General features: G+C 42.9%; 2 protein-coding genes, 1 long non-coding RNA gene and 1 pseudogene across 3 annotated transcripts in view; 2 read left to right on the top strand and 2 right to left on the bottom strand.

Moving 5' to 3' along the window:
• Window positions 1-8,374: 8,374 nt before the first annotated feature.
• LOC148687704 (uncharacterized) lies at window positions 8,375-20,424 on the bottom strand. Its single transcript, XR_015946540.1, has 3 exons — window positions 20,216-20,424; window positions 19,349-19,423; window positions 8,375-8,506 (listed from the first exon to the last, which is right to left on the bottom strand). It is a non-coding gene; the product is annotated as an uncharacterized LOC148687704 (long non-coding RNA).
• A 107-nt stretch (window positions 20,425-20,531) lies between these two features.
• SPTLC2 (serine palmitoyltransferase long chain base subunit 2) lies at window positions 20,532-83,552 on the top strand. The gene is made up of 12 exons (XM_035107965.3): window positions 20,532-20,966; window positions 33,957-34,151; window positions 44,320-44,474; window positions 46,511-46,659; window positions 46,866-46,990; window positions 48,489-48,582; window positions 50,303-50,408; window positions 54,982-55,201; window positions 56,076-56,202; window positions 79,500-79,635; window positions 80,336-80,465; window positions 82,933-83,552. Exons 1-12 carry the CDS (start codon window positions 20,838-20,840, stop codon window positions 83,050-83,052), a joined length of 1,686 nt encoding a protein of 561 aa, XP_034963856.1. The 5' UTR covers window positions 20,532-20,837; the 3' UTR covers window positions 83,053-83,552.
• LOC118075631 (U6 spliceosomal RNA) lies at window positions 25,102-25,214 on the bottom strand (annotated as a pseudogene).
• A 10,015-nt stretch (window positions 83,553-93,567) lies between the features above and the next one.
• The window catches only part of ISM2 (isthmin 2), a 21,614-nt gene continuing 2,805 nt past the window's right edge, over window positions 93,568-112,376 (top strand). The window contains exons 1-3 of the mRNA XM_035107977.3: window positions 93,568-94,025; window positions 110,911-111,174; window positions 111,655-112,000. Of these exons, the coding sequence (XP_034963868.2) occupies window positions 93,888-94,025; window positions 110,911-111,174; window positions 111,655-112,000 (748 nt within the window). The 5' untranslated portion in view covers window positions 93,568-93,887. The remainder of the gene's footprint in view (window positions 94,026-110,910; window positions 111,175-111,654; window positions 112,001-112,376) is intronic.

Raw genomic sequence — 112,376 nt, 5'->3', positions numbered from 1 at the left:
GCACATCCGCAACCTGAAGCGTTCTCATCCTGAAGCACGGCGTCTGCGCAGGCGCCGGTGCGATCTGGCACTTCTTTTTTTTTTTTTTTCCAAATAAGTTTTTATTCATTTTTTTCATAAAGATATTAACAATCATACATATTACAAATAATTCATTCTATGTGACTTCCTTCCAACCCATAAGTGGTAACTTCTGTCAAGCTTGCTTCGTATTTTCTATTTACAAACAACTCATCACACTGTAGGGGTTATGTTACTACCCCTAACGCTCTCATGCCCAGATAATTTCCTTTAGCATATTCTATAAATTTACTCCATTCAGCTTGGAACTTCACATCATCCGAGTCACGTACCCTGTGTGTTAATTTGGCTAATTCCATAAACTCTAGGACCTTCGACTGCCACTCAACTATAGATGGTATATCATTTGTTTTCCATTTCTGAGCAATAAGAATCCTGGCAGCCACTGTGGCGTACATAAAGAATCTTATATCTGATTTTGGGATTTCCTTATCGACTAAACCCAGCAGAAAAGCCTCAGGCTTTTTCGGAAAGGTAAGTTTCAAGATTTTTTTAAGTTCATTGTAAACCAGATCCCAAAATTGTTTTATCCTGTCGCACCCCCACCACATGTGGAAAAATTCCCCCACCGATGTTTTACATTTCCAGCACCATTTGTTCTGGTTCCTGTACATCTTAGATAATTTTGCTGGCGTTAGGTACCAGCGGTAAACAAGTTTCATTACATTCTCCTTAAGTACAGTACAGGCTGTAAAATTGATATTTTGTTTCCACAATTTTGACCACATATCGGATGAGATGTTGTGCCCGAAATCTCTGGCCCATTTAATCATAGAATCCTTGACAGCCTCGTCCATAGTATGCCAGTCCAGAAGTAGACTATACATTTTAGATAGCAGTTTGTAATTTTTACCTAATAACTCAATTTGAAATCTAGATTTCTTATCTTCAAAACCAAATTCTTTTTTATCTTTATTAAATAGATCATTTATTTGATAATATTGCAACCATCCTGCTAATTTGTCCTTGATTTGATCATACGTTTTTAATTTATAACCTTCGTTTGTTTTGATAATAATGTCTTCATAAATAAGGCCTTTCTTATCCATATTGATCTTCCGGATCGCTAGTACATTCAGAGGGGACACCCACAAGGGCATTTTCTTTTCAAGTAGGGCCTTATTACGGTCCCAAACTTCAAGTATTGAACGTCTAAATATGTGGTTAGTAAAGCCCTTGTGGGCTTTCGCCTTGTTGTGACAGAGGTATGCATGCCACCCAAAACGATTTGTGTAACCTTCAAGGTCCAGTAGATCTGAATTCTCCAACAAGATCCAGTCCCTTAACCATACAAGGCATGCTGCCTCATAGTAAAGTTTCAGGTCAGGCAAGGCGAATCCTCCTCTCTCTTTTTTGTCAACTAAGATTTTTAACTTGATCCTGGGTTTTTTCCCTAGCCATACAAACTTTGATAATACTCTTTGCCAATCTTTAAATTGGGAAACTCCTTTTACTATAGGAATATTCTGAAAAAGAAATAAAAATCTTGGTAGAATATTCATTTTGATGACCGCGATTCTACCCCATAGGGATAGTTTCAAATATTTCCAATTATCTAAATCTTTCTTGATATCTTTCCAGGCCGAATCATAATTATCTTGAAACAAATTTAAATTTTTTGAGGTTAACCAGATTCCCAGATATTTTATTTTTTTAGCACACGATATTCCTATTTGTTTTTCTATCTCTTCACTCTTCTCTCTTCTTATATTTTTCAAAATCATTTTAGTCTTTGTCTTATTGATTTTGAAGCCCGCCACTTGACCAAAATCTTCCATAATCTTTAGAGCTTCTGGTAGGCTAGTCTCGGGTTCTTCCACCGTCAAAGCCAGATCGTCGGCGAACGCCTTAACTTTGTATTCCTTGTTCCCGAGCTTGATTCCCCTTATTTCCGATGTGTTTCTCAGACGGTTGTTTAGAACCTCAATTACCGTTATAAATAGCAGTGGTGATATGGGGCAGCCTTGCCTGGTCCCTTTTGAAATATTGAATTTATCTGATAAATTATTATTTATAATAAGCCTGGCTGATTGATCCGAATAGATTGCCCTGATGCCTCTCATAAACATATCTCCTATCCCCATTTCTTTTAGATTGTTCAGCATGAAATACCAGGAGACGTTGTCAAACGCCTTCTCCGCGTCGACGAACAAAAGCGCTGCTTGTTTCTCGTTTCTTACCTCTAAATATTCAATTATGTTTATGATATTTCTGATGTTTTCCTTCATTTGGCGGCCCGGTAAAAAGCCCGCCTGGTCTCTATGTATTATCGCATTTAGTACATGTTTTAGTCTATCAGCCAAGATATCTGCGAATAATTTGTAATCATTATTTAATAAAGAAATGGGCCTATAGTTTTTAACATTTTGAGAATCTGCATCTTTTTTTGGAATCAACGTGATGAAAGCTTCCTTCCAGGTGTTTGGTATCGTCCCCGTATTGAGAATATTATTCATCACTTCGCACAATATTGGTGCAATTTGGGTAGCTAATACTTTATAATATTTGGCCGAAATCCCGTCGGGACCAGGCGCTTTGCCCAATTTCATCTTATTGATAGCTTTTTCTACTTCTTGAATTGAAATTTCTTTATTCAATAAATCTTTCTTATCTTTTGATATCTCTTGGAGGCCGAATGATCGAATAAAATTTTCTATTTTCTTTTTGTCTTCTTTTTCTTTCCTATATAATTCTCTATAGTATCTTTGAAAGACATTTCTTATTTCTTTGGGATCAACTATTTCGACGCCTTCTTCTTTAATTGCATTAATTGTACTCTGTTTCTGCCGCATCTTTATCTGCCAAGCCAATAATCTACCCGATTTATTCGCTGATTCAAAATTTTTTTGTCTTAACCATTTGATTTTCCATTCGACCTCCTGGTTGACTAACATTGATAACTGTGTTTGTAATCTTGAGATGGTCTGTTTTAGAGATTCATCTTTTGGTGAAGTAATTAATCGCTTTTCGCAATGTGTTAATTGTGTCAAGATTTCTTCTTTTCTTTTCCCTTTTTCTTTAACTTTGTGGCTGTTTTTTTGTATCAGAAACCCCCTCATAACCGCTTTACTAGCGTCCCAAACGATGTCAATGGGGGTTTCTTTATTTAAATTCCATTTAAAATAATCCGTGATTGTTTCTTTAGCTTTCTCGACTATATTATTATCATTGAAGAGGGTCTCATTTAATCTCCATCTGGAATTAACTCTGTCTTTTAATTTTAGTTCCAGGTAGATTGCATTATGGTCCGAGAATGTTCTAGGCTGAATATCTACTTTAAGAATTCTTGGGATCAAATCATTAGAAACCCATATATAATCAATTCTTCCTGAGCTATTGTTCCGACCTGAAAAGAAGGTATATTGTTTTGTAGTGGGGTATTTAAATCTCCAACAATCCGTAATGCCTGCGATTTCAATCAATTCAAAGAAGGGTTTTGGTAGTTTGCCCTCATTCTTATCCTTTCTTATCCCTGACCTATCCATCTCCGGCATAACTACTCCATTGCAATCGCCCATGAGAATAATTCTGTTATCCAAATAATCCGCAATAATATCTTTTAATTTAGAATAAAATTCTGCCTTTCTTTCATTTGGGGCATAGATGCCAATCAAAATTATTCTTTCACCTTGCAGTGTGACTTGGACAATCAGGATCCTTCCTTCATCATCTTTAAAGAGCATTTTGGACTCATATTTTTCTTTTACATAGATAGCTACCCCTCTTTTCTTACTCTGGTCTGATGTCACAAATTCATTGCCCAATCTTTTATTTGTCAGGATTCTTTTATGTTTATCTGAAATATGGGTTTCTTGAAGACAAATTATATCGAGATTTCTTTTTTTCAAAACATGTTCAATTTTATTGCGTTTATTTTTATCATTAAGACCATTTACATTCCACGACAGTAGTTTCAGAGCCATATCAACAGTTGAATTTGGATTAACTAAGGTTTACTTTAAGATTGTAATTCAATATCCATATCTAATGGTATATCGTTCACTTCTTTTCCTTCTTTATCCTCTTCTTCCTCTTCGTCCGTTCTTTCTTTGTCATCTTCATCGTCTTTTTCATCTTGTAGTGGACCTGGTACTAACTGTTCTGGTACACCCAGAAATTTGTAGTATTTTCTGGCAAATTTGTTTATGTCATGTTTATTCTTTGGCGTATGTCTCTTATTTTTATAGTAGAACACCAAACCTTGGGGGTATTCCCATCTATAAGGGATCCCATTTTTACTCAACAAGCCTGCCAACTCTTTAAACGGGTCCCTTTTTTTCAGAAATCTAGTCGGTATTTCTTTAAAGATGATAATTGTCTTTCCTTCAAACTTCAAGCTGTTGTTATAGCTTGACCTCACTATGAAGTTTTTAAATTCCATAGAGGTGAATGTAACCAGACAGTCTCCTGGCAATTTTTTAGATCTTGCCTTAACTGATCTCACCCTAATTCTAAACGCATTGCTTATCTTGTTATCCACCTCTTCTTCCTTTAGTTCCAGCCAAGTCGCCAAGCTGTTAACTATTTTGATTCTGATATTTTCATTGGGTTCTTCTGGGATCCCCCTAAATTTCAGGTTCAACTGCTTCTGTCTCATTTCTAACATCGCGATATTATCCAGAAGGTCTTCGGCGATCTGGCACTTCTTCGCAGGCACAAGCGGCACGAGTGGCGAAACCCGGAATTACTTCTGGGTTTCCCGTGGTCTGCAACCCGAAAACATGTAACCTGAAGCGACTGTAACTTGAGGTACGACTGTAGTTATTTAAAAGCAACATTTTAATAGTACAGTCACCTATTTGTTGCTGGCCCTGGGGATAATAGCTTCATTGATGAACAAGAAACTGTGATGGTACTCCAGAAACCCGCTAAAGGGCAAGAAACTGCAGGAAGAAAGTAGCTGCAGGGAACAACTCATGGTTTCAGTTCTCTCTACACAAATGCGCAGAGTATGGGAAAGAAACAAGATGAACTGGAGCTTTTAATACAGGATGGCAAATACGACCTTATAAGCATGACTCAAACCTGGTGGTATGAGACTCATGACTGGAATGTAGGAATTAAGGGGTATAACCTGTTCAAAAGGAATAGACCAAACAGGAAGGGAGGAGGAGTAGCATTGTATATAAAGGATGTGTATACTTGTGAAGAAATCCATGATCTGGAGCATGAAAAGCAGATTGAGAGTATATGGGTAAAAATTGTAGGAGAGAGAAACAACAGTGACCTTACTATGGGTGTCTGCTATAGCCCGCCTAGCCAAACTGAAGCCTTGGATGATGCCTTATTAGAGCAGATTACCAAACATTTTAAAAGGAGAGAAGTAGTAATCATGGGGGATTTCAACTTCGCAACTATCTGTTGGGACTCAAACTCTGCCAAGTGTAAGGTCTGACAAATTCCTCCATTGCCTCGATGACAATTTCATTTCCCAGAAGGTGGAAGAACCAACAAGGGGATCATCTATCTTGGACCTGGTCCTCACCAATAGGGAGGAACTGATTAATGAAGTGGAAGTGCCTGGAAACTTGGGAGGAAGTGATCATATTCTCCTGGGTTTCAGGATACAGAGGCAAGGGAAAACTGAATGTAGTCAGATACGCACTCTAGACTTTAAGAAGGCCAATTTCAAAAAGCCGAAGGGGTGTGATCCCGTGGTCAGAAATACCCAATGAGATGGTAATCCAAGAAGGACAGGAGTTTCTAAAATGAGAAATATTGAAGACCCAAATGCAGACAATATTAACAAGAACGAAAAGTGGGAGGCATCTAAGGAAACCGGTGTGGCTGCATAAGGAGCTTACAGTTGAGCTGAGAGTTAAGAAGGGCATGTACAGTAAAAGAAATGGAAGAAAGAGAAAATCACAAAGGAGTAGTATACATGAGTAGCCAACAGTTGCAGGGGGAAAGTCAGGCTGGCTAAAGCTCAGAATGAGCTCAGGTTTGCAAGACAGGTTAAAAATAATAATAAAAGGTTTCTTCGGTTATGTCCGATGTAAGAGGAAGAACAAGCAAGTGGTCTTCTGCATGGGGAACCCGGAGAAATGCTATTGGGTGACAGAGAAAATGTGGAACTACTCAACACCACTATTCAGTGCTGTCTTATTAAGCACCTTGAATTACCTGAGAATATCCTCCCTGCTTTTCATTTTCTGAAGGAGATTGAGAGAAGTAGTGTCCTGTAGCAGGACTCCTGGGAGTCTGGTTTCACAAGGGAGTCTCCTAAGCATCCATTCCTTTCTTTGTTAAGTGCTTGAGGAAGAGATAAGGAACTTTTTTCTCATTAACAGAAAGGTCCTGTTGATTACAGAAGAGGGAAAAACAAACTATAGTTTGCTGTGGCACATTACAGCCATAATGAGGCTCAGAAGAGCTAACTGATGAGTATTGGAGATGGTTATTGATTTTTAAATGACGGACGATTCAGCACACAGAAGTGAATCTAGGAGCCAGACTCATTCTTCATGCCATGTTTCTTGGTTACATATAATCAGCACAATACAAAGAGAGGAGAGTACAGTACGTTCTTGGCATCCGTCCGTCTTGGGAGGCAATGAAGGAGTGCACCTTTGATGGTGACGCTCCCCCTCCCAGTTTGTTGCCATCTGCAATTTTGATGAGCATCCCCTCAATTCCTTTATCCAAGTTGTTTGAATCGGAGTAAATTGGGTTTTCTGTGGGTTGCCGTTTGCTCCAGTACAACGGTAAAATGGGTTTTTTCCCAGGGAAAGCACCGGAGCTAAAATAAAATAAAAACACAACTTGGACATGCGGCATTAAAGTGGAGACCTGTGACTGGAAAACATGGTGCAAAAGGAAGTCCGGATGAGCCTTTAGGTTCTATTAAAATATGTTTGCCAGTCTTTTTGACCTTGAGATTATTCTTTGACCATTGCACCCACTATTGGTGCCGCCTGCTCAATCTGCTGGAGCCTGTCTTCGTGGGCAGGGGGAAGTCCCTAACTCACCAGGGGTTTAAAGACCTATTGGCTACTCTCACCTTGTTTAACTGATCAGTCAAAGCCAGTTCCGGGGTGTGGCCACTGCTGCATGTTGACTAGGAGCCACAGGTGAGAGCTGAGTGTATGGTAGGGACCAATGACAGACAAACTACCTCAGAAGGAGCATGGCGGGTTCCCCAGCAGAGATACGGTAGTAGGAAAAACGTGCATGGGCTGCTGTGTGTTTCAGGGTCTCCGAAGAAGAAACACGAGAGAACTAGATATTAAAACACACACACACACACACAGCCTGCTGTCAACATCCTAGGCATCCTAGGACAGCGGCTAGAAATAGAAATACTTTATTGTCACTGTACCACTTGTTTACAATGAGATTAAATGAGCCCCCCCCCCAATCTCTCAGTCCTTGTTACACTCTGTGTGCTGTTGTACAACCACCAACCCTGAACGTCAGCTGCAATGTTAGAAACTGTTCTTTAGCCTCCAGGGTCCAGTTCCAGCCCCTCTATATCAATTGTGTCTTGAACCTGCATTTAACTTTCCCATAATACCCTTGGAGAGGCGCCATGTCAGGTGCTCTGGGCATTATGGGAAATTAAAATGGTCACACCTGGCCACCTTTGAATTGTTGCTGATGTTACAAGTGCCATGAAAGCCTAAAGGGGCATTTTGCCCAGGAACCACTCAAGCCTGTAGCCTTTCTTGAACGCCATCATGCAAGGAGGATATTGTTCTATTTGGGCCTGTCAGCCACTATCATTCAAGATAAACAAAGAGGAGGCATATATCAGTTGTGTTTGTTATAGGATACAAGGTGGAAATAGGCCCGTATCACATCTCCTGGCCCAATATGGCAGCCATGAAACCCAGTTTGGAAAAGATAATTCCGCCTGGCCTTTGGGTTAGACTCAGCCTGACCCCTGTGTTTTTCTCCCTCATGGCTTGGATTTATGGCCTACTTGAAATGAGGCTGCATTTTAAATTTTAATACTGTATTTTAATCTGTATTTTAACTAATTGTTTTTATGTTTTATTGTGGTTCTGTTGGTGTCAGCCACTTATGGCCTACTTGAAATGAGGCTGCACTTTAAATTTTAATACTGTATTTTAATCTGTATTTTAATTAATTGTTTTTATGTTTTATTGTGGTTCTGTTGGTGTCAGCCGCCCTGAGCCCGGTTTTTGACTGGGGAGGGCGGGGTATAAATAAAAATTTATTATTTATTATTATTACATTAGGTGGCCTATCTTGTGTTTTGAAAAGCCTGCCTTCTGGATGATCCCTTGCCATTTCTGATCTGCTCCTTCCCCCTTGTGGCTGCTCCTGGCATAACAGTTAAACGCCACGCAGATTACAGCTGCTGGACGCCTTTGAACACAATGCCATTTCTGTTAAGAACCAGACCGAGTGCTTAGAAGCACGTTCCACCACCGGTGCCTTGACTCACACAGCACTTGGCGCACTGCAAAACAAGGGGGTGGGGGAGAGAGAGAGAATTATCCCCCGGCAGAATCATGAGCGATTTGGGAGTTTCTGCCTTTTTTTCTTGCAGGGTTTATGTGCCTTTATTTAGCAGCAGCCTGGCATGTGGGCTTCAGCCTGGAGATGCAGTGATGGAGAAAGATAAACCTGTTGATCTGGGAAGGTGAGGCTCTAGCTGACTCCAGTAGCAGATGCTGCTCCTGCATCTCATCCTGCATCCTGCAGATAAAGGCGCAGAAAGACCATCCCCCAATAACTGGTCCTCTGCCTGACACATTTCCACCTGGCCTGGGAGGGCAGTGGCCTGGCTGACTTCAGCTACTGAGGCTCCTCCCTGACACGTTTGGGGGAATTTTTTTGGGGGGGGGGTTAGTTTGCCACCATGGAGATAATACGGTCTTTTACGAAATGTGTTTGAGCTATTCAAGAACATATTTCTGTTGTATCTCAATATTAATTTGTTGATTGTTCTAGTGAGCCACTTTGAGCACAGATTGGAAAAGCAGCATTTAAATAAGCTCGACGATAATGTGTTTTCTCTCATCACACAGCTGTTAGTAAGAGCCTTACATTGGGGACTGTTCAAAGCTCCTGTTTCCGTGTGACCAATAAAACTCAACAGGTTTGTTAGGCATATAGAAATCTTATGTACATACACACTGCATCTAAGGAGTGATGGCAATGTTTCATCATACTAACAGCATACTGCTAAGTTAGGGGTGGTTTTTGTTTCAGGGGCCGAAGGCTGCACTTTAAAATCAACAACACGCCTTTATTTTTGAATTTTCATCATAGTGACAAAAGAACAAATACTGTACATCTAAGATAAATCCCCAGTTGTATACCTGAAGGAGCGTCTCCACCCCCATCGTTCTGCCCGGACACTGAGGTCCAGCTCCGAGGGCCTTCTGGCGGTTCCCTCATTACGAGAAGCCAAGTTACAGGGAACCAGGCAGAGGGCCTTCTCGGTAGTGGCACCCACCCTGTGGAATGCCCTCCCACTAGAGGTCAAAGAGAACAACAATTACCAGACCTTTAGAAGGCATCTCAAGGCAGCCCTGTTTAGGGAAGCTTTTAATGTTTGATGGATTTCTGTATTTTAGAATTTCTGTTTTTTTGGAAGCCGCCCAGAGTGGCTGGGGGAACCCGGCCAGATGGGCGGGGTATAAATAATAAATTATTATTATTATTATTATTCCCCCACCCCTCACAACAGCACATGCTGAACCCACAAAAAGCAAGACAAGCATCTTAAACCTAGGATCCATTTTTAACCCAAACATGCATTTGGGGACCCATTTTTCAATCTTTTATCATATATTGGCATGGTGGTAGTGCTCCTGTTATGGCCCAGCTGGATTCAGGACATGGCCCAGCAGTTGAAGATCAGTGAGGTAAGTGATCTATGCCACATTTTGTTTTGTGAGTAACTGCAGTCATTGAAGATAAGATAAAATAACATGTTATGTGCTGGTGGTGGAGTCATCTCTGGATTTGTCGTCATACTGCCTTGTCTGATGTATTAAATAAACATATCAAGTTCCTTCAGAGTAATATTTGGGGTTTTTTTTGCTTGTTTGTTTTTAGAGCTTTAAGTTGCTTTGTCAATTTTTCCATGAGGGCAATGTTTCAAACTTTCTAGTCATGCCTCCCGTGATAGATTGGCAGCTATTCTCCAATAGGTGATCTATTATTTGCTTAGCTGCTATAAAAATGATTAGCTTTAAACATCAGGGGTGGGATCCAACTAACTAGTGCTGCTAGCGGAAGCCTGAGCAAGGACTTTGGCACTGGGTCTTTTCTCCCTCTCCTCCCCCTCGTACCCTCTAAAATGGGCTGGGGGGGAGGAGAACCCCCAGAACAGTGCAAGGGGGGGAATCATTCTGACTGGCATGCTGAAAAGCTTGTGCTGGTTGAATGATCCAATTAAAAATACACAAGGTGGTTTGCAATAGAAAATCATCTATCAGGTGATATTGTTTATTTGAGTATATGGTGCCATAGCAACGCAAGGTCTTTACACATCCACCACTCTATCCAATGGTCAGCAGTCTCTCTCCATTAGACACAGGGAGTAAGTACTAAGATAGAGGTAAGTATTAAGATAGAGGTTGTACGACCATATTGTTGCCAAGTATGCCTTCTCAAATATCTGGTGCATGGTCCCTTTAAGATGAAAAATCACACCATTCCAAACTGCACCTCTCAAAGTACAGGTGAAACTTGGAAAATTAGAATATTGTTGAAAAATGCATTTATTTCAGTAATGTAACTTATTATTTTTTATGTTTCTTTTAATTTTTACAAATGCTTTCTTTTGGAAATTCCACAATAATAAAACAAATAGTTACAATAATACAAAAACAAAAATAAACACTGCTATTACATTTCATTAATTACATTCCATTTATAATTGACCCGCCTAACGACAAATAATTACAATAAATAAAGGCTTGACATATCTTGCTTTGCATGTCATGCATCTATCTCATATATTGGTTTCACCTTTTAAGTTGCATTACTGAAATAAATGCACTTTTCGACGATTTTCTAATTTTCTGAGTTTCACCTGTATTGTCACCCAATTTTTTGTGACATTTCCTGAGATTGTACATTTGGGTAGCATTTTGAGACAAGATGGGGGACCAAAATGTTTCAACTTATTTTCTTTCTTAGAATTCCAATATTAGTCAATATATTGGTGGTCTCATTCTGGCGGTCAACAAAAGAGGTTCAAAGACTCAAGGCAAATCTTTAAAAATGTAGTATAAACACCAACAACTGGGAAACACTGTCCTGCGAGTGCTCGAATTGGAGAACAGGCTTTACCAAATGTGTCATGGGTTTTGAAGACGCTCAAACTCGGGACGAAAGGGAGAAACGTGCTAAGAGGAAGGCATGCTTGGCAAACCCTCACCACGATCAACTCCCATGTGGAAATCTATGTCCCCGCTGTGGAAGGATGTGTGGATCCAGAATTGGCCTCCACGGTCACTTACGGACTCACTGTTAAGTCCGTGTTGATGGAAGACAATCTTACTTGGCCACATGGTCGCCAAAGAGAAAGAGGACTCATTACAAAACATGACAGTATTGTGTAATTCCTTGGCTGGCCACTGACTGGCCAGAGGCAGTATGCTTGTGAAAATCCATTGCTGGAAACTACCGGAGGGGAGAGTTCCTCTTGTGCTTGGGTCCTGCTTACAGGGTTCCCCTTGGCATCTGGCTGGCCACTGTGAGAACAGGATACTGGACTAGGGGGCCACAGGCCTGATTCAGCAGGCTCTTCTTAAGTGCTCATGACCACAACCAATAATTCAAATAATTGAGGTTAGTAGGATTAGATTATTTCGTATTGGAGACGTATTGCCTTTTAGATATTGGATTAACAGGATGAACTAAAAAATAAGGCACCTAGGAAGCTGCCTTACACTAAGTCTGGTCATTGGCTCATTGAGCTCAGTACTGTCAACACTGACTGGCAGTTATTCTGCAGTATTTCATAAGCGAGTCTCTTGCAGGCCTTCCTGGATATGCTGGTGATAGAGCAAATGCTCTCGACCACTGAGGTATGGTCCGTCCATGAAACAAAGGGAAGGCTAGTACTAAGAGAAGTGTTCCTCTCCAGTGAAAAGCTGTTATCTGTATATTGATTCTAAATTCTAGTGCCTGTAAATTCCACTCAGGTAGTCACTGTGGGGAGCATTTAGAATACAGTGGTACCTCAATTTACGAACAGCCCTCTTTATGAACTATTCGGTTTATGAACTCTACAAAACCGGAAGTAGTGTTCTGGTTGGCGAACTTTACCTCGGTCTATGAACGGAAGCTGAACAGTGGAAGGACACTGGTGGCAGGAGGCCTCATTAGGGAAAGCGCACCTCGGTTTAAGAATGGTTTCGGTTTAAGAACGGACTTCCAGAACAAATTAAGTTCATAAACCGAGGTACCACTGTACTATTTTATACCATATTCTCACCCATAACTCAAGAGTGCTTGCATTGACCTATAAAGTGCTAGATCTGACATTTTGAAGGCATTTGATTTATCCTACCAATGTTCCAATTTAATGCTATTTTGCAGCGGTTTCCTTTTATCTTTTCTCGCCATTTTGTTTCTAACGTTGCTTTGATTTTATTGATTTTATTTCTTGAATGGATTTGTACATTTTGTTGTGAGCTGCCTCTGGATATAAGGCAGAGAGATGGGGAATAAATACAATACGGAAATCAGTCTTGAAAATATTGCAGACTTGCATATTTTATCCTCCCCAACCATTTTGTTTTCAATGGCAGGAACTTTGTTTTAACACTGAGTGTAGCTGTTGCCATAAAATAACGTGTTTGTGTGTGTACGTAAGACCTAGAAAAATAGGTAACAGTACGCAACCAGATGAGTTATACAGAACATCTCTGTTATTGCATATACTTATTAGTTAATGGTAGGCAGACCTCAACCTTTTCTAGCCTCAGGCAAGGCTAAACAATGAATAATATTTTCTCGCCTTTCATTCTTATGTGATGCTTATCTGTCCTGTGTCCTTTGTGGTGCACTACTTCTAGGTTTCTCTCTCTTCCTTTTACGTGCAGTTACTTGTTTTCATTTAGTCAGGAAATGCTGCAGCAGGAAGTAAGACTAAATTCTTACATAGTTTTTAAAGACACATTCACACAAGAGTGACATCATCAGGAAGTTGGAGTGAATATAACAGAGAGACAAAAGTGCTGTGCCTGAAATCTAGAGGAAAGTGGGGTTATTCTGACTGAAACCTCTTTATCTGCAAAACAGACCAATCTCAGGGAAGCAACAGATCCTCCAAGTGTCCCTATTTTCCAGGTACAGTCCTGGATTTACAGAAGCCATCCCAGTTTCTGATTTGATCCTAGAATGTCCCACATTTCCTTAGGATGTCCCTTTTTTCAGCAGAGAAATGTTGGAGGGTATGAAGCAATTAGAAAATAAGTTTAAAAACATACAATGTAATTGGCTACAAATCCACCAGTCTTACACTTTGCTCACCTGCAGACCATTCAGCAAAAATCTAGAGAGCATATTCTTTATGAATCTTTAGTCTCACAGAGCTGTAGAATTCATATTATTGCCTACCATCCCAATCTCTAAGCAGTGCAAGATTCCAGGGATTTAAGTCCCATTTACCCAGGGTTTTATATTTCCTTTTGGAAATGAGGCACAGCCAGGGGCGCTGACTTGTCGTCGTCCCACGGCTCCCCCCCCATGTCACGTGATGTCATGCACACGATGTCGTGCCCCTCTGCGCTTCCTATCCCGCCCCCACCCGGCATGCAAGCACTCCCCCAGCAGCAGTTGGAGAAGGAATGCGTGGAGGGTGATCTTCACCCTCTGCACGTCCCACCCTGCACGAAAGTGCTGTTTGCCGGTGGTGGCCCCTTCGATATTGGTCTCATGTATTGCATTCTCTGTGAGGCTTCCTTTACATCTGGCCTGGAGGCTACATCTGGTGTAAAGTGCTGTGGCCTGGGAGGTGAGTGCTTTTCTGCTTGTGTGGTGGCACCTCGGTAAAACGTAAAACCACTTGTTAGTGTTTGTAGCAGTTTCCCCCGGAGGCAGAGGACAAGAACAAGAGTCATACTCAAATTCAGTCAAGAGCTTCTTTATTGCTTGACTGATTGCACAAGCATTTCTGTTACTATTAAAGGTAAAGGTAAAGGGACCCCTGACCATTAGGTCGTCGTGACTGACTCTGGGGTTGCGGCACTCATCTTGCGTTATTGGCCGAGGGAGCCAGCATACAGCTTCCAGGTCATGTGGCCAGCATGACAAAGCCGCTTCTGGCAAACCAGAGCAGCACACGGAAACGCTGTTTACCTTCCCGCTGTAGCGGTACCTATTTATCTACTTGCACTTTGATGTGCTTTCGAACTGCTAGGTTGGCAGGAGCTGTTACTATTATATACAAGCTATTTACATTCCTTCTTTATCTCTGGGCCAGTAAGACACAATCTCAATCAAATCCCTTATGAACAAACAGTGGAAGTGAGGAACAGGTTTAAGGATTTAGATTTGGTGGACAGAGTGCCTGAAGAACTATGGATGGAGGCTCATAACATTATACAGGAGGCAGCAACGAAAACCATCCCAATGAAAAGGAAATGCAAGAAAGCAAAGTGGCTGTCCAATGAGCCCTTACAAATAGCAGGGGAGAGAAGGCAGGCAAAATGCGAGGGAGATAGTGAAAGATACAGGAAATTGAATGCAGACTTCCTAAAAATAGCAAGGAGAGACAAGAGGGTCTTCTTAAATGAGCAATGCAAAGAAAGAGGGGAAAACAACAGAATGGGAAAAACCAGAGATCTGTTCAAGAAAATTGGAGATATGAAAGGAACATTTCGTACAAAGATTACCATTACAAAGGACAAAAGTGGAAGGGACCTAACAGAAGCAGAAAACATCAAGAAGAGGTGGCAAGAATACACAGAGGAATTATACCAGAAAGATATGGAGGTCTTGTATACCCCAGGTAGTGTGATTGCTGACCTTGAGCCAGACATCCTGGAGAGTGAAGTCAAATGGGCCTTAGAAAGCACTGCTAATAACAAGGCCAGTGGAAGTGATGATATTCCAGCTGAACTATTTAAAATTTTAAAAGATGACGCTGTTAACGGTGCCACACTCAATATGCCAGCAAGTTTGCAAAACTCAGCAGTGGCCAGAGGATTGGAGATCAGTCTACATCCCAATGAAGGGCAGTGCCAAAGAATGCTCCAACTACCACACAATTGCGCTAATTTCACATGCTAGCAAGGTTATGCTTAAAATTCTACAAGGCAGGCTTAAGCAGTATGTGGACCGAGAACTCTCAGAAGTGCAAGCTGAATTTTGAAGAGGCAAAGGAACCAGAGACCAAATTGCAAACCTGCGCTGGATTATGGAGAAAGCTAGAGCGTTCCAGAAAAGCATCTACTTCTGCTTCATTGACTACACAAAAGCATTTGACTGTGTCGACCACAGCAAACTATGGCAAGTTCTTAAAGAAATGGGAGTGCCTGATCACCTCATCTGTCTCCTGAGAAATCTCTATGTGGGACAAGAAGCTACAGTTAGAACTGGATATGGAATAACTGATTGGTTCAAAATTGGGAAAGGAGTATGAAAATGCTGTATATTGTCTCCCTGCTTATTTAACTTATATGCAGAATTCATCATGCAAAAGGTTGGACTGGATGAATCCCAAGCCGGAATTAAGATTGCTGGAAGAAATATCAACAACCTCAGATATGCTGATGAGACAACCTTGATGGCAGAAAGTGAGGAGGAACTAAAGAACCTTTTAATGAGGGTGAAAGAGGAGAGCACAAAATATGGTCTGAAGCTGAACATAAAAAAAAAACTAAGATCATGGCCACTGGTCCCATCACCTCCTGGCAAATAGAAGGGGAAGAAATGGAGGCAGTGAGAGATTTTACTTTCTTGGGTTCCATGATCACTGCAGATGGTGACAGCAGTCCTGAAATTAAAAGACGCCTGCTTCTTGGGAGAAAAGCAATGACAAACCTAGACAGCATCTTAAAAAGCAGAGACATCACCTTGCCGACAAAGGTCCGTATAGTTAAAGCTACGGTTTTCCCAGTAGTGATGAATGGAAGTGAGAACTGGACCATAAAGAAGGCTGATCGCCAAAGAATTGATGCTTTTGAAATATGGTGCTGGAGGAGACTCTTGAGAGTCCCATGGACTGCAAGATCAAACCTATCCATTCTTAAGGAAATCAGCCCTGAGTGCTCACTGGAAGGACAGAGCCTGAAGCTGAGGCTCCAATACTTTGGCCACCTCATGAGAAGAGAAGACTCCCTGGAAAAGACCCTGATGTTGGGAAAGATGGAGGGCACAAGGAGAAGGGGACGACAGAGGACGAGATGGTTGGACAGCGTTCTTGAAGCCACCAATTTGAATCTGACCAAACTGCAGGAGGCACTGGAAGACAGGAGTGCCTGGCGTGCTATGGTCCATGGGGTCACGAAGAGTCGGACACGACTAAACAACAACAGCTGTTAATCATTAATGAGGAGAAAAGAAAACTGGCTATATGTGTCCCTATCCCTTCTGTTGTCATCCAGTAACACACACCTGCTTCTGGCATCTAATCTTTAAATCTTTGCTTCTTGACCTTTGAAGTGATCGCCATATATTTGCCAGAGGCATCACTGCTATGTGCTACTCTGACCAGACTGGCTTCTCAAGCAATAAGAATCATACTAATTTCTGCTCTTGGCATGCGTCCCAAATCAGATAAAGGGAGGGGATAGGAAATACCTTTACTCTGCTGCAGACTCTATAGTGATATTCTCTCTCTCTCAACATGATATAAGGCCAGAGCACACCCTATTAGCTAATATAGAATGGAAACAATATTGGAGGATGGTATATATCACGATCAGGCAGGTTTCCTTCCTGGGAGACAAATGAAGGATAATATAAGAAATATCATAGATGTGATAGAATACTTGGAAGAAAGAAATGAAAAGCAGGCAGCATTGATATTTATAGATGGTGAAAAAGCGTTTGATAATGTTTCATGGGAATTTATGAAAAAAGTCATTGAAGAAATTAATTTTGGAGAAAATTTTAGGAAAGATGCAAGCAATATATTCTGATCAAAAAGCCAAATTAATTGTAAATCAGGTGGTAACAGATCATTGTAAGATACAGAAAGGAACAAGACAGGGATGTCCATTATAACCTTTCTTATTTATTTTGATTCTAGTCCTGATGAGAAATATCAAGGCAGATGAAACCATTAGAGGAATTATGGTGGAGAAAAAGACATATAAATTAAAGGTATATGCAGATGACCTTGTAATTACAATCGAGGACCCTAAGAACTCTCTCTCGAAAGTTTTAGAAAAAAATAGAGGAATTTGGGCAAGTGGCAGGTTTTAAGTTGAATAAAAATAAGACAGCTGTTAGTGAAAAAATCTATCAAAAATGATAAAAAAGAACTACAGCAGAATATAGCAATAGAGATCCATAAAAAAGTTAAATATATAGGAATTTGGTTGACAACCAAAAATATTAACATTATTGAAGACAATTATGAAAAAAATTGGAATGAAATAAAAAGGAATTTAGAAATATGGGGAAGAATGAACTTATCATTGTTAGGAAGAATTGCAGTGATTAAGATGAGCATATTGCCAAAAATGTTATTTTGATTTCAGTCAGTTCCGGTTATAAGTACTGTAATGCAGCATGCTTCAAGAAATGGCAAAGGGCTATTACAAAATTTATCTGGAAAGGGAAGAAACGAAGAATAAAATATAAATTACTTATGGACATTAAAGACAGAGGTTTCTCCCTTCCAGATTTTAAATTATATTACGAAGCTGCTTGCATTGCTTGGATCCAGGACTGGAATAAATTAGAAAATGTTGATTTGTTAGATCTTGAAGGACATGAGAACAGATTTGGATGGCATGCGTATTTGTGGTATGATAAAGGGCCCCAGAGTCAGTCACGACTGAACCTAATGGTCAGGGGTCCCTTTACCTTTAAAGGGAAAGTGCATAAAGGATTTTACAATCATATAATCAGGAGATCACTTCTGAAAGTCTGGGAAAGATAAAAAGATTTATTAGATTAGTTGTCACCAACAAAAGCAACATCAATTAAAAAAATAAATAGGAAAGAAGAATGGCTTACATATTGAGATCTCTTAATATAAATAGAAGGGAAATTAAAATTGAAAGATTTTGAAGAGATTCGAGAATATGTCAATGACTGGTTGCAGTATTTCCAAGTAAATGAGATATTTAAAGATAAAAAGAAAGGATTCAGTTATACTCTGTCTAGATTTCAAAGAGAAATTGTATATGACTATACCAAAATATTGAAGACAATATACATCCTTTTCACACACAAAGACAACAGGTTGCACGTTTACATATAAATCAAATAAGGTCTTCCTGGCATTACAGCCAAGAGGCAATTAAACTGACACAGAGACATCCATCCTAAAAGGAGCCCCAGTACATTCCTAGGATGCTGGAGTTTGGCTCATCCCAGAATGCTCCGTGTTTCATGAACCAAAGTTTTTAAACATACACAGAAATTTCCCCCAATTTCACTACAATGGGAAATAAAAGATGAAGAGGTCAAATGTGTTATGATTAAATGGGCACAAGATTTAGGACATAATATACAAATGAAAGATTGGGGGGAACTATGGAAAGTGGATTTAAAATTTACTGATTGTACAACTCTGAGAGAGAATTACAGTATATGAAAATGATTTATCGATGGTATATGACACCTGTTAAACTTGCAAAAATGTATAGAACAAGTTCCAATAAGTGCTGGAAGTGTAAAGAAGGCATCCCCAAACTTCGATCCTCCAGATGTTTTGGACTACAATTCCTATCTTCCCCGACCACTGGTCCTGTTAGCTAGGGATCATGGGAGTTGTAGGCCAAAACACCTGGAGGGCCACAGTTTGGGGATGCCTGTAAAGATAAATAATTTACATTTAATAATAATAATAATAATAATAATAATAATAATAATAATAATAATTGTTTATACCCCGCCCATCTGGCTGGATTTCCCCATTTTATCAAATCTGGTGATCAAAAACAATTGGGAAATGATATATAATGAATTGAAGATGTTTTAAATAACTTTTGTTAAAAAAACCAGAAGCTTTTTTGTTAGGCATTATAGGACAGGAATTGCCAAAGGAGCGGAAGAAGTTATTCATGTATGCTACAATGGCGGCTACGATTCTATTAGCTCAAAAATGGAAAGATGACAAGATTCCAAAGAAAGGAGAATGGCAAGTCAAACTTACGGAATAGTCAGAAATGGCAAAACTCACGGGAATACTCAGAGACCATGATAATATTGGGAACCGTTCATGTTGTATCTACAGAAATATTGTAAAGAAATGGACTCACTAGCAGCGTTACACTTACAATTAAGAAAACAACTGTAAAGGTTAAGAAACAAGAATATGGAAATTAATCAAGTGTAAGATGCAGTTTGAAAGAAAATTTGGTATAAGAGCATTTAGCTAAAAGATAATAAAAATAAGATAAAAATTAAGCAGAACTAGCAAATATTTAAAGAACCAGAAGGGGAAGTTGAGGGAAGTCACGGGGTGGGGTGTTTCAGTTTCTTTTATTTTTTTCTATTATATGATAAACGTGTTGTACAGTATATTAAATTGTAAAATCTAATAAAAAGTATATAAAAAATTATATAAAAAATACTGGTGAGCATTTTAATCTGTTTCAGTATTATAACTTTTAATTTTTAAAAAAAGTATTGTATTTTTTTCTTGATTTTTTCTTGATTTTATTATTCTGTCTTTTCGTAAACTGCTTTGAGGTTTGTTTGTTTACAATCAAGCAGTGTATAAAATGTTTTGTCGCCTGAGGTGGCCGCTTCACTCTGCCTCGTGAGCGGGTCAGCCGGCCTTCTCTGTAATAATGCAACCACACATAGTTCCTAATACTTTACTGTAACACGTGTAAGTGTGGAATACCCCATCTCACCCGCAGACTGTTCGCTTGTTCAAAAAGCTTTGATGATAATCCTAATAATAGTAATAATAATAATAATAATAATAATAATAAGCAGCTTCTTCAAAAAAAAAACCACAAAAGCTTCCGGCTCCACTTTGACAAAGAACGAATCGCCTGTCCGGGATCCATACCGGCAGAGCATGAAACAGAAAGGTCATTTCAGGTGGCAGCGTCGTCTTGGCAACCTCAATCTCAGCCAGGAGAGTTGAAATTAGTTTATTTCAAAAATAAACATTTCAGTAGGAAAGAGATCAAAGGCCAAACGGGGTTTAAATTCAATGCATCGTTCCGTGGCATCCTAAGGCCGGACTCGAACCGCCTCGGACAACCTCCACAGCAGCTCGCCGTCGGCGGCCTGACCAGCCTCTGCTCCTCCTTCACGGGGCGATTAGTGCTAGCCCCGCCCCCTCTCCGCAACGATTGGACCGTCCTTCTTGACCCCGCCCCGAAACCGACATCGCTTTCTTAGTGATTGGCCCTCTCGATTCTCGGGGCGCCGAGCCGCCTAGTTTACGCGTCTGGGTCCCGCCGCCCGGCTAGACTTTCGAAGGCGTTGCCACTCTGCGCGCCCCGCCACCCCTACCCCGCCATGTCAGTGTAGTAATGCGCTCCGACCTCGCCCCGCGGTGACGTTCCCGCCTGCCATTGGCGGACGCTTCCGGCTGCGTTTCCGGTGCGATATTACCAAGGCAGGGACGGGCGGTGGTTGGTTTCTAGGCTGTTGGCCGGGGACTGACTGACGGAGCCGGCAAGATGAAGCGCGGCGCCGAGAAGCTGAGCGGGCAGCCCCGCGCCAACGGCTGCAGCCTCACCGGGCACCACGGCGGCGGCCTGAAGAACGGCTACGTGAGAGGCTTCCCAGGAGCAGAGCCCCATGGCCAGGTGAGGCGGGTCGACGGGGCGCCTCTGCCGCGGCGCGCCCTGCTGCTGCTGCTCCTGCCGCCGAGCGGCCCCTCCCCAGATCCGAACCCAGGCCGCGGCCTGCTCGGTCCCGGCTCGCGTCCCGTTGGGCCGAAGTCTCGCCTCAGGGCGAGGTTCTTGGTCTGGGCCGCGCTTGCCTCTGGCGTCCCCCGCTGTGGGGGAGAATGATGGCCTCGAGCGACACAGAGGCTCCTTTGGCTGGCTCTGCCCGCCCGCCTGCCCTGCCCTCTTTGGCGTGGCCGAGAGGAACGCTCGATGCTGGCAGAGTCAGGCGACTCCCCGCTCCAGGGAGGGACGGAGGGAAGCAAAAGTGCCTTTTCTTCCTCTTATTTTCCTCGAGGGGACGGAGAGTTAATCTAACCCAGGGCTGGCGTCCTTCCCTTTCCTTCCTTCCCTCCTTCCCTTTCTCTGCGGCTTTGGAAGCCCAGGATGATTTCCGCAGGGACACACGCACACTTCGTGTCTCGAAATTAACTCCCCTGGTTTCCTCTTCGCATTCAAGAAGGGGAAGAAGGGAGGAGTTCAGCGCCGGCCTTACTGGCTGCTTTCAGTGAGGTTTCCAGGCTTACTCTCTTCCGAAGCTGGAAGGCGAGTCTCCTTCACCCCCATTCCAATGCATCCTGATTAATAAAGGATGGCACGAGGGCAGGCCTGACACACGCACGCACACACACACCATGGTCTTCTTTGCCCGAGCTTCATATTCAGATCAACGGGAAAGCCCCAGAACAGGGGTGGTAGTGGCGGGAATTAGCAGAAGGGTAAGTTATGGTCCCCAGTTATGGTCCCCAGTGATGAGACTCCGGTATCTAGGCTTCAGTAAGTCACAGGGCCAGGTAAGAAGGGGATCTGCCACCTATTTAATCCTTTTTATTTAACTGCATTCACAGCATTTCAGGCCTGAAGCTCTGTTTCTTCTTCTATAGTTTAGTTGGGAGGGGGTGTTTCACAGGGGTGCAGCCCTCTGAATTGGCATGCTGTGTGTGTGTGTGTGGTAAAACAAAAAAGAAACACTGAATTTCTAATTAAGGCCACATTTTGGTGCTTTATATAAAAACCATGAATCCTGTTACACAGTTTACTGTGTGTATTACTTATTTCTGGAAATGATGCTTGAAATTGAAGTGTGTTTAGTAGTTGTACTACTTTTTATATCTTAAGATGTTCTGGCCATTATTGACAGTTTGGTTATGATTTATTGTGTTTTGCTGCTTTTCTTAGAATCATAGAATCATAGAGTTGGAAGAGACCACAAGGGCCAAGCAGGAAACACCATCAAAACATTATTGACATATGGCTGTCAAGCCTCTGCTTAAAGACCTCCAAAGGAGGAGACTCCACCACACTCCTTGGCAGCAAATTCCACTGTCGAACAGCTCTTACTGTCAGGAAGTTCTTCCTAAAGTTTAGGTGGCATCTTCTTTCTTGTAGTTTGAATCCATTGCTCCGTGTCCGCTTCTCTGGAGCAGCAGAAAACAACCTTTCTCCCTCCTCTATATGACATCCTTTTATATATTTGAACATGGCTATCATATCACCCCTTAACCTTCTCTTCTTGTAGCTTGATCATATGCAGGTTTATTTAGAAGTAAGGCTTGCAGAATTTAATAGCCTTCAAGTCTATCCTACATACACTTACTAGTGAGTAAACTCGCTGCTCTATTAACTGTGTTTTGATTTGCTTTGTTTCACTTGAATGCAATGCTGACAAATGTTTACTGATTACTACTGCAGTTGTCTTCTGATGACAATCACTTCATTGTACAAACTTTCTTTTATTCCTCAACAACCCAATCTGGATGACCTTGGTACACAACCATTATTTTCTACTGGCCACCCATGAAGTCCAGTCTCACCATAATACTGCTTTAGTATATGCATTTTTTAAGTGATCTAAATTTATTCAGACTGAATGAATTAATACATTGGACCAAGTTCAGTGAACACATTTTTTAAAATATTTGATTCACTTCATGCCTTTTGACCTTTTCCATTTTGAATTTTAAGACTATTCACACTCTCCCTGCAAACATATTTTTTTTGTTAAAAGCCCAAATATTAAAGATTTAAAATAGGTGAGAAAACTATGCATTTTGGACATTCCTTATCCAGGCAATTTTATTACAGAAATGAAGAAAACTACATGTTCACATGAAGCATATGTTCTGTGGTAGTTTGTACTGAGACCTGTTTTAATAGGCTAGCTAGAAACTGTGTCTCAGGTGCAGTATCTGCTTCCAGTTTCTGGGAAAGTGGGTATAGGGTTGTATACAAATTTAATAAAAAATAATAGTAACCAAGGGTCATGCTTAAATCAGATCTTGGGTATGTAAGATCCTTCATTTAGAACCTGTGACACACAACAACAACAACAAACAAACAAACACACACATGCGCCTATGTTTATCACAGAGATTGAATCTGGAGAAGTTGTGAAAACTCTGGATTGGTGTCGAATGAACTGATGGACTGGATATGGGCCAATGAACTGTATTTGAATCCTGGAAGGAGAGGCTCTTGGAGTGGGTGATTCCCCTACCTAGGAGATTGGAAAGTTATCTGTTCTGCATAGGGTTGTACTCCCTCTGAAGGAGCAGGTGCATAGCTTGGGAGCACCCCTGGATACATCTCCATCACTAGATGCTCAAATGTGACTAGAAGTGCCTTTTACCAGTTCTGTTTGGGTTGCAAGTTATGGCCATTCTTGCACAGGGATAGCCTGATAGTTCAGTTGGGAAACCTGAAGCTTGGAATAGAATAGATCTTTATTGTCATTGTCCCCTTGCGGGAACAACGAAATTTCTGCAACATGCTGTGTGTGGAACTGTTATTGGGCTTAGTTCAGACATTCCAGTTGGTGCAGAATGCAGCAGCAAGACTGTTGATGGGGCAACATGGCCAACAACATGTGACACCATTGTTAAAGCATCTGGTGGCTGTGGTCAATCTCTGAAATTATCTGCAGGAGTGTGGTTGGTTATCCCCTGAGTTGATGAGGCTCATTTGACAGCAACTAGAAACTGAGTCTTTTGTTTTATTGGCCCAGTCCTATGAACTTCTTGTTGAATAGATGCTTAGCAGGCACTTTCTGTTTTAATATTTAAGCACCTGTTGAAAACCTTTCTGTGTCACCAAGCTTATAGTGGTAATGAAGAAATGATCTTTTGGTAATAGTTAGTGGGTCACTGATTATAACTTTTTATGTGGTTTTTATTGTATGGTTTTATGTATGCCTGTTGTAAACTACTCTGACTTTTAATGAATAGCAGTATATAAATATTTTGGTTGATAAATAAGTAAAGCCCACTTTCGCAGTGGTGCAAAAGTTTTTTATTTAAAACAACTGAGTAACATGCTGTGTTCAAGTTACAAGACTTCCAACTGTTCTACAAATGAGTTCTCACCATGTTTCTCTGAAGTTCTATATGAACTTTAATTGGAATAAGTTTCACTGAATGTGGTGGAACTTCTGAGCAGCAATAGAGAGGATCAGACCATAAAAAACATACGTTAGAAAAGAGTGCTTCTGCCAGCTGCAGTGCATTCTTTGAATTTCTAATACACTGAATGTTATTACAAAGAACTGCTATGAATTATAACATTCTACATTTCTAGCCTGAGTTATGAATTGTGTCAAAAAGCAGGGAGAGAAATGTCAAGCATTGTTCTTTCATCTTGCTAATCTTAGGTAAGACTGAGCAAATGCTCTTTAATTCTAACATTTTGAATTGCTAGCCTGAAATGCAAGGAACTGAACGCACTATCACCACCCCTTGGTTTTTAGTCCCTGCTAGCTCCTATGAGCAGAAACAGTTGGCTTACCCAGCCGGAAACCGTTCCTTCAGAGCAACTTCCATAGCTTCCTGCCTTTTCACACATTGAGAGCTTTTGGTAACCATGCACGCAATTATTGTTAGAGCCTGTCTGAGTCTCATCCTGGTTGACTCCTTCACTGCCAGAAATTAAAGGACATTTGGGGGTGGGCAGTCACCATGGCATATTTAGTGACTGCTTTTGTGGATTCTTTGCTTTGACACCTCATGTCTTGAGTTTACTGTATGAACAGCGTAACCTTCCTAGGTTTTTTTTTTAAAAAAAATATATGGAACGCTTCACGAATTTGCGTGTCATCCTTGCGCAGGGGCCATGCTAATCTTCTCTGTATCGTTCCAATTTTAGTACCGGTATATGTGCTGCCGAAGCGAGCACAACCTTCCTAGGTTTGAGGCTTGGGACAGTACTGTACTTATTGTGTCTTAATTTATCCTAGTTTCTGTTTGATGTGCTGCAGAATAGCGCAGGCTTGGTGCCAGCCCTGTCAGTCCCCTCTTGAATCAGTTACTTTGTATATCTAGGGTAGTCAATCTATATTTGCTTCAGTAGAGAGAGAGAGAGTTTCCCCTTGCTACATATATAGCAGCCACATTCATAGTGGCCATGTCTGCTTACTGGGAATTTGCATTTAAGTTGTCAGTTGGAGCAAGAAAGAGGAAATCCCTTAAGATAACACATGTCTGGGTACCAGGGGCATACAGCGTTGGGATCACTGAATAGCTGGGATTATGTAACCTCATTCAGGGTGTTGAATGACTCCCTACTTAAAAAAAGAGAGAAAAAAGGAAGTTCATGACCAGCTACTGACCTGTATCTGGCTTTCTTTCTTTTTTGATAAACCTTTTTTGAAGGAAGATTTCCAAGTTGCTGTATCCCAAGAGTTCAGAATAAATAACTGGAATAAAGCTTTTTGACACCGTCTTCAAAAGATAAGAGAAACATCAGTCTATTTATTGCAACCTCTCATCCCTGGGCTACATATAGTCCTCATGTCTGCAAGCTTATAATCAACACAAGGAATTGTACTTTGCTGCTCATTTTTAAGGAGCATATGTCTAATTGCACTGTTTATATAGTTAGTTTCTAGGCTCAGTTCATAGTGCAGGTTCTTAGCTTTATAGCCTTATCTGGTTTGGAACCTATGCAATTTAGCTCATATCTCCTTTTATGAGCCCTTTCATCCTTCTTGCTCTGAGAGTTGTGCCTCTTTCTCAATGTGACTTTGTCACTCAAAGCAAGCACTGCTTTGGCAATGAGCAGAGCTTATACAGTCAACTTGCAGCTTATGCACATTTAACATACAGATTTTCAACTTTATGCGCTTGTCTGTAAAAAGGTGGGCATACAAGGGGAAAGTCAACAAACTTACCATTGCACCCACTTTGGGGGAGTGTTTGGAGGTGCAGGGAGAGTGCAGCAGCTTTGGGAGAGAGTGCAGAGGTGCAGCTGTGAGGCCTCGGAAGCATGGCTATGAAATGCAAGTCAGGTTCCTCCACTGGTGTGCAACATTGGAGACAAAGATTGGTTCCAACACTGCAAGAAAAAGTGACTGCGTTGGGCTGAGGAGAGGATGGCATGTCGGTCTCCAGTGTGATGTGGAAATATAGCTGCAATTAATCCAGCATCTGTGCCATTAAGGTTCAAGAGAGAAACCTGTGAAGTTGTGGCAGCAGGTGTGGCAAGGCTTTAGTGAAGACTGCAAAGGCATTATACTTATGGCTGGAAGACATGAACTTTAAACATGTGCCTATCATGTTGAGACAAAAGACACTCAACCTGTAGGCACTCTTCAAACCACCTGCCAAGGATTGGCCGCCTGGAAAGGAATTCAAAACCAGCCATGGTTGGTGTGACAGTTTTAGGCACCACTTCTACCTGAAAAATGTGGACATAACTGGTGGAGCTGCATCTGCAGACAAAGAGGCAGCAAAAGCCTACCCTGAGCAATTAAAGAAGCTGATAGATGAAAAGGGATATTTTCCTGAGCAAGTTTCTAATGATGACAAGATTGGCCTTTTTTTGGGGGGGGGGATGCCTGACCAGACTTACATCTCCAAAACAGGAAAAGAAATCCCTGGCTTCAAAGCAGCTAAAGATGGTGTGGCAATACAGCCGAGCATTTAATAAATCAGGTTTGCTGTACAGGTTAGAAAAACCCCATGTCCTCAAAGGCAAGAACAAAAATAACCTTCCTGTGCTCTAGTAAAGAGACTTGGATGACTGCAGCAGCATTTTTCGATTGGTTTCACAAGTGCTTCATTCCCGTGGTGTAGTTCTACCTTTAAGAGAATCAACTGGACTTTAAACTGTTACTGATTTTGGACAGTGCTCCTAGCCACCCCGAGGCACTCCACTTTGTCCTAAACAGTGTTGAAATTGTCTTTCTCTCCCCCAATATGACCTCCATTAACCAATCTCTCAACCGAGTTGTGTTTCACAGATTCAAGGCAACTTAAACAAGGCTAGTTGCATCACATATTAGGCGATCAATGAATGCATGCTGGCGAAACTTGTGGAAATAATGTCTGAATGGCTTTGAGTGTTTTCCAACGATCAACAACAAAGTGGAACATATTGTCCAGATATTCAGGCAAGTGGGGGTTGATTGCTTTGCTGGCGTCAAGGAAGTAGTGGAATAATTGAGGGTCTTGGACAAAAATTGACTAATGAAGAGCATCCTGTTCTCATAGTGGGAAACCAGCAAGCAGGATTCAAACACAAGAACACTCCTCTTGTGGTTTCTAGCAGCTGGTATTCATAAGCCTCTGACTGGAGGTAGAGCATAGTCACCATGGCTAGTACCGGTAGCCATTGATAGCCCTGCCCTCCATGAATTTGTCTCATTCTCTTTTAAAGCCATCTAGGCCGGTGGCCATTACCTCTTCTGTGGGAGCAAGTTCCGTAATTTAACTATGGTATGTATTTTCATAAGTTGAAATCTGCATGAATTCTCTCAAGTCTTCCAAACAGCAAAGCACCTAAATGATTTGATTGCTGACTTTGATCCCTTTCTGGAACGAAGCCTCAAAATCACATATGGTGTTACAGACACTTTCAGTCTTTATCAAGAAATGTTTGAGCAGCTCAAGAGATAACAGTGATAGTTGCTAATCACCATGTTTCTCACCAAAAAAAAACAACCACCACAAATGCAGCAGCAAACTAGCCCATGCAATCAACTTGTGAAGCTAAATCGGAGCCAACCATTTCACATGCAACTCGTCATCATACACCCAAGCCTCTCCTATCACTTCATGGAACAACATCAAGCACAGAAGAGGAAGACTAAGGACTGTAGCTGGTAAGTGCTGCACCATGATTTTTATGGGCCATTTCTCGGTTTTAAAGGGTTGTTTTGACTATTTTGGATTTATGTGTTACTCCTGAAATGTAATGCACACGTAATATGTAAGTCAATTGTACTGCCATTATTCCAAGGTGAAGGCCTTATAGGAAACTACCACAGATACATTGGGGTCAGAGCTGAGGAAAATATTTCAACTGTGTTTATTGTTGACACTGGCTGGCAGTAGCTTTTCAGGTTTTTCAGGCAGGAGTCCATCCTAGCTCTTCCTTTATATGCTGGGGGATGAACTTCAGACCATTTGCATGCAAAGTATGTGTTCTTCCACAGGGTTATGGCCCTTCCCCCCCCCATAAAGATCATAAAGCATTTTTTTGTTCCACAGAAAGCCTGGCTGCTGACTTCTGAGAATGTTTTAGTACTGCCACTTTCTCCAGTTTATTTTATTGTGAGTGTTTTTTTAATGAATACCATAATATCATAAGCTATCTTCAGCTGAAGGGTGGCAAGAGACCCAAAATTTTAAATAATATTTTTAGAGAAAATCTTTGAAATGTGGCCAAAGCTTGACAAGGACTCAGAAGTAAGAGGAAGGCTATCATCTGCAGCTTCTGTCTGTATATTAAGTAGCAGACCTTTATTACCGATATTAAAAAGATGCCACAGCAGCAACAACAATTAAAGGCTTTGGTATTCAGAGTGTTAAGATTAAGTACCTTAAATATTTTTGAATCAGTGAAATGTTGATTCTACCAGGCTTCCTAGTAACTACTATGATAAAAGGTAAAGGAACCCTGGGCGCTTAAGTCCAGTCAAAGGCAACTATGCAGTGTTCCTCTTGCTTTCAGGCTGAGGGAGATGGCATTTGTCCACAGACAGCTTTCTGGGTCATGTGGCCAGCATGACTAAACCACTTCTGGCACAGCAAAACACCATGATGGAAGCCAAAGCACACGAAAATGGCATTTACCTTCTCTCAATCTAAGCTAGAAACCGAATTGTTGGGAAGTAAAAGTAAAATTTTGTCAAAAATGTATAATTTATTATTAGAATGGCACACAAAAGATGAAGGAGTAAAAGAGGTAATGAAAAAATGGGTGAAAGATTTTGGGTATAATATTCAATTTGATTCATGGTCAAATTTATGGAATGAATGAATTAAGTTCACAGCATGTATGACATTGAAAGAAAATATGAAAATGATGTATAGATGGTATTTAACTCCAACCAAACTAGCTAAAATGTATAAAATGAGAAATAAGAATTGTTGGAAATACAATATTAAAGAAGGAGACTTCTATCAAATCTGGTAGACATGCGATAGAGTTAAATTATTTTGGGAAAAGATTTATAATGAGTTTAGAAAGATGTTTAGGTATACTTTTCAAAAGAAAAAACCTGAAGCATTCTTGTTGGGTTTGATTGGAGAGGAAATATCTAAAGTTGACCAGAGTGTGTTTATGTATGCCACTACAGTAGCTAGAACCTCGTTAGCCAAAAAGTGGAAACAGCAAGAATTACTGATGGTGGAAAAATGGCAGATGAAGATGATGGACTATGCAGAACTAGCAAAGCTGACGGGGAAAATCTGAAACCAGAGTGACCAAGCATTTCAGAGAGATTGGAAATTTATTCAATATATAGACAGTTACTGTAAACATGTAATGACATTGGCAGGACTGAGATAAACCATACAGCGTTTATTAGAAGAAATTTTCTATTTTGTGTATCAAGTTTATGATAAGATAGGACAAGTGTAGAATTGTGAGATATAAATGTGTGAAATTATTAACATGTGTTTTATAAAAACCAGACAACGTAACCGAGGGAAGTCGAGTAGCTCAGTGGAGCTAAAAATGTATCAATAGAGATAAGATGTTATAATATTGTTAAAAATGGAAAATCAATAAAAACTTTTTTTTATAAAATGGTGTTTATCTTTCTACTGCAGTACCTGTTTATCTACTTGCACTGGCGTGCTTTCAAACTGCTAGGTTGGCAGGAGCTGGGGCAGAGCAATGAGGGCTCACTCAGCCATGGGGATTTGAACCACCAACCTGCCGATCAGCAAGCTCAAGAGGCTCAGTGGTTTAGCCCACAATGCCACCCACACTTTTTTTTAACCTTTACCTACCTACTAGGTGTACAGGATCTACTAAAACTGGTTCCCCCCTCCACCGCAAAGAAAACAATTCAACAGTGGAACTGATTCCCTTAGAAGGTGGTGGACTCTCTGTCCTTGGAATTTTCTTAAGCAGAGGTTGGATGGCCATTTGTCATGAATGCTTTAGTTGAGATTCCTGCATTGCAGGGGGTTGGATTAGATTACCCTTGGGTACCCTTCCAACTCTACAATTCTATGATTCTGAGAGATGTTTGGTATGATCAAGTTTCTTACTCTTGAGGATCCTCCCATCTTTCCTTGGCACACTAAATACAAGCTGTTAACTGAGATTACTATTTGAACAATTCAAACAAGATCGGCTGCTGTTAAGAAGCAATCCCAAGAATGCACATCTGTGACCTTAAGCTCTGAAGAAGATAGAAAGCAAGTAACTTGACAGTCTTATATGTTGTATTTTATTAGAGCTATGATTTTATGCATCTTAATGCTGCATTCTTAGCCAACTTGGGCTATATGTTAATATAAAGGCAGTCTTCTAGCTTGTGTTATGAAACATTTTGTTAATTGAAATTCACCAAATGGATTGCTGAATTTGTTGGCAATATTTCAAGGTGGTTTCAGGAAGGGTTTACTTGTGAGAACATGGGATATTGCGTGCTTCTAAACATCTCATTGGCCTTACCACTAAATCAGTCTCTGAAATTCTGGAGCATCAAAAGGAGAACAGAATATTCTGTCCAGGAATGCAAGCCAATAAAATCCTGCTAAGAGTAGTGCACATTAGCATACAAAATGTAACAAACCAGAATGAAAGAGTGATTAAGCCAAGCAAAAATTAAGCCGTTTAGCATTTACCTTAAGGCCTTTGTTACACAGTCCTTGTTTTGTGAAGGTCTGGTGAGGAAGATGTTGTTGTTGTCATTTAGTCGTGTCCGACTCTTTGTGACCCCATGGACCAGAGCACGCCAGGCACTCCTGTCTTCCACTGCCTCCCGCAGTTTGGTCAGACTCATGTTCGTAGCTTCGAGCATCTCATCCTCTGTCGTCCCCTTCTCCTTGTGCCCTCAATCTTTCCCAACATCAGGGGTTTTTCCAGGGAGTCTTCTCTTCTCATGAGGTGGCCAAAGTATTGCAGCCTCAGCTTCACAATCTGTCCTTCCAGTGAGCACTCAGGGCTGATTTCCTTCAGAACTGATAGGTTTGATCTTCTTGCAGTCCATGGGACTCTCAAGAGTCTCCTCCAGCACCACAATTCAAAAGCATCAATTCTTCGGCGATCAGCCTTCTTTATGGTCCAGTTCTCACTTCCATACATCACTACTGGGAAAACCATAGCTTTAACTATACGAACCTTTGTTGGCAAGGTGATGTCTCTGCTTTTTAAGATGCTGTCTAGGTTTGTCATTGCTTTTCTCCCAAGAAGCAGGCGTCTTTTAATTTCGTGACTGCTATCACCATCTGCAGTGATCATGGTGTTAGGTTTTTCCTTTAAGACTGATGTGGTCAATGGTGCTACACAGAGATGTCTGTTTGTAACCTTGTTCTGAATGTTAACACACCTGTGAGCTTTTGCTAATTTGAATAATTGAAGGTAGAGTTTGCTTACTGTAATGTGATTGGGTAATTGACTATTTTGAATTCTGTACTTAAGCTACCCAAATGGTTCATGGGTGTGGTGGTGGTGATGTATTGTGAAATGAGGAATGGAGTAGAGGAGTGTGGTGTATATAATTGTAAATAAAAGCAAGCAAAGATACTGAAGACGACTTTGTTATTTCATCGACCCTGCCGCTGTTGCCACTCGGTTGGTGCGTATTTTGCCCAACACATGGAACCCAAGAAAGTAAAATCTCTCACTGCCTCCATTTCTTCCCCTTCTATTTGCCAGGAGGTGATGGGGCCAGTGGCCATGATCTTAGTTTTTTTGATGTTCAGCTTCAGACCATATTTTGCGCTCTCCTCTTTCACCCTCATTAAAAGGTTCTTTAATTCCTCCTCACTTTCTGCAGATGTACTAGCTACCAAACTACATTGATTGTAGCCATCAATGAGAAGTATGTGTTCTTCTACACCAAGCTAATCTTATTAGCTTGTGTTCTCTTAGTAGAAGTTTCCTCTTGACCTTGATGAGAGAGCTCTGGTGCGATGGTTATGTATGGCATGTGCCCCAAACCAGTATCTTGAGTTTTGCCCAGTAGCCAGTGCCATTGGTAATGGACCAGCCTATTATTCTTTCTACTGTTGCATCAGTTGCTGCGTTTTCTATCAGCTGCAGCTTCCAAGTGGTTATGAAGGGCAGTGGATGTAAGGCAATTTATAGCAGTCTATCCTAGCAAGTTACAGCGTAAAGGTGATTAGCAGTTTCTTTCCCAGCTCCATTGAATGCTGTAGTCCAGGGATATCCAACAGGTAGATCACAATCTACTGGTAGATCGCGGGGTGCCCGTGGTAGACCGTGGGAGCCTCCCCCTACCCAAAAAATAGAAAAGAAAACAGCTCAACAGCTTTGGCGCCCTACAAAAAGCTCAACAACTATGACTTCCCCAAAAAAGCTTTGCCAGTTGTTGTTTTTATATATATAGTGGGAGTAGATCTCAGTCTCTTGAAAGTTGGACATGCCTGCTATAGTCTGAACTAAATGAAGATGTAAAATTTATCTCTGGCTACTTTTTGTGGTTCAGGCAGCAGTCGATACCTCCTGCTTCCTTTCCCACTTCATTACTTAATACGGCTGGGTGATACCGGTATTTGCTTTTCAACATTGCAATGTATCACCAGCCAAACATTGTGATGTAGTGATACATAACGATGTTGAGAAGTGGAGAGAGGTACAATGCTGAGACCGATGCAGCTTGTTCATCCCTCCGCTCGCCAGGCACTGTAGGTGGAGAAGGGCCTCAGGAGCGGTGGCAGTTTCACTCATGATATACTGCTGGGTATCAATGCATTACCCAGGCTCTAGTGCCTATCCAGTTCTGAAAACAAGACTTCAAATACGGATTATCTTAATTTGTTCAAATATAGATTATTTTAATTTATGCCTGGGCTGTAAGCTTTATTTATGGCACCATTATTATTTAATGGACTGTCCACGTAGAGGACAGTACCACCACAGTACACCCAGGTTCTGCTATCCAAGCACTCATTATACAAAAGTTCATTTATCCAAACACAAGGAATTAGTACCAAAATCTCGCTATACAAAATCTGCAGATTCAGATATCCAAACAGCCAATGGATTTAAAAAAACTTAGGTCAGACTCTACTAGGCAGCCTATCTGGTGTTTTACATCAATCTCTAATTTTGAGCAGTAACAATATCCAGGGACCAAATGTTCTGGGCGGTTGCATTACAGCAATACCTAAAAATTGTGAGTCATGCAGATGAGAAAGTGCTGCATGGCAGGAATTCTACAAACCCATTCAGGTTTGCATTCATCATTCTTCAGAATGTTTTTTAAATTGATACAATATTTATAGTGTTTGAGAGCAGCACACACTGAAATTGCAGTCAAGATGGGCAGTCCAAAATGTGATTGTTGTAGGTTGGCAGGGGTTTTCATGGGGCTTCAGGGAAGGCTGTAGAGAGCAGGACATGGTGCTGGTTGTGTACACTGGTAAAATTTAATATGAAACTCTTAAGGAATTGACTAATCCTACCTTGCTAACAGCTCTCTTTTCCTTGTAGCTCCCGCATATTGCTCACAATGGAGGCTTGTATAAAAGACCTTTCAATGAAGCTTTTGAGGAAACGCCAATGCTGGTTGCTGTACTGACTTATGTAGGCTATGGTGTCCTCACCCTTTTTGGGTATCTTCGAGACTTTCTGAGGCATTGGAAAATCGAGCACTGTCATAATGCAACAGAAAGAGAAGAACAAAAGGTAAATGCTTGCTGTTACCTTTGCTTCAGAGATAAGTTGGGGTTGAACAAGTTTCTGGTGAATGAGATGTAGATATGTTAGAATGACTATTCTTTTGTGACTATGTGTTTGACTGCATTCGGACATAGGGCCAAATCATGGTTTGTGAGGGTTTTCTATTCCTCTTTCCTTAATACTGCCCATGGAATTCTAAGCTACCCAGCATTGCCAAACTATCAGCAAAATGTTGCCCCATGAGCTACTCTCTTACTATTGGCAAGAAGCTGAAGTGGAGCAGGGTGATGAATGCTTTCTTCCGTGGGCTGATCTCAGCACAGCTGAAAATAAAGTGTGTTCTTGTGTGCAATTCCCTTGCCCTTTTGCAAGGTTGTCTAAGATACCAGTACCTATTTTTTCTCTTTCCCACTATTTCCAGGGTTAAATTGATGATTTCATTAGTTATTTTGATGTAAATGGCAAGTAGCTGCAAGGTACATAGGTACCCCAAATGTTACCAAGTATGACACTTGAGGTGAAGATACTTACAAATCTCTCTCACACCTTGAAAGTAAGCATTGAATAGCATTATGTACGTGGTTGACTGTCCCCCTTTCCTACTCAAGCCCTCTTATTTAAAAGCTATTGATTATTATTTTTTAACAAAGAAAGGCAAATCTCCAGGCACCCACTCAGTCACAGCTTAAACCAGGCACCCCCAAACTAAGCCCTCCAGATTTTTGGGGGGACTACAATTCCCATCATCCCTGACCACTGGTCCTGTTAGTCCCAAAAGATATGGAGGGTCGAGTTTGGGGATGCCTGGCTTAAACCTTCTTAGAAAACATTTTTCAGTCTAGCATCACACAGCATTAAGACCTGTGTGACGTTCCTTTTTCCAGGTTTACTCCCACAGTACACAAATTATACCATCTCTTCCTTTGGGAGGTCGTTCCATACTCCCTTTCAAGCCCAATATCTTTTTCAACACGGGTCTCTCCCACAAAAGTGGGAGAAATGATGTAGCAACATTTTTATTTTGAATTGTTTTGCATCTAATTTGCTCCCCAGCTAAGGCACAGCTTGCACATAAAAGTTTTATCAGAAACGTAAGGTGCTTCTTTTTAAAAACAAAACAAAACTAAAGGGCCTTCAACCAAAAGTGTTCAGTGGTTTTCAGACGTTATAGAACACATTGTTTTTCAGAGAACTTACTTGAAATTATTAGAACCAGAAGCGGCAAATTTACTCTATTTAAAAATAAAAAAAAAAAAATTGTATCCACATAACTGAAAATTGTTTTTAGCCTAATAGTACAGTACAAAACAACATCAAACCATGCGTTACGGGAAATACATTCAACAAATACACAAGACGTAACCGGCTGTGCATTCACATAAACCAGTGTTTCTCAACCTTTTTTGGGCCACGGCACACTTGTTCCGTGAAAAAAATCACGAGGCACACCACCATTAAAAAAGTTAAAAAATTTAACTCTGTGCTGCCCTATATTGACTATAATTATGACTGTAAGAAACACTTGCCAATTGCTGTGTTGGTTGCAATCTCCTGTAATAAGGCTTCACAAGCCGTCCTGCGGGTCAGTGTTGTGTATTGGCGGCCGCCAGGCTCGTTTGCACTGAGCTTTGGGAAAGAGGAGGAGAAATATTGCTTTCCGGCGGCTCATTGGTCATTCATTGGCGGCCGCCAGGCACGTGACAATGCAAATCGCCCTTCTCGTCGCCGCACATCGCGGCACACCAGCCAGCGTCTAGTGTGCCGCGGAACAGTGGTTGAGAAACGCTGACATAAACAATACTCTTCTTTATATTCTTATCACAATATCAAATGTTTACCTTGCACATAAACAACACATAAAGTGCAATAATATAGACAGAAGTCCCAATAGATCAGTTCATTCATAAAGACCAAATACCTGCTAGTTTCTGTTCCACATATGTTCATAAAGTCCAAGTTGGAGCCTACTACAGTTCCACAGAGTTGACAAGGATTTCCGGAATAATGTCTTGTTTCGCTTTCATGGGCTTCATCAGTGGTACATGTTCATATGTAGTATATCAAAGTCATGGAACTCGCCTTCCTGGACTTCATCAGTTGTACATATTCTACTGTGTTTCTCCGAAAATAAGACACCGTCTTATATTTATTTTTCCTAAAAAAACAAAACACTATGGCTTATTTTCAGGGGATGTCTTATTTTTCCCTCCTTCTCCTGCCATGGCCAGCATTGCTGCTGCGCCTATCACTATGTCTTATTTTCGGAGTATAGCTTATATTCCTTGAATGCTTAAAAATCCTACTACGGCTTATTTCATGGCTACGTCTTATTTTTGGAGAAACAGGGTAAGTAATATAAATGAATATAATGTCGTAATTCAACTTATTTTAACAAATTGAAATTATAGAAACAATTTTGCTATAGAAGTACACACCATATATGAAGTATCAAGATAATAGAACTTATAGTGGTTTCCAGTAAACAAGAACTGTTACAATGTAATATTATATAGACAGGCACAGCATAGATTTTAGTTACGGGTGACAGCACTGCAGCTGTAAGGTTTTCTTCTTAAAGTGACCCCTTTAAAACAACAAATGTAAAACAAACTTTATCCATACACAGGTGTTACACATACAAGCATTAATAATGACTCATAGAAAGCAACTATAATCAATTTCAGTATTCAAACCTGAGGAATGCAAAGAGTCAAGTAGAAAAATAAATCTACAGGACGTTCTACAGGAACGAGATATACCCAAATTACGAAAAATGTCGTATCTTCATCCGAATCGGACGCTTAAATAAAATGCTGTACTAAAAGAGCATCAATTACATTGTTCCTAATCCTAGATTGATGCTCTGATATTCTTACTTTAATACTGTAAATCTAAGAGTATGACCTACATATAATAATCCACAAGGACATCTAATAACATAAATTACATCTGGAGTCGCACATGTGGCAAATGCCTGTAAAACAAACTTAACACCTTCTTTGTTGGTAAATTATTTCACCTGCAGCATGTAATTACAGGAGGTATAATGACCACATCTGAAAAAGCCACGTGGAGGATTAGATAGAGTACATTGTGTGGGTGTAGATTTTAAATCCATGTGCACCAGTATATCTCTTAATGATTCTGTGTGATGTTTGGGGAAAAGGGGAATCCTATCACATTCAGGGATGTCCTTAAGAAAATGTCAATGTCGCCTTATAATTCTCTCAATTTCAAAAGTCATATGGTTGTACTCTAGACAGCATAAATGTGCATGGATCTTGTGCTAACATGTGAACAGGATGTAAGAAGAGTTGACCTCTCCCTTAATTGTGTTTTTTGAACAGCAGTTATTACAGTTATTACAGAATTTGGATAGCCTTGTTTTAACAAAGATGCAGAAAGTATTTTTGAATGGGTTTTAAAGTCCTGTGGGTCCGATGAATTTCATTTTAATCTTAGGAATTGACCTAGAGGAAGATTGTCACGGTAGGGCAAAGCGTACCTTGCCCACCAGGGAGGGATCTGGCGTATTTCCCCCCCCCCCCAAAAAAGCACACCTTTCATACCTAAAACAATTATTAAACACACAAAAAAGTGACCCCCAAATTAGACATCACCAGCAGAAGGTCTGAAGACTCCAGCAGCATCCAATAGAAAGGCAGATTGCGCACTGTCACCAGCAAAAGCTCTGAAGGGCGGCGCCAAATAATGACATCATCAACCGAGCAACTGAAACCACCATTACCAGACAACCCACAGTGTCAGGCCGGGGCCAAGGAATGGAGATACAGGGTGAAGGCCTCAGCTCGCATTTAAATACTAGCCCAAGCCAAGGCCGAGAGACTAGGCCTCGCCTCCCAGTGGCTGCATTAATAAATGCCTGGCAGCATTAGGCAGTTGTTCATCATTTCCCCTAACACGCACTTGGAGGCACGGCGAAGGGTTTTTGCTTTTTAAATTAGTGGGCGTTGTGTCACATGCGAGGCTCCAGCGGCCATTTTAAGTAAGGGCAGTCATGCCCCTTTTAACCTAGGCTTTATACCAGGCACCCCCAAACTGCGGCCCTCCAGATGTTTTGGCCTACAACTCCCATGATCCCTAGCTAACAGGACCAGTGGTTGGGGAAGATGGGAATTGTAGTCCAAAACATCTGGAGGGCCGAAGTTTGGGGGTGCCTGCTTTATACTATTCTCATGTTCTTATTTCAAAAAAATTTAATCTAAATATATAAAAATGTTCACGATATGTGTGCAGGGGCAAATGTAGGAAGATACTGGGGGGAGGGAACAACAGAGGGCTCAGACAAAAGTGCATGCTGGGAAATAGAACCCAGAACCTAACAGTTCCTTCCCCAAGAGTTGGGGGCCAAGGTATGGAGATACATGGGGGAGGGGCCAACACTCCCCAGGGACAACAGACGGAATGGTATCCTACTGAAACACAGGGATGAGCCGAGGGGGTGGAGGGAGGAGGGGCGGGATACGTCATGGATCGGGACAGGGTGGGGGGAAGCACAGGGATGACCCATAGCAACGCGTGACCGGGCCAGCTAGTTTCTTATAAGGACGGACTTTAATAGTACAGTACTTCTAAACATTTTTAAAGTGAGTTTAAACTTTTAACTACTACTTCCTTTCTGAGTCTGGCGGGCTTTCAGCATACTGAACCTGAAGTACAGTGGTGTGGTGCATTGATGCTGGTGGAGGATTGATTTGTATTCCACCAGTGGAACTTGGTATGGTACAGGTTTTGGCTAACAGGGATGCAGCCCTTGAATTGTCACTTCTAGGCTCATCATCTTGAGCAGGCACCCCCAAACTCGGCCCTCCACCTGTTTTGGGACTACATCTCCCATCATCCCTGACCACTGGTCCTGTTAGCGGGGGGTGGGTGGGAGTTGTAGCGCCAAAACAGCTGGAGGGCCGAGTTTGGGGGTGCCTGATCTAGAGCGTTCCCTTCAATTTGAATTTATGTCAGAATAGCAGAGTTAGGTACTGGCAGCATTTGTTGCTTCAGGGGCAGTGGGTGTGGTATGGGTAAACGGGGGTTGGGGGGGGGAGAGGATGCTTCCTTATGATTGATACCAAAATGTTTAGGCAGCCTGGTCTAGTTTTCCACTGCCTCTGAGTATGCTCAGAAGTGGCTTCTCTTACTGATTGCCAAAGGCTTATTTTATGCCTTTATTAGCTTTCTTCATGTAGCGAACATGTAGTCATCTGCACATCTTAGATTCTTATTGGGAGAATTAATTGAAGAGGTTTAAATATGGTTGGGACAAAAAATAATTACGTAGGTTTAACTTGGATATGCAGAGGAATCAATATAACAAGTAACCACAGAAGGGGGGAGGGGATGATATTAATATTGGGTATATGGAATTTGTTGTATAAAATGATATTTTGATTATGTAAAATTAGAAAATGGGAATATAAAATATTATAAAAAAGAGGCTGAGAAGTGTACGTATGCATGGAAGCGTTGTCTTAGGGATTTGTTTTTGCAAAGTAGGACACAGCAGATTAGGAGTCTTAGAATTTTGAAGTGTCAGGCATAGCTCTAGTGGCTTTAGCCCAAACGTAGCAGAGTTTTCCTGCACAGCGCAGAAGCTAGTTGAGGTGGAAATGACTAGTCGGCTAGACGCAGAATAACTATTTACAGGATTTATTAAAAGAAAATAAAACCAGCAGAGTTTCCGCATACAAAGCAAAGCAAAATAAATCTTCTCTGTCTCTCTCTCTCCAACCATACGCAGCACTCCTACTCCTAACACCCAACAAAAACGCTGTGCTAGCATTCCTAGATAACAGAGTTCAGTGCTGGTCGTTAACCAATCAGAGAGAGTAGTTTCCAGGTCAGGCAGACCTTGGCTTTCTGCCAAGAGTAAATTGACACTGCCTTGAGTTAATTGTATGAAGCAAGAATCTGTAAGTTTCCCATGAGAACCAATTAATCAATCAACCAACAGTAAATGGTGCCTTGAAGAGTGCTGTATTATGAGCTTCTTGTTACCACAGGTCATTAAAAGATCCTTATTGTGATAGTTAAGGTGCTACACCCAATATGCCAGCAAGTTTGGAAAACTCAGCAATGGCCAGAGGATTGGAGAAGATCAGTCTACATCCCAATTCCAAAGAAGGGCAGTGCCAAAGAATGCTCCAACTACCGCACAATTGCGCTCATTTCACACGCTAGCAAGGTTATGCTTAAAATTCTACAAGGCAGGCTTAGGCAGTATGTGGACCGAGAACTCCCAGAAGTGCAAGCTGGATTTCGAAAGGGCAGAGGAACCAGAGACCAAATAGCAAACATGCGCTGGATTATGGAGAAAGCTAGAGAGTTCCAGAAAAACGTCTACTTCTGCTTCATTGACTATGCAAAAGCCTTTGACTGTGTCGACCACAGCAAACTATGGCAAGTTCTTAAAGAAATGGGAGTTCCTGATCACCTCATCTGTCTCCTGAGAAATCTCTATGTGGGACAAGAAGCTACAGTTAGAACTGGATATGGAACAACTGATTGGTTCAAAATTGGGAAAGGAGTACGACAAGGTTGTATATTGTCTCCCTGCTTATTTAACTTATATGCAGAATTCATCATGCGAAAGGCTGGACTAGATGAATCCCAAGCCGGAATTAAGATTGCCGGAAGAAATATCAACAACCTCAGATATGCAGATGACACAACCTTGATGGCAGAAAGCGAGGAGGAATTAAAGAACCTTTTAATGAGGGTGAAAGAGGAGAGCGCAAAATATGGTCTGAAGCTCAACATCAAAAAAACCAAGATAATGGCCACTGGTCCCATCACCTCCTGGCAAATAGAAGGTGAAGAAATGGAGGCAGTGAGAGATTTTACTTTCTTGGGCTCCTTGATCACTGCAGATGGTGACAGCAGTCACGAAATTAAAAGACGCCTGCTTCTTGGGAGAAAAGCAATGACAAACCTAGACAGCATCTTAAAAAGCAGAGACATCACTTTGCCGACAAAGGTCCGTATAGTTAAAGCTATGGTTTTCCCAGTAGTGATGTATGGAAGTGAGAGCTGGACCATAAAGAAGGCTGATCGCCGAAGAATTGATGCTTTTGAATTATGGTGCTGGAGGAGACTCTTGAGAGTCCCATGGACTGCAAGAAGATCAAACCTATCCATTCTTAAGGAAATCAGCCCTGAGTGCTCCCTGGAAGGACAGATCGTGAAGCTGAGGCTCCAATACTTTGGCCACCTCATGAGAAGAGAAGAATCCTTGGAAAAGACCCTGATGTTGGGAAAGATTGAGGGCACTAGGAGAAGGGGACGACAGAGGACAAGATGGTTGGACAGTGTTCTCGAAGCTACGAACATGAGTTTGACCAAACTGCGGGAGGCAGTGCAAGACAGGAGTGCCTGGCGTGCTATGGTCCATGGGGTCACGAAGAGTCGGACACGACTAAACGACTAAACAACAACAACAACATTGTGATAGTGTCTGCCTAGGTATGAGATGGAGAGGAGGTCAAATGAGATTATTGCCAGGCAGACTAAGGGCTTATGTTGTGAAAATGCCTGTGAGAGGTGTTTTGTTGCTGGTGAAATGTTGTCATTCTCCATGCTCTGTAGTCTGGCAGACTTCAAGGGCGGAATGTGCCAAACCACAGTTGGTGCAAACTGACTTTGCAAGACAGCTTCCAACTTTGATTTCGGACCTTGGTTTGTTGGCCTTTCATAAAACATCTTACAATGTATGGTTTGGTTCTGCTTCTGAATGTTACAGTGTCTTGGTAATATGAAGGATTTACTTGAAATTTTAGTGTAGTGGGCAGAAGGTTTGGGCATATCCAGATAGTTGTGGGAAATCGTCCAAAGATGCTCTAAGTTACTGGCTGTCATTTACCCCTGCTCTTAAGTTTACTAGGGCGCTTGAAATGGGGTATACTTTCATTTTATACCTTGGGTAGTCCTTGGAACAAGACTTCATAGATACAGGGGTTTAATTTCATTGCAGTGGTGTAATCTCTAAAGCAGTGAGGTCTGCATTTTCAGAATGAACTTTGGTGACTTAAAGGTTTTCTGGCTACTCAAGGTAAAATAAAGTGGTTGAGTTGAAAGAATGCAGCTTGCTAGCAGATTACTCAGGTGACTCATACAGCAGATTTCTTCAGCCATGCTCTGCTTCCTTGAATCCTGCTTGATTGCTCTTACTGAGAAGTAACTAGGTACTACTAGGGATGTGGTTTGGTTTTCCTCATGTTTCTGCCAAAAGAAAGAAGAATTTAGCATATCATCAAAACTAGGGCAGCCTTGCATTTCTAAAAGCCTCGCTTAAGTAAAACATGGGCTGTGGAGGCCTTGTGGGTTGGAGGGTGGTGGCCTCATACACATATGAGATTAGTATGTACACTCTTTCTATGAAAGAAGGCAACAGAACACATTGATTGGTACTAGAAAGCAGCTTTGAAGTATTGGGTGGCTGCATTAAAAAATAAATCCTTACCACATACTTAAAAGAAATTTACAGACACTTAAGTGCTTCTAGAAACATACAACTAGAAAATGAATTATAGGTTGCTTAAAGTATTAATTTGTTTGTGATCCTTTGAAAGAAGCCTTTTTATATCTGGCATGTATTTGACTCAAGTACAAAACCACTGGAAGCTTACAAATTGACAGGATTGTGTTAAATAGCTGAGAAAACTGCAAGTAATTCTTTTCAGTACATAGATAGGCCTAGTGGAGGGAGGGAAACACCCAAGTTACCAGTAAAGCTGGCTTGTAGGTAAGTATTTAGACTTTTCAAGCACTCGTCTACCTAATAGCCGTACTCGTTAATGAATCAGCATCTTAGTAGAACTAGGTGCATGTATTGTTCAGAGGGCGTGGAGTAGGAGGGTAACGCCATATATAATGCACAAAATCTCTTTGCTTTCAGGATTACTATCCCATGAAGGCATGCACACACTTTCATCATGGTGGCATAGCTTATCCTGTTGTTGATTCACATAGGGTCTAGGTTTCCGTAGATGCAGTAATGTGAGACTAGTTATATGCGAGGGAAGGGCATATTGGGGGAATCTGACCATTTTTGCTTTTTACAATATCCTTTTTTTCTTGAGGCCAGGAAAACATCCATGTTAGCACCAGGGAAGCGGGGACAACAGGGCTGATTGACTTAAATCAAGATTTCCATTTAAATATGCATGCATCCTGCCTGAAGGCTCAAATAATTAAAACATATTGTTTGTTAATAAATAAGGTTTGTGTGTGTACATACCCAAGGATGAAAAGCAAGACACGTGTAAGCTAAGACTGCCATCCTGTGCACATTTACTTCGTAATAAGTTCCAGTAAGCTTCCAATGAACAATGTTTTGTAAACTGCTCTGGAATTGTTTTTAGTGGAGGGGAGGGCAGTGTATAGAAATACCTTAAATAATGTGAGTATGACTTCTGAGTTATTGCAGAATTTGGAATAATTTGCTTATCCCTGGGTCCAGGAATGGGGAATCATGTATTTTACAGTGCTTAACTTCAGAAGTTAATTTCTCACCCAACCCAGTCCTGTTCTTTTCCACATAGCAAAGCAGACTTTTTCACTTTTTCATAGATGGTCATGTTTCAAATGCAAGTGTTGGCTTATTTGCTTCATCTTGTTTAACACAACAAATACAGATATCCTTTCAAAGCACACCATTGTTTTAAAGGAAAACTTGTAGATGGGGTGGGTTTTTTAAGCAGAAAAGTGAATTAAAAAACGATCTATTCTGGGAGCAGCAAAAGGTAACCAGAGAATGGATGGGTAATGGTCTTCTCCCCCACTTCTTAGTTCTGTAACTAGTTATTATAATAAGTTTGTAAACATATGGGAGTCCCATGCTGCCTGTGATCACTGAAAAAAGAAGAGCAGAATTACAGGCTCTGGAGTGGTACAAACCCAGACATTTATAGTTTTACATTTTGTTAGGGACAGAGGGCTTGTTTGGAGTTCTTTCAGTGGGTGTATCTGTGTGGTTTCTAGGTTCAGTGCCATGTGATATATTCACTGTCCTGAGCACTTGGTGATATGTAGAGAGGAAAACATGCAATAGCACCAAGTAAAAATGGGTTTAACGCCACTTTTCCTGTTATTTGGGTGTGGGTGTGGGTGGAGGATGGAAAGTTAGTCCTCACCTATTAATGCTCTTTTCATATGTTTCCAGGATTTTGTCCCTTTGTACCAGGATTTTGAAAACTTCTATACAAGGAACCTCTACATGCGCATTAGGGATAGCTGGAGCAGACCACTCTGCAGTGTACCGGGAGCCAAAGTAGACATATTAGAGCGGGTTTCCCATGACTACAATTGGACATTCAAGTGAGTAAAAGGGTTTTGGAAAGCTCCTGGGCAACTAACCTTTAAAGCAGGGGGGTGGAGAACCTGTGGCCCTCCAGATGTTGCTGAAATAAAAGTACAAGTAAGTTGGGGGTCCAAAACATTTGCAGGGTCAAAGATTCTCCACCCCTGCTTTAGAAGATAATTAGTGAGGGGTTGCGAAATGGGTTGTGGAAGATGGACCGCGGCCTCTGTAGCAAGGATATGAACTCCACCATTGCCTTTTGCTTAACTCAGTGCCGGACCTTCCCTACACGTTCTAGATTGCAATGCCACAGAACCCAGTTTGCCTATAATTTGATCCAACAAAACAGCCCATGAGGGCTGGCTATTTTATGACCTGTATAGAAAAACCATATAGGTTAGGGATGGCCAACATTCGTGTCATGTCTTGTGCACGTTACATTACTTTAGTGTTTCACTTAGCCTTCAAGTGGGTTTGCCTCTAGTCCACTAAGATAAGCAGCATTGCAGTACTGAAGAGGAAGTCAGAAATGGAGGCATGATATGATGCCATAGCCACATCAGTTGATTCCTGAGCTCTGGTCTATTTGTGCCCAAGCTCATTTCTGCATTGCGTGCCATGGGGTTTTGTGCTCAGTAGAGTCTTCAGTCTTATACATGTTTGCAAAAACTTATGCTGGAAACCCTTTGCTTTGGAAAAAGGGCAGTGTGTATCTCAGTCTCGTCTTCCGTGCGCTGGATCTTTTTGTAGGGTGTTCAGCGGTATCCCCCTTGGGCAAGACAAATACAATAGCAGCCGAAAGGGAAACCTACCATGCTTTTTGGGTTTGAGATAAACTGAGTATGTCCAGATTTCCACTGACTTAATTGGAATTGAAATGAATTGGAAGTGGCGTGGGATAGCATGTCAGTTGTCTCTGGTCTTTAATTTGGTTTATATATTTATGTTATATAAATATTTATATCCCACCTCTCCTCCTAGGAGCTCAAGTACATACCGGTAGTTTCCCCCCCCCCTCCCTGTGTTATCTTTACAGCAATCCTGTGAATTAGGCTAGACTGAGTGATGGTGTCTGGCCCAAGGTCACCCACTGGCCAAGTGGGGATTTGAGTGGTGGTCTCCCAGGTCCTGGTGACCTTTAATAAAGTGAAGAAAAGTGGCAGTACTGTTTAGAAGCATGCTCAGGAAATTGGTAGCTAAAGAGTTCTGTGTTGGAACAGAGCTAATTGAGCAGAGTTAACATCCATTGTTATTGTCAGGTTCATAATTCAAGGGGGGTATGGTTAACACACTTCTAGAAGAGAATAGCTTTAGTCCTCCTTGCAGTAGTTTACTGGCTTCCAGATGCACTTCCTTTGTGTGCTGGAGGATATTGTGCTTGAAGAAATGACTAGGATTTGAGGATAACAATGGGAGGGGGTCTTTTGTGGGGTGGCAGTGGCATAGAAGGCTTGAAATTGCCAGAGGAAAATAACAAACTGTTTTGAAATGCCTCAGCACTCTGTTTTGATTCTTAAGAGAGCTTTCAAAGAACATCTGCTAATCTGCAATCTGACACTTTACTTATTTTGTCTGAATAAAGCTAATTATGTTGGAAGATGCAGAAAAGTGTTAGTTTATGATCTTCGGCTATAACGAAAGAAGTCTTGCTGAGTTAAGCAAACTGAAACAGAGCAGCATTTGTATAAACCTATTTGTCTTGCCTACTTCAACATAGGAAATCTCTAACAGGCTTTGGACACATCCCTGTTAATACATTGTGACCGGTGAGGCTTTGATATTATTCCTGCAGGATATTACTCCCTTTGCATCATGTCACAATAGACTTTGAAGCTTTTGGAAACTTTAAAAAAGCAGTTTGCATTGTAGCAGAGACTGACTGTTTTGGGTGGGCTGCCAGCTAGCTGAAAACTGCTTGGTGTGCACAGAGCCCTTAATTTCTAAAGGATTATACTAGATGGCAGCCTTCAACAGTACTAAGCATATGTACTTAATTGTTGATGATCTCCATATCTTTTACATGCTATGTTTTTATAAATATATCTATATATAGGTACACAGGAAAAGTGATAAAAGGCGTAATTAACATGGGGTCCTACAACTACCTTGGGTTTGCAGAGAACACTGGAGTTCGCAAGGATGCCGTGGCTGAAGTTCTTTCGCAGTATGGAAGTGGGGTGTGCAGCACTAGGCAAGAGATGGGTAAGTTCAGACAAGGGACTAGTATCTGAGTACATTTAATAACTCAGACTCCACAAAATATTATATGGCAGTTCCTAAGCTTTTGCCCTAGTTTGTATGCATCCAGCTTGCATCATTAACACTAAAAATTAAACTTCTTAGCATTAAAAGTGTTATATTCACAGTGGATTTACCCGTCTTGAACCCCTTTTCTATGTTTCTTCCAGGAAACCTGGACAAACACGAGGAGCTAGAAACATTATTGGCCAGATACCTTGGTGTGGAATCCGCTTTGTCATATGGGATGGGATTTGCAACCAACTCAATGAATATTCCTGCTTTGGTTGGCAAGGTATGGGTGTCTTTGGAGAGAGGACTGGCCTAGATCTGTCTTCACAGGTTTCTGATGTTAGCCTCTCACTTTTTCAGTGTATACTTTGTGAAGGAGGGGGAAATTAAAATTCCTGTATGCCATGCACTTCTGTTTAGAAAATAGTTATCCCTTGCGGAAATGTTAAATGAATAATCAGGAGAGGAAAAACATGTCACAAGATGAATGAGTGCACCGAGGCTGCTTTCTTAGCCCCTCAAGCTGTATTGGGACAAGAAAATGTCAGTGTAGTTTGGAGAGCTGAGCACATTAGTCACATTGGCTTCACTAGAATACAAAATGATTATGTAAAGTACGTTGTTAGCTTGATCAGATAGAAACTATGTTATTTAAAATAGTCTGTTTGGAGAGAATTTGCTAGTCCAGTGCACATTCACACTTCTTGTTTTGAACTTCATCACATGGCCCCCACCATTTTATTTATCAAAAATAAATTTCTGTATTGTTTTAAGTGGGTGAGCAGCACTTGGTTGAAATAAAGAGTGCAAGACATCCAGGTGAATAGCCTACATATGCTCTGTACAAGAATGTATTGCACCATTTATGCCATTGTGAACTTGTAAAGGATTTCTTAAGTTTTTAATTATCTTCCAAAGAGAAATGTTGTGTATACATAAGTGGAGGAGTTTAAATTCCTATTTGATTTAAATGGGTCTTCTTTGACTTCAAAATTTTTAATAAGTATACACATCATAATAAGAAATGTGTATCAGCAAAGCTATTAGACAATTTTGCCAATCTAACGGTTTTAAAACCTTATTTATTGCTGTTTTACTGTCAGACTGCAACCCAATATAAGCAATTCCTTCTCCGTTATTGTAGGGCTGCCTATCCGTAGTCGCATAGAACTCCTCAACCCTATAAAAAGTGGTACATCTCTCACTTACAAAACAATCCAAAATGCAATGTCATCCAATTGTTTTATTGGAAAATTTGCATTCAGTGTAGTGGAGCATATTCTGCTAAATGAATCTTAGATTTTCATTGAAGGCTACTGCCTTAAGCTAGTCACTTGCTGGTAATTTTAAAATGTTCTCCCTTACCCATCTTCTTGTGTAATTGGAGCAATAGGAAGACTGCACAGCACAGTAAAGCAAACAGAGAGCCATTCCCCTGGTTCAGTGTATCAAAATAGCCATAAATAGTAATGTGTGGTCTTGCAGCATCAGCTACTGATTCTATGCATTTTGGCCAACCAAGGAAAACTGATTGGAGTGTAAGGGGTTTCACCCAGCAAGAACCTTGCATGGTTATAGGCAGGCATAGGCAAACTCGGCCCTCCAGATGTTTTGGGACTACAACTCCCATCATCCCTAGCTAACAGGACCAGTGGTCAGGGATGATGGGAACTGTAGTCTCAAAACATCTGGAGGGCCAAGTTTGCCTATGCCTGGTTATAGATTAGTGGTTAACTGCAACTTTCTGTCTGGACCATTTATTTTCCTGTTTCCTTCTTCAGGGCTGTCTAATACTGAGTGATGAGTTGAATCATGCATCTCTAATATTAGGAGCAAGACTTTCAGGAGCAACAATTCGAATCTTCAAACACAATAGTGAGTATTTCCTAGGAGGTTTATTAATTTGACCGGAAATTCCTGTGTTGTGGACTAAATGCAGACTTTGATTTTAACCCCCCGAAAAAACTACCCAGAGAACTTTAATTTATGGGCAGTATATAAATAAAACTCTAAAGCAGCCCCAGGTGCATTTTTAAAAAAATGTTCTTAACATTTAAGGCAACCACAAATGAGAAAGTATTCAAAAGCTCCTCCCTGTTACTGTGGTCTTCAGACGAAGGGTGGTATAGTTATTTATTTTTTGTTAATTTTTCCTCTTCAAGCTTTCTCCATATCATATTTACCTGTTCAAATGCACTGTTTATCTTACGGACATAAGAAGATCCCTGCTGGATCAGACTAAAGACCTGAATAGTTATCTAGTCCAGCATCCTGTTCTCACAGTTTCTGAAGCCCCAAGCAGGACATGAGGGAAATAGCCTCACCTGCTGTTGTTCCACTTCTAATGGTAAGAGCCAGTGTGGTGTAGTGGTTAAGAGTGGTAGACTCGTAATATGGTGAACCGGGTTCGCGTCTCCGCTCCTCCACATGCAGCTGCTGGGTGACCTTGGGCAAGTCACACTTCTCTGAAGTCTCTCAGCCTCACTCACCTCACAGAGTGTTTGTTGTGGGGGAGGAAGGGAAAGGAGAATGTTAGCCGCTTTGAGACTCCTTAGGGTAGTGATAAAGTGGGATATCAAATCCAAACTTGTCTTCTCTTCTTATTCAGAGACATGATAGCTCTGAACCTGGAGGGGTGGCAGGTAGTCATCATGACTGATAACTATTGATAGCATTATCCTCTATGAATTTTGTGATTCCTCCTTTAAAGGCATCCCTATTGATGCTGCTGTCGCATCTTTGCAGATTCCATGGTTTTAACTATGTGCTGGGTGAAGACGTACTTCCTTTCGTTCTGTTCTGAATCTTTTTCCATTCAGTTTCACTGGATGATTTCAGATTCTAGAAGTATACAGTGGTACCTCTGGTTAAGAACTTAATTCGTTCCGGAGGTCCGTTCTTATCCTGAAACTGTTCTTAACCTGAAGCACCACTTTAGCAAATGGGGCCTACTGCTGCCGCCGCGCCGCCAGAGCACGATTTCTATTCTCATCCTGAAGCAAAGTTCTTAACCTGAGGTCCTATTTCTGGGTTAGCAGAGTTTGTAACCTGAAGCGTTTGTAACCTGAAGCATTTGTAACCCGAGGTACCACTGTACAGTCATACCTTGGATCTCAAATGCTTTGGCTCCCGAACAAATCGTCTCCTGAACAACCGAACCTGGAAGTGAGTGTTCCGGTTTTCAAACAATTTTCAGAAGCCGAATGTCCGATGTGGCTTCTGTTTGGCTGCAGGATGCTCCTGCAGCCAATCAGAAGCCGCGCCTTGGGTTTTGAACAGTTCCGGGAATCTAACGGACTCCGGGAACACATTCTGTTCGAGAACCAAGGTATGACGGTAGCTCTGTCATATCTCCTGGCTTAACATGATGCACAGCTCAGTCCATATGTTCCCAGTACTAATTGCTTATGGAGCGGGTGTTGTCAGGCAGAGTGATTCTTCAAAGTGAAGAGTGATTCTTTAATGAGCAACAAAAACAACAACATAATGTCACTCTCTGAATTACTGCTGTAGTAATGCTGCCTATAGCTGCTTCTGCTTCTAGTCCCTTTACAAAAGTAACAATGTTCTTTGGAATTGTGTTCATTGTGTATAGATATGCAGAGCTTGGAGAAGCTGCTCAAAGATGCCATTGTGCATGGGCAGCCACGCACACGCCGACCATGGAAAAAAATTCTCATCATTGTCGAAGGCATTTTCAGGTACAAGCTTGGTCCTTCCCATCACCAGTGCTGTTTGCCATATTGGATCATTGTTATTGTCCATTTTAAGGCATTCTGTAATCGAAGCCAATAATAATAATAATAATAATTTATTATTTATACCCCGCCCATCTGGCCGGGTTCCCCCAGCCACTCTGGGCGGCTTCCAAAAAAACAGAAATTCTAAAATACAGAAATCCATCAAACATTAAAAGCTTCCCTAAACAGGGCTGCCTTGAGATGCCTTCTAAAGGTCTGGTAATTGTTCTCTTTGACCTCTAGTGGGAGGGCATTCCACAGGGTGGGTGCCACTACCGAGAAGGCCCTCTGCCTGGTTCCCTGTAACTTTGCTTCTCGTAATGAGGGAACCGCCAGAAGGCCCTCGGAGCTGGACCTCAGTGTCCGGGCAGAACGATGGGGGTGGAGACGCTCCTTCAGGTATACCGGACCGAGGCCGTTTAGGGCTTTAAAGGTCAACACCAACACTTTGAATTGTGCTCGGAAACGTACTGGGAGCCAATGTAGGTCTTTTAGGACCGGTGTTATGTGATCTCGGCGGCCGCTCCCAGTCACCAGTCTAGCTGCCGCATTCTGGATTAGTTGTAGTTTCCGGGTCACCTTCAAAGGTAGCCCCACGTAGAGCGCATTGCAGTAGTCCAAGTGAGAGATAACTAGAGCATGCACCACTCTGGAGAGACAGTCACTGGGCAGGTAGGGACTCAGCCTGCGTACCAGATGGAGCTGATAAACAGCTGCCCTGGACACGGAGTTGACCTGTGCCTCCATGGACAGCTGTGAGTCTAAAATGACTCCCAGGCTGCGCACCTGGTCTTTCAGGGGCACAGTTACCCCATTCAGGACCAGGGAGTCCTCCACACCCGCCCGCCTCCTGTCCCCCCCAAACAGTACTTCTGTCTTGTCAGGATTCAATCTCAATCTGTTAGCCGCCATCCATCCTCCAACCGCCTCCAAGCACTCACACAGGACCTTCACCGCCTTCACTGGTTCTGATTTAAAAGAGAGGTAGAGCTGGGTATCATCAGCATACTGATGGACACCCAGCCCAACCCCCCTGATGATCTCTCCCAGCGGCTGCATATAGATGTTAAAAAGCATGGGGGAGAGGACAGAACCCTGAGGCACCCCACAAGTGAGCGCCCAGGGGTCTGAACACTCATCCCCCACCACCACTTTCTGAACACGGCCCAGGAGGAAGGAGCGGAACCACTGCATGACAGTGCCCCCAGCTCCCAAGCCCTCTAGACGGTCCAGAAGGATGTTATGGTCGATGGTGTCAAAAGCCGCTGAGAGATCCAGCAGAACAAGGAAACAGCTCTTACCTTTGTCCCTAGCCCGCCGGAGATCATCGACCAGTGCGACCAAGGCAGTTTCAGTCCCATGATGAGGCCTGAATCCTGACTGGAAGGGATCCAAATGGTCCGCTTCTTCCAGGCGTGCCTGGAGTTGTTCCGCAACCACTCGCTCAATCACCTTGCCCAAGAATCGAAGATTTGAGACTGGGCGATAGTTGGCCATATTGGCCGGATCTAAAGATGGTTTTTTAAGAAGCGGTTTAATAACCGCCTCTTTCAGCGGGTCTGGGAAGGCTCCCTCATGGAGAGAAGCATTTACCAACCCGCGAAGCCCATCGCCCAGCCCTTCCTGGCTAGCTTTTATAAGCCAGGATGGACAAGGATCAAGGAGACAGGTGGTTGGTTTCATTCGTCTAAGCAGCCTGTCCACATCCTCGGAGGTAACAGATTGAAATTGATCCCACAAAACTTGACTAGACAGGACTCTAGCACTCCCCCGCCCCGGCCCTGCTCCCACGGTGGAGTCTACCTCTTCCCGAATCTGAGCGACTTTATCTGCAAAAAACTTTGCAAAATCATTGCAGGAGATCATGTGGCCCGTACTGGGCCCGGATGGAGCAGGTGGTTCCGCTAAATTGCGAACCACCTGGAAGAGTCTCCTGCTGCTGTTTTCTGCAGATGCGATGGAGACGGTGAAGAAGGTCCTCTTCGCCGTCGCCATTGCCACTTGGTAGGCTCGAAGTTGAGCTCTAGCCCGTGTCCGGTCTGATTCAAAATGAGTTTTCCGCCACCGGCGCTCTAGCCGTCTCAACGACTGTTTCATTGCCCTCAGCGCTGGGGAAAACCACGGGGCTGTCCGGGCTCCATGCAATCTGAGAGGGTGCTTCGGAGCCAGACAGTCAATAGCGCTGGTTAACTCCGCATTCCAGCGGGCCACCAGGGAATCAGCTGAAAGGCCATCGACATGGGATAAAACATCCCCTACCACTCTTTGGAAGCCAATTGGATCCATTAAGTAGCGGGGGCGGACCATCCGAATCGGTCCCACCTCCCTGCAGAGGGGAAGGGTTGCGGAGAAGTCCAGTTGCACCAGAAAGTGATTTGACCATGGCACTTCTTTTGTTTCGCTTTTACTTAATGTCAGATCACCAACATCCATAGAGGTAAACACCAAGTCCAAGGCATGTCCGCGGCTATGAGTTGGGCCAGACTTATTCAGGGACAGCCCCATGGTGGCCATGCTTTCCACGAAGTCCCGAGCGGCTCCTTGTAAGGTCGTGTCGGCATGGATGTTAAAATCCCCTAAGACAACCAAGCTAGGTGTCTCCAGGAGCACATCCGACACGACCTGAAGCAGCTCGGGCAGGGAATCCTTGGTGCAGCGGGGAGGTTGGTACACCAAAAGGAATCCTGTACTGCCTCTATTGCCCAACTTCCAGAACATGCACTCAGAGAACTGGGTCTTCCCAATAGGACGCCTGGTGCAAACTAATGACTTCCTAAAAATCACTGCAACCCCCCCTCCCCGCCCAGATGGCCTGGGTTGCTGTGCATAAGAGAAACCTGGTGGGCAAGCAGCGCCAAGAACGGGCCCATCGGCTTCCTCCAACCAGGTCTCTGTCACACATGCCAGGTCAAATCCTCCATCCACAATCAGGTCGTGAATGGCGGTGGTCTTATTCATCATCGACCTGGCATTGCACAGCAGCACCTTCAGGTCATGTGGGTATCCCTTGCTGATTCCAATATCCGTCCGGTCAGGACCAGACCTGGAGGCAGGGATAGTCCTCAGACAACGACTAAGTCTGCCTCCTCGGTAATGACATGGTCTGGTCTTAGCGTAACTCCTCCTCCTACCCGTGACCACTGAGATCGGTTGTTCCAGTGCACACACCCCTGTGGAATGTGCCCCAGCCATTTTGCTTGCTGGGACCCCCTCCCGGGCAGCCCTGACCCCTCCCCTTAAAAACAAAATAAAACCTCTGTAAAAAACAGCAAAGAACTCAACAAAAGAAGAACACAAAAAAGACAATAAAACAATAAAACCAAAAACAATAAAAATTACAAATACACCCAAATTTGTTGGGTGCTCATTACTTGACTGTGGACAGCTGTCATCATGTCCAGCCATAATGATGCTCGAAGTTGCATTAGTGCTAATAAATCTAAACTGGAGATGTGATTTTTTTTTTTTTTTGGCCAGGCGTTTCTGTAATGGATTGTTATCGACATAGTTTCTGTTATCTCACTTTGTCAGCCAAATGGTAATGACTGACTGAAGAGGGTATTCTGTGAAGAGAAGGATTGTAACGTGAATCTCTTCGGGTTTATCATTCTATATTTAATATTTCTGTCGCTTTTCCTCTCCTCACTGAGCATCCAGAGCAATTTGCAAAAAGCAAAACAAAAAAGCTCACCACTGCATTGAACCAATTAAACACAATATTACAAAGACTATAAATTTGAAACAGTAATTGAAAGCAGTAGATACAGGACGCATAATGCCAGTGTGATGCTGTCAACTATCTTAAGCTCTGAAGCCTTTACTTCACCAAACCTTTATTAGGCATTATAGTTAAGCTCTGAAGCATCAAAAATTTGTTAAGAAAGGGGTTATGCATAGATGCAGATGGATGTTTTGGGAAGCCTTGATGCGGTAAAGGGATTGATACCATACACAGCAGTCCTAACCATGTCTGCTCAGAAATAAGGCCTGTTAAATTCAGTGGAGCTTACTTCCAGGGAAGTGGGGTTGGAATAGCAGCCTTGCGCACTAACTTTTTCAGAGCAATGCCTGGAAAAACCTCTATGGCAGGGGGTCTCTAAGCTTTCCTTGCCTCGGGCCAGTGTCTCAAGCGACGATCGCACAGAGGGTGGGGGGAGTGCATGCGCACGAGCTATTTCTGGTGCTCCCCTGACCCGGAACTGGTCACTGTGCTGTGCTGCGAGGGCCAGATAGACGAGTCCATTGGGCCTTATCCGGCCCTCAGACCATAGGTTGGTGACGCCCTGTTTTATAGCATGTCCCAAGCCTTGTTAAAGATTTGCACAATCCAACATGGCCCAATGATCAGAGGTAATGGGAGTTGGAATCCTTTAACATCTAGAGGGCATCCCCTGGAGTAAAGGTATAAATTAAATATGCCTACAGCTATGATTTTGTAATTGCTTGGAAAATATTAACCAGCCGCTTTTCAAGGGGATTTGAGCATCACTGGGTGATTCCAGAATTCATAACCATCTCTTGTTTTTCTTCACAGCATGGAGGGATCCATAGTCCGGCTTCCTGAAGTAATTGCCCTTAAGAAAAAGTACAAATCATACTTGTACTTGGATGAAGCTCATAGTATAGGAGCATTGGGCCTCAATGGCCGGGGTGTAGTGGACTATTTTGGACTTGACCCTGAGGATGTGGATATCATGATGGGAACATTCACCAAGGCTTTTGGAGCTGCTGGAGGATACATTGCAGGCAAGAAAGTAAGAACTGGTGTTGGGAAGAAATTTCATAGCTTGTTAGTAAGGAATAGAAGCATCAGACTTGATGCTTAGAATATCAAGATCATCTCCATTGTAATTTTGAGTAAATTCCAGGATTCCAGGCACAAATATATAAAACACTTTGAAAAGCTCAGTTAGTAGTACTATTATGTTTTTGCAGGATTTCTCAATTAAAATACATGGTCTAAACAAATGCCCATTTATTACTAAAGCTATCAAAGCAGCAGCTAATCCTGAGCACTACATGTGTCTTGCTCCTATTATTTATTTATTTTATACATACATACATACATACATACATACATACATACATACATACATACATACCCCACCCATCTGGCTGGGTTTCCCCAGCCACTCTGGGTGGCTTACAGAATATATAGAAGACAGAGATTACTCAACACTTAAAATATCACCAGTACTCACTGTCCGAGGTTTACTTGCTTGCCCTTCCTCATGAACCTCCCACCCCTTCTACAGGTGTCATAGCAGGTTGGCCACTCACCCGCCACAAAACTCAGCCTGTTGGACACTCCGTCCTCCCATATTTGCTGTGCTCAGTTTCCTAATTTTATACAGAATCAATATGTCATTTGATGGCAAGAGAGCAATCATTTATGTGCTGCCAGGCTTTTCCTTGTCAATTTATCTCCCAAGCAAAAATGGTTGATCAAAGATAAGGAGATGCATGTGCACCACCAACCTACGAAGAAAGATGAAGGTGCAACTATATATACCCGCCTTCCCTGCATATCTTTCAAATAAATATCAGCACTGCATACTTGCCCCATCAAAGACTGTTCTCTCAGTGGCGAGGATAATTTCTGATAACCTGCTGTATTCACTTTGTCAGGAGCTGATTGATTACCTTCGTGTCCATTCACACAGTGCAGTATATGCCACTTCGCTTTCCTCCCCTGTTATTGAGCAAATCATCGCATCAGTGAAGTGCATTATGGGTGAAGATGGCACAACCCTTGGTGAGTTTCAGGCACTGTAATTCTCATGAGGTGTTGGAATAAACAACTGCTCCTTCAAGTCTGCAAAGCAACTTGGATTCTTTGCAGGTGTTGCTCTTGTCCACAAGGTGGCAGTATGCATTGAAGGACTGTACCTATTCAGCACCATCCACCTATCGTAAGTGTTCTGCCACAATTTTCTGTGGAGGACTGTTTTGTGAAATTAGCCTTTTCTTTATGTTCTTGGTAGTTGACAGAACTTTTCATCATTGCTGCTGGTCAGGTTGAGATTTGTATGGATAATGCTTTTCATTTATTAAGGCAAAAGTTATCGCTGTGCGAAATCCTTGTTTGAGAGATGTGTAAATCTAACACCATAAGATGATCTGGTTAGAGCAGACCGAAGACCCATCTAGTTCAGCATCCTGTTCTCACAGTGGCCACCTACATGCTTATGGGGAGCCCATAAAAAGCACCCAACCACAAGAGCACTCGACCTCCAGCTGTTGGTATTCAGAAGTTTACAGCCTCCAACCACAGTGGCAAATCACAACCATCATGGCTAGTAGTCATTGATAGCCTTAGCTTCTAGGAATGTGTCTAATCTGCTTTTTAAGCCATCTAAGTTGTTGGTCATCCCTGCCTCCTGTGGGAGTTGAGATGCTTGGTTGAACTGCACTATGTGAAGAAGTACTTCACTACTTTGTCCTGAATCCTCCAAAACTCAACTTCAAGGGATATCCATGTGTTCTAGTGTTATGAGAGAGGGAGAACTACTACTCTCTCTCTGCTTTCTCTGTGCCATGCATAATTTTACAAATTTCTACCATGTCACCTATTTACTCGCCTTTTCTCTAAACTTAAAAGTCCCAGATGCTGCAACCTTTCCTCATAGGGGAGTTGGCCCTTCCCCTTGATTATTTGGATTGCCCTTTTCTGAACCTTTTCTAACTCTGCAATTATCTTTTTTTGAGGGTGACTGTACACAGTATTCCAGATGTGTGTGCACCAGAGACTGCATGACATTGGCAGTTTTATCCTTTCAACTCCCTTCCTAATTATCTCTAGCGTGCAATTCATCTAGCACACTGGGTTGACATCTTTATTGAGCTATCTACTGCGACCCCAAGGGTCTCATGCATGGTAGCCCATTGTGGTTTTTCTCTGGAAAGGGTATTCCCACAAAGCTTCATAGCTACTAATATGGTAGCTAGTGCACCAGCTTTGTAGTTCAGATCTAGTGATGTAGTTGCTGGTGAGATTCCATTATAGCATTATAACTAAGTTCCAAATGGCTGTTGGCTCCAGGTTCTAGCTTCCCTGGAAAAGTTACAAGTGAATAATTGAATAAAGTAAGTTCAGGTGGATTATTCTGTTTTGACTCTAATGTAGGAATCTGAATTAGTTCAGTATGAAGGAACTATATCGTTTTAATTGTTTTATACAGTAATCATCCTTCACAAGCAGCTATATTTGGAAAGAACTGGAAGATTTTAGAATTTGAATGTTGATGTCCCTAAGCAAAGTTAACAATTTTAAGTGTCTCCTAAGTTAGCTGGACTTTCAAGCGGCACCTTGCGGCAACTTCAGCACTTCATAGCCTTTGCACAAAGGCTGTTAACCCAGTTGCTACTTATATGGAGAGTCTCAAATGTCTTAGATTGGCAAGTACAACAACTTTGCATACTTTAGGTTAGTATATAGTCTTACAGATACAGTTTTTTGTAACTGTAGTTCTTTAGCAACCTAAAACACAAAGGGGACAAGTCCCTGGTTTTGATTTACAGCCATTAATGTCTTTGATTCTTGATGCTGTCTTCCATGCATTAAGTACCAATGAAGGTACAGAAGCCATTTCCCAGATCTGGAACTATTGCCGACAGTATGGCAATCCTGAAATTAAGAATCTGCAGAAGGGGTTCCACTAATATTAGCTGTATACAGTGAGCTGGGTGTTGATTTGCCTTCTGGAAATGGAAAGGCTCTAGATCCAACAGAGGCTCCTATTGGAGAAGTGGGGGGAGGGAAGATTATTTTTGCCAGTTTGGTTTTCAGATCCCGTTTTTTCAGAGCTCCCACCCTGATCCAGAGGGTCTTTGACACCCTGGAACAGTTTTCAAGTGAGAATTTGCAAAAAAATACCTCCCAGCCTCATGATCCAAAGGATGGAGTCCACAGATGGGTAGTCTGGATCCAACTTGTCATATTTTATTCTCTATTACTGAACGTGCAGGGCAAGTAAAATACACATACTGCTTTGTTTATAAAGTTGTGTGGTTATAGAATTAACTATCATGCAAAAACAGAAATCTCCTGATGTATCTCAGTTCTGATTACTTACAGTTTATTGCTGCGATATACAGTGGTACCTCGGGTTAAGAACTTAATTCGTTCTGGAGGTCCGTTCTTAACCTGAAACTGTTCTAACCTGAGGTACCACTTTAGCTAATGGGGCCTCCTGCTGCCGCCGCGCCACAGCCGCGTGATTTCTGTTCTCATCCTGAAGCAAAGTTCTTAACCCGAGGTACTATTTCTGGGTTAGCGGAGTCTGTAACCTGAAGCGTCTGTAACCTGAGGTACCACTGTAATGCAGATGCTCATTGTAACTGCATTGCTTATTTAGGGTTGTCAGGAGTTGGTTAAAAAGGGGTTTCTTGAAAGTACTTGAGTTTGTGAACTCTTCATGGATGTAGAAGAATTGGACTAAGTAGCTGAAGTTCATTTCAGGTTACATATGCTGGGATTCAGAACTCATTTTACTCTAGAAAATATATCTGAGCAAAGGTCTTAGTGTCACTTAAGATCTGGGAGGAGGGTGGGAATAAGTAGAAACAATGTCTATGCTTACAAAGTAAAATGGGGATCAACAGCCAGAACAGAAAATACTTTTCATGTATTCTAGTTACAGGTAGGTAGTCGTGTTGGTCTGAGTCGAAGCAAAAGAAAAAAATTCCTTCAGTAGCACCTTAAAGACCAACTAAGTTTTTATTTTTATTTTGGTATGAGCTTTCGTGTGCATGCACAGTGTATCTGAAGAAGTGTGCATGCACACGAAAGCTCATACCAAAATAAAAACTTAGTTGGTCTTTAAGGTGCTACTGAAGGAATTTTTTTCTTTTGCTTTCATGTATTCGTTGTATTCAGATGAATGGTGAACAACTTTAGCATCACCTTCACAAATTTTATGAGGGCTTAGTAGCTCTCAAAACTTGGGGACATGTATTTGTAGATTCTATGGTACATTGGCTATTGTTAAATATTTGCAGTCATTCCAGAGAGCCTTCCTTGGCCAAACAGGATGTTAACAGCAGGCACCTTGGATAGAATACACATGCCGCAGAAAACAGCATGGCCATTTCCGAAACGGGACAAGAGGCTAATGAAGACTGAATAGACTTAATTAGGTGACAGCACGTGAACATGCAATCTGGAATAGGACAGAAGCTTCCCTTCTTTTATTTCCTATTGTTCGTTCAAACAAATCTTTCAGTGCTGGCATTGTTTCTGTCTGGTACTCATAATGGTCATCCCCAGGGTGCTGTCTGAAATACTCCATGTTAATTTAAAAATATAACTTGTGGCAGTATTTGTTTCTGTGTTTTGGAATTGAATGTGACTTGGTTCTAAAAAGCCAGCCTAGTTTAGCAGCTCTAGACAGAGGCAAAGAGTATGCTATTAAAAATCTGTTCCTATTACCTTCTTGGCAGGGATGTCTGTTAACTGTCTGGTTCTTATAAATTAAAAATTTGTCCAGTTGGTCTTTAAGGTGGTACTGGACAATTTTTTAATTTATTTTAACTGCATCAGACCAACACGGCTACCTACCTGTGTCTGGTTCTTAGTAACAGTAGGTCCTTACCTTCAAAGTTTATAGGTGCTTTATTACTATTTTTGCATGTTAGTATTTTTGCATTTGAGTCTCTCAAATATGTGATGTGTAGTTTCCTTAAAAATGAGCTGTTAGCTACAATCCAAGAGAATGAAAGGGTCTCCCCCCCCCCGCTATATACTTCATTATACAAGTGGGAAGGTATTTATTGCTCTTTCTAAAAGTCAGTTTTGGAACAAATGTCTGCACTTGAGACTTGGGGGGCGGGGGCATGGAAAGTTTGGAAGTTTTTTTTTTAACAGAGCTTGATAAATTACTAGATGAATCTAAATAATCTACCTACTTTTGTAAAAATAAATAAATAAGGAATTAGTAATAAGTAGCCCATAGCAAAGCACTACGTAGTTTAACTGTTCAACAATCAATTCGTTTGGAGCTGCATGATGCTGTAATGCACATTAACCTACCCAGAGGAGCTGCTGTTGCCCATATTAAACTCACAATCACTGAAGTACATTAGAACCTCTCTTTTACCCATGGAGGCATTGAAAAAATGGGGGGTGGGGTGGAGAAATCCCATCTTTTTACCTTAAGAGATTTGCGGTAGATGCTTGATATTTTTGGTTTCCCTTTACTGAACTTTTCCAGCTCAATACAGTACCCGATTTGATGTCTGGTGACAAGAATTGCACACAGTATTCCAAGCATGGTTGCATTGTAGATTATAGACAGACATTATAATATTGGCAGATTTTGTTTTTATGTCTATCAATCCCCAGCATGGAGCTTTCCTTTTCTTACAGCAGCTGCACTCTGAAAAGGTTAGAGTCTTTGGGGCCTTTCAGCTGTAAACAGACAAAAACAAAAACAGATAGAGAAGGGGGAACATAAGAAGAATGTATAAAGTTAGGCATAGTGTGAAGCAAGTATCATAAAACTAGAATCCAGTGAAGTTGAATGGTGGGAGATTCAGGACAGGCAAAAAGAAATACTTCTCACACAGCCTATACTAAAACTGTAATTCACCGCCACAAGATGTGAGGGTGGCTGCCATTAGGTGCTTTTTAAAAGGAGATTGGACAAATTCATGGATAATAAGGCTTTCATAGAATGGTAAGGTTTAGAAGGTACCACAAGGGTCATCTAGCCTAACCCCCTGCAGTGCATGAATCTTTTGCCCAACATGGGGCTCGAACCCACAATGCTGAGATTAAGAGTCTCATCCTCTACTGACTGAGCTACCAAGGTGGCTGTGATAACTATCTACTGTACATCCTCCAGAATCTGAGGCAGCTTGCTTCTAACTACCAGTTGCTGGAGATGGTGATCAGGAGAGTGCTGTTGTGCTCATGTTCAGCTTGTGTGCTTTCTAGCTGGCTACTGTGGCAAACAAAATGCCGGGCTTAATGTACATACATTCTGATCCCGCAAGACTCTTGAGTTCTTGCATTGTTCTTATGGATTACCAATTCTCTGTCATCACATGAGGTCACAAGTTGCAGGCAGATGCCCCAGGAAGACTTTTATGTTGGAATCTGCTCTATGAACAAAGCTGCCTTCTTTGGGATTTCATGGGTCAGGTCAGCCCACGTACTGACTGGTAGCAGCTCCAAGCTTTCTATTCAATATTCATTTTTAAACTGATGCTAGGAATTGAATTAGGACTTTCTGAATGCAAAGCATGCTCTCTGTGCCTGATATGTATCTCTTGTTTTGTCTTAAATGGTAGTTCCCACCTAGAAACATCTGCTTTGTTGTTACTGCAATCCTCTTTTGGTTGCTATGTTAATGGCTAAAATTGCAATTCACAATCTAGAAATTTGCTCAACTTAATAATAATAAATAATAAACCTTTATTGTCACTACACCATTTGTGTGCAGTGAAATTAAACGAGCCCCCTCCCCACACACAAACACTCAGTCTTGTTCGCACTCTGTGTGCTTGTCAGAAGTCAATTGCACCACTATTTTTTTTCCCATTCAGCAGCCCAACAGCCCACGGATAAAAACTTTTCTTTAACCTGTTGGTGTGGCTGACTATACTTCTGTATCTCCTTCCGGAAGGTAGGAGATTAAAGAGGTGCTGGTCGGGGTATGAGTTCTCCCTGAGAATTTTCCTCGCTCTCCTGAGGCAGCAATCTCCTGTGATGCCATGTAGTGAACTCGGGGGACAGCCCATATCATGTGCTGTATTCACCACCCTCTGTAGGGACTTCCTGTCTGTGGCTGTCAAGCCAGCGTACCACACTGTAACACAGTATGAAAGGACACTTTCTATTGTGGAATGGTAAAAAGAGATCATCAATTTTTGTTTGACATTGTTCTTACGAAAGACCCTAAGGAAATGGAGTCTCTGTTGGACCTTCCTAACCACCTGGGTTGAATAGATTTTCCAAGTGAGGTCTCCACTAAGATAAACTCCCAGGAATTTGAAGGAAGAGACTCTCTCCACACAGCCCCCACCCCACCCCCAGTATACAACGGGGCTAGTTCCCCTCTCTTCCTCCGAAAGTCCAACACCATCTCCTTTGTCTTACTGATATTTAGGTGCAAGTTGTTATCTAAGCACCATGTCAAGACTTTTTGAACCTCCTCCCTATACGCTGATTCATCTCCACCTGTAATTGGACCCATTTACCGGTATCATCTGCAAACTTATTAATTACTTGATGAAATTCTTCCATTTTTTCTGGTATAAATGGTATCCAAGTAAAATGTGCCATGTAGCCCACAAAGCAGCATTTGACACTGACTTTCGTGTCCCTTCCTTATAAGCTGACTTTTTAAAAATGCTTTTTTCCTTTATGGGCTAAGAGTGGGAGTGCCCTCTGGTGACTTAAATTTGACTTTTAAAGAACACTTCATTTAAAGTTACAGGTAGGTAGCCGTGTTGGTCTGAGTTGAAGCAAAATAAAAAAATTCCTTCAGTAGCACCTTAAAGACCAACTAAGTTTTTATTTTGGTATGAGCTTTCGTGCATGCACACAAAAGCTCATACTTTATTTAAATTGAGGTTGAAAATTTTCAGTTGTCACATTAGCATCTCTCATTTGAATTTCCTTCAATAAGTGACTTGTTAATGAGGTGTTAAATTATCACCTTGGGAACCCAGGGACTAGTCAAAACTAATTTGGGCAGAGCAAAACTTTTGTTGTTGTTGCTGACCTCAAGAATCCCAAGCTGTGCCAAGGAGCTGTTGGGAAAACAAATACTTTGGGGGTCATAAAGAGTTTCCTGCTTCTCCTCAGGGGTCTGACAGCTTTAAACATCACTTACTGGGTTTGTGCTTCTGGCAGGGGGTCTTTTAAATCTAACAAACCGCTCCTCCCCTTGCATTCTCAGAAGGCCCTAGGAGTAGGCTCCAGGAAAAATGTTAATCTGGCATGAGTAGAATCTTTGGCCCATTTAGAAGCATGTTAATAGATGAGCATATTGTACTCTTTATTGTAATATTTACCAGAACAGCATGTTGAATGTATTTGTAGTTTTGAGTCGTGCTCCTCTTTCATTTTTTACTCAGGCCAAGTGCCTAAAGAAACTATTTGAATTGTTCCCCTTGCCCCTTGGTTGGAATAAGTTTTTCCTGTGCACTATTAGACAGGAAGAATAGTGTTTGAACCAAGAGTCATTGTGGTTCTGTTCCCCAGTGTTCTGGTCACTGGATATGCACTTAAAACCAAGGCAAAAATTAGAAGCTCTGTTCATTCTTTGCTTTCACTTATTTAAATGTGGATCTATTATGAATATCCGTCTTTTTTTTTTTCAAGCCAGTTACTTTACACCAGAGCTTTCCAAACTCTGTGTCGCGCGAATGCTCCCTGCGCTATTCCTGGGGCTGGAAAGGGGTTGGTTTAACTTCCAGTTTGCTAGTAAAACTGAATGTGTCATGAAATGATGCATGGCCAAAAAGTGTGTCACCAACATGAAAAGTTGGGAAAGCTCTGCTTTACATGTTTTTTTACTTGAGGCTACAGCTCTCTGATTATGCTTTTTTGCTTTTCCTTTTTCCTGATGATCTGAAACATTACCATGATGACTTTTATTCATCTCTAACTCATATGCATAAACTATGCAGCTAGCGAAACCTTCAGCTTCACCCAGCCTTTAGCTACCATGTTGAGAACTTCAGCTAGAATTGGCTAAAAACTGTATGGTGCTTCTGTTGCCACCATTGACTGTTTTGATTTTACCTGAAGCTAACAAGGTGCAAAGGCTAAAATGAGTTTGGGTTGAATTTTTAATCCCCATTTATATATCCATATATAACCTATCTGTGTTTTTTACCAAGTGTGCCATACAATGGGTATATTCACCTCCCTTCCTAGGAAGTTGTCAATGACATGAACTTGATTCTCTTATCAGCGATGTGCCCTCAAATATTTAAGCTTTGCTTCCAGATTTTAATAGTGGATTGTTTCCTTTTCCAGGGTGCATGAACATTATCTCACTTTAAAGTATTGTAGTCCTTTTTACATATAAAAATGAGTTAACGGATAGTCTCGGGCATTGGATAGCTCAGTTGGTTAGAGTGTGGTGCTGTTAACTCCAAGGTTGCAGGTTTGATCCCCGTGTGGGACAGCTGCAAATTCTTGCATTGCAGGGGGTTGGACTAGATGATCATCAGGGTCCCTTCCAACTCTACAATTCTATGATTCTATTATCTGAATTTCTTGTATTCCTGGGTAATCCATCCTAATGTGGAATGTATTCTCTATTGGACTGCCTGAATATATTGCATTTTCCCATACATCATTTTCCTTTTCATAAGATTAATGATTTTTGTAGAAGTAACTGATTAGCAATAAACTGGAGAAAAATGGGAGATGAGCAAGTAGCTTCGAAACTCTAAAAGAAAAGAAAATTTCTCTGTTTTCCTATACTTGTCATGTGCACAAAACCTTTTTCATTTAATCGTATCGCTTCTCTGAATTCAGAAGGGTGGTTAAGCTTTGATATTGGCCTTTCTAGGAAAAACAAGCAGATGGTAAATATACTCTGCACTCCCTGTTATATTAAACGACTAAATTGTTTCCATGAAACGCCTTGTAAACATCCCTCATAGAACACTCTCCTCTGAAGTCTGCAAATTCCATGGCTTGTAAAGAAAGTGGCATTTGTACATGTTCCTGATGTTCCCACCCTCTGTTGCTTGTTGGTCAGAATTGCCCATACAACTTACAAGCACTCTTGGACAAAAGGTTATGGGATGAGCATGTTTACTGCCCAAAGGCTAACCCTAACCCTTGTTCTCTATATGTTTACAGTTACTTTTGAATGTATGAGAACAATGGGTTTTGGGTTTTATTCTATATCTGCTGAGGTGTGTGTTTAAAGATCAAAGCATGGCTGTCAGTTCAGCACATAGTCCTAGTTTCCTCCCTTTCCAAGACTAATAGTTTTTATTTCTTTTGAAACCTGGCACTTCATGTGTTTCATCTGTCTGCCATTGGCATGGGTTCAGATGGTGGTGTCCGTGGTTACTTTACAGATTCTGTTGTGCTTGTATGGCATGCCATTTCGGTGGCTAGATATGTTGACAAAATGCAAGTTGCTGATCTGACCGTGCCGTGTAGGAGAGCACACAAAATCCTTTCTTCCATGAATGCTGAATGAAGAAAAGATCACTGAGTGGAAAGAGCTTGACTTGTGAATTTGAAGCTTCAAATCTAATGACCTCAGAGCAAGAGATGTATATATTCTTGCAGTAATAGATGCCAGTTATTGTATGGATATTGCAGCCTTATCAAACAGAATGTGCTTAACCAGTTTTCTGCCCTTCTGAAAAGAGGGGGCATATTGTTCAAGTGAACTGTATGCCAACCTGTAAAACCCATAGGCTTAGCAACAAAATGTAATGAGGCATTGTTGACAGTTGTTGTCAGTTGTGGAAAGGCTTTACTGCTAATACAGACTTGGCTGTGTGTTCAGATATAGAGGAGACAAAACAATTTTCTCTATAGTAACAATAAACACTCCTCCGTGGTTTGGGCCTGGCAGCCACGATGCATGTGCTTCAAGCACTCTTGGACTAGGAGTTGATTTGAAGTTGAAGATTCTTGTCTAGTATTAGCAGGAATTTAGAAAAATAAAATGTTACTTTATTGGCAGTGCCACACTCCTAGCTGCTTATGCTTTCACCCATATTGCTTGTTATTAAGTTCCATCCAAACAGATTTATTCTCAAATGTTTAAGACTCTTGTGAACAAAGACAAGTGCTTCTGAAGTTGTAAAATATTAAAAGGTAAAGGTAAAGGGACCCCTGACCATTAGGTCCAGTCGTGACCGACTCTGGGGTTGCGCGCTCATCTCGCATTATTGGCCGAGGGAGCCGGCGTATAGCTTCCAGGTCATGTGGCCAGCATGACAAAGCCACTTCTGCCAAACCAGAGCAGCACATGGAAACGCCGTTTACCTTCCCGCTGTAGCGGTTCCTATTTATCTACTTGCACTTTGACGTGCTTTCGAACTGCTAGGTTGGCAGGAGCTGGGACCAAGCAACGGGAACTCACCCCGTCACAGGGATTCGAACCGCTGACCTTCTGATCAGCAAGCCCTAGGCTCAGTGGTTTAACCACAGCGCCACCTGGGTCCCTTAAGTTCCATCCAAACAGATTTATTCTCAAATGTTTAAGACTCTTGTGAACAAAGGCAACTGCTTCTGAAGTTGTAAAATATTACTAGATCTCAGAAAAAAAGCTAAATGGAAGTGTGTTACCTGGTGCATATTATTGTCCCTAGGCTCTCCAATTTTTATATTATTGTTCTGGTCTAATAGGACATATGGTTGTAACAACAATTGTCCTAAGGAGCATCACTTTCACTTGCTCTTTGTGAATGAGCACATTCTTTTACCTAAAGGCTGTTCTACAGAAGGTAACTCATAAGGTCCCCAGCACAGTTGCTTCTCACTTGGTTCACAAATCATTCCAATTAAAAATATGTATATTTCCACTGTCAGTTCTGAAGAGGAGAGGAGTTTCCCACTTAAATGTTTCTAAATCTACACTAAGTAGAAACTTCTGCAGCATATAATAGAGACCCATGAAGCCTGGCACATTAAATTATTTTCATCATGATTTCAGGGACCAAATGAAAGGTACATAACTGGCTACTGGTAGTTCATGGACCACAGTTTAAGCACAGCACTTATATGTTGATTCAGATTGCTTGTTTCTTAATCTTGCCAGTGACAAGTATGAGAGCTGTAGTTGATGCTGATGTTCAGAACCTGATAACCTTCTAGTTGAGTACAAGCAAACACCCTCATCCTTTGCATCGAGGCTCTGTTAAAGGTAAAGGTACCCCTGACCGTTGGGTCCAGTCGCGGACGACTCTGGGGTTGCGGTGTTCATCTCGCTCTATAGCCAAGGGAGTCGGCGTTTGTCCACAGACAGCTTCCAGGTCATGTGGCCAGCATGACTAAGCCGCTTCTGGCGAACCAGAGCAGCGCACGGAAATGCCATTTAGCTTCCCACCGGCGCGGTACCTACTTATCTACTTGCACTTTGACATGCTTTCAAACTGCTAGGGCAGGAGCTGGGACCAAACAACGGGATCTCACCCCGTCGCGGGGATTCAAACTGCCAACCTTCTAATTGGCAAGCCCTAGGCTCTGTGGTTTAGACCACAGCGCCACCCGCGTCCCTCCAAGAGGCTCTGTTAGTAGTCTGTAAATTCATCTGACCTGGTCTGTCACCTGCTTGTTCTTTCTCTTTGCCACTGGTATCAGGGACAAGCTTCGCTCCCCAGAGGAATAGCGGATCTGCAGAGGGGTGTGGATTTCTGCAGCATGGGAACAAAGGGGTTCAGTATCTCCCTGCCTCCCAGGTGTTTTAAATGTGTTCATGCATTTAACACATTTTCTGCTTTGGCCCTCGGTTGCTCATTATTACTTACTGTTTTGTGTTTACATTATATCCTCAAGGTGTTAATCTTGTAGAAGCTAATAATTGTGCAGTGTAATTTGAGACCCTCTGAAGTGCAAAGAATTTAATAAGTAGCCCTTTGGGATCACTCACTATTCAAATCCCAAATATTTGACTTGAATGTCATCCCAATCAGCACTTCTAAATGCAAAAGGACAGGTGTGTAGTAGCACAAAATGTTGTAGGACAACATCTTTTACATCTGCAGAGTAACTGAAGCTGTCCCTCTGAGTTCACACTGCATAAAGCTTTGCTGTGGGTTGATGTTGTGGCTTGTATTTACTATTAACTCATACATGTTGGGTAACATGGATACTTTCCTTTAAAATAGGATACCCAGATCATTTCAGTGTAAACTTTAGGGGAAATGGCTGGGAGGAGAAGATGAGCTGATAAAATGTTAAAAAGCTGTTGTATTTCTACTGCCAAGAATCTGTCATGCAGCTTAAAGCAAGTGTGGGGGGTGGGGAGGATTATGTTATAAGCAGAGCATCAACTGCTGTACTCCAGCATAAAAGGGGAAAGCACTGGTCCACAGTCTATAGGAATAAACGCATGGCACGTCTCAAATGCCAGATTTGCTTAGCAATCATCATGGTGTTATGACAGCTGAGATGTCCTCATATTAAATTACAAATAGCCTGGCTATTGTACATGAGAGGTCACACACTGCTTTGAATCTGCAGCTGAAATATGAAGGGAAGGGGGTGGAATAATTTTTATACACCACCGAAACAATTTAATTTCTATTAAAACTTCTGTTTAAAGCTGTTGTGCACATCTGTAGCTGTGTTTTGTACATTGTGGTTAACACATGGTGCTGAATCTTTTTACATTTGGCAACACATGCCAGGTCTAGTAAACCTTTGTAAATGATAAAACCTAGAGCAGAACAGAGATCTGTGGATGGGCCACTCCTGACAGTTTCGTGTTAGGTGTGAAACAAGTTAAAACACAGATGCAAAGGGACAATTGGAAGCTTAAAGCATATTTCTGGTTGTTCCTTAGCAAGCAGGATCGGCTGATAGTGCTGACAAACTTTGCAGTATGGGTGTAGCCAGGATTTATTGGGGGGGGGGAAGAACCAAGTTATCTGTGATGCAGTTGGTCACTTAAGTATTTTTATTTATTTACTTAAGGGGGACAGCTGCTCCCCCTTGGCTAAACCCATGCTTTGCAGACACCTTTCCTGGTCTGCAGAGGAAAAAGTCTGCTTGCAGCCACAGCAAATGGACAAAGCAGGGTTTGTTGTGGTGCTGACAGTGAGACCCTTTGAAGTTGTCACCTGGTGTCATAAAAATATCAGGTGGCTGAACCTCTCAACGTAGCCCATGGGTTGGAGGAGGTCCAGAACATTGGTGTTCATGCAGAAAATATCTGATTAAGAATACTGTGCAGCAAAAATGCCACTTTATTACGCCCCAATTGCTTTAAATCCCACTTAGTGCTATCTACTGTCTCACTGTGGTATGCATAAGGCAGACGTTTTCAACCTTTTTGAGTCCATAGCTCCCTTGACCAACTACATTCTTTCTGCGGCACCCCTGTGGGGCTCAGGAGCCCAGTTATGTCACCCCTTGCCTGCAGAGCTGGCAGCATCTCACCCTTTTTCAAACACCCTCCCTTGTGGAGTGTATCCTCAACCTCCTCTCCTCTCCTCTCCTCTCCTCTCCTTGGGAGTTGCCTGGGCAGCCGCTGCTGCCGCCCCTGGTCTCTGAGCTCCCGCCCTGCCCCAAAAAGAGGTGCCTCCTCACACTGCCCCACAGGGGCCTGGAACTTGTCTGTCCATTCCCAACAGCAAGGGCTGGTGGTCTGGGCTTGCTTGCCCGCTTGCTTGCTCAGAGGCCGCTTCCATTCCTGGCAACCAGCACCCCCTGGCCAGCCCCAGAGGCACCATTTGCCTGGTGAGCTTGTTGGCATTGTCCAAATACAGATGATGGATGATCTCTTTCCAGACTGAAGTGGAATGATTGTGTGTTTCCTTTAAGGATATAATTTCTACATGGACAGAATAAGATTGGTCTCTTGCAAGCACAGTAGGCAGTTCCAAATGAAGTGTTCTCACAAGGTGGAATGTTGCAGGGGGTTTAGTACTAAAACATATCTTCTTGCATGTATGTGCTATCTGGTCCTGGACTTGAATTTTTGTGATTCAAGTAGTATACTTCATTATAGGTTTCAAAAATGTTGTGTAGAGAAACTATTTTGATCTGTGCTTTGCTTGTTTTTGTGGCTGTGGATTTTGGCATACATAGGGAGATTGGCCGGAGGTTAAAATAAATTTGGAAGCTGTGCTGAAATTCAGAAGAGCATTTTGGTTGTAATGAGGAGGTGCTAGTTTGATCCCCTCTGGCCACTGACAGTTCTGAGTTTTATCAGACTGTTAAGATTCATTGGGTTCGTAGCTTGGAGAACATGAACATGAGCTACGAACATGAGTTTGACCGAACTGCGGGAGGCAGTGGAAGACAGGAGTGCCTGGCGTGCTCTGGTTCACGGGGTCACGAAGAGTCGGACACGACTAAACAACAACAGATTCATTGGGTAGCACCTCAGCAGCTTAGCATGCATGCCCAGCACCATTTCTGACAAATAACTGAACTCATCCAACCCATTAGTTAGTTTCTTTTGACAGTCTTTAATTGGAGGGTATTGTCAGAGAAACTTACTCCTTGGCTATGTGCTGTCATTGAGGCAATAATTTAGTTGCTTAGGGAGGACGTCCTGTAAGAATAAAGATAAGATAGCAAATGTACGCAACTGATTAAGTACTTCTAGTTTTTCAACTGGCAGGATTAAAGGGTATGAAAGTACAGTGTGCTAATGAGTTTCTAGCTTTGCTTTAGATTAGGGATTGGGACTTCCATAATCCCTAACCATTTGGAGCGTGCTGAATCGGGGTTGATGGGAGCTGGAAGGCTACAGTTTTCCCAACAACTCTGCATAATTGAGACCAAGAGGAAGAGTTGGTTGACTGTTTGGGGGCATATTGGGGCTCTCCTGTTTGTAGAGTGCTTCCACCAGTGAATCCAGACAGGGCTGGAACATCTGTCCCACCCAGGCCCCTCTCCAGCATGGCGGATCAGGGGTTCAAGGTATGAGAAGTCTAGCTTATTGAGCATGCATTGTACCATCTAATAATAAATGGCACATTTTCACAGGTTAGTCAAAAAAAGAAATGGAAGCTAGCTTTTAGAACTGACTTTAAAAATGCAGTGCTTTCAACATGTGTAGAGCAGCACTCACCGTGTCTTAATACCATAATCTCAATTATGAAATGCAATGTTACTGATACTATGCATTGTGCCTGCTGATTTCAGAGCCAGTTGTATGGAAAGCATGTAAATTGTAACCAGCACAAAACATTAGTGAACCACAGGAACTATAACATTTTGGTACTTAACTTGCCTCTATTTTCAGCTACCTTTGCAGTTTCTTGGATTTCACCAAGGGGAAACAAAGCTGTTGGCTAAAAAGAAAATGCTGGCAAAGTTGCCGAGATACATTCCTTCAGGCTAGAGCACAGGTTCCAAAGCTTTTTCTAATTCCATGCTAGAGATTCAGGACATATAGCCACCTTGTTTCTAGAGAAATAGAGACCTATCTTAAATCAGTTTCTGTGCATCTAGTTGAAATATTTTTGTCCGTTTTGTCGTATTAATCCCACCTGCCTGTCCTACATGCATGCCTAGTGGTCAGGTTTGAGGCTTTTTGGACAGTCGTGCTTCTGCAGGACTGCTTTGAGAATCACAGTTAAGTGATCCATCATGTGGAGCTCTGTGTTCAGCAGAAGATAACTTGTAAAGAGCTCTCCTAATCCCTGTTGGGTTACTTGCCTGAATGTGTGGGCTAAAAGTAAGGAGGAGGTGAGGTACACATACCTCACCCTAGTGTCCTCACATATGCTGTATTCCAGTGGCATCTGGTAACCCTTGCACCTGATGGGGTGGCCTGTAGCCAAGGAGGCCATGTAGGCAAGTGCAATAAGGTCACACTGATTGGGCCAAGGAAGTCACATGAGCGAGGTCAAGTTGTTTTGGTTTTTTCCCAATCTTCCTCCCTTCTAAAGGTGTGGACACTTGAAGTATTGGAGCTGTGCAAGTACTTGGTGCCAAACTAAACTGAAAAGTATCTAACCTTGGTTTAGAATGGGCCCCTGCTGTCACAATTTCTAGTGTGGGTCAATGTCTCCCTGTTGAATAAGTACTGGTATGTGAAGCTATCAGATGAGTCTCCAAAGAGTTGGAGATGCCATCAACACACTGTTCTGGTTTTAGAGTGTAAAGCTATATGGCCTCTCCATTTGGTAAGTACAGATCTGGAGGGCACATGATCTGTGTGTATATCTATAGGTGAGGGTAGGGTACGGTATTCTGTTCTTTGAAAAAAGAGTAAAGTTTCACATCTATTTGCAGCAGCATCAAAGGAGTTTTGTCTTCTGATGCCCAAGTTAGAACTGAATTAGAGTTCTACAGGGCAGGGGGGTTTTGGTCACAAAACCCAACTTACAATTCCTCTGGCTTTCAGAACATGGCTAAAGCATTATTCATCTGGTTGTAAATGCAGTCCAAATACAAAAACACTTCCTCAGCTCTTTCAGCCAACCTTAGGAATCCATGATGTATTAGTCATACAGGGAGCAGTATCTGATTCTTGGAGTAGGCATTCTTTTACCACAAGAGATTCAAAACTACTGGCAAGTGGTTTCCTGGTGCTCCTTTCCCAATTCATCTAGTGCTGGGCCAGGATCCCCGCCCTGCCTTTTAGCTGTTGTAGCTGAAGCTTGTCCCATGCCTGATGGACCAAACTGTGGGACATTGTGAGCTTATACTCCTAATGACCAGTACATTCACTTACACCAGGATTTCTTGTTTATCTTTTGTATACGCAACCGGTTTATACTTGTTGATGAGGTTATGTGTATGTCTTTCTCACATCCAATAACTTGTGCCACGATACTTTAATTACAGTTCTTGATAAAGTGATGTTACCACACACCTATAATACTGATGAGCTTTAAATAGGCATGAGATTCTGTCACCATATTACACTTGTGCTCAAAGATTTGCAATGGCTGGTGAGTTGTTACTGGAGTAAGTTCATAGTTTTAATGTTGGTCTATAAAGCCTTAATAGCTTGGGCCCAGCTTACTTGAAGGTTCGCTTTGCCCCATGTGTGCCTCTTCTACCACTTTGACCAGCAGAACTTTGAATTCTACATGTGCCATATAATTTACAAGTCCATTTGAGAGGAGTTGGATCTTTAAGTGTGGCAGCATCTGTGCTTTGAAACGCTCTGCCTATTGACATAGGCAGTTATCCTCAGAGATGCAATGTACACTTGTCTTTTAAAGTTTTGCTGATTTTACGTATGTTTTCTTGATAATTATTTGAGGTTTTTATTATATAAATTGTACCAAATAAATAACCACTCAATGCTACCTAGCTCTAAATTGAGTACAAACCTGGACTAGTCCACTATTGTTCTTTCAGTTCTCTTGCATTCCAGCTAGATTTCTGCAGTGCTATATTCCATTGTCTTTTGTGCAGCACTAGGCCCAAGAGAAGCAGATGTGCCAATTTCTCCTGGTAGCTGAAGAGAGAGAGTAGTGTCATTTGACTGCCAGCAGCTTTATGGTGCGGACCTTAAGAATTGTGGCCATCTTCTCCACACCCACCCTGAACAAATATTTAAATAATTTCCCCCAGTTTCTCTCAAATCAAAGCCAGGAAAGCATATAAATGCAGCCAGAGTTACCTAAGCCTTGTTAGGTTGAATGTGGCCAGAATTACAGTGGAAATGCCGCGAATAAATGTTTTTCTTATTTCTTCTCCTAGTCTTATGTGCCGTCTCTTGTAATAATCCATATTAACATTTATTTGATCTGTACTTGCATAATGTCCCAGATTCCATTGTGAATTTCTGATTAAACTGTGGGCCCAGCTACTTGTAAAACTGAAGACAGCACACACTCACTTTAAAAATGGCAAATGTAGTAGAAGCCTGAAGCTTGAATTTTCAGGAAATTAGTGTTTTATGAGCCCCCCTGGCCCTGACAGACAGCACACATAATAAAAATTAAACGCTGGATTTCAAGTTCACACTATTGAAAAGGCTGTGCTATTAAACAACCTTGTTTCCACTACATCTTAATTTTCTTTGGGAACAATTGAGCTTTCAGGTGAACTCCTGTGGAGTGCATAGGGTTTTTTTTAAAAAAAAAACATTAAAAAAACCCCACAAAGTTGAAATTGTATGGGAAATGGGCAAAACTGAATATTGTTCACCTAACCTAGATGACCTCATAGTGGTTTTAGCAATGGAACTTAACTAGATTTAGTAAAGTATATGTATAATAATTGTCATAATAGGTGCTATCTCTAGACTAGTGAAAACATAAGTGTTCTGCAGTTGGCCCAGTTGATGCAAGGTAAAAATTGGTTTGCTTGATCATGTGGCATGAATCTGGCTCCTCACTGATAATTCTTACTAATTTTGGGTCTTTAATACATTAAAGGAATGATTCTTTTTAATTCGCCACCATACCTACAAACTAAAAACGTGTTGAATCTAGAGATCCCATGTCATTCTATTGTTCAGAGCCTCCTGCTCACAAATGGGTTGTGTGTCATTGAGAGGGAATTGGTGCAATTTGTCTAACTTCCAGGAGCAGGAACTGTCACGGGATTACCAGACCTTTGGCTGGTTTCAAGCCACAAAATTGATATGTATTCCACTTAATGGCAACATGGTTAAACTCCCATAAAATGGAGAAAATACTTCTTAACTCGTCTGGTCCTTGAAACTGGGGATATTGCAAGTGGTGGTTTCATACTTGTAGAATAGTACTTGGAACATTCACAGCAATGCTTCTTAAATGGAAACTTGCTGTTCACTGTTTAGGGTTTATCATGTTTGACAGATTTATGTTTGCATTAATACTTCATAATACTGCCATGAATATAAATCCTATGAATTTAATGGCAAGTTCTAAAATGTCTGTTAGACTTAGTCTCAATGTTGTTGTTTTTAAATTTGAAACGGAATAATGGAACCCCCCCCTTTATTTTCATGGCCCTTGCTACTACCGGTATTTGCAACCAGATGCTGTTTTAGAGTGTTTTTATATAATGCTACAATTGCCTGGAAATTGAAGATGTGGTGAAAGTCAACTTCATTGTACTTGTCACCAGCAGAAGCTTCGTTGGCTCTTAAGAGTGAATAAGATGCTGTTACAGCAGTGGTGGGAAGCTCAAGCTCACTGGCCTTCTTATTCTTTTAAATAAGATTTCTTACCTACCTTTCACCATAAAGTCCAGATGTCTCTGGGAATCCCACCAACAGGGCATGTGTTCAAGACCACTCTCCCACTTACAATCTGAAGCAACTGGCATTTGTAGGCATATTGTTTCTGATAATAGAAGTGATATATATATATATATATATATATATATATATATATATATATATGCCATCTATTAATTATTAATTTGTTTAATCTCAATTTGAATTTTCCTACTTTGTTTGTTTTTTTATTAAAGGTTTTATTGGTTTACAAAGATATGTGCAATGTCTCTCATAACATTTTTACAAATCATTCATTTGTTGAGACATTGGGAAGAAAAGGGTAGATGGGGGAGGGTGGGTGGGGGTTGGGGTTGTGTGACGATGTTTCTTAATATATGTATGGTTTATTGTCAGCGTAGCTTGTGTAGGTTCTCTGCTGTTCGCTTGTGTCCCTTTGGTGGTGAGAGATGTTGGGGTTGGCCTAGGATATGGTTGTTCATTTGTGGTTGGCTGTGGTGGTCTTTGTTTTGTGTGTGAGTGGGGTGGGTGGGTGGGTGTTTTGGATCAGGTTAGCCATATTGATTTGTATGCTGTTGGTGGATTTTTGTCATTGTCTTGTTGGGCTGTGTATGTGATGAAGGGGAGTCTTCTTCTATTTGTCCCCGTGTTAGTTTCAGCTTATTGGTTAATTTTTCTAGTAGGGCTGTTTACCATACTATTTAGTACCATTAGTCCATGCTTACTCCTGACAGGTCTTTCCAGTGTCTGATTATGGTGCTTCTGGTTGCTGAGAGTAAGTGGTTTATGAGTTCTTTGAAGTGTACTTGGGCATTATTGTCTTGGAAAATGTTTAGTAAGGCCAATTCTGGGGTCATTTCTAATGTTTGCTTGGTTATTTTACTTATTTCCCGTATGGTTGTTGGATTTTGGGACACTCCCACCACATGTGGAAATACGTGCCTGTTAAGGTGACCCTCTCCAGCATTTTGGTGAGGTTCCTGGGCATATTAGCACTAGTTTTCCTGATGTTAGGTACCACCTGTAGGTGAGTTTCAGAGTGTTGAATCTCCTTAGTTGATGGCCAACACTTGCGATGGCCACTTCTCACTCAGTGAAACTATAGAATTTGCTATTTTCTTGTGGTTTACTGGAGAGTTGTAGCTGACACTCCATGAGAGATGGTTTGAGTGCAAGTTGTAAAAGACTGGGTCCAAATCCAACCAAACACAGCTTAGAGTGCATTTACTCTACACAATGTGGCTATGATTGTGAAAAAAATATCTTTGCTACTGACGCACTGCCATTCACAATAGTTTTACCTAATCTTGAATAATAACAGTGTGGTTTTGGAGCGCTACAAACCCTTGTTTTGTTATGTAGCAAAATATTAAATTGAAAGAGAAAACACAGACTAATAAATTGAGCAAGAAAATTCACTGAACCAATACATTCTTTCCATTTGCCACAGGTGTTCAGAGAAGAATAAAAGAAAATGGTGTGTGTGACCTTCCATATCCAGATTGGTTTGGGGGGAAATACCATGGTAGATTGAGGACCCTGAATCAAAAATGCATTTTCCTTGGAAATAAGAATTATAAAAAGCTAAAGAAATACACAAGAACTAATGTTTCAGGAGAACTGCTTAAAATGAATGAAGTGGACCATGTAGTATTTCAGAACAAGCATGATAATGACTTTCCTCGCATTTCTTCACTCAACACTGAAGTGCTGCAGGAAATAATTCTTAATATGATAGTTAGTGGACAGTCTCTTTTCCTGCAGGCATCTGCTTGTTGGAGTGGTCTCATCAGCCCTGATTTCTTTTGTTAGTTCTGTGCTGTGCACTTTCAGGAGTGAGGCATCATAATGTGTGTGTGTGTGTGTGTGTGTGTGTGTGTGTGTGTGTGTGTGTGTTAAAACCCTGCTTATCACTGCTACAGTTCTACCGTCACAGATTATGCTTTATCATGGTTCCAGTTATTCCATGTTGTTGGTTCATAGAGAAACTGGAGGCAGCATGAGTATACCGGTGTACACTTTCCCCAACCCACATAGAACCTTTAATGTGAACTGGAGCTTATATGAGTAGCCTTCTTTAGCTAAGTCTGCCTCTTTGCTTGCATAATATATCACATGAATGAGACCCACTTGCACAGGTGTTTTGTCCCTGTAAGGTGCAGTTCACATTAAAGGCACTGCATAGTGTGAGAGAAGATTAAGCTTCATGAGCTTAAGGTAGACTCCCACACCCTTGCATGTGTACATCCTGAACACTAGGGATGTGTGAACTAATTAGAAGCAGCCCTGGGAGATGCTTGATGAGATTTTTGATAGGGATAGTGCTTAGCTTTGGATGCCTTGGGCAGGAAAGCGGCAACTTCAGAGCTAAGTGCCACTTCTGCATAATGGTGTCGTGGACAATCTGTCATCATGGAAGGAGAGTGAAGAGTAGTTTAAGTGCTTCATTCAGAGCTTGTTAATCTTGTTATAAGTGCATGCGTGGCTTCCTTTTTGCAATCTCTACCCCCTCAGCATCTCCAAACAGCAAGCAGTTGTTTTCAAGCTCTTCCGGTCACCTTTGTATTTCTGCTGGGTGCTCAAAATCAGTGCTGTGTACTTAACAGGCTGCAAACTATATATAAAAACAGGTTTTTAATCTACTTTTAGTGACCTAGCCTATCTTTGTACCTGGGCATCAAAATGTCATACTTCGTAGCTAAATTTCACTTTTTACCAGCAATAAAGCTTCTTGTGAATTGAATGTGTTATGTAAAGGAACAGACACTTGAAACTTCATAGAAACTAGTCTTGTCCTCCTGAAAAGGTCTGTTGAATTGTTATGCAGTGCACAAATATGAGCAGATGCACAAACTTTTAATATCCGTTTCCTTTTGTGCAGATGACGTTAGGAATAAGCACTGGAAAAGAATGCAATGTTAGTAGTATAATCACAAGCTTTAGAAATTGGAGGGTGGGATGTTGCATAGTTACAAAACAGATGCCTGTTTGAAAAGCTGTGTTGCAAGTGTAGAGGGAGGAAGATCTTGTTATCCTCTGTGGGTGATTACTTTGCTTTTAAACCCTAATGGCCTCCAGTGAAATCAGTTTCTCATCAAAGGACTAGCTGGGGTATAAAACAAACACTGATGCTGCAGGCTTCCCCTGCTTGTTTGTGGAATAAGAATTCAACTTATGCTTGGCTTTGATGAGTTCAGAGGAAATGTATTTGTTGCCATTGAACCCTGGTGCTCCCTATGGGTGGTCCTTGCTGCCATTAGAGAGACTACCATCTTAAAAGTATGGCAGACATACCACACCACTTATTCTCTGCCACTTATTTACTGGATATGAAGGTTTACCATCAGCTTCCTATAGGAAAATCCTGTTGCTGCAAAATTATTTAAAATACCAGCCTATCCAAGAAACATGCATTCATTATCTGTTAGTTTATTCAACAAGTGCAAATGAAATTCTCTGTGGGAAAATGTTCTCTGACTAATGTTGCATACTAGTGATTTCACATATTAACAAATTTGGCTATAATTCGAATAAATAGCTGCAAGATTAGTCTTGACAGATCAGTGGTGAATGTGCTGTAGGGGTTCTCCAGATATCTCTCTCTCTCTATCTGGGTCAGGCACTTCAAGAACCTAAAGGACAGCAAGTCCTGGGGATAATGAAGTGAAGTTAAACACAAGTCTTTCTCTTTGTCCTCCAAAGATGTCAAAAACAATGTTTAAGCCATAGTCATTTTTTCATAGGCATGGAAATCCATCTAGTATTATGATACAGATATTCTTGGTGTCTCATAGTCAGGAGCTGTTAATGATTAAAAAATCTCAAATTTTCATTTCTGAATCCTGTAAACCAAGTGGGGATTGATTTGTAACCTTCCATATCCTGGAAGTTGAGACCTTGCACCATCCATTAACCACTTGGCAGATGGGAAACTGAGACTGATAGTGATTCTAAATTCTAAGCTGGTATTTGAACCCCTTCAGTCCCCGCTGATGGAGAATTAGAGGGATTTCTCCACTCTTCCCACTCATGTCTTATACTTATAATGCTTGAGACGGGCTAGTTTCTCCAGTCAATATAATCTTGGCCACATTGAAGCCCTTTCCAAGGCAGAAGGAGATAGCATTTCATAATTCTTATTCTTCTTCTTTTTAGTATGTGCTCCCACCTTTCTCAAGCTATTTTCACCTGTGTTGGCATCAAAATGTGATTTTGGAATCAGTTACAAAAACCTCATTTGTTTGATTTTCCCTTTCAGGAAGGCAGCGTATACAACAGTTGGCTGACAACATCAAGTATTTCCGAAGACGGCTTAAGGAAATGGGCTTCATCATCTATGGAAATGAAGACTCACCTGTTGTACCTTTGATGCTGTATATGCCAGCAAAAATTGGGTAGGTTATATAGGGAGATAGTGATCGTTTAGCTGTTGCAGAAGTAGTAACAATTGGATGTATGTCCAACTCCCTGCAACATAGTTGGTTCTACAGCAGTAGCAGAAGAAACGGTTAGGGAATTGACATTTGACATATGGGAGCAGGGATATATGAAGCTACTTCTGTAGGAGGTTAGACTCCCAGACTCTTGGGATGCTGGATTATTGCCCGGTTCCACATCCTACTTGCCTTTTTTTTTTTTTTTGGTCACTGCATGGAATCACAGAGCATTCCTGGATATTTCTGCACAGCGCAAGCAGAATCTGCTCAGATAGCAGTTGGCAAGGGAGGGGGGGTGGAATTCTTGGTGAGTGAGCTCCAAAGCTGAAGTTTCTGTGTTCTATCAAAGATACTTTCAAGTTTAAGTTACAAATCCGTTTAGAAGTAGCCTGCTAAAAGACCAGCCTCTGCCAAATAGAATCTTTCAGCTTTGTGCGAACTTAATACAGTGAAACCTTTCTAGAAAGACCACCTCCGGACTGAACAAAAGAGACCTTTGTATGCAGTCGCTGTGTGTTTCTAAGGCAAGCAGTCAGAACAGTGGCCTCCCAGGCATTCTTCACGAACCCCCCCCCCCCGCCGCCGCCTCCAGGCAGCATAGGCCTTGTATTGCTGCTGTTGCTGTTGCTTCATTAATCTTGTCTTGCTTCCTTCACAGTGCATTTGGACGAGAGATGTTGAAAAGGCACATAGCCGTTGTGGTCGTGGGTTTTCCTGCCACTCCGATCATTGAATCCAGAGCCAGATTTTGTCTGTCTGCAGTGCTTACCAAAGAGATACTTGATATTGTAAGTATTCAAGTTTGTCCCTGCTCTGTCATCTTTTAACTAGTCTTAGCAATTGAGTATGAAAGAGATCTTCTGGTCAGGAGCAGCACATCACGAGACATGTGCTTAGGTTGGACCAGTGTCCTCCTAATTCTGGTGTTTTTAAAGTTACTGCATTCTCTTATGATTGCAATGGGGCACTGCAAAACCTAAGTAAGAGTGCTTTGGTTTGTAAGTCTTAAGTGGGGGGAAATTCTGTCCTTTGGTGTGACGCTAGAGGCCCTGTTCTGAATCAGCCATGGTATTATTTAACTGTTGATTGTCAGGAGAAGAGCTGTATGAAGATATTCTAGACAACATTTGTGACTTTGTGACACTGCATTTGGAAAGAGGCTGCGTAATTTACTTATAAGCATGTTGAGCTAAATACAATTAAATGATACATTTAAAATTTCTTGTGCTTTGTGTTTACACACCAGTCTATATGCACAGCATCACTGTGTTTTAATGTATTCCCAAAAGGCTGCTACAATTTTTAGTAACGGCTGAGAATCCCCCCCCCTTTTACTTCAGAAACACTTCTAAAAATATTGCCATCTGTTAACTTAACAGTTATTGATCTGAATGTGTGGTGCCTTACCTCACCTTTGTATGTATACATGGGATAAAAACGTGCAGGAATAAAAAATTGGTGCTGCATATTTGCAGGATTAAAAGAATTAGCTATGAGAAGAACATGAAAGCAAGTGGAGCTGAATGTGTACTATTTTTGTAGAGTAAATGAATGACTTTATTATTATTATTATTATTATTATTATTGTTATTATTGTTATTATTATTAAAAAAGAGACCTTACAGAGCTGGTCCACATACCTACATACCTTCCTCTTACTGGCTGAAGAGCACATCTTTTCTCATTTTTTTCCTTTTCTCTCCCCACCTACTCTGTGTTGAGTGTGGAGGTATCTTAAAAAATATATATTAAACCTGATATTTGTAATGCTTCCTTATTAAATCAACCCACATGATGAACAATGGTTCTCTGGTACAATGTATAACTCTAATGTAAATAAAACTTCCTTGCCTGAAAATACTTTGGCCCTGGATCAGAGCAGAGCCCCTCGTAACCTGCATCCCTGTGGGCTGGTGCTTTCTTTTCAGTGATGAAAAATATATTACACTTTCCTGAAGTCAGAGTTCAGCCATGCCATTTCCTTTGTAGTCTTTGCAAGTCACATGCTTCTCTTTGTTTTAAATTAATAAAATCCTAAATCTGAGTTCAAGAATAACAGTTAACGGACTCTTTCAACAGAAATTCAACCTCAAATTATTTCCACATGTTGCCTTTTGCTAAAGCTGTGCTTAAAATATGCTCACAATTAGACAGTGTTTGGCAATTTCTACCCTCCCCCCCCCCCCGCCCTGCCCCTCTTGAATTCAGAGCTTATGTGGCCTCTGTTTGGGGTTTGCGGGGGGGGGGGCGGCTTTCTCAAACTGTGTCACCACCTTGAGGTTTCTTGGCATATGGCACTCATTTATTCACTTTCTGTTGCCCGTTATTGGGGCCACATAGGTTGTGTGGGGATAAGAGCTACCGAATTGTGGGTGGGGCAGGAGAGTTGTTATTTCCCCCCACATGATGTCCCTGGAGAAGAATGGACTTCATAAAAGAGAGTTGCGGAAAGAGAAGGGGTGAGGATTTGTGCTTCAGATAAATGTATGTATGCTGTCTAGGGAGGAAATTTTGTGTGTCTACTGGTTTTTTCTTACTAGAGCTTTAGGAGCTTTTGCAAACTTAAGTTCTGTCCACATTGGAACTAGTGGCAGGTGTAAACCAGGTTGGGCAAGCTTCAGGCTTGTTAGAGCCACTCTGTGTTTTTTACTAGAACCCCCAAGTCTACCAGCCAGAGCCAGGTGCAAAAGGCATACTATAGCTAGAATTAAAAAACAAGGGTGCCTCTAGGCACATTCTGAACCCAGGAAATTGTCCTTAGTACCAGGGAGAGGAAAGAGAAAGTTGGAGAGAAATGTAAAAAAAATCAACAAGAAGAAAATTTAGGCCAGCAGCCCAGTTTTGAGTTTTCTCAGCCTGAAACCCTCCCCTGGGCTGCATGCAGATCTCCTTTTGAAACTAAGCGGGTTTCAAAAGCAGTTTAGAGCATAAGATTGGCTGTCTAAAGCAAGCATGGGGAATCTGTGGCCCTCCAGATGTTTCTGGAATACTGCACTCTTATGGTCCCCGACTCTTAGCCATGCTAGCTGATAGGAATTTAAATCTAGGATCTCATGGGGGGCTACAGATTCCCTAGCCATGGATTAAAGCAGAAAGGTAAAGGAAATCAATTATGCTAGTACAATCCCATTGCATGAGCACAAACATCTCTTTAGATCCTAGCCTAGCCATTGTGTTTCCCCACCTTTTCTTCATGTAGCATTGTAGCAATCCTTTAAAAGAAAAAAAAGCACCTGATGTTCCTCTTTTTTCCAGGCTTTAAAGGAAATAAATGAAGTTGGAGACCTCTTGCAGTTGAAATACTCCCGGCATCGACTGGTACCTCTCCTTGACCGTCCTTTTGACGAGACAACATACGAAGAGACTGAAGACTGAGTTCTCTCCCTGTCTTTTGATAGACAAGGCACACTCCTCAGAACTCTGTGTGGCTCAAAGACCAAGATTCTTGAACCAAACACTGACGGACTGCTTAGCATAAACAGAACGACTTTTTACTCACAAAACTGAAGTGGCAACAACAACTAGAACTGGTGTGTTGTGAAAAGCAAAACAAAACCTAGCTTTTCTTCCTATTGCTTTAAGGTCTTGCCCTAGGGAGGAGTTTGGCTTACATTTTTAAAATGCTGATTCCTTATTTGTTTGTCACAATGAGATCGCGGCGGCCACTGTTGGCAGTGAGTGTGTTCCCCATCGCGCTGCAAGGTGGGCATTGCTAAGGATGCTGCAGTGCTTCTGTCACGATGTTTTCGTTTTCATGACTACAGTCTAACCTCCTTGAGAGTGCAAGACCAGCCAGTTTATTCAGCTAAGGCTTCTGATGAAATCATTGACAGCTAGCTAATTTGAATATATTTAACATGAAATAATCAACCAAAGTCTTTTCCTTGTCCCTTTACATAGTGCTTTTTTTTTTTTGGTCTTTATTATTACAATGGTGATTGACTTGCCTCTTAAGGACTGTTAGTCAGTTCTTTAAGGGACAAAGCAGGAATCCTCCCAGGGCCTTTATCCATCATGATATTTCAGACTGGGTTCCAAGTGTTCCTTCATTAGAGTAAGTAGCAAATAACATTTCAGAGCAGGATAGAACTTTGTGGACATTTCCCTTTCCCTGTTTAGAATTCCTTCAGCTCCAAGGTGTCACCACAATTCCAGTTTCCAGGATGAATTCTAGTGTTGCTTGTTGGATTAATGAGTGTCTGCCTTTAGCTCTGGTGTGTGTGTGTGTGTGTGTGTGTGTGTGTGTGTGTGTGGTCAGATGAAGAACCAGATTGGGAGGGAGTAGCATTCCAAACCACCTTCCTTTTCCTCCTTTCACATATTCCTGCTCTACCTTTTGGCAGAGCTAATGATGCAGCTCTTCAAAACCTGAATGCTGAAGGTCTGCCTCCTCAGAGGGCCTTCTGTGATACTTGAATTGCTCTTGCTATATTGATACCAATTAGGTGTTTGCTGTGGCCACAGAAGGTAGGCAGCACAAGGCAAAACCCCATTACAACATGTATGTATTTTTTGAAGTTGCTTTTGTAGCAATCTGTGTTATCAAGAGCATTTCCCAAATACACAAAGATAGGGGTGGGAATGAGACTATTAGTCTGGTGGGTTTCTTTGTGCAAGTGGAAGCGGCCATTTTATTAGCACAATATGAAAATACCTTGATCTTTGGATATTTGCCTCAAAATATTTAAGAATAGCCTTGGAAGCAAAAAAAAAAATATGCCTTGTTCAATTTTTAGAAAAATCATGTTGGAGAATTTGATTCTCAGAAGCATACTAAACTAAGAAAATAACTGCTGTTGACTATGTCTTCCAGTGAATTCAGTTACAATGGCTATTATTTAATTTACTAAAAATCCTATATAGGCTGTTCATTGGCAGAAGTGCAGTGTGCTGTTTTCGCACATATGCATTATGAAGTCAGAGTATCCATGGTTCAACTTCATACTCTTTAACCACGTATTTTTTTTAACTTTTTGCACGGAGGAAACCTCCCCACTTGTACATTTCCAGTAAATTATTGCGAAGGATTATGCATAACAGTAGAAAATTCTGAGCAGCTGAAGATCTGCCAGCTTGCTTAAAGAGCCTCTGCTTAGCCTCTCAATATGGCAAGTACTTCAGCTAGGTCAGGGCAAGGATTTCCAAAGTCTGATTCAGAATTAAGGAATAATAATACTTGACCAAAGAACAGATTGTAGTTGCTAATATTGTGCAGTGCCACTTGCCAAGGCCTGAAACAAAGGCAGAACTAAGGTTTTGCGATTGTGTTTCCAAGTCATATGCTGGCACGGAGTTTTTGATCATGTGTTGAACATGTTAGATAATTTGAAACTTAACAGTAAAATAATAATAATTTTATGCTGTATATACTGAGCCGTGTGGCCTTAGCACCAAGAGCCAAATGCACAGGAAGTGGGAAAGAGTCAAAATAGCATCTAAAAGTTTCCATTTCACCTAAATTCTTGGTATCCCACAAATAACTTGAAATGTGTTCACTATAAACTGGCTTTGCTGGAAATAGTGGTCTTCATTTCCACTAGATCTCAACTATGCTTCTTTTGGGGACCTGCCACCACCCTCCATCTGTGTCAATGCCAGATCATGATATAATAATATTATATATCCTAATAATTCCTAAGACCTTCTGCCCAGGATTACTGAGAGTACTGGGAATGACAACCCTATGTTTCTGTATCAAGCTGCTTAAGGGCGGCACCACGCATAGCTGTTTCAGGAAGCATTGGTGTTGCAGGCAGTGCCTTCTGCAGCAAACATGTCAAGTGCAGTGAGAAGAGATTTTGGTGTTTGTTCCAACAGTCATAAAAGTGGTGCTGCCCTAACCTAGTTTACACCAGGACTTCTGTGGGACCTGTGGCCCTCGTAAGTGTTGTATGGCCACCACATCCATTATCTCTGGCCATTGACCATGCTGATAGATGAGAGTTGGGAGTTCCAACAAACGACCTGGATTTCCCTTCCATGGTCTAGAACCCTAGACAGGACCAAATATAAGGATTCAATAGTTTAAAAATCCATTCCTTGGGATTCAGCTAAGGAACTGACTGTCCTTGCACTCAACTGACTTCATCCCAACATCAGGTGATGCAGTTTGGCAAGACTGCTAGTTCAACAGCTGAAAAGCTTTCATTTAAAAAAAATCAACCATTCTGTCTTCATAATTATGAATGTTGTCATGTGTATGCATGTGCACGCACATAGTCTTAGGATGATACAAAGCTACTTTGAGAGGAAAGCAGGTGTGTGAAATAAATGCAGGCCATTTTTAAGCATGTTTTTGTTAACATTTTCCACAATTGCATTAGCAGAAGTACTTCAGTGACATCTTCAAGGGGAACTGGATGACTTAGCTGAGTGAATGAGGTCAGGTGGTATGTCTGAAAGCTGAACTGAATACTTAAACTGTACAGGAGGACAATGTGATACTGCCCAGGAAAGGTTTTTGTGTGTGCTTTGGGTGATGGGTAGGGAAGAAGGAAAATGCAGGAGACAAATGCCTTGCTGCCTCATCTGCTGTTTTTCTTTTTCTTTGTATCCTTTGGTGTAGAGTTGGATGCCAGTATCAGGTGGAGTCAATATATCAGAATATCCAGTACCCGATATTTAACATAAGATTTATTTGACACTGTGTCAGCATGTCTCTTGTATTCCCGCCACACACCAATATTTTCCAAGTCTTCTCATTCCAGGAAAGATTATAGCGTCAGTTTGGGGATTCTTACGATTCCCACACTCAACGTACAGTGTGGTATGATATGGCTGATGGGCATGAACGACAACTTCCCTAGGTTTTGAAAGGGCTGTTTGTTGCCTGTATGATCAATCTTTGGGAAAAGCAGGTAAAATTGTATTTTTTGCAGGACGTTGGGTGGTCTTCTGAAAGAACTGATTTCTTGCCAAGGAGAATATTCCCAAATATCAAGAGTGCACTCCAGACTTGCTTGGCTTGATAATCTAGACAGCTTATCCAGAAGAGGACAGTGAAAAATTGCAGCCCTCACTATACCAAATAACAGATTGCTTGTGTTGGAGCAAGCAAGCTTGAACCTTACGCTTCTCTGAAACCCACATTATCAGTAGCAGCTGACATGCTTTTGCATGTTGAATTTCATGTACAAACGGAAAGGCCAGGAAGACCCAAGAAAGATCACTTTCAGTGGTGATAGTGGGGGTTATGTTTGGTCTCTGAACCTTAATTTGTTGGAGGGAAGGTGTTCCCCCCCCCCAAGGGCAAGCATAGAGAGCAAGAGGAAAGGAACAAACATTGCCGGGGTCAAAGGAACAAACATACAGGGCTGTGTATCCACCTGGCAACTTGTGGTTTTCCTTAGCTGCCCCTCCATGGTGATTATCCACCCCTGCCCTCACTTTTAAAACAGGGATGAGCCTTTGAAGGCTACCTACTGCTGTGGGTCTGGCTGCCTTGGGACCAGAGTTTGAAATATATGGGACCATCACAAAACTAATTGTTTTCATTTTTTATGTTCTCCTGAAAATGAGGGTTCGAGTCATGTAACTCAGTGGTCCTCAACCTTGGGCCTCCAGATGTTTTTGGCCTACAAATCCCATGATCCCTAGCTAGCAGGACCAGTGGTCAGGGAAGATGGGAATTGTAGTCTCAAAACATCTGGAGGCCCAAGGTTGAGGACCACTGATGTAGCTTCTGTTCTTACTGAGAGGTTATTCCACGCCCCCCCCCCCCGAATTCTTTGTACTCTGGTCTAGGTTCTAGAGTCAATGTGACACAGCGTGTTGCAGAGAAAACAGACATTGTCTTTCTGGTGCTTGTCTCTTCCAAATACACATAATTGGGAAATGCTCAGGTTCCTGCTGATGGATACTTTAAAGGATGCTTATGCTGAAAGATGCGCTTGCACACTTCAGATTTGTTGTGTTGTGCATTTTGTACTTTGATGTCTGAAAAGGAAAGCCGAATTCTCTGCAGTGGTGATGCACATTTCCTGTATTTGCATTGGGGGGCAATGGGAGGAATATTAATTAGGCTTAATGCTATTCTTTTTTTAATTAAAAAACAACAACCCAGCTTTAAAATGTTTTGGTGCTTGGCACAACTGAAACTTTTCCAAAGAACAGAAATTGTTTTCAGATACTCTCTTCCATTTAGTAATTTAAGATGATACAGGGTCTGTTCACATGTTGATAGGTCAGTATCAAGCTAAAAGTGGTGCAGGATGACAGCTAATTCTTATCCCAGTTTCCCAGAGTTGTAGGCTCACACACAATGTTTTACCACGCACACACTTATCTGCTTGACATTTTCCACAGAAAATATTAAAATAATGCACCTTCATGGTGATAGTTTGTATATTTCATCAAGGGGGCTTATACTTTCTCCCTAAAGCAGTAAATACCGATGGTCACCTCATTAGGGTGAAACGAATGTTTCATCATTTAAAACTTAACAATGTGATTTACATTGGGCTGGCTTCATCATATCAGAACAAATGTGGGAAATTTGCTTGTAAACATACATCCTGGGAGGTTTATAATATGAAGCATTCATGTGGTCTTACCCTCCGTTTGATGGTGTGATTTTTAGATTTGCTGCTTTGAGCTCTGTTTGTGAAGAAGGTTGAAAGGGGCCCATGCCAGGTTTAAGAGCTGCTCTTGCCCCTCTGTGTTGCACTTGACTTGATCGAATGGATCTTTTTTTATGGGGCTGCTGTAAAGCTAATGATCTAATGGAAAACTTAACTTATTTATCTATGGCAGCTGGCAAGTGTGTTTCTGGAGCAGCTGGGATGTGCCAAGAGGTGACATGACTACCAAAACACTTTCCACAAACAAAAGTGCACTGAAATATGCAAACCTTCCCTGTGTTGTCCATTTGCCAAACATGCCATCCTTGGCCAGTATTTCAGCAACCCCTGCCCCAAAAGTATCTCTTGCATTTATGTGCAACTATAGAGGTGGTCAGATTTAGGAGGAAAGTGGAGGCAGGACCTACCATATGGAGCCTGAGGCTTAAGGCTAATTTATTGGTCTCTAAGCTAATGGTGGCCCATATTTTTATAGCCCTAGACTTGCCCTCGAAGCCACAAGTTCTAAGTCTTAAATTGCACTGTGCTCCTATGCCTCTCTGTTGGTAATAATGTACATATAGCCTAGATTTTTTGTAGATATTAAATTTTAAATGACATTTTTAATTACCTCCCCCCAAAATACTTCCCTTCCCGACATGACTTTTTTTACACCTTGAACAATTAACACGAAGTTGGGTACCATGTGGGTAGGGAGGAAGAAGAGAAGCAGATCCTACATTGGCTTTTAAGTAACAATGCATGTTAAGCGGAGAGAAACTGTTTGACAAAATCTAGCTATGTTCTGCTTAATAAAGAATTCACCAATATGCTGTGTGAGCTTTTATTTAACGAAGTTTATTTAAATACAGCTTAGTCGACTTAGTCCGATTGAGGGCACTAGGAGAAGGGGACGACAGAGGACGAGATGGCTGGACAGTATTCTCGAAGCTACAAACATGAGTTTGACCAAACTGCGGGAGGCGGTGCAAGACAGGAGTGCCTGGCGTGCTATGTTTCCATGGGGTCACGAAGAGTCGGACACGACTAAACGACTAAACAACAACAAAGCTTAGTCGACAGCAATCTCTAAATGGTTTGCATAATAGAACAATTTTGAATCTTTAAAAAGCAACAATGAAAGCCAACATTAAAAACAGGTCAGCACAAAATTTTATGAAAATATAATCAGTTTTAAAACAATTCTGTTTTTTAAAAAGTACATGTCTGGGTAGGCTTCCTAAAACAATTTTTAGCAGGCATAAAAAACAATACAGTGAAGGTAAGCCTGCCTAATATCAGTGGGCAGGGAGTTCCCAAGTCTAAATGCTGCCACAATGAAGGGTGAATTGCTTGCAAGTGTGGAGTGAACATTGCGTGGCTGTTGTGAGAGTGCCAGTTCGGTAGATCCAAATGAACCAGTGGAAGCGTGAAGTCAGGTGATCCTTTCACATGTTCCAAGCTGTTGAAGGCTTTTATAAGTAACAACAATTGGGCCCCGTAACAAATCGGCAGCTCATACAGATTTCTAAGCTAGGGGGATAATGCACTAACGGGATCTCCTGTCATGGACAAAGTACAAGGAGAGGGAGATGAGCCCCCCCCCCAGTAGAGTGTGTTGCTCTTGAAGTTATTAGGAGTATATGCTTGACAATACTCTGGGCCAGTGTTTCCCAAAGTGGGCAGTACCACCCCCTGGGGGGTGCTGGAACAATCCAGGGGGGCAGTAATAGCCTCGGTTGCAATTGTGGAGCATTGAATAAAAATAAGGGCGGTGGAAGCATAAAGAAGAGAATAAACTTTTGAAAAACCAGTCGTACATATTTCATCTGTTGTGTAACAACACTTGCAGGGATGGTGACGCTGCCTTCCCTGGAAAGTGCTGGAGGCGAGGGGTTTTCCCAGGCTTGGGCTGGGAAGTGGATTGCAGCTGGCCTGCTTATTTGGCCAATGGCAGGCAGGCTGTGGCCCTGCCCCTGCCCCTGGGGTGGCTCAGACTGAGCCAGCAGGCTTCACTCTGGTCCGCCCCATGGGTTTTTACAATATATTTCTTGTAAGACATAGGCAGAAATATAGATACAGTACATAAAAGAAGGCAAATTTGTCACTGCAACTTTCTGTTTGCTTAAAGAAGGTAGATTTCCAGGGGGGAGCGGAGTCTCTCTTTTTTCCTGAAAAGGGGGCAATAATAATAATAATTTATTATTTATACTCCGCTCATCTGGCTGGGTTTCCAAATAAGTTTGAGAACCTCTACTCTGGATCATTGACTAGCATCCACTGACTTGGAGAGGTGTGCTTGGGATAAGGACATAAGGTGAAAGCTGAGGGATCAGGGTGGGACTGGCTTTTGTTTTCTTCTTACTGGGAATGGCTGGGAGAAATATACAAGTCTCCCCAGTACCCTTTTGTTGATTAACATAATATAACCTTTCAATTAAGCATATGTGATACAGGTTCGCCCCAGCGTGCAAATCAGACTCCTTTGCAGTGATGCATCTTGGGTTTCTTACAGTAAGGGTACATTACCACCCTCCACCACTAGGTGGCTTCTGTTTTTGTACAGCTTTGCACCTACACATCCATGCCTTGCACCTGCGAAGCCTTCAGAGCGTTGACATGGTTCCATGCATGTGCCAAAGTACGCTTTTGACCCCAAAGAACAAAGAAATGGGCTATTCCTCCTGCACAGGTTTGTCTGCTCCCCCTTCACCCTTAAAAAGTAGTTCAAATAGGTTTTTCAGGTCCTGTGCAAGAACACCCTTGCCCTGTGAGTGCACGATTCTTAAAACATGATTCTTAAAACTGGTAAAATGATTAGGTTGAACCAAGCTCTTATAGGACTCCCCTGGCTGTATTTTGTGTATATGTTTAACAGGACAATAATCTCTTGCCATGCTTATGTTGCTTTCCTGTTTTATTTCTTAATCTTGCTTTAGTTTTGTCCAGTTCAGGAAGCTTATATGAAGAGCCCTGTTTGCATCAGGCCAAAAACCCATCTTAGTCCAACATCTGTTAGCTAACCAGATGTCTATGAGAAGCCCATGAGCTGGATGTGAGTACACCAATGCTCTTCAACTTTTATTTATTCCGTCTTAATTAGGAAGCTTCACTAGAATAAAAGTTTAAGAAGCCAATACCTTGCTGTGTGGCTACTTGTTCCTGTTACAAATTCTGTTGTTTGTAGGTGGCCTTTAGTGTGGTAATACCACTGTTGCTGGCCTCTGTCTGTCTGTCTCTCTCTCTTGAGAGACAATGGAAGAGTATGCCATTGGGGTGACGTCAAAGCTGTTGGAGAGTTACAGCGCCTGCTGTGGCTGGAGAGAGAAGCAAGAGACATAGTTGGTTGCAGTTGGGGCAGGTGAAGGCATTCAATGTTGCTGGGGCAGATGTGCCACGGCGATACTACCAAGAAGGTAAATACTGACCCACAGGTGAAGAGGAGAAGTGGAGCAGGAAGGTTGCTCAAGTGAGTTGCAAAGTATGTGAGACATACCATGAAGACAGTGAAGATTTCCAAACCTTTCGGCTGGGTCATGGATAGCTCGGTTTTTCCCGAGTTAGGCTGCCTTCAAGCGACAAAAGGAGTCGCTTGAAGGCAGCCTAACTGGCAGCTTGTCTAACCACTGCAAAAAAAAAAAAAAAAAAACCAACCACGACAGCCTTCCCTTAACCAGGTGCCCTCCAGCAGGTCTGGACTACAATTCCCATCAGCCCCAGGCAAAAACAAACAAACAGCGGGCCCGTCTAAGCACCCAGAGACAGCAGTGTTCCCCCCACTCAGAAACAGCCCCCCCCCGCGCTCACATGGTGTTGCTCCTAAATAGCATTCGACATGTTTCCTTCGAACTCGTTTCACGGATCCCTCGTCATGTCTTTCCCTATATCTCCCTGCAATACAGACAGTAAGAACATGCCGGTTTCTGCGCGCGCTCGCTCGCTCGCTCGCTGGCAGTCCGTGCTTCGATTCCTTTCCCTCGGGCCGCTCATTCATTCATTCGGCCTGTGGGGAGGAATCCTGCCCTCGCGTCGGAAGAAAGCTGCGGGGCGAGTGCGGAAGATTCCTCCCCGATAGGAAGGGCAAAGAGCTGCAGAGGCAAGCCCGGCTCGGGAGGAGGAGACTCCGAGCGCGCTGCCAAATCCGAGAGGGGGCAGATCCGCGCCCCGGAGCCCGTCTGATCTCGGCGGGAGGAGGAGGAAGAGGCCGTTGGCGAAGAAAGGGGCGGCGGACAAGATGAAAGGGAGCTGAGCCGAGGGGCGGCCGGCACTTGGCACGAGTCTGCGCAGGGAAAGAGGGACGGGTCGCGGCAGCAGTGGAGCAAAGGGGACCTTGGTTGCCTCGCACAGCTCTGGGCCGGGCCGGGGGCAAAGCGCCTCGTGCCGTAGGAGTCGCAACTTCGGGCGTCGAAGCGACGCCTCGGTCCCCGGGGAAACTTTGCGAAGAGCCGTCGAGAGAGAGAAAAGAGCCGAGCGCCTTCAGAACAAAGAGTCCTTCGCCTGCGGAGCCGGGCGGGGGGGCGGAGAGCCGGAGCAAGCGAGCGCGCCCCGCAAAATGCCAGCTCCACGAGAGGCGCCTCTTCCGCGGCCCGAGCGGAGCCCTTTGCCGCGACGCCAGCAGCAGCCGAGGTAACATGGGACATGCGGAGGCGGCTGCGGGCCGAAGAGCGGCTAGCTGAGGCGAAGCGGCACGGAGCAACGGGAACGGGAAGGGAAAGCGGCGAGACTCGGGCTCCTCCCGTTTGGGGCTGAGGTGGCGGCGACGACAGCGCCAACGTCGCCGAGAGGATCCCGGGTGCATGGAGCCGGCGGCGGGGACTGGAAGCGGGAGCTCTGCGGAAGGGAGGAGGACTTTTCCCCGCGGCGCCAAAGGCAGCGTTTTGTGGCCGCTGGAGGAAGGAGAGGAGCGGCTCGGCGGGATCAGCGCGCCGCGCGCTCTGGAGTTGTTTCAAGGGACTCCGGGGACCGGGCACGGAAGGAGGAGACGCCGGATTGCGCAAAGGATTATCGAAAGGGGGGACCGCGAGTGAAAGAAGGGAATCCCCCCCACTCCCCATCGGCTCTCCTCTCTTCCACATCTCTCATCCTCCTCCTCGCTTTCTCCCCAGTTACTCTTCAGCATCATTGACCCGGCCACCACCAGCAAGGGCGAGTAAATTAAAACGTGATCAGCAAACTGCAAGAGAGATCAGAGGGACAGTGGAAACGCGAGCCGCGGAGGGGGGCGCCGTGCGTGCGCGTGTAGGGGAGAGAGAGAGAGAGAGAGAGAGAGAGAGAGAGAGAGAGAGAGAGAGAGAGAGAGAGAGAGAGAGAGAGAGAGAGAGAGAGAGAGAGAGAGAGAGAGAGAGAGAGAGAGAGAGAGAGAGTGTGTGTCCTTCCCTCTCCTAATCTTTTCTCTCGCGCCCACTCTGGAACTGCTCTGCTTCTCTGGACCTTTCCAGAGACGCAGTCTCGAAGCAGAAGGCTGAAAAAAGGATTGCTCTCGCTTGTTTTGTTTTTCCCTCATCTGTCTTTTCCGTCTCCGTTCTCCTCATTCAGGGTTTGGGTTGTTGGTTAATTTCTTGCGAGACCGGCGAGGTTGGATTATTGGTGCGCGCTGCCTGCCTTGTGAGTGTGTGTGCTTAGCAGGAGGTGCGGTGGAGTTGCGAGGAAGAGATGTCTAAGATCGGAGGGAAAATTGTGCTTATCCTTAGCTTCGTGTTTCTGACGACTTGCCTCGATGCTGCGAAAGGGCTGCCCTTGAGGAAACAGCGCAACCACAGTCCGAAGGAAAGGAACTATAAGTTGGTAGAGGTGAGTGGAAGCAATGCATTGCCGCTTGGAGAGTAGGAGGGCCTTACTTAGATGACATTGTTACTCCAGCTTGACTCCCCTTCCTCTCTTGACAGCCAATAAACCCTGCGAGGTCCAGGGTGTTTAAACCCAGGTCAGTGCTGACTTCTGTGATCTGAAGGCAGGTAGTCACCAAAATGATAGAAGTGATGCCTCCTCCTCCCTTTATTAATCCAAATTACATTTGCTCAACCAATTTTGTACATTGTGCATATAGTCAACCCTACAGTTTAGTGTTCCGTTAACATTTTTTCCACCACAATCTCTATGTCCGAAAGCTGGATAAGGTGATGGATTTTCCCACCCTTCCTATGTTTGCATCGTTTCTAGTAAAAGTGGAAGGTTTTCAAATCAGCAGTCACCTTGAGTACATATCGGTAACCAAGCAAGCATGGAGCTGGAACATGGAGCACTAGGTTGTGATCTTATGTGGTGTTTGAGACTCACAGGGCCAGTGTACTTCTAACTTTAAGCATTTGCTTAAACCCAAAAGGCTGCTTCGGAATCTGGTCAGTTTTAAAAGTGAAAGCACACCAGCAAGTACAGCATTTCTTGAGAGCAATGTGGCAAAGCATTGTCTCTTAAATATAAATGTGAGCTTCAGTGTGAATTCCCAAAATTCAGCAGGTAGCACTTGGGTTAAAGTCCAGCTCTTACACAGATGGCCCAGACAATAAGTTTCTATCTCCTCTAACTGTGTAAATAATGAGTACTAACTTTATGGCTTTGGGTGCAGCCTCCATAGGCAGATGTCGTTCTTGCTGATGGCCTTGGCTACATTCTGAAATCATTGATACCAGTTAGGTGAAGCAATGGAGGTTGGGGTGGTTACTGTTTTTGCCATTCTCTTGAAAGCATCCTCTTGTTGCACCAAGGATGGCATCAACAGGATTATGCCCAGGAAATAATAACTGCATCCAGTGCTGCATTTCGTAATGTTTTTCTGGAACATCAGAGCCAGCTGAATCAGGACACTGGTCCATCTTGTCCAGCATCCTTGTCTCACTCTGGTCAGCCAGATACTTACGGGAAGCCCCAAAGCAAGACCTGAGTGCAACAGTGCTCTCTCCCCACTTCTGAATCCCACTACTGTACTGGCTTTCAGATGCATATTGCTTCCAACCGTGGAGATAGAACATTATGGAGGTGGAAACTTCTTTTTTCCCCTTTTGCAATTTCAGCTGAGTTGCAGGGGTCATTTCACACATTACTCAGGGCAAACACAAATGCAGGATTGCCAAGGAGTGTGCACTCAAAAAAGGAGCTGCAGCCATTCAAAGGCCCCTAATAACGTGTGTTTGCAATCACATGTCTGCTGACTTCATGGCGTGCATCTTTCGATGTACTTAACACCAAGAGCACTTTGTTTCATGGGTAGCTGTTCCACACAATACTCACTCCCATTGCCATGGGAGATGAAGCCAGCAATCGGTCTAGCTTGGCATTTTCTGTTCTGACAGCGAATGATAGAATTGGCTTTGGAAAGATCACATCGCATTTATACCCAGGGCAATTATATCCACATATGGATATATCCACATATGTGGATATAATGGTATAATATTGGCTCTGAATGTGGTGGTTATAGCCATTGACATATACCTCTGCATATTGAATTTTTTTGTTACGCCAATCATCCACATATCGCAACATCTTGTGGTAATTAACTCCATAGGTTCAGGGATTTTTCTTCTTCTTTTTGACTGAGATCTTTCATGAGTTGTTCTAATCAGTTTATAGGCAATCGGTGTCTCTGGATGTACCGATACAGTAGTTAGGATTGGTAGCTATATTTGTCATAGGAGTCTGTGAGAGAGAAAGAGAGCTACCTCATGTATGCACACTAACGTATTTCATGAATAGTTTTCTTTATCTGTTAAATTTATACTCTGCTCTGGTAACAGGATGCTCTGTTTATTATTTTATTGCAAAGTATATATTATTCTTTTATACAATGGATTTGTCCTTATTCCCAATGGAATAGAGGAATGGGCTGTAGCTCTGCGGTAGAACATCTGCTTTTCTTGTAAGGATCCCAAATTCAGTCCTTGTCATTTCCAGGGGAATGTACTCTGTCAGTTTCCACAATATTGAGCTAGCTGGGCCAATGATCCGACTTGAAGTAAGGCAGTTTTGTCAACTGGTTTTTTTGTTTGGCTTTTTGCTCAGGCAGAGCAGGAATTGTAGAAGCAGTTGCAAAGCATGGAATGGCATTCAAGGGGTGGAAAGAAGAGAAATGTGAATTGTGTGTGCTTCACAACTGAAGAGTAAGCATAGAATCATACTACTGTGACCCCCTGAGGATCATGTAGTCTAACTCCCTGTGGTGCAGGAATATGTAGCTGTCCCATACAAGGATCGAACCTCCAACCTTGGTGTTCTCAGCAACAGGCTCTACTCATGGTCATCTAAAAAGGAGCCCCCTCCAGTAAGTCCAGGGTCTAAATGTGCTGTGTTTCTCCACAGTTCACAGTACACTTTATCAGTCCAATTTGCCAACAGAAGAGTAGGGTGACATTTGGGACACTTAAGAGTCTGGTGCTACACGGTGTCTGATGTTGTGGGGTTGTGAGTGTTCAACATTGGACCAAGGCCACTTGAGCATTGCATCACCCACCTACTGGAAGTAATGCCAAACAAAATAAGTTTGACAAAGGGATAAGACAAAGTAGATGTTTTACGAGCCTTCCCATCGGAGCTGCTGTGCTGGGACGTGTTCCTTTCAGCATTATCTCTGCCCTGACTGCCCCTGTAAGGTTTATTTTCTCTTCAATTTTGTGGCCAGGGAGATTCCCTTCTCGGGAGCCCATCTGTCTCCTGCTGCTTATTCCTGACCTACAGGCGTCATTCTCTCCCTTCTTGACGTCTGTCCTTGTCTTGGCAGCAGATAATTGTCCTGTCACAGACAGTGGGTAAATGATGGCTCCAGGTGGGGGCAAGGGTGTGTGTGGTTTTGGAGGGGGGGGGGCAGCTGCTCTTGTGCCTTGGCTGAGCATGGAGGAGGCTGGCTTTGCCTCTCTGTGTGGAATGTGTGCCCCACCGGGGGGGGGGGGGAGTCGCTGTTTCTCTAGATGTGCTTTTTTACCTTTTCATTACTTCAGCAATTAAGTGCCCTGGCCTCCTGCTTTGTCCTTGGCTTGAGGTCGGGTTTGCAGGCACAAAACATGCACGGAAACAGCATCTGGCCGAAAAGGGCTTATTGTGCAAAGGAAGGTGCTTTATCCTTCGATAGCAAGCTTCTGTTTTGAGAAGTGCCAAATTATCTTAGTCAAAATAGGGGAGAGGGCGGCTTTTGTGGTGGGGCAAGAAAGATCTCAGACAGTGGGGAGCCAGGTGAGAGGAGATGGGATTCATTGGGATGGAGATACTTCATCCAGTTTCTCTGGACAAATAAGTCTGTTGACTTTTCTATCAGAGAAATCAAAAGAGTTTCCCTGGAGGCACATGTTTGAAGAGCTGATATATTCTTAACCCTTCCACACACCCTAGGCGGGCTGTTTTAGGATGCAGTGCAGTGGAAGAAATGAATGAGAGGGCAAATGAAAACAAATGAAGCAACAACAAAAAGTACTTTGTAGATTTTCTGGCCACTCACCCACCTAAAGTAACTAGAAATCAAAGGAGAAATTCCTAAGATAAATGTGGGAGCAGTTTTAGAGACCTCCATTGTCTTGGGGCTGTTGTGACATCACAGAAGTGCAATTCTGACAGCAGCTCAGCACAATGTTCTCAACAAACCTTAAAATCATCTGTTGACAGTCATGTTTCTTGGTTGGATGTTGCTTTCTTCTAGCTGCCTCCTGCTTCTGGCAAAAAACCCGGTGGCTTTGGACTTTTTTTAAATTTTCTGATTTACAGTATAATCATCATGGAGATGAAGTGTGGGAGACCAATTGCACTTGTTGAACTTCTGTCTTGCATGCAGTTGTCAAAGCCCCAGAGACCACAGCAGGAAAAGAGATTGCAACCTAATTTAAAAGGGGAGGGGAAAAACAACAGAGGTCAAAAGAGGAATCACTGTGCTGGAAATGTGCTCCTGCACTTGCCTGTTCCAGTGTGAAAGGTGTGGAGACCACTGTTTGTGACTGTGCCCTTTCCGGCTCCTTTTTGCTCATTCCTTCACTCCTCCACGCATGTTCAATTCGGCACAGCAAACGTGGCTGAAAGGACCCTCGGCCTAGCTCATATTTTGCTAATTATCTCCAGCTGCTCTGCTGCCCTTATAGGCTGCTGGCCTAGGCAAGCATCCGTCTTGACCAACTGGTGGGGAGGAAGGGAGCAGTTTGGTTTTTGGATGCTCTCAGGGCAACAGGCAGTGGCACATGGAGTGTCATAACCCAGAGGGCACCAGGTGCAGCCCTCTGTGTAACGTCTTTCCCAAGATAAGAGGCCGCACAGATGTCTTCAGCTCACATCTGCTTCTCGCTGCCTTCCCTCTCCTCCCCCTCCACCCCATTTGACAGAGTTGTGGCTGCATTGCTTGGCCAAAGCCAGCTGCTCCTTAAATCTATGCTCTGTCAAATGAGGCAGCTTAGCAACTTTCTCTCCCTGGATGTATAGATGGGGGAATCCCCTGGAGGTTTCTGCAAGGAACTTGACACTCAGATATATGTCCTGCTTTTTCAACTCTGTTTGGAGCGCATAGTTTGTGCTCCGCAGCTGTATTTCAATCCTGTTTGCATGACGCGCCCCTTCTGGTTTTCTGTCCAGCAACTGTGTGCAGGTGGTGTAACTTACATTCTTCAGTTACTGGGGTGCACATGTACAGGAAATTGAGAGCACTTGATCTGCAGTTTCTAACCTTTGCAGCCGTAAAGGGCTTTCCCAGCTGAAATTGTTGGAACACAGGGAAGGCAAGGGCTGCGTGATGATGTCTGTGAAACCTTTTTAATGCACGTTTTTGGGATGCAACAATTTCTGCCCCTACTAAGCATAGTAATGTTGAAAAATTCCAGAAATTTTGATGCTACAAGTCCTAGTGGAAGCAGGAAAGGATGTGGGATTTCTCCCGGGGAGAGTGGGGGGGGGGAGACACTGGAATCAGGGAGAGGGGAGGAGAATGAAAATATCGTACCCTTCAACATGAAGCAGCCCAAATCCAGAACACCATCTTCTGGGTCCGAAATCCTGTGTGAATTATGTAACTCGTGTGAGATTGTGGACAATGGAAAATGCAGTTGGGGGGGGGCATGGCACACCAAAATGTGCATTGGGGGAGCACAAGATTGCTGACCTGAAAAACCCTTATTTGGGGCACAGCGCCGAAAAACGCAGACGTGAAAAACACTTTTTTGGGGGCGAGATGTCAGCCTGAAATTGAGAAAGAGTGACACACCCAAAATGGCCACTGTACTCTTGGGGGGGGGAGGGACAGGGTGTCCTGTTTTTTTGGGGGGGAGCAGTTGACAGGTATGCAATATGTCTCTCTAATAATACAATATACACTTCAGCATTGAAATTCTACTAATCATCAAACACAACAAGTGTAATTGGAACTGCAGTTGGACAAAAATCAGCAATCCAAAAACAGCATGACATGTCAACAACAAAAAGGGTGGCTTTCAGGAATATATCTACTTTAACCCAAGCAGAGTTTGTTGTGGTAGAATGTGATAGAAGAACATTTGTTTTTCTCTGAAAGTATTAAGTTACAATAGGGCTGTGGATTACCAAACATTTAAACGCTCAAGGACCCCTACTGCCTTTGCTTCTCATCTAATTAAATCAGCAAAGACTTTTCAAGGCATCTGTAGTGGTGCATGCTCCGTTTCTGACACACTTACTCAATTTACTGTATTCAGTAAATTTGTACCAGGTTTGATTAAAGTTGTTCACATTTCTAGGTCCTCTAGCTGCACATAGAGAATACATAAGCTTCTCAGCCAGTGCCATTTGCCATTCCCTCAGAAAGCAGCAACTGGTTGACAGTGCAGCCAGTGGCATAGCATGGGGGAGCAGGGAGGCCGTGGCCCCAGGCACAAAATTCTGAGGGGGCACAACCAGGCACTGACTTCCACGGGGATCCCCATCCCGGTGAAGGTGGCAGAGCTACTCTTGCCCACAGTCAGCGGGTGCAGAGGAAGGGAGGTCAGCAAGGGGCAACCACAGCATGGTCTAGCCCACACTCCCCTCCACTGGCATTGGCGGGGATTCACCTGCCAAGGGCCACACCAGTTGGTGGGTAAGCAAGTGGTGTAGCACAGCCCTGTTTGGCTCTGGAGGGACGCTCTGGTGGTGTCAGCGGCTTGCCTGCCCTGGTTGCCAGCAACCCATGCTACGCCACTGAGTGCAGCTGCCACCTAATTATTTCCGCTCTCACAGCCACCAGCAGATAAATTGTGAGCTCCTTAAAAAGCAGGAAATGGGACCTTCAAACAGATTAAGCAGTTGTTAGCAGTTCAGATATGATTTCCTCACCCTTAATTGCTGATATTTGCTCATGCACCTAATACTGGGCAAGTCCACCAGTGATGAAAATAGGCACCCAAGTGTTCCACATTTCTTCCAGCTCAATAGAATTCTCTCTTATTTGGGATGGCACTGAGCACATTGGCTTTTTACTCCAAACTAGCGAGTTTGTCAGCTGATATTTATTTGCTGAAGTCCTTCTTCCAATTTTTTTTTTTAATACTGTTGGTGTCCGGGTCCCTTGTATGAATTAGCAGCCTATAAATACTTGACACCAGCCCTTTGAACTTCTGCTCTGTCTGCACGACTGACTGCTCCAGTGGAGAAAGGTCTGTTGATGGGCCCTTGTTGCTGCGTCAAGGGACTTGTAACACAAAGTCTTGCTGACTATGCAACCAGTTTGTTCAAACACCCTTCAGCTTTCCTTTTATCTATTTATAAAAATGAATACTTCCTTTTATCTGTCCCAAATTCTCCAACATTCCTCCCATCTTCCATGGGACTTGGTTATCTCCAGTTAAAGGACTGTAGGAAAGTCACAGAAGGATGTGCTGGGAATAGTGCTTCTCTTTACATGGAAGAAGGGCAGATTCACCCCCTGAATAACTGTGGGTGGCAGTGCAGGACCTCAAAATTAGTACTTAGGATGTACTCTCTTATCACCCTACTGATCAAAATGCCTAGGTAGACCTTGAAATGGAGAATCAAGGAAGCGTCCAAAGGAGGAAATGTTGCAGCAATGGGTTCTTCAGTTATCCTCATAGATAAGAAGAGAAGAAGAGTTTGGACTTGATATCCCGCTTTATCACTACCCGAAGGAGTCTCAAAGCGGCTAACAATCTCCTTTCCCTTCCTCCCCCACAACAAACACTCTGTGAGGTGAGTGGGGCTGAGAGACTTCAAAGCGAACCCGGTTCCCCAGATTACGAGTCTACCGCTCTTAACCACTACACCACACTGGCTTAACCACTACACCACACTGCATGTTCCAATCACAACCAAGAGACAGCATTGGCAGATACCTAAATTAATCTGCCCTAGAACAGTTGGCTATAGAGCCAAATAGAGGAAATGTGACCTTCGACTTAGGTGACACCCAGGACTTGATACCGAGATGAAAGTGTTGTGGAACCTGGGTTAGCTGTTATACTGCTATTCAAACTATAGGTGGCACTGTGACCAGTGAGTCATGCTGCTGTTCTTGCTTGCACTAATGCTGTTCCCCAGTTAACCGACTGGGATCAAGGGAACACATTGCTATCAGATGAACATTCATGGTAGGCAGCTGCCAGTTTCATGGAGGACAAGGCTATCGGTGGCTAATAGCCACGATGGCTATGCTCTACCCTCCACTGTTGGAGGCTGAATGCCTCTGAATGCTGGTTGCTGGAAACCACAGGAGGAGAGAGTTCTGTTGCACTCACATCCTGCTTGCAGGCTTCCTGTCGGCATTTGGTTGGCCACTGTGAGAAACGGGACGCTGAACTAGATGAGCCCTTGGCTTGACCCAGCAGGACTTGTCTTAGGTTCTCATGGTTTTAACCTGGGTCTCTCCAGTCCTAGTCTACTTCTACATCCAGTCTCTTTCCATACTAAGGATTTCTTTTCATGAAACAATTCATACACCAGCGGACCAGTCCTAAGTTTCTTTGCTAGGGAGTAAGTCCCATCAAACTCAGTGAGAGTTGACTTCCGAATACATACGTTTAAAGAAGATTAGAAAATGCTTATTGTGAATATATAGGGGGGGGGATTGTGTACACTTGAAAACGTGCACAACGTTGGCAGCGTTAAGATAAATTCAACAGTGTAAATAAGTTTTGATGGATAATAATGGAATACTGAATGGTTTAGTTTAGGTAAAATATGCATATGTTATGCAAAATGAACCATGGAAAGAGAAGAAGGGAAGTCATTGATATTTTAAGGTTGTTTAAATGAATGTTCTAAAATGTAAAACAGAAAATTTAATAAAAATTATAGGGGGAAAAGAGAGAGTTGACTTTTGAATAAATAGGCATAGCATTGTGCTGCACAAACAAACTTACTATTCTGTATTATTCTATTACATTGTGAACCTGCTTGAGCGTTTTTATTGGAAAGATAGGTTAGAAAAAGCTTTTGATAAACAAATATGCCATGGATGCTTTAGCTGAGTTTCCTGCATTGCAGGGGGTTGGACTAGATGACCCTTGGGGTCCCTTCCAACGCTACAATTCTATGAAAATCCTACTTTCTATGAAATCCCACTTTATTTATCAAAGAATCCGGCTTCAGCTTTCAAAACCTGGGTTTTTTTGTTGTGGTCTTTGAAGTTTGATGATGTAGAGTGGTTAGGGGGGCATTCTATTTGGTTAAGTAGCTCGAATAAATATTTGAAGTTAGTCAATGTGCTTCTCAGTTTCTGGCACACAAGGGACTCACTTCTTAGTGAGTCTGTGTCTGGCTCCCCATGGGCCACGTTTAATCCTTCCCTTGTGCTGCCACTCTTCCAATGAGCTCCCAGTATATATATTTTTCCCACTGCGGTTTTAAGGCCACGCGCCCCATCTCCAAAGTAGTTAGTGGATCATGCTGCTGCTATATTTTAAGAAATAAAACCATATTTTAGTCTGTTTGGATGGTGTAGATCAGAAGGTCTAGGGCGGAGAGCATGAACAGAGCTAGTGGGAGCAGCACTTCCGCTCCTAAGGTCAGTGGAGGGTAGGGAGCTGCCTGCCTCCTGGATCAAAAAAATTAAAAGTAATATTGAGGCCTTTTGATGGCCAGTCACTGAAAGGTCTGTTCTCAGTGGTTGGTCAGAACTGTATTAATCCAGTTAAAGGCGAAAAGGGCACGGTGCCAACTTAGTAGTGACACACCAAGGACCTGCTTCTTATCTAGGGCTGGAGAGATTTTTGGTTTTATCAGGACTGTTGGGAGCTGTAGTTCAGCAACGTCTGCCAGGCACCAGGGTGACTGCCGTTGACTTAAATGAAATAGCAATAGTAATAGTAGTAATTTTATTTATTCCTCGTTCATCTGACTGGGTTGCCCCAGACACTCTGGGAAACTTCCAACATAATCAAAGAACACAAACATCTCTCTCTCTCTCTCTCTCTCTCTCTCTCTCTCTCTCTCTCTCTCTATATATATATATATAAATGTAAAAATCTTGAAAGTGTCAGCCGCACTTTTCCGATTGTCCTGAAATTTTTCCGCACTTGACCAATCGTCCTGAAATTTTGACACAACAATGCAGGCCACTTCCCGAGGGTTGTTGGGGACAAAAACACTCAAATTTCACATCTGGGCAGGTAGAAACCTGGTTTTCCACCAAGTCAAACAGCGCCCTCAAGTGGCGTTATACCTTCCTTCACCCCCTCCCTTCCTGTGAAATCTAAGCCACACCCACAAACCAAATGACATCCCTAACCAAGCAACTGAAACCACCAAGGCGGCCATTATCAGACCCCTAGGCCTTTGTTTTATGTAGGCCCCTGCTGCCAGGCCCCCACTAGGCCCGGGGGGGGGATAACCCACAGCAACGTACTTGGGGGCACGGCAAGGGGTTTTCATAGCTGCCAAGCTATCCCTTTTTAAAAGGGATTTTCCCTTATGCTGAATAGGCTTCCTCGCGAGAAAAGGGAAAACTTGGCAGCTATGGGTTTTTACTTTACAATTTAGCACCACTACCCCCACCAAAATCCCCCACCAAATAACCACAAGACAAAAATAAATACCATCCTTCAAAACGTCATGAGATACGCCGGTCACGGAGAGGGGAGGAACAAACAGAATAGATCATGGTTCAGGACACGTGGGGGCAGTCACATGGATTAGCCACAACAACGCGCCACACCCACAAACCCCGCCTCCGCCACGAGATCCTGTAAAATAGGAGGACTCTGAGGCTCAGGGGGATCTGAAGGGGGCCTATTACCAGACAACCCACAGAGTCAGGCCAGGGCCAAGGAATGGAGATGCAGGGCGGAGGCCTCGGGTCACATTTAAATACTAGCCCAAGCCAAGGCCTCGCCTCTACTTTACAGCCTAAAGACTAGGACTCGGCTCCATTTTACAGACTAGGCCTCAGCTCTACAGCCCTTTAAATACTATCCCGAATGGAGCCCTGGGTGGGAGGTGGGGGTAGGAGGAGCCCAAATAGGTCATGGGCTGACGTAGGGTGGGGGGAGCAACTGTCCAACAACCACCAAAACAGCCATTCCACCCCCAAAGCCGAAGCCCAAAGCCTCTCCTGTAGGAGGAGCCCAAATAGGTCATGGGCTGACGTAGGGTGGGGGGAGCAACTGTCCAACAACCACCAAAACAGCCATTCCACCCCCAAAGCCGAAGCCCAAAGCCTCTCCTGGCGGCTGCATTAATAAACGCCTGGCAGCATTAGGCAGTCGTTCATCAATTCTCCTAACACACACTTGGGGGCACAGCGAGGGGTTTTCACTTTATAATTTAGTGGGCATTGTGTCCATAGCTGCCAAGTTATCCCTTTTTTAAAGGGATTTTCCCTTATGCTGAATAGGCTTCCTCGCGAGAAAAGGGAAAACTTGGCAGCTATTATTGTGTCACATGCGAGGCTCCGGCGGCCATTTTAAGTAAGGGCAGTTGTGCCCCTTTTAACCTAGGCTTTACCGCTACTACAGCTGATTGTAAGCCTCTGTGTCTTTTTTTAAAAAACAAAAACAACAACCATGCACTTTTTCTCCCCAGTTTAAGTCCTCAGATATTTGCAGTGGCCACCCCCCACCCCATTTACTATTCCCTACCTTCCCCTTGCCACTTCCTGGGCTTTTTATGGAACTGAACAACTCGGGTGCTTCAGAACGTGCCTTCTGTTGCCAGGCCCTTGCAGGGCCAGACAGAGGCCCGGGTCACGTGACCGAGGCCCCCTTTGGATTCGGAGGCCTGCGCCAAGTGGCCCATATGACCCCCCTCCTTCTGTCTGGGCCTGTCTGTTGCTACGGGACTGTGGGGCTTCGCTATTTGACCCCCCCGTCGGGATTTTTTAAGTAGTTCTCTGCGTCCCAGGGCGCATCATCACCCCTGATCCTTAATCTAAATATATAGAAATGTTCACGATGCGTGCGCAGGGGCCAATGTATGGAGATACAGGCAGGAGGGGACAACAGAGGGCTCAGACAAAAGTAAATACTGGGAAATGGAACCCAGAAACTGACATTTCCTTCTCCAAGGGTGGGGGCCAATGTAGGAAGATACCGGGGGTAGGGGCCAACACTCCACAGGGACAACAGAGGGCTCAGACAAAAGTGCATGCTGGGAAATATAACCTAGAAGCTGACAGTTCCTTTTCAAAGGGTGGGGGCCAAGGTATGGAGATACAGGGGGGAGGGGCCAACACTCCCCAGGGACAACAGAGGGAAGGGTATCCTACTGAAACACAGGGATGAGCCAGGGTGGAGGGAGGAGGGGCAGGATACGTCATGGATCGGGACAGGGTGTGGGGGGGATCACAGGAAAGAACCACAGCAACGCGTGGCCGGGTCAGCTAGTCAAATATAAAAAACTTCTCAATACAGGCCTGCCTTCAGATGTCTTCGAAAGTTGTGTAGTTCTTTATCTCCTTGACATTTGATGGGAGGACGTTCCACAGGGCGGGTGCCACTATGGAGAAGGCCCTCTGCCTTGTTCCCTGTAACTTCACTTCTCGCAGTGAGGGAAACGTCAGAAGACCCTTGGAGCTGGACCTCAGTGTCCAGGCTGAGCGGTGGGGGTGGAGAGGCTCCTTTAGGAGTCAGCCATGTAGACATTGTCCATCAAGTTTTGAGGCATCACATTTACCCTAATATGCTGGCAAGTATTGTGAGGTGAACGTGGCATCCCTCTGCAGAATGACCACTATTTCCTCCCTTTGTGACCATGCCTCCAACCTGATACGTTATCGTCAGAAAACGCTTTCCTCTGAGACGAATTCTTTCCGCCCCAGGATCATGTTTTGTGACACTCTTGTTCATCACAGGGAGCAGCAGCAGAAGCTCTTGCACCAAAATGAACAGAATGGAACAATGTGACTCCTTGTTGTTTTCACACCTAAGAATCCAGCATGTCCTGAGGACCCCTTTTCTGCCCTAGCACGCCATATGTTGTTGTTGTTTAGTCGTTTAGTCGTGTCCGACTCTTCGTGACCCCATGGACCATAGCACGCCAGGCACTCCTGTCTTGCACTGCCTCCCGCAGTTTGGTCAAACTCATGTTCGTAGCTTCGAGAACACTGTCCAACCATCTCGTCCTCTGTCGTCCCCTTCTCCTAGTGCCCTCCATCTTTCCCAACATCAGGGTCTTTTCCAGGGAGTCTTCTCTTCTCATGAGGTGGCCAAAGTATTGGAGCCTCAGCTTCAGGATCTGTCCTTCCAGGGAGCACTCAGGGCTGATTTCCTTCAGAATGGATAGGTTTGATCTTCTTGCAGTCCATGGGACTCTCAAGAGTCTCCTCCAGCACAATAATTCAAAAGCATCAATTCTTCGGCGATCAGCCTTCTTTATGGTCCAGCTCTCACTTCCATACATCACTACTGGGAAAACCATAGCTTTAACTATACGGACCTTTGTCGGCAAGGTGATGTCTCTGCTTTTTAAGATGCTGTCTAGGTTTGTCAGCAACCTTCGCCATATATCGAAGGGCAAAGGTCTGCAGCGGAGCCTCCTTTGCATTTTAGAACCCTGCTTACGGAGGTATTTGGTAGTGGTGAACCCAGGAAGGGACAGCTGTCCCTTGCACAATGAAAATTTCATGTACAGTACAGACTGAACGCCTAAGTGGAGCTTACGTACATAGTACTTGACAAAGATTTGGTGTGACTGGTCTCCATTCCAAGGCTGTAGAAATGTTCACACAGGGAAGGAATATGCATTATTTCAGTTGGTTTATATGCAGTAGGGCCATCCTGATGTTGTGGGACTACAAGTCCCTTCATCCCTAGTGGGTGGGAGTTGGGAGTCCAGCAAGATCTGGAGTGCTAAAGGTTCACCATACCTGCAGCTGTGGCAAGGAGGTTATGCCAAAGATTTCACAAGAAAGGTGAAGGATTGTAGGAAGAGGCAGCGGGCAGTTCTTGGCTTAAAGGGCAGCAAAGGTGACAGGATGGAGTCTTTCCAGGGAGCCAAAGTCCTTCAGAAGGCTGACGGGAGATGGATAACAGAGCATCACAAGAAGGGATGTTTTGCTTTCACGGAAAAAATAGTACTGCTATGATTCGTAAAGATGATAGTTCCTCTTACCAGGTATGAAGAGAGCCATGTGTTAACTTCCATATGACGAGTAAGAATTGTTTTTAAGTGACCAAGTAAGGGTTCTGTTTCCTAAGAGAGTTGTTTATGTGTGTTTTCTTTCTTCCAGGCTATTGGTGTGTCACAAGCAATAGCAGTTGCATTAGGGACAATTTTTGAAAGCTAGCAGCATGTAGGTCTTCTTTCAAGGCTGCATTCTTCTGTTTTCATGCATCTTTGTTTTAGTGGCTTTACAGCTCTTATAGTTTAATTGAAGCCCATGGATGTAACATCTCTCTCTCTCTCTCTCTCTCTCTCTCTCTCTCTCTCTCTCATTCTCTTTGACCAGCAGGAGTGACTCGACCATTAGGCAGGGTGAGGCAGCTCCATCAGGTGGCAGATGCCGTAGATAGTAACAGCCACTTGCCCACCCCTGTTCCTCCTGAATCCCTTAAGCTAGCCTGCTCTGAGCCACCTAAGGTATCCTGCTGCCTTCAGGTAGAGTGGAGGGTGTTGTCCCACTGCCCATGCTGAAGTAAGGTTCAATTTGCCCAGCCCAGTTGGATTCTGTACATTGGGCAGGAGGGGGAACCATCTTGTCCGTTGCTTCAGGCAGAAAATTGTCTTGGACCAGTTAACTTAGTCAAAAATGGAAGATCCCATTGGCAAATCTTGCAACTGTTCTCAACTGTTCTTATTGCCCTGGGGGAAAGATCCAAGAGACAAGGCCCGATCCCTAGAATGATCACACTTTCCTCAGCCTTGTAGATGAAAGTGGGGGAGGCGGATGTTACTGCAGCCCTTTTGTCACTGCTTAGCCCCATTCCTAAATAAAACAGCAAAGAGACCAACAATCTCCCCGCTGCTTTCTCTTCCTTTCACTGTGGGAGGGGAAGACAGGCTTCGGTCCTTTGATGTGCAGGCCTTGTAAATCCATTGATGATGCCTTGTGTGTGCGCTCATGTGAGTCAGGACCAGCCCCAGTTCCCTTTGAAGTGCTCCAGCGATCAGGATGAAAGTGGGATGGAGGGGGAAGAGTCCTTCCCAAGCCATCAAGCCCTAATTGCAGGTAATAGTTCCCTTCCGTATCCCATATGGGGAGGCGAGCATCCCTGTTTCCCCTAATCTTGCAGTTACATTCTGGGCTCCTGCAGTGAAAGGAAGTAAGCACACAGGGAACAGGCTCAGAGAACTCGGCCAGCACGTTGGGAAATACGGCAGCTCCTGGCTGCAAGATGCACGGGGGAACAGTTGGAAGTTCCTTGGTGAAGAGTTTAAAGTACTGTACCTAGAGCACAGGAAGACCTTTTCTAGGGATTTTGCTGGGCTGTTGCCGATTCATACGTCTATTATTATTTTTTCAAAAACAAGGTTAGGGTTTTTTTTGGGGGGGGGGTTGTACCAGTGTGGCAATTTCATTCTTGCGGAAGGTGGTGGCGCAGAATGCATGAAAAGGAACGGCAGCTGGTTTGCGCAAACGGTGTGGCCTTGGTTTCTTTGCCACTCTGGAACTTACAGCCATGTCAGCTTGTTCCATTATAGTGGAGGTTGCCGTGCTTGGGTCTTTTTAGATCAGAGTGAAGGGGACATGATAGAAGTCAGCAAGCTAGACAAAACATACAAACACAGGAAACTACCTTGGGCTCAGATCATGGAGTCAGTCTAGCTCTGTGCTGTTTACACTGGCTGGCAGCATCTCTCTAGGGTTCCAGTCTTTGCAAGCTCTGTCCAGATATGCTGAGTGCTATTGAGCATGTGCGCCAGGTATAGGAGCAGGAGTTGGGGGGAGTTAGCCCCTTTTTTGCCATACCATATTCTGGATGCAGATACAACTCCCCACCCCCCTGCTGCTGTTTCCTCTTTAGGGAAAGCCTACACATAACTATAAAAAGGTATATAGCTTGTTGCAGGCTGTTTTTATCAAGGAAAATGGCACAAGGTAGGAAGTGTTAATCCTGACCCCTACTTACTCTTACCACCATGATCCTCAGGCCCCTTCAGCTGCTTATTGGCCTTGTTTTTCAATGCTGGAAGATCCCATTGTGGATTTCTGAAAAATAAAAATATAATTCTAGGTTAACTCCAATGCAGGTGTTTCCGTATGTTGAAAGAGTTTTATTAGTTGAAAGGCATGAATGCAATGCCAGAACCAATAATTGGCCAGTGTGGTGTAGTGGTTAAGAGCGGTGGACTCGTAATCTGGTGAACCGGGTCTGATTCCCTGCTCCTCCACATGCAGCTGCTGGGTGACCTTGGGCTAGTCACACTTCTCTGAGAGACTTCACAGCCTCACTCACCTCACAGAGTGTTTGTTGTGGGGGAGGAAGGGAAAGGAGAATGTTAGCCGCTTTGAGACTCCTTAGGGTAGTGATAAAGCGGGATATCAAATCCAAACTCCTCCTCCTCCTCTTCTGCTGCTTCTTTGCACATGTATGCAAATAGGTTTTAGAATCTCTCCCCTCCTGGTTGTGGATTCCGTGTGATGCTTTTGCCACGCAGAAAGGTAAAGATGCAAAGTGCGGCACGGCACCAGTGAAAAACTGGCGTGGGGGCCGCATATTGATGGTTCTGTAGAAGAAGAAGAAGGTAGTACCAGAAACATGTTAGTGAGCAACCAAGGTTTCCGTGCCTGCAGCCTAGAAATGGAGAACATGTAGCCCTCCAGATATGGTTGTATTACTACTCCCACCGTCCCTGATCACTGCCCATGCTGGTTGGGGCTGAAGTCCAGCAGCATCTGAAAGACTGGAGGAGATTCCACACTCCTGCTGTAACAGGGAAAGTTGGGAAGAACAGATTGAAAAATAGCTGGGCCAGCTCAGATCAAACTAATTCGCTTGTGTGTAACAAGTAAACTGAGCTTAAATGGGGTGGTCCTTGAGAGTTAGAAGAAAAAAAGCACAGGGATAATGTAGTATGAGCCATGAAGGACTGATCAAAAGCCAGGTGAGATGCACCAACATAATTATCTGTAGGTGTTCATAGTAAGCCCAAGGGATAGGAATGTGCATGCTTAAATATGGTGTGTTTGATATCTCAGACCAGTATTCTGGCCCATTCACAGCTCATTAATACAACAGGGCAAGTTGCTGGCATCCCTAGTGCCCACTCTTATCTTGCCCCTGGTGTGAGAAAAAGAAAGCAGCTAGATCTCTGTTTTCATGAGGCAATGGAGAGTGGTTCTGATGATGCTTCCGTCGCTGCCTCTCTTTGCCAGATCTCTACTTCATCCGACACGGCTTCAATCAAAGAAGACGAAATGCCGCAGTCTAACAAGGTCCGGAACCTGAGGCGAAATGGACGGGCCATGCCACACAGGCAGAAACGCCGTTGGCCACTACAACATGCTGCAAGGAACCAGTTGGCACCGCTCCAGCCAGGTGGCGCAACTCAGGAGGAGAGCACGCCCTTTGTGCTGGACTTGAAGAACCTGCCAGGCTTAGCCAATGTGGACCTGAGTGCCCAGAATCCAAATATACAGGTAGGCCAATGGGCTTAGGGCTGTATTGATTAGACTCGGAACAAACAAACAAAAAGTGGCACCATCTGTAGTTCATTTAGAACTGACTTGTGCTTTGGGGTCTACTTCCACCTTGCCCTCCCCTGCCTTGTTAAATGGTCACAGATGCTTGTGCCATGCAGTGTGTGTGACTGTTGAAAACAGCTTTCTTTAGTACCCTTAGTGGCATATTATATGCACTTTAGTAGAAAAGCAGTTTTGCAAGCAGGGTTTGGGACATGACCTAACTGGATTGATTCTGGATTGAGAATTATTGGACATTGAGAAAGCAGGGTAAAGGAGAGCTTTAAGAGTGAGTGTCTTGGTCAGCACTAAACTGAGAGAGAAGTGGTGAAAGCTCAAATGGGCAAATACATAAATGTAGGATGTACTGTTGCTCTTAAAAGAACCTCACAGTGCTTTAGTGGTGGTGCCCCATAAACCCAGTGCCATTACTTGCAGGTGACCATTGAGGTCGTGGATGATCCTCAGGCTGAGATGGAGATGGACCTGCTGAAGGAAACTAGCAATGACTGGTCTCTGACCTCCTCTGAGTGGCTGTCCCACAAAGACCTCTTCTGGCCACTTTTCTGGGAGTACACGGACCCCATGGAGGAAGGGGAGGAAGGGGACAATTTGGACATAAGGAGCAGGGGGGAAGAAGAAGACGATGATGATGAAGAGGAGGAGGAAGACTACACTTCAGAGTATGATGAGGAAGAAACGGTGCTGAGTGGAGTGGGAGGTGACTGGGACCAGCGGTGGCCCCATCAGAAAAACTGGATCTTCAAAGAGAAGTATAATTACGGTGAGGCTCCCTTTCCTGCCCTTGGTAGGTCTACAGAGCTGCTTAACTCATTGACTGTTAAGGGAGAGAGCAAGAAGGTCTTTTCAGTTCATTATCTCCTCTGTTCCTCTCCAGTTAAGATGAGTGGTCCAGTTGATTTTTTATGGGGAAATCTAGGATGTATCCAACTGAAATGCCTGTATTATTCCAGCAATCCCAATAAGCATCCTTCCATATTTGTGCTTTCTCTCCTGTACATATGCTTGAGAATTCCTAATTTAAATCCATTTGTGAAGTTGGTGAGCAAAGTCTGCTTTATGTGATACTAACTCATTATGCAGACTGAGAGAGAGAGAGAGAGAGAGGAGAGGAAGATTTGCATGTCCCCTTTTTCCGC

The sequence above is a fragment of the Zootoca vivipara genome, chromosome 1, assembly GCF_965207765.1.
Source record: "Zootoca vivipara chromosome 1, rZooViv2.hap1.1, whole genome shotgun sequence".
Taxonomy (NCBI): Eukaryota; Metazoa; Chordata; class Lepidosauria; order Squamata; family Lacertidae; genus Zootoca; species Zootoca vivipara.
This window is presented reverse-complemented; position numbering and strand designations above follow the sequence as displayed.

Bases quoted from the DNA above. Each gene is read 5' to 3' on its own strand.
- SPTLC2 (XM_035107965.3), top strand. From the start codon at position 20,838: ATGAAGCGCGGCGCCGAGAAGCTGAGCGGGCAGCCCCGCGCCAACGGC. The intron at 44,475-46,510 runs GTGAGTAAAAGG...ATCTATATATAG, and splicing joins GACTACAATTGGACATTCAA to GTACACAGGAAAAGTGATAA. The intron at 46,660-46,865 runs GTAAGTTCAGAC...TGTTTCTTCCAG, and splicing joins CAGCACTAGGCAAGAGATGG to GAAACCTGGACAAACACGAG.